The sequence below is a fragment of the Eschrichtius robustus genome, chromosome 3, assembly GCF_028021215.1.
Source record: "Eschrichtius robustus isolate mEscRob2 chromosome 3, mEscRob2.pri, whole genome shotgun sequence".
Lineage (NCBI taxonomy): Eukaryota > Metazoa > Chordata > Mammalia > Artiodactyla > Eschrichtiidae > Eschrichtius > Eschrichtius robustus.
The window spans coordinates 115263463-115405621 of NC_090826.1; the positions used below are offsets into that span (position 1 = coordinate 115263463).

Genomic DNA, 142159 nt, shown 5'->3' on the forward strand with positions numbered 1-142159 from the left:
CAGGACAGTTCGAGTTTTCTTATGTTGCAACTAATCTTAAATACTTGTTATAAAGGACACCAGTCATTACTAACCAGTTTGTCCTCATTGTAGTGGTCTATTATGAGTTTTATGTTATCTTTATCAAATCACTAAGAAATTTAAAACTTTTCCCACTGTAATTGTATGTGTTACCCTCTTCATTAATTGGATTATTAAAGAATCCCAGAACCTGTTAGAAAACTATCTCTTCCGTTTTTTTTTTTTTTTTTGGCCGTGCTGCATGACATCCAAGATCATAGTGCCCAACCAGGGATGGAACCCATGCCCTCTGAAGTGGAAGCAAAGAGTTCTAACCACTGGACCAGCCAGGGAATTCCCACTATCTCTTCCTCTTAATGCAGTGTCTCTTTGGGGATAATCTGAGTTTTGTGTTACAATTCCCTTCCTAATGTCAGAATAATTTCTATCTAATCATTTAATATAAAAATACACAGGAAACATTTTTGTATGGTATATTTATAATTTATACGCTACATCATTAGGCATATTCCTGACAGGAAAGAACTTCCATTTTAACAAAGCATCAGTGAGAACCAAACCCAACACTTGCCATATTACACGTCAGGTGATTAGAAGAATTTTCCATGGACTAGCTTCCGCTTTCCATGCCTCCAGGTCCGGGTGCTAGAGGACACGTTCTTGCCACCACGACCCTCTGGCTGTGCATCTACATGTCCTGATGCTGCATGAGTCAGCTTGGTGACCGTAGGAGCATTCCCGGAAGCCATCCCAACACCAGAGAGTTAGCATAACCATTCATGCAAGTGATTGTGAGCTATACCACATAACCCTTTAATCCAACCTAAATGTACTCCCTACTCAATTTCCCCTTAGCCAGACTCCCAGAATGCCCGTGGCTTCTCCACCACCTGACAAGAGGGGAGATGGAGGTGGAGGGGAAGTTATAATGAAAAGAAACTACAGACATAATCAGTTGTGATTACAATGTCTTACTCTTGCATTTTTTATGCAGAACCACATGAACACACTGGCAGGGTACCACCCAGGGCCTTAGAAGGAGCAAGTGAGCTTCATTAACTTCATGGTAAGTTTGCCTCTGCTTGTAGACTCTTGGGCCAGCTATAATTTTATGGGCTCTAGAAGGTTTCTCTATAGTACCCCCAAAATGCCTCCTTATCAAGTATAAAGATGTCTATAACTACACTGTCAGACATATATTTCTCTGGTTAAAACATTGCCCCAGTGCTACTCTCTTTTAAAATATATCTGGGAATTCCCTTGTGGTCCAGTGGTTAAGACTTTCACTGCCAAGGGCCCAGGATCAGTCTCTGGTCAGGGAACTAAGATCCCACAAGCCGTGCGGCGGCCAAATATATATATATATATATATATATATATATATATATATATATATATATATATATATATTATATATATATATTTTATATATATATATATTTTATATATATCTGTGGGGGTGGGAGGATATGGAGTCTTTCACATTTTAGTATAAACTCATTGGACAGTGAAAGTTTAGAGCAGCAAGAGAGCTCTCAAAATTGTGGAATAACACTTCAAGAAAGAGACTGTATCACCAAAGGCAAACTTCTTTCAATTCACACTTTGCGCGGTGAATGAACATGCTGGATTCTGCAGCCAAATCTGGGGGTGCAAGCGGCCTATGTGAGAAGGTGGAGTTGTGGGGAACACCTATAGGAACTCAGCATCATTTTTAGTCACTTTTCAATTCTGAGCAATAATAGAAGAGATATGAATCACTTATAATATTAATAGCAATTTTTTTTAACGAAATCACTTGGCTTGTTAAATAGTTTGGATTTTATTCAGTGCCTTAAGCCACGTGCTGGTGGCCTAGCTGAGGGTGAGTGGGGAAGACACAATTTTTCTGATTTGCTCTGGATTTCTTCCTGCACGGTCACTCTGCCCCCACTTCCCAATCTCTGCTTCCCAAACTCTGCTTGCCCGAGACCATGACTCAGGTCCCAGCCTAACTGAATTGCACCACCAAAACCCTACTCCCCACCCACCTTGGGTAATTTCTAGTTCCCACTTTCCCAGAGGTAAGCACCTGATGGTTTGTTGGTGAGAAAGAGAATCTCAGTTCACCGTTTCTTCTCTTTCCATTTAAGACTCTAAATAGAGGTGGCGGTAAAATCACCCAAGAAGATCCAGAAGCAGAGGAGGAGAGATGGAGAGGAAAGCCAGTGTCCTGAGCAGTGGGTGACTGCCAGGTGACTGACTGTTTATCTCAGTCTCTCTCGCTGGCTCTGAGCTTTCTTTCCCCCATGTAAATGAGGTAGGAGAGGGTAGGTCCCCAGAACACAGAAAGGGCCTGGGGCTTCTTCTTTCAAAGCAGTGATTCTCTCACAAGCCTCCTCAGAAAACTCCACTTTGATAACCCCAGCACCTGAGCAAGCCACCCTGGAATCAGTTGTGAAGAGGCAGGCTGTCAGCTGGCTGTGTGCAGTGTCTTTGAGAAGAGAATGCAAATCCCGGGATATTAGATAGAAACCAGGCTATAGAGCACTTAGCGCAAGGTCTCCAGGAATAGAAGAAACATGGTACATTTTGACATACTTGTTGAGAATCCTATGGTCACATTTATTGATACTTGCTCTGTACCTTTGGGCAAGCTACTTAACCTCTCTCTGCCTCAATCCTCCTACACAGAAGTGGAGATGTTGACACCTTTCTAGTTATTGTGAGGATTGAAAATCATGCCAGTACAGCTTCTAACACCATGCTGGACATGTTGTAGATGCTCAAGGGAGACTAGGTTTACAGAAGGAACAGATATTTGATTGAACAAACATTCTCTGAGCTTCTGCCATGTGGCAGGTCCTGAGAAGACCCTGAGGGAAGAACTAAGATGTACGGGGAAGGGACTCACAGTTTGAGGTGGAAACAAGACATGTCTGTGTGCAAGTTTATCATAGTAAACAAGTGACCTCAAGTTGCAGAGAGTGCAGAGTCAGTGGCGTTGTGAGGAGAGAACCAAAAGGTACACCATCCCACCAGGCGGCTCAGTGAAAATGTTGCATCTGAGTTGGGCCTTGAAGGAACAGTTTTGACTGGAGACTTATGGTAGAAAAATACACCACATGGAGGGGAAAGCATGAGCAAAGGATGAAGGGGTGAACCCCTAGGGACGATTTGGGGAAACTCACTGGAGGCTAGCGACTACGTGGCGTATGTGAATAAAGCTGGAAGCTGATAAAGCTGTCCATGGAGGCCAAAGGTAAGTGAAGGCCATGGGGGCTTGGCATGTCTTAAATGTCCACAACTCACTGGGAAACGGGGAACAGGGGCAGGTTTTTGAATGCACAGTTTTTGGGGGAGAGACAGCCCCACTCCTCAAAGCATCCTGGTACTCCCAAAGCAGGGGCCCGGCCCAGCCATCCTGTTTCATGAGAAGAGCAGGTCTGTGGCCACCATCAAACAGGAGAAGGAGGGAGGACAAACAGGCAGGGAGAAGTACTAGTGAGTTACACCGTTATAAATACACTTTAGGGCCGTGTGACTTGGCCATAAATCGCTGCACTGTGCTCAGGTGATGTCACCCCATGCTTGGCGGTATTTATAGCTTTGTTCACTGTTCCTTGGGACTTTTTTTTTTTTTTTTTTTGCACTTACATGCCATTTCTGCTCTTATTCTGGTGTCTTCAAGGATGATTATCTGGAACTTCCCCACTACTCAGTGGAGAAGTTCCTCCTGAGTCTAACTGCTAGCCCTCTGGATCTGTACTTTGTTACAGGGAACCTAGCCCCCTCTCTACTGCAAGAAATTCTTTGTAGAATTCAGAATAGGGAACATCTCTCTCTTTTTCTCAGTCCTAAGAGCCTACTGTGTGCCAGGCAGTATGGTGACAGCAGTGAACAGTACTGGCAGTCTCTACCTATACAGGGCTTACAATCCAGCAGGGAAAACAGACACTGAATATCTAATTACAAGTGTGATTAATGCTGCCAGTGAAAATAGAGGGTGCTTGAGGGCAATAACGAGGTGATCTAACCTGTTTGGAGGAATTAGAGAGGCTTCCATGGAGAAGTGACATTCAGTGTGAGGTCTAAGGGGTGAGTAGGGGATGAGGGGGGTGGTTAGGGGCCAGGGTGGAAAGGAACATTGCAGGCAAGGGAACAGGGCATGTGGAGGCCCCAGTGAAGACAGATATGTGGCCAGTTCCAAAAACTCGGAGAAGCCTGTCAGAGCTGGAGTATAAGGGGCAAGAGAGAGTGTGGGAAGCAGAAGGCTGGAAGGCAAGACAGAGCCATCGCAGGCAGGCTCCTGTAGCTAATGGGAAGATTCTGAGTGTGATCCAAAGGGCAACGGAGTCACCAGTGAGTTTTAAGCAGGGGAAATAGGTGGTTACATTTGAGCTTGAGAAAGACCACTGGGGCTGCAGACACACAGAACTGCAGAGAACAGAACTGAGCAGACACCGAGAGGCTGTTGCTGGTGGTCCAGGCCGGAGAGGCCATAGCATATGGACCAAGGTGGTAGCAGTGGAGACGGAAGGAAATGGACATAACTAATAACCACCAACAGGACCTGGAGACTGATTAGCGATGAATGGGGAGGAAGAAAGAGCAGTCAAGTACAGCAGGTCTTTGGTTTAAACAACAGGATGGAGGCTGGTGCCAATCTTTTTTTTTTTTTTTTAAATCGCATTATTGAGGGATGATTGATGTACAAAATGCTGCACCTATTTAACATATAGAACCTGGTGAGTTTGGAGGTAAGTATTCATCCATGAAACCATTGCCAGTATCTGTGCCATAAACATATCCATCACCTTCAAAAGTTTCCTTCTGCTTCTTTTTATATATTATTATTATTATTATTTTATAGAATTATGGAGGAGATAAGCTGGTGGTTGTTTTTTTAAGCTGCCAAGTTTGTTTGGTTTTTTTTTTTTTTAATTTATTTATTTTTGGCTGTGTTGGGTCTTCGTTTCTGTGCGAGGGCTTTCTCCAGTTGCGGCAAGCGGGGGCCACTCTTCATCGCGGTGCGCGGGCCTCTCACTATCGCAGCCTCTCTTGTTGCGGAGCACAGGCTTCAGACGCGCAGGCTCAGTAGTTGTGGCTCACGGGCCTAGTTGCTCTGCGGCATGTGGGATCCTCCCAGACCAGGGCTCAAACCCGTGTCCCCTGCACTGGCAGGCAGACTCTCAACCACTGCGCCACCAGGGAAGCCCTATATTATTATTATTATTTTATTTCGACATAAGATTTACTCTCATAGCAAATATTTGAGTATAGTCCAGCATTGTTGATTACAGGCACTAAGCTGCACAGTAGCCCTCTTGGATTGACTCCTCTTGCATAACTGAAACTTTGCACCGTTTGGCTAATACCTACCCTTTCCCCCTCCCCGTCCCCTGGCAAACACCATCCTGCTCTCAGGTAGAGCCTCTTGAAGGACCACCGGAGGAGGAGCCAGGTTTCTGCTGTTTTGTTCTTTTTCATCGGGGGCAAATCTTTCCCTGGGATTTACTTTCCCCTAGACCTAGTCCCAGAGCCTAGACTCGGGCTTTACATGGGGAGGACTTGGGGATGGGGCTGAAGGAAGCTGGAGGCTCAGGAATGAAGGCTGGTGGAGGAGGGGAACTGCCATGCCTGCCAGAAGAGGACTAGGTGCCAGTGCCTTATTGCTGCCTGTGTCTCAGAGGCTGGAATGGAGGCACTAAAGGGACATTAAATCAACATTCTCCATCTGTCCAGTTAGGAAATGCCACCGAAACCAGCAGCCAGACCCTGCCTGACAGCCACTGCTAGGCCTGTTCCCTGGCCCAGAAGCTGGGAAGCCAGTGGGAGCAGGGAGGACTACTCTGGCCTGGAGCGTGGCTGTCTCACGTAGGAAGACCCACCATGTCATGTGCAGGGAGGAAGGAAATTGGTCCCTGACCCTGGCTCTCAGGAGGAATAGAAGCAGTTCTTAAACAGGGAGGGGTTTCCCTGGCGGTGCAGTGGTTAAGAATCCGCCTGCCAATGCAGGGGACACAGGTTCGAGCCCTGGTCCGGGAAGATCCCACGTGTCGCGGAGCAACTAAGCCCGCGCGCCACAACTACTGAGCCTGCGCTTTAGAGCCCGAGAGCCACAACTACTGAAGCCCGCGTGCCTAGAGCCCGTGCTTCACAACAAGAGAAGCCACCGCAATGAGAAGCCCGTGCACCACAACCAAGAGTAGCTCCCGCTCTCCGCAACTAGAGAAAAACCCACGTGCAGCAACGAAGACCCAATGCAGCCAAAAATAAATAAAAATAAAATAAATTTTAAAAAAACAAAAACAAAAACAGGGAGCATTTATAGAACACCCCTATATATGTCCTGATGGAACCCCTCAGCAGGCATCTCTAGGGAACGGCCCCTGCCTCCTTAGCAGAAACATATGATGACAATACCATGGGGCTGTTAGAGCTAGAGGAAACTGAGGCCCAGAGAGGGGAGCTGTCTTATTTAAGGCCATATTTCAGACTTTGAAGATCCTAATTCTCAATATTCAAGTCTAGGAAACTTTCCTTGATGTCTCCAAGCTAGGTGCAGTAACTGGTGTTCTGCACTCTTAAAGAAATGGGCATGTTTCTACCTCTGTACTTCCCAACTCAGTTGTAGCTATCTGTCAATCTTTCCCACTAGACTGTGGCTCCAGGAGAACAAGGGGTGTGTTTTATTCATCTTTGTTTCCTAAGTGCTTAGCCTAGTGCCTGGGCATAGAGTAAGCTTTCAATACATGTTTGTGAGATGAAGAGATGGATGAATGGGTGAACAAACTAATTAATTAATCTTAACCCAAATCCTTAGCAAGCCTCCATTGGGGTTATTAGGATGGAAGTGACATTTTTTTTTTGAGTGTTTTAAAATTTTTATTAGTTTTTAAGTTTAAATCATTTAAGACTATTAATTTTCCCTTTAAGCACAGCTTTGGCTATATCCTGTAAGTTTGTTTTTGTTTTTAATTGAAATATAGTTGATTTACAATGTTGTGTTAGTTTCTTAGATTCTGGTGTACAGCAAAGTGATAAAGTTATACATATATATATATATATATATATATATATATATATATATATATACTCTTTTTCATATTCTTTTCCATTATGGTTTATTACAGGATATTGAATATAGTTTCCTGTGCTGTACAGTAGGACCTTGTTGCTTATCCGTTCTATATATAATAGTTTGTTTCTGCTAATCTCAAACTCCCAATCCTTCCCTTCTGGAGTGACATGGCTAAGGGTTGTGCTTTAAGGTAATGGCTCCCCTTATAATAAGGGTTAAGTAAGCCTAACTCTGTATTTCCATTCATGTGAACCTTATTCAACTTCACCCTTAAACCTACTATGATGTTCAATAACCTTAATACAACTTCAGCCCATAATCTTAGCTGCCAGCTTGAATGCAAACATAAACCACAATTCTCACAGCCAGACCTGATACTAAATAGATCTAATGATGGGTGGTTTTAGGTCTTCAAAGAAGCACTAGGGAATGCTAAAGATCAGGAGACTGTGGACTTGGGAGTAGGATCCAAGGGAACTAAAACCAAGGGCCAAAGGAAGATGAGAGACTCTCTCTTTCTCCTTCGCATCCCCACCATCTGTTCACTATGGTCTCTGATTTTCAGATGCCTATGGGAGACCAGAGCTGTATAATGATCAGAGCTGTTTGGACATAAGGGGTGCCTTTGCTGACAAAAGCACTTGGAATGGGCCTGGGGTGCAGGGGTGGGAAAGTAGGAGTTAGCAAGAATCCTGGCCTAAGAGGCAAGAGGCCTGCCTGGGTTCTGGTGCCAGTCTTACTCTGACTATGACTTACTTTGTGACAGATCATTTCACCATCTCAAGGGGGAATGGACCTCATGTTGTCTGAGGCTTCATCCAGTTCTGGAGCTTGATGTTTGAGTCATTAGTTGACATTACTTTCCATTTTTTCCTAATTAAGTCTATTCTGCACTCTCCCCTCCTCCATACCCACTCCCCACCTCCCTGCCCCTGTCCAGGACCCCTGAGTGCTGACTCTCTCCTCTCTTTCCCTGAGCTGATCACCTCAACTGGGCTGCTCATTTGAAGCAGGAATCTTCCAATCCCTGTGAGCAGAGGCAATGAAATCCTCATTAAACCTAATAAGAGGTAACTGGTCCATTTAGCACAAATTGTCTCCCCATGTTGGGATGTGAAGCACTGAGAAAGAGGGGGATGAAATGCATGGGAAGGAATGGACCACAGTGGCTCACAGGCAAGGCTGGTGCGTGGTAAACACACCCTGGGAGCCTGCCTTTGCCAAGGTCACTCTTTCTACTCCCCTGACTCAGAGCAGCTTCAGCCTATCCAAACCTCTCCCCAGATATTTTGGACACTCATCCTCAGTAGACAGACCCTTCTGGGGTCTGACCTTTAGTACTTTGCTTCAATAGCGGCACTGCTCCCTCAGATATCCTCCGACACCCAAGCCCCATCCGAGGAGCCTGATTCCTTTGTCCACCATCCCCCAAGGGACCTGCTGCCCTTCTTCCTGCCCCCACTCCCACCCCTCACAGTACAGATTTGAATCTCTCCCTATCGCCAATAAGAGAATCTGTCTCTACTCTGATCCTCATACATCTCAAAAGCTGGGCATCTTAAGGAAGAGGAGAACAAGAGAAAACAGACTGGTATAGCAGCAGGAAAGCCCAAGGCCTGACATGTGGAAGGACTTATGCAGCCACCTGGGCTATACGACACAAAAGTGGAGGAGTAATGAGGACAAGCCCCTTTGCTGGGAGGACTTTAGAAGAAAGGGTGCCTCTCTCACTGCTCTGGGCTGCAGTCTCTGCAGCAGGGGGAGGGACACGGTGACCTCTGGCAGCTCCTTGCTCTCGGGGACTCAGGGTTTCCTTTATGGTCAGGATTATTTTCCAGGCTGAAAATCAGGATCTTGGCCTTTCCCTTTTGTGCCTCTGGTAAGCAGCAGGAACACAATCCTCCGCCCCCTCTAGGGGGAAAAAGGACAATTTATCGAATTGTTCTGCTGTTCTTAGCCCTCATTGAGACAAAGAATTCATTTCCATCTCTCAGGGTGGCTACTCCTGCTGGTGGTCATAAATTGCCTTGCTGCTCATTCCCTGACCTCTTGATCTCTTTGCTTTTGTGCTCAGAAAATTATTAATATTTCTCTTAACTCCATATACAACCTTTGGCTGCTTCTCTCCTTCCTTCAGGGTGAAGTAGCCTCCTTAGGGATTACTCCCTCTACCTCCACGCCCTGCACACTTCTCTCTGGGCAGGGCCCTGTGCATGGGGATGAGGACTAATCCAGCAGCCGGACCCGGCTAGCTTACTGGGTGCTTAGCGCTGTTCTAAGAGCTGTATGGATATTGACCCATTTAATCCTCACAACCACCCCATAAAGTAAGTACTATTATTATCTGTTTTCAGATGAAGAAATCAAGGACTAGAGAGGGGAGGTAAATAGGCTGCCCAAGGTCACACAGAAAGTAAGGGTCAGAACCTGGATTAGGATCCCCTCGGGCTGGTTTCCATGCTCACGTACCTTGCTTTCCACTAGTCTGCTGCTTCTCTGAGGGGGAGAGGGTACCCAGCTTCTTCCTTGCCCTCGGGGAGCTCCAGACTGAGAGGACATGCATAGCTCTTGCCCCAAAGGAGCCCCAAGTTTGATGGGGAGGCAGATATCCTGTCCTGGGGAGGTATGTCTAGTCTGATGGAAAAGACACAGACTTTGCTTCTGGGAGCATCCATCGGATACTGGGGACTCAGCCCCAGGATGTCCCCAGTTTGATGAGAGTTATGTGATTAAACTCGAGTAGACTCAGTTAATCCAATTAGAATTGTGAACATTCATTTGAGAGAGATGAGAATGGAGGAAAATTAAAAGAGCTTAATTGGGGTTCTCCTCAGAAGGAGGGGAGGGCAAAGCAGGATTGGCAATAAGCGGAACTGCTGGTAGAGGGAAGAGGGCACGGCAGGCACCTCATGGCGTGCGCCCTTGCTGAGGGTAATGCCTGGAAAGCAGGGGTTTGCTTAGCTCAGTGATTCTCAACCCTGGCTGCCCATCAGAATTACCTGGGGAGGTGTTTTAAAATCCTGATGCTTGGGGCTTCACCCAAGAACAATTAATCTTTGGGAGTGAGGCCAAGGCACTGGTGATTTTTAAAAGCCCCTCAGGAGATCCTAATACACAGCTGGTGTTGGGGACCCCTAGCTGGAGTTAGGGTCTTAAGCTCTGGCATCTGGGATATTGACTGGCTTTTGTGGAGGGGATTCTGGAGAATTGTGTTTGCTATGAACAGGGCTGGTAGGAACTGGGGATTAAAGGCAGGGAGGGGGAAAGGGAAGTTAAGGGACCACGAGAGGGAAGTGAGATTACTGCTTTGGCTGTTAAGGATCTGGAGAAATTTGGCTTCTCTGCTGCTAGGGTTTCTAGGTGAGATAAGAGGCCAAGGGGAAGGGAAAGCTTTGATAACCCAGTCCCTCGTCACACTGAGAATCACCATCAAACCTGAATAGCAGAAGCTGGAAGGTGGGCAAGAAGCACTCACTAAGCTAAGAATATTCTCTTCCCTTTCTCTGGACTTTTTCTTCTGAACGTTTTCCTACGTCGTATCACCATGGGCCTCCTGTCCACGCAGAATGAAAAGGGGAAAAGGCTGTCTCACTGATACTGTACGAACATCCCTACCTCAGGGCCCTTGTACTTGCTGTTTCCACCTACCTGATATATTCTCCCCTCAGATGCCCGAACATCTGAATCTCTCAGGTCCTTCAGGTTTCTGCTTAAATGTTACTTTAGCAGAGCAGCTTTCCCAGTAAGAGTAGCAATTTCTCCTTCCCTTCCACTCCCTATTCATTGTATCCTGCTTTATTTGTCCCTCATAGCATTTACTACAGCCTGGTGTATTCTATGATTTTTCTACTGCCTCTTCCTGCTCTGCAGAATGGAACACTCTGAAGGAGGGACTTTGTTAAATAAAAAATTTTTTTCATTGTTATATCTCCAAGGCCTCGAATTTTGACTGGAACATAAGCAGACACTGAAGAAATATCTGTGGAATGCAAGATTAATGGATGAGTAAATGAAAAGCCCTTGTGTGTCTGCACGTTGGTGTGTGGCTCTTTGTATGTATTTGTGATTATATTCCTATTTCTCTGGGTTAGGTATGCTCTTTATTTTTAAACTGTGTGTTTGCCTGTGCACATGTGTTTTTGAACATATGGAGGACTCTTTGGGTCTATGCATAGTGTGCTTCTGAATGTGAGTTTGTGTGTGTTTCTGCCTGTGTTTCTGTGTCTTCTGTATGTGGATGTGTCTGGACCCTTCAGCCTGGTGTCAGGATCTGTGGAAGAAAGAGGCGTTGTAACTGCCTCGCACCAGCAGAGGGCACCAAAGAGCCATGTGCCTGAAATCCAGAAATCTTGCCGGGTCATAAGGGACTCCGAAGACTTAGGATCCGGGAGGAAAGAAGTGGAGACCTCTCTGGACCAATACAGTGCTGTAAAGTTGTGCAATTCCTGTGCAGTTTCTGATATTTCTCCTCAACTCATTCCCTAGAACCCAGAGGTCGAGGCACCCCCAATCCCGTGAGCGGAAGCATCCGGTTAGGGGTTGGGAGAGAGGCTGGTTGTCAAGCTGGGCTCTTTAAGAACGAGGAGAGCCTCATCAATCTCCAGGAATTCCTTCCCCTCCCAGTACCCAGATCCCTCAGCCTCAAAGGATCTGAAACTCTGTGCTTGGAGATCCTCCTGTGGCTGCCCTCTCCTCGGCCTTTGGAAGCCCTCTAGTTGACTACTTTCTGGATGGGTAGATAGATGCCCAAGATGAACAAAGGAAGGAGTCAACTGCGCCTCTCCCCCACCGGCTGAGGACTCCAACACAGCCTGGTGTCACTATGTGCTGGGTGAGGCCCCCCCTGGCAGGGGCCTCAGTCCGGTCCAGTAAGCAGCTGGAATTCTTCAGCTTTGGGTTTTGTAGGTGGGAAGAGAAGTGTATCCCTCCTCACCTCCAGGATTCATCAGTCAACTGAGAATTCCCAATTTGGGGGATGTAGGGGTTAGATTCTGGGTGTGGAATTAACAAGAAAAAAAAAAAGGATTTTATCCTTTTTGATTCCATGAACAGCCACCTGCCCACCCCTTCCTCTCCCACACACGCTTACACACACCCAAACACACCCAAACACTCACACACCCTTCCCCACCAGTCATCCCCTGGGCTAAAGGCTTGTCCTCAGCCCATGCCCCGCCTCCCCAGTCTACTGCCTAGTTCCGTAGCCCGGGACCAGGGCTGTATATATAAATGAGAGGGAGGTGCGGGGGGCAGGGGTCCAGCCGTCCCAGCTCCAGCGCCCGCTTCTGTCACGTTAGTTACCCCCTTTGCCCTCCACCGCTTTCTCTCTTGGCGCTCCGTCCATCTCAGTTCCAGCGAGGGGTGTGCGTGCGTGTGCGTGTGCGCGCGCACTGGGGGGGGGGGGCAGGGGGAGGGCTGTGGAGGGAGGCGCCGTCGGAGGGAGAGTAGACGTCAGGAGGAGGGACTGAGGAGGGAGAGAGAGGGAAGGAAGAGAAGGGGGGAGAAAGGGAGAGCAGAGATCGAAAGAGACCCAGAGAGATAAAGCTTGAGGCGAGAAATAGTAAAAGGCGGGGTGGGGGGGGGCGGGAGGGGGGAGGAAGGAGGGGTGGAGAAGAGGGAAAGGGAGAGAGAGTGAGAGAGAGAGAGAGAGCGAGCGAGCGACGGGACCGGGAGGAAAGAGAAATAAAGAGAAGCGGAGGGAAGGGAAGTGAGTTTGTGCGCGTGAGTGTGTGCGTGTGCGTGTGAGTGTGCAGGGGCGGGCGCGGGCGGGCGGGGGGCGGGCTCCCGGGCTCCCCTCCTCCCCAGCCCGCTCCTCTCGCTCCCTCGCCGACTCCGGGCCCCAGCCGCGGGCGGGCGGACGGCGGGCGGACAGCATGCTGAGCCTCCTCGTTTGGATCCTCACTCTCTCCGATACTTTCTCCCAAGGTAAGAGGGGCCCCCCCGGGGCCCCCCCCGCCCACCCCCACCCCCGGCAGCCCGGGGAACACTGGGGGGCTCGGCGGCCCGCGGCCGGTCCCCCGGGGTCCGGACGCCACGAGGCGGGGGCTGGGTCCCGGCGCGGAGCCCTGGGGGAGGGGGCGCGGAGTAACGGGGGCTGGTGGCGAGGAGGAGTTTTCCGTTGATTTGCCCAAGTTGTTTCCTCCGGCTGCGCGGGAGACCGGTGAACCGGGGCCGCGAGGGCCGGGGGTCGGAGTGAAAAAGGGATCCGAACACTCAAAGTCTTTTCCGGAGCATCTGGCAGCCCTACCTACCTCCACCCTCCGAGGCCGGGAGTCAGGACGCGCGGGTCTTGGCCGGGGGAAGGCTGGGAAGAGAGTGGGATTTCGGATTAGGGGGTGGGAGGGGCGCGGAAAGCCGGGGGCCCGGGCTCCGGAAGATGCAGCTAAGGGAATCCCCGTCCTCCTTCCAGCCCAGCCCCTCGGAGGGCTGAGTCTGAGCGGCGGCTCCAGACTGCCTGGGGCTGCCCCCTTCAAAGGAAGGGAGCGGTGCCTCGGGGCCTCTGGTGGGGATTTGAACCCCTGCACGCGGAGGCTCCGGGTCGGGAGTGGAGTTCCACAGGCAGCTTCGGGCCCGCTGGATATGGAAGGGGCCACTTGCGGGCGGGGCTCACACCCACGGGGGGTCAGGAAAGTGTTGATGTCCGGGCTTATTTGGGACTGGCGGGGGAGAGGCTGGGAGATGAGGGAGAGGTTAAGAGAGAGATGAGGATATTAGTGTATCCGGAGGCTGGGCTGGGGGGCGGCGGGGGAACTGAAGAAACCAAGGGCCCAGACTTCAGCCCCGACTGGGGTCTGTGGGAGTGGATTCTTGTCTCCTGGGTCGGACTCTAAGGAAGATTTAATCCTGCTGAGCAAGCTCCCCCCACCCCCCACCCCCAAAAATGGAGCTGACACACAGATGTTGACATACAAACACCAAAAACCAACCATAGACACTGAGACAGACTGTTCACCTACTGAGACAGACATACCCGCGAGCATCCCCGCACACGGAGACAGACACATACATATACACAAAGACACCGACACATCTGAGGAAGACAGATTCCTCCCCCGTATCGGCACACGCGTGCACGTTCATGCACCCAAACATAACAAAACTCACAGACACAGTACATGTATGAGGCGGGCATTTACAAGGACACAACACGCGCACACACACACACACACACTGAAACCCTTCCAGGGATACCAACCCTCCAGCTTGAACAAAGAAACTTGAACAGATATTCATATAGGCAGACACTTATGGAGATGTACAGACAACAAAATGGAGGAGGTGGTCTCCTTTTTTTGGGGGGGGGTGGGAATCTGGGAAGGGGGAAGTTAGCTTGGACAGAGCACCCTCAGGCATTGCCCCGCTCTCAGTTCCCTTCCGGCCCGGTGGGTGTGTGTTTAGGGGTGGGGTGTTATTCTGGACCCCTCCCCTCCAATCCTGGCCAGGCGCCTCCCTGGCTCCGAAGCCAAAGCCTGGCTGAGTTGCTGGGGGCCGGTCTGTCGATCCATCATTCCCCATAGGGCATCCATGCCCCCCTCCCCCCCCACACACACACTTAGGATTTGGGAAGGGCGCACGTCCATGGTGTGAGAAGTGGTGCTGGGGGAAAGGAGGCCTGGCCCTGGGGTTGGCAGGCCAAGCCAGCCACTTGGCAGAAAGTTGGGAAGATGATTTAAGTTCTGACTTTGTTCAGCCGGGCTGCTAGAGAAGGGGGAGATGGGGGAGGGCCCACGGTGATGGAGGAGGGGTCAGCTGGGTCTGTACTGATATGCGTTGGGCGCAAGCTTCTGTCTGCCCCTTTCCCCGCAGCCCTCATGTGTCAGCAACGTGGATACAAACGAGCTTCAAGGAACAAAAGCTGCAGTTAGCAAACAGGAGAGGCATGTGGATTGAATCGGGACAGAAACGGTTCGAGGGAAGTGTGTTGTGTGCCTTTCTCCCTTCGGAAAGGGGGGGAGGGGTGAGGGGTTAGCTGAGCTCATCCTCCAGCGGGGGTGAAAGCAAGACCTGATGAAAGTGTGCAAAAGTATTTGGGATGGGGGGAGGGGTTACCAAAGGGAAATAAAAGGGAGAGGATAGAACGGAGGGGAGAGGAAGTCACTCCTGAGTGTTCCTGGGAAGCTGAGCAAGGACTGGGGAGGAGGCAGGGCAGGAAGGAGTGGGGATCTGGGGCTCTTCAGGGCTGGGGGAGGTGGCAGGACCTCTCTCCTCAGCCTCCATCCTTAGAAAGAAAGAGTTGTAGGCAGGGACTGGGGCAGTGGTAGGGGAAACCAAGGCGGGGATCGCCAGGGGCTTGAGGGGGGGTGGCAGGGAGGTGGGGAGAAGGTGGGAGGAGAAGGCAGTTGAAATGAGGGGAGTGGAGAGGAGAGGGGAAAGGGACGTTCAGCCTAGCAGAGAAATAAAAATCACGTTTTAAAGAATTTCAATGGGCTTCATCAATCTTCATTTTTCACTAAATAATTTTCTGTATCTTATCTAAATGAAAACCATTATCCTTCCCCCTGTTTCCATCATGCGCTGGCTCCTCAGACTGATTGCGCCGAAAATTGAAATATTTATTCATTTTCTGGGAGATTTTCTCGCTCCCCAGTCTCAGGGAGGAGAAATTGAAAAAGAAAGATTATAGCTAATCAGAGCAATGTGGGATGACAGGCTGGCCCAGGGTGGGAGCTGCCCAGGGGAGGGTGGAGGTGAAGGTAGGGGGAAAATCTGTCCCTTCAGCCCCCAGAGTCCCCCAGGCATCCCTGCCATTGCTTTGCAGGGCGGTGAAGAGTGAAGGGAAGAGGGCCTCCTAAATTCCCAGTATTCAGCTACCGAGTACAGCTACATCCTGGCAGAGAACAACAGTCTGGAAAAAAGAGTAGCTGGGAATGGACTCTCTCCTCCCTGTGCCACAACCCCCCCCCCCCTCCCCGACAAGATGTCCCACCCTTCTAGCCCAAAGCAGGATCTTGAGGTTGGGGAAGAGGCAGGGGGCGACATGGCAGAAATCAGGATACCAGGTCCCTCTCCTTGACCTTCTTCTTTTTTTTTTTTTTTAATAAATTTATTTATTTTATTTATTTATTTTTGGCTGCGTTGGGTCTTCATTGCTGCGCGCGGGCTTTCTCTAATTGCGGCGAGCAGAGGCTACTCTTGGTTGCAGTGCGCGGGCTTCTCATTGTGGTGGCTTCTCTTGTTGCGGAGCATGGGCTCTAGGTGCGCGGCTTCAGCAGTTGTGGCAAGCGGGCTCAGCAGTTGTGGCTCGCGGGCTCCAGAGCGCAGGCTCAGTAGTTGTTGCGCACGGGCTTAGTTGCTCCGCGGCATGTGGGATCTTCCCGACCAGGGCTCAAACCCATGTCCCCTGCGTTGGCAGGTAGATTCTTAACCACTGCGCCACCAGGGAAGCCCTTCTTGACCTTCTTGATTGGACTTCGGCTCAGACCCAAAGGGAGGGTGTGAACCCAGTATTTGGTGCCTGGAATTACCTCTGGCTAAGTTCTGGACCGCAGAAGACCCTGGATCAGGAGGAGGAGGCATCTAGGCCCTCCCACCTTCTGCTGGCTGACATGGCTGCATGGTTGGTTGTCTTGCTCTGCCTTTGGTTCTCCGGTGGGGTGAGGATGAGGAAGCCCAGCCTTGTCCCCAGCTCTCACCCCCTTGACTTGAGAACCGAGTGCTCTGATGGAAGCTCTTGTAGACCCTCTTTATATCCTCGGGGACCAAATCTTAATTTCTCTTTTAGCCTTTCAGTTTCTGACACAGTGCTACACACTCGCTTGGTAAGTGCCCTTAAATATCTGATCAATTGATTGATTTGATGAGAGTTCTACGATGTTGGAAGAAGGCAGTATTAAAGGGTGCTTAAATCACAGACTCCCGTCCAGCTCCCTGGCTAAATCCCCTCCCCCTTGGCCACTGGGTAGTTGTGTTGGCTTGAACAAGGTATGTGCCTTCTCTGTGCCTTAGTTTGCTCATCTGTAAAGTAAGGTTAGGAATAACATTTCATAGGGTGCCCATGGCAGTTAAATATGTTAATCCATGTAAGGTGCATGGAACAGTGTCTGGCACAGAGAGGTGTGCTCAGTAAGTGCTTCTGTTATGACTTTGCGGCTGGACATAGGAAGCCGAGTTGTTTTTTTCCTTTCCAGCTCCTCCTCATGATTCTCTTTTTGTTTTCCTGCTCCAGCTGCCCAGATTTTTGGTCCTGGGCTTCAGTACCTCTGCTTTGTATCTCTCATGGAGAGAACTGGGTTGTAGAGGATCCAGAAGGGGAAGCTGACCAGCCTTCCCCTGGTTGGAGACCTCAGGAAAGCTCTGGAGAAGGAGAGGACCAAGTGGAAGAGGTTGGCATTCTAGTGAGAAGGAGCTAGAGCTCTCGTGAGAGATGAGGAACACTAGCCCTGAGATGGCAGCATTTCGGAGTCTGGAAATAATACGGATCATTTATTGAGCCCTTGTGCTAACTACTTTATATGCATTATCTAATTTAATCTGTACAACAGTCCCCTGAGATTGGCTCTGTAATTATCCCCATTTCATGGAGGAGAAATCGAGGTTTAGACAGGTTAGGTATCTCGATGGTAGTTGGGGGAACCAACCCACCTCAAATCCTGCACCCCTCCCCTTTGCCTGGGATCCCACATGCCAGCAGGGACAGATGCTGGGCTAGGACAGGGTCTTTCCTGATCCAGAGCCAAAGGAGAACTAAGAGGAAAAGGGAATGAGTGCTCATAAATGGAAACTCACTCAAATTTTAAAAATCATCCTTTATTCTGAGATTCTGTCCTTCTACATTTTTGGGTGTTGAATGGTTTTTCTTTGATGGTATGACGGTGCCCATAAATGACTTTTTAAAAAAGCCCTTTACTTGGCAAATCTAAAGGTTTGCAACCTGTGTTTGTTTCTAAGATTATACACAGTGTTATAGGTCCATGAGCTACAAACTTGGGCACTACCCCTGTACCATGCAAGGCTGACTCCTGGAGAATCGTGGCGAGGCAAGGGGTGGAGTGCTGAGTGGGGGCCTGGGGAGAAAACCAGGACAGTCAGCTTCCAATTCAGTGCAGTCCCTGGCAGACACAGAGGCTGGGATCTGGTGTTCCCATCTGCTTTGGGAAGCCCTGCCTGCCCTAGAGCGGGGCAAAGTGACTGTAGGAGGTGGGCTCCCTACCAAAGCATCAAAATTACTTCTTTTTGAATCCCTACTGTGTGCTGTTCACATTCATCATTCCTTATTCCTTTGAACAACGACCTTGTGAAGATACCATTACCCCTATTTTATAGATGAGGAAACAAAAGCTGGGTTTAATTAACTTGCTTAAGGCCATCCCTGGGGTATTAGATCCCAGATTTAAACTCTTTGTCTTACTACAAGGCCAGGCTGCCTCCACGTCAGAGCCACCTGTGCAAGTGCCTCCTTTCAGTTGAGGGGGCTCTGGAGGGGAGAAGAGGCCTTCTTCCTTCTCCTCTTCCCCACGGTGATGGACAGGCTCCTTCTGGTGCCTTGCTCAGCCTTCTCCCCCAGGGCTCAGCCCATCACACCTAGCCCATATCCATCCTGCTGCCTTGCTCTGATGATCATCCGTTTTATTCAGCGGGGATGGGAACTCCTTGTCTGTCAGGAGAAGGAGGTTAGTAAAGCCCCCTTTCTTCCCACCTGTAGAGTCTTTTTAACTTTGTACTTGTATAGTACTTTCCAATTTTAGCAACTTTTTCACATGTACAATCTCGTTTAATAGAGATATTGCGATCGTCCTGTGATACAGACAGTGTCATTATTACTTCTCCATTTAACAGATGAGAAAACAGAGTCCTGGAGAGTTGAAATGACTTGCTAAGGGGGAGGTTGGGCTGGAGGGAAGGGATAGGGGGCAAACTCCTCCATCCCCCCAATTTTAGGGGACTGTTTCCAGCTAAGGGGAGGGAAATTCCCCTCCATGCGTCCAGGGCTGAGAAAGCTGTGCCCCTTCCCGACCTACCACCTCCTGCCTGGTTTCTTTTCAAGGCCTCCAGACCACTTTACTTGGCCATGTCCTGGAGGATGCTTTGACCTGGAAAGGGCTGGTGTAGGGGGTGGAGGAGGCGGTGGTCAGCAGTGGAGGAGAAAGAGGCTGCCACGTCCTTGGTCCTTGATGCTGAAATGCAGCATCAAGGAGGGGCTGTCTCAGGAGTCAGGAAACAGAATGAGTTCATTCCAAGTGAGAGAGAAGGCCGTTCACTTCTGTGGAGGACCTGCTTTGTGTTTTATGTGCATTAGTAACTCATTTAATACCAACAATAATCTGTTAAGTGCAGGAGTCATTATCCCCATTTTGTGGGTGGACAAAGAGAGACTCAAAGATGTTAAGCAGATCGGCCAACGTGATACATCTAAGAAGTGACAGAGCCAGGACTAGATCCCAAGCAGGGAAGTTGGAGTGGGGGGGCCAGAATGATTCCCAGAAGGAAGCCCCTGAAGATGGGCAGATTCCACCTCTTCCACATTGCTGCTGCATGCAAGTCTCACTGCACAGTGTGTGTGCCCACGTGCATGCGCATAGATTCCCACGTGGCCTCCTGTGCACTCGCACACGCAGCCATTTCTCATCCCCATATATCTATAGACAGATATCTCTGGCTTTCCCCTGGTCCTTCCGTTCACCAGAGCAACACTGCCATGTTTCTGTGTACCATTCCCCTTCCAGTCATGGCAGCCATCCTTTGAAGAGTCTTCGAAGGCACTACTTTTTTGTCTTGTCTCGCATGCTCTGAAGATATACACGCTACAAGGTTAAGAAAGTTAGAACGCTCGGGTTCCTCATTCTGTGACTCTGGTCTCTCTGCATCCTGCAACCCCAGCTCTTACACTTTCCCACTACTGATTCACAGACAATGCAACCTGATAGAGTACTTTGAGCTCCCAGGATGAAAGCTGTTCTAGCTCCCAGACATTGCCAAAGATCACATTTTTCTTTCTTTTTCCATCCCGCTCTCCCGCACCCCCCATCAGCTCTCTCCAAACTCCCAGTTTCTCCCCCTCCACATTTAATTTCTCCAACAACTTTTATTAACCTCTGTAGCCTCTGGGAGCTGAAGCCTCATTCCTCTCTGCCCTCCTTGAGTCCATTTAACAAAATTGGGATCATATTGAAATAAATGGGCCTTGTAGCCAGCCAGCCTCCTCAGGATCAAGGGTCTTAAATCCAGGGTGGAACTCTCTAGTACTCCCTAGCAAATTCCATCAGTCTCCCAGGAGATGCTGCTGCTGCTTCATTCGTCTGGAGGTCTGGCTCTGGGACGGTGATGGGAGAAGCTCCTAGAAGGCCACGGGGACTGGGTTTTGAGGCAGGGAAGGGACAGCAGGGACCTGAGTGCTCTGTGCCCGGAGGGTAGTCCCTGGAGGCTGCCCCACTCCAGGCCAGATTAGGAACCATACATTCCTCTTCCAGACTGGCCCTTTGATGCTTTTCTTCTGTGCCCCTTCTGAAGCAATATGAGGAGTCCATCCTCACTGGAAGATGTGTGGGAAGAGAGTAAGGACTCAGTCCCTTCATCCCACAGAAATGTGTTGTGTGCCTCTACTATGTGCCAGGCACCAGTGTTGCAAAAAGAATAAAATACTGTCCTTGCCTTTCAGGGTCTCACTTTGTGATTTAGGTGCAAAAATTACTTAGCTTCAGTAGGTCTCAGTTTACTCTTCCATAAAATGGGGAGAATTAAATTTTTTTTTTTTTCAAATCAGCAAATGTATATTTCTATATATAAAACATACTGGTAGGCATTATGGGGAATTAAAAAAAAAAAACCACAAAATTGTACGGTCCCTTCCCTCCAAGAAGCTAAGATGCACATACACACGCAAAGATTCCAGGTAATGCTAGGCTGGGTGTAGTTGCTGTCAGGATAGCAGTGTGCACAGTCAGAGCTGGGGAGTTTGCTGTGGGCCGAAGAGGCCAGGAAAGGCTCCATGGAGGAAGTGGGTCTAAGGATGGACAGGATGTGGCTGTGGCAGGAAGAGGGAGAGCATTACCAGACTGACTGAACTTCCCGAGTCAAGGTGTGGCTACCGGAATGCGCGGGGTCCACTGAGGCTGGTGGCAGATGAGGATTTGGGTCAGGGCAAAATAATGGAGGTGATCCAGAACAGTAGACTGGGGCCTGATCCAAGAAGGCCTTGAAAAGCCAGGCCAGAGACTGTCCTGTAAGAAGTGGGGAGCCAGGGGTTTCTGTTTTTGAAGCAGAAGAAGTGTTAAAAACCCATGTGATCCCTACCTCATTCCTCACCAAACCCTCCTCTCCTCGTAAACTCCCCTTCCACTGCTGTAGATATCTGCAGCTCATTCAATTGGGGAAAAAAAAAAAAAAAAAAAGGTGAAACGGGCAGATGATCAGAGTTTGACCAGGCAGAAGTGAGCAGAAAACCTTAGAGAAAATCAGTTCTGCCTTGGGAAGTCTCAGATCTGTGACCTGAGTTGGGGAGGCTTTGGAATGATGAGAAGATCTTTTTTCTCAGTGAATCCTCAGGTATATGATAAAGATGCCCGGAGACAGAGTTCAATGGAGAGCCCTGCAGCTTGGTGGATACCTAGGCTGTTTGTCACATGTTCCCTGGGACCTTAGGCTGGGTCTGCACTGCCCAGAGTCTAGGGGAACCACCTGGTCCCATCAGAGGGCCAATCCGGATATAGTCCCTGCAGGATCAATCCTGGGCCGTTTCCTCTGGTCAGTGGCCAGAGATGTGTGTGCACTTGGGGGTTGAGCCTAGAGATTCTTAAAACCTCTGCAAGGAAGCCAGCTCTGGTTTTTCAAATGGAAACCTTTGAAGAAGGTTCCTGCTAGGGTGGTGAGTGCCTGTGTCCAACAAAGCCGGTGTGTTTTTAATGGCTGGGCTGGGTCGGGCACTCAACTAGGCACCGGAGGTACAAAGGTAAGTGAGATTTGGTCTCTGTCCTTGAGGCACTCTGGGGCGGGTGTAGGAGAAGGATGTATAAACACATATTGACAATACTATAAGATAAACGTTGGGAGAGAGGTATGTGAAAAATGCTGAAGTCTAGCTGTCGGAGAGGGGGGAGTGGAGGAGGCAGCCTGGCAGGGGGAGGGCACAGCCACAGATGTGAGGCTCTGGGGCTGCGCTGGAGCCTCTGGAATGCAGCGCCACTCAAGATATCCGGGCTCTGGACAATCCCTGATTGTGCCCCCTGCTCCGGATGGAAGGAGCTGAGGAATCCGAAGGAGTGAGCAAGGTCCCTCCCAAGGATTATGATTTCCAGGAACAAAGGCAGTTTATATAAAGCGCCCTTTCCCCAAATCTCCAACCTCTTGTGTCCAGTTCCCTCTTCCCCACCCCCGCTCCCACCCAACTGAGCTGATTTCTAAATTAACTTTGTCCTTGTAATCAGCTTAGCTGAGTTTTTTTTCTTTTCTTTCTTTTTTTTTTTTCCCCTCCTTCCTGAATTCTCCCAGGAACAGCCTGGGGCCCTGCTCGCTCCATTACCCAGCATTGTCAAGCCGTGAGGTGCTTTTAACTGCTCTTCCCATTCGACTCTCTTAACTGGGAGGTTATTGAAAGGAAGGAAGCTGAGATGGGCAGATGGGGACAGAGAGAGAGAGAGAGACAAGGGAGAGGGAGAAGGCAGGCTGGCAGGGTGAAGCCCCAGAGAGAAGTTGGGGTTTTCTTCATCTTGATTCCCTAGTCATCCAGTGGACTCCTGGGTTTTAATCCCAAACCCTGAGCAATTGACATGCTGCTCTATGCCTCAGTCCCTACCTCCCTGGAAATCTACTAGCTTGACCTCACTGTGAGATGGGATGGGGGGACTCGCAGAGGCCCCTGCAGTCCGCTCCCTCATTGCCCACCTCTCCCACACACATACTCCTGCTACCAGCGCTATCAACTCTCCAGCCTCCACCCCCAAGTCAGCTACTGCCTAGATGATGTTTGATCCTAGACTGATGTGCCTATCACCCTGCACACATCTGGGAATTCTTCCCTCACCAGGCCGTGGGTGAAGTGAGAATACAAATTCATTTTAATGTCCGTTTGAGCCAAATATAATTAGAAAGGAAAATCTGACTTGGCAAAAAAAAAAAAAAAAAAAAAAAAGTCTAATGCATGGCAAAGCTAAGTTAAAATGACTTCTGGATTATCTGCACTGCTGCTGTCTCCATTTGTGCAGAAAATTGAGAGGGGAGCCTGGAAAGCCTGTATCTAAGGGGTTTGGCTTGTGCACGTTGCCTTTGGTTTCATACCAGGGTCATGTCATAAGACTAGTCTCTTTCAACACACCTTTGGAGTTGGATAACCCCTCAAGTGCCCTGGGACCTCCTTACCAGAGGGCCTATGGGAAAGCCAGACTTGCCCAGAGGGGCTGCCGCCTGTGTGATCAAGACCAAGTCATTTCACTAGAGCCTCAGTTTTCTCATCTATAAAATGGAGACAGTGATACCTACCTCAGAGGGTTGCTGTGAGGACCGAATGAAGGAATCTATGTTAAGTAATGGGATTTGGAACACAGCTGGTATTCAGTAAATCATATTGCACAGTGCCGGCTTTTTATAGCTCATAGTACAAGGCAGATCTGAGGAAAGCAGACAGTAGGATGAGTGAAGAACAAATAATGGTGCAAAGACAGATAAGTCTCCGTGAACTGTGCCAGTGAGGTTGGTAATCCCTGAATTTATGGTTTCTGGAATGCAGTGCGGTGAGACTTTTGAGATGGCAGCAAAGCCTAACGGAAAGCACCCTGCTTTAGAGTTAGGTCTGAGTCCTGGCTCTGAAGATTCAGTGGTCTCTTCATCTTCGTGAGCCTTAGTCTCCTCGGCGTTAAATGGAGTGATAGCAACCACAGCCACTTACCTCTTACTTGAAGCCCTGGGAAAGCATCTGGCAACGCACAGTAAGCGTGACCGGAAGGTTTGTCGCTCCACAAGATTTCAGCTCAGTGTGTTAGAACAATGATTCTCAAACTTTAACAAGCTTCTGAAGCACCTGGGGATCTAGTTAAAAAGTGCAGATCCTGATGCGGAAGATCTGGGGTCAGGTGGCGTCTATGCATTGGCACCAAGCTCCCAGGGGACACCGATCCTGCTGCTTCTTGGACCACACTCTGAAGTGTGAGAGGATGTGTTCTTCTAGGGCAATAGATCTTCAACGTTCTAATGGGAAGCAAGAGAAAATAGAATTCGTTTACCTGAATTCGCTTTTCAGCCAGCTTAGTTGTGTAACAGAGCCCAGATGGATTGTTGATTCAGGAGTGTCTATATGTTTGTTTTAGGGAAGCAGGTTGTGGGACAGAAGAGGGGGCAGTGGGTGCCAGCGTGCCCATCTTCGGCCCCAAGCCTGACCTGCCCAGCCTCCTTCTTGCCACCTCCCAAGCTCCCAGCCGCCCCTACTCCACCCCACCAAGTCTTCACTCAGGCCAACAGCTGCCAGCTGCAAAGTTGAAAAGCAACTAGCCAGTATGTTGGTGGAAACTCCTCCATGCCTGACCCAGTCAGTCATTTCCACTCAATTTTTTTTTTTTTTTTTTTTTTTTTATGAAAAGAGTCCTCACAATCCAGCTCTCATTTGGTGGAGTTTTGGGGGAAAACATTTTGGCAGAGCTGCTAGCCAGGGCCTAGACCTTGTTGGCTTTGGCTTGAAAATTTGGGCAGGAGCAAATTGAGGTTTGGGAAGGAAGGTGGGTCATAGGCCTAACCGAGGGCATGATTTGTGGGGAGCAATGGAGGACCATCCCTGGGCAGGTCATTTTCTCACACTCCCATAGACCTACTGGTTGTTCAGGCAACATGATGAACTAACTCATTCTCTCCCTACCTTCTCTGTCTGTGTGCAGAGCCTCAGGCTGTAGAGGAAGATCCACAGGCCTGGGAAGAGAGAGCTTCTGCCTTCAGAGTTCTGATTCAATGGGGGAAGCTTGGTTCTTATATCTAGGGAATCCTGTCCACTAGGGGAAACAGGAACTCCCATTACTTCCCCTTATCCCCCCCCCCCCCCCCCCCCCAGAAAACTGACTGCACATTCAGCCATCTCCAAGTGCAAATGGAGACATATGCAGATGGCACACATCCATCCTGAGGGGTTTCAGAGTAAATAAAGAAGGAGGTGGGATCAATCAGATTGGGCTTCCTAGAACATAGAGCCTGGGGTCAAGAATGAAGATGGAGAGATGATTCTGGAAGAATCCTAACATCTTTGGACTCTCAAGATCTCTCTCTTTAGTCAGGTGGGACTAACTTGAATCAACCTGGACACGTCAGTGTTTGCCCTTTTTCTGAAGAGAAAGGAATTTCATTCGCTCTCTCTGCCTGCTCACTTTCATATCTAATAATCCCTGGCAAGCAGGAAGTTCTTCTTTGTGTCTAACCTGAACCCTTCTTGCTCCTGCATGGAAAAAAAAAAAAAAAACTGTCTTGAGACTGTAACTGAATAAGTGTCCGGTATTCTTTTTGTCTGGAAAAATAACATTTTCCCCAATAGGTTCATTTTTCTCTCACTGCAAGGCAAAGTTCCCTGTGATAGAGAAGCAAGCCCAGAGAGGTCATAAGTGAGACTGTCTCTGAGGCCCCAGTTGAGGCAGAGCAGGTTGTCTCTTTAGGGGTCAGATCTGCTTTCCAACAAACTGCCAAGGCTCTCTTCCCAGTGTCCCCAGTCAGGGCTAGAAGGATAGTGTTCCCAGGAACCTGGCGGAGTCACCATGCCCTTACTTGTCCAGTTTCCCCTTCTCAGCGGCTCGGAGCAGCTGGAGGCTGGAGAGCTCTGGTGTTCTTCACTGGGCCGCTGTCTCTGGCTGATGGCCTGAGGGCCTCTCCTCCTCCCTCCATGGGGGCCAGGCTGAGAGAGGCCCTGGCATCTGCTGCTACACCTGGTACCTGTAGGAAAGTGGGGCCTGCAGGGGAGATGGCAGAGGTAGGCCTATGCCACAGACAGGCCCTGTTCTAGCTTCGGAGCAGGAATATTTTCCTTTTGGAATCACACAGGGATGTCCTCAACCGTGCCTGGGTGGACAGGGTAGATCCCAAGTGCCATCGGTGTGGGCAGAGAGAGGAGAGGGTAGGGTGTCTGCCTTTGGAGATCTACTAATCTGTTGGAGTATGGACTAGGACCCTGGACTGTATTAGATCAGTGCAAACTTTTAGCTCTAAGCTTGAACTTGAGCGTGGAGACTTGGTTTCTGCTATCGGATAGCTAATTATAATAGAGGAGATAGATAGGTTCCCCATCTTCCTCAGGGTCTACGCACACAGAAAGATCATCTAAATAAGGGGAGGATTTTGAACGCTGTTGTACATCAGCACAGGAGAAGATGGAAAAAGAGGTACGGGAGCTGCGGCATCAGTTATGGAAGGTTTCCAGGAAGGGGCAAGAGGGGAAAATGGAACCCAGGGTAAAAGAAGGTAGAAGAGACAGCTCTTACTGGAGGGCTGGATGGGAGAATAGTGGGAGCCGGGGGTGGGGAGGGCTACCCAGCTAGAGCAGTGTGGGCTGCAGGCTCCGGGAGCTGAGAGCTGTGGTGTCGCCTTGTCAAGTCGTGGCCCCTGCAATGTTCACACTGGCCGTGTGACACACTCCCACACGCACAGGCCGGGAGAGGAATGGTGTTAAAGCAGCTCCTGCTGCCTGGAGGACGGGGCGGAATGTAAGTCCTCGAAGAGGACGAGCTGACGTGTCTGGGGGGGGGGAGACAGGAGCTCCGCCCTCTGGTCCCCCTAGAGGAGACAGCGGGGGTGCTCCGAGTTGGCTCCAGCGTGGAGCCTGCCTGTGGGGCAGCGGGTCTTTGTCGGGGGGGCGGTTGCTACCCTTTTTCAAGGGTAGCCATGGCCCGGGGTCCTGGAAGTGCTGCCCGGTGGCCTGGCACGGGACAATCTGTCCACCAGCACAGACACACGCTCCGCTGCGCCGGGCTTCTCCCTGCCCCCCAGCCGGATGATCCCCAGGCCTCTTCCTCCTGCTGTCCTTCCCTGTCTGTCGGTCTGTCACTCGGCGGGAGTGAAATGTGCCCTGCTCTTGGAGCATTTGGTGCTTGATAATTTGTGGATTATAGCTAACTCTCGATAAAGATTCCCCTAATTGCTTGGCTCACCTCAGGTTCTATCATCAAAGCAAAGCCGTGAGGCCCCCCTCTCGCCCTCCTTTTCTTTTTATTATCTCTTAATTAATCACTCTGGCTTTCACACTTAGCAGATAATTACAGTCTCCTGGGCAAGAAGCTCATTTTCATAACCTCCTGCTCCAAGCCAGCAGCAGAGGGGGGAAGGGAGGAAGCCGGAGAGAAGGGGAGAGTGGGAAGAGAGATGCTGGAGGGAGGTGCGGGCAGCAGGTAGCGGGTACATGAGAACAAGGGAGGAGAAGAAATGGACGTCGGGCAGCAGCACCGGGTGGCGGGAACAAGGAGTGCTGAGCGGGGGCATGGGGACCAGAACCCCTGGTCCACCCAGCAGGCCCAAGGAGGCTCTGCCAGTGGGCAGGGAGTATGGCCGCACTCCCTGGGGAAGGCCCCACCCGGTCCAGCAGTGCTGGCGCAGCCTGAGCTGCACTTGCCAGCTCCCTTGGCCTCCCCGGGGGTTGTGGGGGGGTGGGGTACATCAGGAGATGTGCACAGGTTGGTGGCCAGAAAGCAAGAGCTGGTCCCAAGTGAAGTTCATTGGACCATGTGCTGGGAAGTGAGGCAAGCTGGGGTGAGAATGGTGACAGGGAAAGGAAGGACAGGACCACCATCCAGTTAGGACCCAGGTCTTGGTCTGGGAACTCTTCTTCTTTGAGGAGAGCGGGACGCACACCCTGGGGCTGAATCCCATGGCCATGACGAGGGAATGGCCACTCAGTAATGTGACTGGATGAAGAGGGGAAAGCCTAGCACTTCCTCACACCTGCGCCTTGTAGGTGCTGTGCCAGGGGTCTGACGATATGCTCAGCATCCCCATTTCAGAGATGAGGAAAACTGTGGCTCAGAAAGAAGAGGTGAGGCAGAGAGAAAACACTGTTCCCACTGGGCCGTCAGCCCTGGCATCACCACAGACCTCGGGGCTTTCCTTTGGCTTCCAACTCCGAAATAAACAGAGAGGAAGATGTCCAGATGATGGATTTGAGAGGCTCGAGAGACAGGAGAGTTTACCCAGAGGGTTAGACACAGAGCTGGACTGGAGCCCAAAGCTCTAGAATGAACTCACGTCCCCACCACTGTTCTTCATTGTGTCTCTGTGGCCTGGGTTGCTGGTCCACAGGAAGTGGTGGAGAATGAGGGAACATCCATTTTTTTCCCTCTCTATATTGAATTTTCTTCCATGACCCTAGAACAATGTGCTTGATCTTGACAAAGAAATAAATTGGATCCTACTAACTTTTGCTGTTAACTAGCTGTGAGACCTTGGAATCTTTATATAACCTGAGTCTGTTTCTTCATTGGTAAGTGGGAATCTTGAAAAGACCGCAGATGGTATACGTAAACCTGGCGTATGACAGGTGCTTAACAAATGGTAGCTGTTACTACTACCGCTACTCCTATTGTTATTACCACCACGCATGAAAGCACCTAGCCCATGCCCTTAGAAACCACATAAAACAAGTTAATTTTTTTAAAAGCTGGTGACGGAAAGAGGGTCCTTTTGTTCGACTTCCTCGGTAAGGGAGGGCACAAAATTTCTACCCTGTGTTCCTTCTGGGATGTGCTATTGAGCCTTGACAACCCAGGTCACTCTGTCCCAGTGCAATTTTTCTTTCCACAAATAAGTTGTCTGTTCTGGCTGGGGCTGCTTCCAGCTCAGAACTTAATTGGCTTCCAGCTCCAGGCAGGGTTGATCCTCCCTTTGCTGACCTCCAGGCCTCAGACTGCACACTGCTCCTGCCGCCTGCAGCGGAGCCCCTGTGCCAAAGGGTTAAATGTGTCCAGTCTCACGTGGCTTGCAACTTGCAACTTCTGGTTTCCCAAGCACTACAATAGGAAAGTCTATATTCAGGAGGCAATATGGAAGGAGCACTGGATTTCGAGTCTAGCTGTGGATTTTAGCCCCGTTTGTGCCTGTCAGGGAGTGGCCTTATGCACTGGCCTGGGCTTGTTTTCTTATCATAAAACGAGAAGGTTAATCTCCAAAATTCTTTCTGGCTGTGCCGTTTTCCGACTCTTTGCCATCCGGTGGGAGTTCAAAAAAAGGACTGGTTCTTCCTGAATGAGGCCCTGGATCTCTCTGATTTGGTTTTTCAGCCAAGGCCGGAGGTACTGATTTCAGAGGGCCAGAGAGCTGGGGTGCCCCAGGAGAAGCATTATTTGCTCAGGAACCAGGGTGGAAGCAAACGTTTTATACATTTTTCAGATCTGGTCTGGACTCTAGGTGAGGACAACTGGAGTGCCCTTCTCCCCACAAACACACACACACACACACACACACACACACACACACACACACACACAGTCTGCTGTCCTGGGAATGATCCAGCCCTCTCTGGGAAGGTGGGAGACCCTGGATCAAGGATGTGGGTTCTTGTGTCTCCATGTTGATAAGAGTTTGTTCCTTAAGAAACGTGCTCTGGCTTCACCCTGAACTTTAGCTTTGGTCTGTGAAAAGGTTTCGCAGAGTCTTGTGGGAACATAAACATTTGGTAGATTTCTTTCCCTGAAAGCTATTTCTTCTCCTTTCTTTTTCTGGGAACTTTCACCAGCAAGACCAAGGCGCCCCCTCCACCCTCCCATCCTCCCTCCCCTTTGCCTGAGACACCCAACCCCCTCTCTCCTCCTCCCCACGATGAAAACAAAGTGAATTGGTGGGTACTGGGAATCATCGAGAGCAAACCGGGCCAGAAGAAAGGAGTGAGGCAAACAGATAGTTCTCCCAAGAGGAGAAATTATAAGAAGGGAAGGGAGAGAGAGAGAGGGAAAATAAGCAAATGGCATCAGTGGTGAAAAGTGAATTCCAGGCATTTAAAATTCTTTTGGTTTTAATCATCTCAGAGGCCGACCAGAGCTGAGCCGTGGGGGAAGGGAAAAAATGAAAACCAGGGCCCTCTCCTAGGAGCCAGAGCCCAGGAATTTCGGTCTGCGCCCTCCACCTCCTGCATCTGGGGCTCAGAAGGGTTACCTCCTCCAAGGGCCTTTCCTGACTAACCCTCCCTTTATCTCATTTCACAGGCTCAGTTTATACTCAGTTTTAAAGCACTGACCTTTCAGTTTTCTACCAGATTGCAAGTTCCCCAAGGCCCTGGATTATGTTTTGTTAAAAACAAAACAAAAATAACAAACAACAAACCTCAGCCTCTTTCATAAGTCATGCCTGGGCCTCCTCGGTGAGGGTCAGGGCCCCCAGAGAAAGTTCTGGGCCTGTTTTCCTCATTTGTAAAATGGATTTGAAGAGATGAGCTGAGCCTGGAAGAAACTCCAGAAGGAACTGGGAAGCTGGGAGGGAGCCTGGCAGGTCCCGGGTACCTCCTCTGTGCAGTGTTCTGTGTTGGCTGCTTTCTCTCAAGGGCTGTCCTGTCTTCTTGCCCCCTCCCTCAGGGTCGGGGCTCGTTGTCCGGAAAAGCAGCAGGCGAAGCCCCTGGACACTGGTGGGTGGGGGGATTCCAGGCTCTTTCCCTGGCCGGGGGGCAAGAGTGGGTTTTAGGTGAGGGAGTGAATCAGGCAATCTCGTCAGCCTGGCCAGGTGATGGGTGGTGAGGCACAGAGTGAAGCAGAGCCTGAGGTTAGCCTGGAAAGGAGCAGGAAGAGGGCAGGGAAGACCTTGTCACCTGCCATGCTCAGAAGCAGCCTCCTTTCCTAGTCTGGCCCCTCCCTGTGTGCTCAGCATCTTGCTTCTTTCTGAACTTCCTCCTCCCTCAGCCTCCCCCTCCCCGACTCTCTTTCTCCTTCTCCATCTGGAGGCAGCTCTTTCCATTCTACTGACCACTAGCTGTTTCTCCCAGTTTCCCAAACCCTCTTTCCCTCAAACTTCGATGCTGGGATGTTCAGACTTTGTTCCCTATAATGCGCTTCCCACTTCCTTCCCCCACTAAGATTACAAGCATTGAGAGCTTGAGGGTATATTAGATCTGATATTAGACTGGGAGTCCGGTGACCTGGATTTTCGCCTTGACTCTTCTCGGGCTGTTTCTTCTTGGGCAAGTCACGTGCTCTTTCGGGGCCTCGGTTTATTCAACCATAAAGCAAGGAGCTCACTAGGTGATGCCTGAGGTCCCGGAAGTACTCTTTACCTTCTGGGTAAAAGCAGGATCTGGAGTTCAGACTGCTTGGGTTCATGACCCTGTGCAAATCCCTTCACCTTGGTATAGAAGAACAGTGGCATCTGCTTCATAGGGTGGTGATAAAGATTGCGTTAAATAATCTGTGTAGAATGCTTGGCAAATGTATCTGAGATGCTTTAAGTATGCGGTACGTGTTAGCTCTTATTGCTAAACTGAACCCTAACATTTTATGGTGTGGAGTAATGAGAAGAGCCCTGGATTGTGGTCAGAAGACCTGGGTTCAGGTTCCAGCTTCCTTCCTGACTTTCTGTGTGACCTTGTACAATTACGTTTCAAGTTGTGAATGTGTTAATGAAAAGTCTTTGGGGACAAGGGGATCTTCTCTCTTGGTCTTGCATCTACCCCATCGTCCGTGCCTAGAACGGTGCCTGGCCTAGGTGCTCAGGAAGTGTGTGTTACATGAATGATTGAATATAAGGTACTAATCTATGAACAAGGAAATTGAGGCTCTGAGTGGGACAATGAATTGCTCAAGATGGATACAGCTAACCTTTGTTGCGTGCGGGGGTGGGGCGCGAGGGGGGGGCTGCTGTGGATTGTAGGATGTTTAGCAGCGTCCCTGGCCTCTACTCACTAGAAACCAGTAGCACACCCCGCCCACTGGTGTGACAATAAAAAATGTCTCCGGACATTTCCAAGTGTCCCCTGGGATAAAATCACACTGATTGAGAACCACAGAACCAACGAGAGGAAGAGCTAGACCTAGAAATCGAGTCTTCTGATTCCCAATCCATAGCTTTCTCTAAAATGTCAGACTGTTGTTTATTTCTCCCTTTACCCAAGTATTTAACCTTGACCCATATCATAAAATTAAGAGAGAGAGGTTTATGTCATGGAGGAGTGAGTAGAGTATTTCAATCTCTAGCCCATTTTAGAAATGATTAGGCTTCCACCTAAACCATAACTTACTGACAGGGGTGCCAGGGAAGGAGCAGACAGGTGGCAAAGACAGCCACCCGGACAATCCACTAGTGGGGAGTGAATGGAGGCCCTGACTTCCTTTAGAAACGAAATTTGGGATGAGGATTGCTGGGAGATCTACCCACTCTCTGCCTTAAGCAGATAAAAGCAGTCCCTTGTGGTGCCAGACAGCGGGACTGACTGTTTTGGGTCTCAGGCACCTGCTACACCTCCCTCCCCTCCCCTCACCCCCCTTCCCCCCAGCTATAGCTGCTGAGACGGCCTAGGGCACCTCAGAGTACAGAAAAAAACACAGATTTAATCCAACCCCTGAAATGTTACCAGTGAAAACCAAGACTCAGGAGTGTAGGTGACTCACTGCCCCAGAGCGGACACTAGAACTAGAAGTTCCACCTTCACCCTGCCCTGCCCCCCATCCAATACACACACACACACACACACACACACACACCCCTCCCAGCAGTTTGGAAAACCACTGCTTCACCTCCACAGACCTCCCTGCCTCACCTCCACAGACCTCCCTGCCTCTCCTCTCCATTCCTGACTGCACAGATCGAAAAGTCCTTTCTTGGTTGGGGGTGGAGGGGAAATGGTGAGATAAGGAGCCTATTTTCCATTAATTGCTAGAGGAATTGAGGCCCAGAGAGGAAGGTGGTGGTCCCCAGAGAATCTTGAGTAACACTGCTCCTGGGACTGCTGGCAGATCCCCCCACCTTCCCCAGACGTGCCCTTATCCTTCAACCTCTGCCCCCATCCCTCCTAAAGGGCCTACTCTTGCTGTCATGGCAACCAGGGGATTAGGCAGCTAGGAAGCCCAACGGTAGGGGAGAGGGCTTAGAGCGGAGGCAGGTGGAAGGAGGAAATGAGAGAATGAGGTGATGATAAGGAAACAGAGCTGGGTGGGGGGAGAGCAGGGCAGAGAGGAAGGTGAAAGGAAGGGAGGGGATGAGAGAAACCTCATCCATCCTAGGAGAGAAAAGGAGGGAGGAGCTGGGAGGGAAGAGAGAGAGAGAGAGAGAGAGAGAAACCTCAACTTTTATTTAAAATCAGAGAGCAGTTGTGTGCCTGGAGTCGTTGCCATGGCAACGGCAAAGAAAAGGAGATAGCTTGTGAAGCCGTGAAAACCCAATAGGGGTAAATGTTTAAAGCCAGGAACAAAAACCATTCAGAGATAATTAAGTAACAGGCTGCAGGTTCCAGACTCCTGCCCATTGTCAGGGGACTTGGCCTGAGATGCCACCCTGCTCTACCTCTCCTTCTCCCCCACCTTTATCCTTGTCCTCACTCACCAAGAGGATTTCAAAGAAGCAGCCAGGGAGCCCCAACCCTCCCTCCAATCTTCTTCCCTTTAACTGGGGACTGCCCCTCTCACTCCAGTGCCAGCTCCGCAGACCAACGCTGGACAAGCTTTCTCTCCTGCACTATTAGGAAAAATACAGTCTTGGTAGGGAAAAACAACAAAAAAGGCTTTGGTCAGATAGACAGAAGAACTTGTGGATGCTAAATTACTAGATGGATAATTAAGTTGTGGACTTTCTTCCTTTGGACAATCTCGAGGGTAAGAGCTGCAGATGTCACAGGCAGGCTGACCTCTGTGTTGACTGTCGCCCTCTGGGTCTCTGAAGTGCTGGGGCACCTGGGCTCTTCCTTCACTGGGGAGGTACAGTCTAGTCTGGGAGCTTTGCTGGGGCTGCTTCACTGTATTTAATTCTACCTCTAATTCCTCTTTGAATTCTCCTTAGGATTTTTTTCCAGCAGGCTTAATCTTCCCAAGCTTCAAGATGGCCAAAAGCTAAGCTGATATTTTGGGGGTTAGGTATACTCTGCAGAAATAAAAAAGAAAGAAAATGCCAAAGTACTTTTTCATATTTTATATGAGTCACCTCACTCCCACCCCAGACATCACAACAGCTGGCTGGCCCCTTGCCCGGTGTCCTCAGGGAAATAATCTTTTGAGTTCTGCCTTCCCCTGCCTTCAGATGCCTCCCAAGAAATCCTGGATATCAAAGAAGGCTGTGATGTTCTTTCTTCCTCTCATCTCAGGATGCAGTTCTGAACTGAAGGCCAGAATAGCTAAGTCGCAAGAGTCCTGTTTTACATCTGCAGCTTCCCAACCCCTGTCTCCCCACTGTTATCACCCACCTCCAGTCCATTCCTCCAGATACTCTAAATTTTATCCTTAGGCTAAGCCAGACCGTCAGAGAGTGGCAAACTGAGACTGAACGGTTTTGGCCCCTCGAAGAATTGCTTTTACTGAGCTGAGCCTTTGGCGCTGTGCCATCAGCCTGCACTGAGGAATGTTCTAAGGGGCAGCACTCTGAATCTCCTTATTGTATTTATGGTAGGGATGTTACCCAGGACATGGTTCAACACATCACAGTGACTTTGTATGAGGATCCACAGAAGAAAGTTCTGTAGTGGTACTTTTCCTAAGGCACCGGTTAGTTTTTATTTTATGGGTACTGTAAATTGCATCACTAATTACGAATTTTTCCTCTTTGCACGTGCTGCTTGGAAGCTCAAGGCTAGCCTTGCAATTCATCTCTGATGAGGCACCCAGGATCGTGTGGCATATATTTGGTATTATGACTTTACCCCACCCTCAGTTTATTTCTCCTGTGCTTATTCTCTTTCCCTTCTTGCCTAATCACCACCATCCCGACACAATGTCTCAGATCATCTCTTAATTTATTGTTTATATCATTGACTCTATGTATGCTGCCTCAAGTCTTTTTTGTAATGAATAAATTAAATGAGTTAAAATATATAAAACATATAGCATAGTGCCTGGCACATAGTGAGCCAGCAGCTACTAAAATGTCGGCTATTAATTTAAGTAACAAATAATATAAATTGTCTGTAATCTTCCTTTTAGAGGTACAGTAAAGATGGACCAGAGGCTGTGGAGAGCTGAGTCCCCCCCAGATTAAAGGCCGTCTGTAAATACAGTTAACTCCCAATTGACCCAGTAGAGGGGGAGCCTTGACAGGGACAACACCCAGCCACTGATTTTTTTTTAATCTTTTTTTTTTTTAACTTTGGAATGCATCATGGTGGCAATAATGATGATAATAATCAGGTTTGCCTTGCTTATTAGAGTTGACTTGGACTGCTATTTAAATGAGTTTCTAATTCCCTGCTCACACCAAGACTGACAACCGAGACGTTCTGGGTGGCAAAGGGAATCAACCTGCCTGGGATTAAGATTTTTCCATGGATAATCTCCAAAGTGAGAAACCTACGTGTGAGTAATTGAGCGCTGATAGCGTTTTGTTGGATGAGTGATGCCCAGTCAGACGAAGGTGAGAACCAAGCCCAGGGAAGATGGTAGGGTGAGACAAGAAGAGGTTGACAAAATGTGACCTCTGTTTGTGAGCCTGGCACAACCTGATCTCCATCAGGTGAGGTGGGCCTGAGTTCTTTGTTTCTGCCTTGTCTATTTTCCAACCAACCTTTTGTTGGGTCCTGGAGGAAAAAGAAAAAACAGGAACAAAAAGAAACGCAATCACCCATAACCGCCTTGTTTTGTTCCACCCTGCATTTATTGAGCATTTACTATATACTAGGCACTGTTAAATGCCGTGGGTGTGCAAGGAGAAGAGAGCCCTCCTTACCACCTCAGGGAGGACTTCTAGTTCTTTCTGTTACCTCTAAGTTGGAGAAACTGTCCAGTGGATACACAGCCTGGGGAACGGACATCTCCATCATATCCCTTCTTTCCCCTTCTGCTCATGCATTTCTCAAGGTCCATCTCCCTCAAGCTCTCATTTCCTCAAGGTCTTTCTCTCCAGCCCTCCCTCATTTTCTCTGTTACCTCTCGAAGGTCCTCTCCTCTTCAAAGTCCTTCTTTTCTTTTCATATTTTCAAGACCTTTCTCTTTTTTTCTATTAAAATAATTTTTTAAGAAAGAAAACAGGTTTATATTGGGTTTTCTTCTATCTTCTCTCCTTCAGGTTTTTTTTTTTTTAAAAAACCTCTTTCCCAATTACTTACAAGGGAAAGAAAAAAAAAAAGAAAACCCCAGCAGCCCTCCCAATCTCTCAGTTCTTTTGCTCAGAAGACAAAAGATCCTTCAGAATTAGAGAGGAAGGGGGAAAAGGAAAAAAAAAAAAGGATTCCAGTTAAAAAATCTTCATCAGGGTCAAAAACCTGACAGAAAAGCTTTGTTTGAAGGGAATGTGAAGGGGGGAGGAGGGGGGAATTGGCAACTAGCAACTCTCAACCTCAAAAGGCAAATATCTTGAGGTTTGAAGGGAATCTAGAGATAGTGAGCGTTCCCACTGAAGTATTGGAAGAGCTTTGATTTCCTTTTTAACCAGAGTCTTCTCCTTTTGAGGCTCGTAGGATATGCTGAGAAGAATTGGGGCGTGGGAAGGAAAGGGAAGCAGGAAACTACTGTTTTAATTTCACCCTGGGTCAGAATTGTCAAGAGTCAGAGTCGGGATGATTGAAAAGAAAGCCTAGGCCTCGAAAACCTCAGGCCCCAGTGGGCTGCCCGGCCTTAAGACTTTCTGAAAGTGGGAGCAAGGAGAGAGTAAGCAGAGTGGAGGCATGGTGAGAGGCCCGGGGGGACTGATACACTGCGAGACCTTAGGAGAGACCTGTGGGCAGGTGGGCAGCTGCATGTCAGTGTTGTCATGGAAGCAGGATGGAGAGAGATAGCTGCCCACCTAGGAATGGAATCTGAGAGGGTGTGTGTAATGTGGACAGAGAAGGAAGACGGGGAAACGAAGTTCCAGCCGGTCATAACTTCTCTAGGACTTTGGGCAGAAAAGACTCAGAAATGTCCTTTGAATTGAGGAGCAGAGCAAACAGGGTAACATGGGGCATTACTGAAGGAGGGTCAAGAATGAGAAGACTAGAACGAGAAAGAAAACACAAAGCTGGACACCTGGACCAGAGGGAAGTGCAAAGAGAAGACAGGAACCAGTCATTCATTAAGCCCATCTAAATGCCGACCTTCCCAGGAGGCCACGCTGGGGGCGGTGTATGGGCCAGCTTGAGCACTGTTGGTGGCAAGTGTTTAAATCCCAGGCTGCTTTTGCCCTAGCACCTGGTATCCAGCCATCGATTGATGTGTGACAAGGGAATAGGAACCGATTTTTAATATTAGCCTGAACAAAACATAATTAGGAAGAGAAATTTGCTTCTGCAGTTCTGGCTGCTGCAGCAAAGAAGTTACATAAGGTTCATTCAAATGACTTGGGACCATCTTCCCCATTCCCGTCCCCAGGTCTCTGACTTGAACAAAGTAGTAGAGGCCCAGAGCCTCCAGCCCTGCCTTCTGGAAGTCCCAGAGACAGACACACTGCCTGGGAGCAGATCTAAGACCTTCAGCCTGTAGAAGGACACTGAACAAGGGCACAAATCAAATAAATCAGTGCATAATGAAATACAAGCAAAGGGGAAAAGAGGCAGAAGAGATCAAGAGAGGGAGGGGCAGACTGGAGGGGGAGGAAATAAAGAACTGAGGCAAAGTGTGGCTCCTGGGATGGGGGAAAGCAAAAAAAAAAAGAAAAGAAAAAAAAGTACGGCATTATCCTGGGACAGTTGCGGACGAACGTGTGATGGATTCAGGAAGGAATTAACTCTGTGAATGTCCTGTATTATCACGGCTACAATCTAAGGTGGGCAAAGGAGAGGATGTGGAGCATTTGGCAGAGGCTTTTTGGGTGGTGGGGGAGGAGTGAGGGAGTGGGTGGCAGCGGGGGTGACATTCGTGTAGAATGTTAAGGCCACAGACGTCCCAGGCTGAGCTCCACGTGGCCCCCTTAGAGCAAGCTGTTCACTCTGGGCACTTCATCTGGGTGGAGGGAGGCAGGAGTGGAAACTCCAGGCCTAATTGCTAGGTCTCTCTCAGCTCTTCCAGGGAGCACAGGGCAGGAAATTCCTCAAATTCCAGGCTTGTAGGATCACTGCTGAGCGTAACCGCAGAGCAAGGGAAAGAGGCCGAGAGGCGGAGAGGGTTGCCTCCTCTCCCATCTTTTTTCCTTCGCAGTTTTAAAGCAGCAGCAAATTAGAAGGGTTTAGCGGGGCTGATGGCTAAGAGAGAGGCCCCAAACATAACAGTCTCATGTAAGAAAAGTTCCAGGTCTGGGAATCCCAGAGAAATTGGCCCTGGATTAAGTAAGTTTGAGGTTGAAAATAGACCGCTGTGGACTGGGACAGGAATTTTTCCCAGGGTGATTTTTTTTTTTTTTTTTTTAAAGCTCTGAGGAATAACTGGTGGAAGGGAACTTGCTTCAGTAAGACCTGAGCAAGAACTATCTTGTTGAAATAAATGATGGTGGAGCAGGGAGCACATTAAAAGGCGTCTTGGGGCTTTACAGAATTTCCTTTTGCTCAGAGGGGGAGGCCAGTTAGGTCTCCTCCTGCAGCATTGGGTGCGGAAGGGAGAGCCAATGCTGTTCCTCACACTGTTCCCTGAACGGCCCAAACATCTTCTCAACCTCCATGCTCATTCAGACTGCTGACCCCTTTTCCCATCCCACGCCCTCTGAAATCAGGATTTGCCTCCAAGTTGCACTTTTAGTGCCTCTCAAGGTAGTCTTCTCTACTCCCTCCAAACAACTATTCTTTCCTTCGAGCTGCCAAAGCAAATTGCTTGAATTTCGATATGGCACTTATATTCTGTCTTAATCATAGTGAGTTGTTTACCTCTGCCTCTCTCACCAGACTGTAACACTCCTGGAGGATAAGAGTGTGTCTTGTTCCTATTTGTAATTTCCCTCTCTTTCCTCTTCTCCCCAGCACATAGCAGAGTGCCTGACACACAATAAGTCCACACACACACACACACACACACACACACACACACACACACACACACACATATGCTTGTTGACTGAATATTCTGGTCATTGGCAGGTCCCCATAATGAAATTTTAATTCAAAGTCTGGTTCCTCTTCCAGCTAACCACTTTTGTTCCTCCGTATCACTTAATATGTGCTCAGAGAATACAAACACTTTTTAAATATTATCTTCAGTAGAACATAGCTAGGTGCCACTACAAATCCATTATCATGCTTTCCAAAGCCAAGAAGAAATGACTTTTGCATTATCTACACCACCAGTCTTCCTCAGTGGTACCAAGAACTGAGATGTGAATGATTGCATCATCGTTGATGATGGGACCACTGTAGAGGGCAGTTGGTTTCACTGGGTTGGAGGAGGAAGGGGCAGTGGGCCTCGGCCTCTGTAATTCTTGCTTCTCAGTGGCTGTGCATCCTGGGATTTGTCCAGAGCACTTAGCGCTGGTGGTCCCACCCTCAGCAGCAACCTAAAAATGGCCACTGTGGGCTGGCATCAAGGAAGTAGCTCCACCAAAACCTCAAAAATTCACAGTCAAAAATGCCATATCCTGGATTTCATTCTAGGGCTGTTAAATTCTTTCTTGGGATAGGATTATAAAACCTTTTTGGTTCTCCTTCAGACCTTTGTGTCCCCTTTTGTTGTCAGATATTGTTACTGGGTGGCAAGTGCAGGTTTTTCACTGCACTTGAATGTGGATTCCCCGCCAAAAAAACAATTCAGCTGGCTGTATGATGTCAAAATGACTCCTTGGTTTGGCTAATTCAGTCAGCTGGTGAAAGGATCATGGTGCATGAGGCATTACCCCATCTTGGTTTCCGTCCTGACTACTAAATGAGCTGTGTGACTTTGAACAAGTTGCTTAACCTCTCTGGGTCTCAGTCTCCCCTAACATGAGGAAGCTGGGATAGGTAAAAGCAGAGGCTCTTTTTAGCTGTAGCTTTTGTGTTTATATAGGAAGTTATTATGTTTTTAACCTTCTTCCCTTACCTGGAGGAAGACTGAGAGAGAGGGCCGCAGATGTTGAGCATGCAGGCTGTGGTGGGTTTTATGAAAGGGGTTTTGCTTAGTCCCTTCTGTTCACTTGTCAGGTTTCAGGGGTAAATTATGCCTTTACTTACCAGGATATATATAAAAGAAACTACGGATAAATATAACGCAACCTGAGGCGTTAAATACTGAAGGGACAGGAAATAATACCGGGTGTGGTTATAGATGGTGCTAGTTTTGCCAGACTTCCTTAAAGAGGTAAGTCTGGAACAGGGCTCAGAAGGAGGCGACATGGCATGGATTGCAAGGGAAGAAAGAAATCCAGTCCAGGTGTGTGGGCCAGTGCGGTTGGGGGTGGGGCTTTGGTGGGCAGCTATTAAGGCCTTGTGCACCTGGACTCTCAGTAGGTAGCTATTGTGACTTCTCGAGAAGTGGGTCAACATAATGCAGTTTGAGAGGCTGCATTCAGATTTCTGGGCAACTGGAAGTGGGGAAAGCCAGAAGCAGGGAGGATGCTGAAGGGGCCATTATCATCCAAATGAGATCAAGTGGGATGTGAGTGGTGTGGAAAACATTGTAAATATCTGGAGGAAGGGAGTCTCAGAATTGTATCTATTCGGTCATTTAACTTATACTAAACACCTCCTGTGTTCTGGGCTGTCAGTTCTGGAGGTGATCTATTCCATGAATTAGGAAACTAAAGATCAGATAAGGGGTGGGACCAGTCCAGTTCCACACAGCTGATTCTGGTGGAACCAGGGCTGTAAACCTCGACTCCTGATTCTCATTCCAGTGGTCTTTCTACGACAGCTAAGTGCCACCCATATTCCTTGACCTCAGTTTCCCTATTAAATTTGCATAGTGCCTGAGGAGCTCCACTGGATATAGAGTGACCTTAACACACCCCAGGAGCTCTGCAAGCGATGGGCTGTCCCCAACAGTCAAAAGTCAGGACTTGCCCCAGATCCTTTGCCAGCTGCCAGAATCCCAGGCCCTGAGATGTAAACTCCCCACACAGCTTCCAGCACAGATTGCCCAATAACTTAATCGGAAGGGAGGGAGGGAGGGGATCCAACTGTTCAGGCAAGTACTGCTCTGCTGGGCTCCTCTCTCGCCTGTCCACATCTGTGTTCCTTTGAACAGCGTGAGAACATCTGCAGGCCTTCTGCTAAAGCTCCACGGGCCCTATTTCCAGCCTGCTTCTTCCTCCCGTGGACTCTTACCTGCGTATACCCAGTGCAGGTGCAAGTGAGGAGAGACCTAGGATTTGGTCCAGAAGGAGTGAGGAGGAGCCAGGAGTGACCACCCTAGAAGATGTTAGGGTCCACAGGTGTTTTCTGGAGTTCTTTTTGGAGCCCTGTGTAGCCCCTACAATCTCCTCTCTACACGTTTGGCCTGCAGCCATGAAGTGGGCCAATGAATTGCAAAGTTCCTGGCCTGGAAGCCTATGCCTTTCCCTTTTGGCTTTGGAAAGGGCAAAAGGTGCAAGTTGTGCCCCTAAGTGATGGTTTTACATCCCCATTGTCCTCTGTAAGTGGTAGGGAGTGAGAGGAGGGAGCTGGCCCCAAATGGGCAGGGCTATGCTTTATCATCCTTGTCAACAAAAACCTCCATCATCTTATTGAGGGTGAGGGCTCTGCAGTTTCAGAGGGTCCATAGTATGTTTTCATTTCAGTTAGTTTCAATATGTCAAGCAATTATTGAGTGCCAGGCACTGTTCGGTGCTGAGGAAACAGAGATGAATACAATATGGTTGCTTGCCTTCCAGGAGCGCACAGTTGAGTAAACTTTTATTTAAGACCAACAACACCTATCTCAGACATAGCAAAGGGACTGACTACAGGGAAAGGTATTTTGGGATAGAGAACAAGGAACAGTTATGGAAATCCCCAACCAGCAGACCAGGCCAACTATTCTCCCTTCTCTGAGGAGATGGCAGCTCAGGACAATGGAAAGAGCACAAGAGGAGGAGTTAGGAAACTTGGGTGTCTTCTCCCAGCATTGCCATTAATACTATATATGCACCAGGCAAATCACTTAACTGCTCAGGCACTCAGTATCCTACTTCTAAATTGAGGGGCAATTAAATAACTTCTTAGATCTCTTCCATCTTTAAGATGGAATCAATCCAGGAAGGCTTCCTGGAAGAAGTACAATTTCAGTGTTTGAAAAATGGGGCGGGGTGGGGGGAGGGAATTAAGTTACTGTGCTGGGAAAGGCATCCCTGCTGTGTAGTATCGTCTGGGAAGAATAGAGGTGGGAAAGGGTGGAGAGAGGCAGAGAGTGGAGACGAAGGGTTTTGAAGATATTGTGAACAAGTAGTATAGGAATTGGCAGATCTGGAGGATGAGTGTGGAAAGGCCTTTGGATCCAGTGCTTAGAAGATCATAACGGTTTATAGAGAGGAACTTGAAACAGACCTGGCAGAGGGAATCCGATATTTTCCCTAAGGCGAGCGTCCCCTCATGGCTCTGCAGGATCCGCCCTGACCCCAGAATTAAAGGCAGCTCACCACCAGCTGCATTTTTAGAAGGAAAGAGGCAAAACCAAGTCAGTAATTCCTCAAAGGTTGGAACTGCTTACCCTCAGCTGAGGAAATCAGACCCAAAAGAGGTACTCCCAGCAGCTGTGGCAGCCCTTGGCTGGCAGGTACCCTGTCACCAAGGTGGCCCATGGTAACTCCTCCAGAAAGTGTATCCCTTTTGTAAGTGCCTCCTCTGTGTAGAGAAGGCATTGTCTAATTTCTTCTCCTTGGCCCTGCTCCTCCACAAGCTATTCTCTGTCATTGGGTTTCATGTTGGGAATTAACTAGTGGATTGTGAACGCAGCGAGGCACTTAGGATGAGACAAGTCACAAGTGTCCTCCCCCAAGTTTCCCCCCATTCTCTCCTCCCACCAGGAAAGGGACAGAACATATACAAATTCCTCAAAGTACACATTTCTTTCAGTGTGGTGGAGGTACCGAGTGGGAGAGGGGGAGAGAGTAAGAGCCAGAAAGAAGGGAACACAGTAAGAAAAGGGGAAAGAGAGAAACAGGAGAAATGGACCAAGGAAGGGGAGCGATAAAATAAAGAAAGCAGAAGAGAGAAATGGAGCGAAAGAACAAGAGAGGCAAGGAAATAAGGATTCTGAGGCTGAGGATGCAGCAGGGAGGGCAGGTGACCCAGAGAAAGCGGCTAAGACCGGAAACTGGAGGGCCGGAAAATCTGGATGGGGGGGCGGCAGGAATCAAGGAAAGATGATCTTGGGAAATGGGAGGAAGGAAAGGCCAGGGGGCAAAATAGCCAGAGAAAGAAGGGGAGAAACAGTGAGATGAGGAGGGAGAGATACAGCCAAGAGTGGTACAGGAGAGGAAAAGGAGTGAACAAGGTAATAAGGAGGGGAGGCCAGAAGGATGAGGGGATGGGAGCAAAGGAGATAGAGAGGAGAGGGCAGGCGAGAACAGGCGGAAAGGGAGGGAACCGCAGAAGAGGCATGCATGGCTGGTTTAATGAGCCACTCTGCCTCTCCCACTCCCAGAAGCGTGCTAATTATGCCTCCATCCTCCCGGGCAGGAGGAGGTCAGGAGGACTGAAGAAATGCCCTCGCCCAGCCGAATGGCAGGGGGAGTGAGGGGTGGGAGCAGGCAGGGCTGGGGCTAGGGGCAGGAAGGAGTGCTGAGCTGGCAGGATGGCAGATGGGGCCCCTGCCCCTGATTAATCAGGCCTCCCGTGGACACACTGCCAGCCCAGGATGGGTGGTGGGAGGAGGCACACCTATCTCCATTGGCCCTGTGGCACCGTTGTCCTCTTGGGGACATCCTAAGAAAGCCAAAGACCTCATGAGAAGGGGGAAGGAAAGGAAGGAACTGCAGCTAGGGCTTTCTTCTCCCCAGCACCTCCATGGGGCATTTTCCCCTGCCCAGTATTACTGCCTGGTACTGATGCTTCGCCTCTAATCTCAGAGGCACCGAAAGTAAACCAGGGGCAGGTGAAATTCTAGCCTCAGGCCACTCCAGCTTCCCCCCTACTCCTGTCCTGCTGGGTATCATAGGAGCTGAGTTTCATATACTAACACCTGGACTCACTTATCTGCACTCACAGGGATCATACACCCTCTAGGTGCCGTGGAGGACAGAGGGGCAACTGGGAGACCACCAGTGTCCCATGAGTGGTTTACAATGTAACGGGGCCTTGTGAGAGATGGGGGACAGTATACTTAGGGAAATCCAAGGGAGGGAGACTGTAGGGGAAAGCGGAAAGAGCATGGATTTTGAAGTCAAACACACTTGGTTATAATCCCAGCTGTACAGCTTATAAGGTCTTGGGCAAATTTCCGAGCATCAGTTTCCTTGTGTATTAACCATGTGCCAGGCACCTTTCTGAGTGATATTAGTGGATTTATGCATTATTCATTAATGGTCTTCTGTGGTCCTATGAGATAGGTATTTTGTCATCCCCATTGGATGGAAGAGGAATCTGAGGCACAGAGAAGTTAAGTGACTTGTGCAAAGTCTCACAGCTAAGACATGACAGAGTAGCTGAGATTTCAGTCAGTCTGGCCTGGAGATCCTGCTGCTAACTACGACGCTCTAAGGCCTTCCTCTGGAATGGGGATAATGTAACTGAGTGCAGGGCTGTGGGGAGGAGTAGATCAGTTGAAAGCATCAAGCACCCACTAGGTCCTCAATACCTTTGTGTCCTCTCGGACCAAGGCAGTAGATGCTAAATTGCCCTGTGAGTAGCGTAGCCAGGAAGCTCAGAGCAAGGACAACTTATGTCTTTTTTTTTTTTTTTTTTAATTTTTATTGGAGTCTAGTTGATTTACAATGTTGTGTTAGTTTCAGGTGTACAGCAAAGTCAGTCAGTTATACATACACATATATCCACTCTTTTTTTAGATTCTTTTCCCATATAGGCCATTACATAGTATTGTGTAGAGTTCCCTGTGCTATAGAGTAGGTCCTAATTGGTTATCTATTTTATATATAATAGTGTGTCTATGTCAATCCCATTCTCCCAATTTATCCCTCCCCACCTCACCCACTGGTAACCATAAGTTTGTTTTCTGCATCTGTGACTCTACTTCTGTTTTGTAAATAATTTCACTTGTACCCTTTTTTTAGATTCCACATATAAGCAATATCATATGATAGACAACTCACTTCTTTATTAGGGTGTCCTGGGAAGGCATGACCGTCAAGGAGAATTAACAGGAGTTCAGTCTTAGGGATAGGGCAAGGGTGCCCCCAGGGAAGGAATGATAATCCAGAGACCACTTAAGAAAGGACCAACACTCCTGCCTCCCCACTCCACCCACACGCCGGTTTTTCTAATTCCGTTTCTCCTTCTCCCCTACACAGCCCCTCCCGCACCAGCCCACCCCCCAACTACTGCCAAGTCCCTAACAGAAGGCCAGCTCGCTCTTGCCTCCAGGCTTGGAACAAGCCACTGTTGTTACTACCTGGAACGCCCTCTCTCACTCCACTGCCTTCCCTTGACCTTCACCTCCTGCAAAACCAGCCTCAGCCCTCCAGCGGAGACTGTGACTTGATTTGCCTTGTCTGCTGCTCAGGGTCTCCTCCCCGACCCCGGGCCATCAGAGTGAACTGCGTGCTCATCTGCACTAGTTGGTTTGTTGCTTGAACAATCCCTCCCTAACTTTGGGGAATGTGTAGCTGTGTGTGTATCCCATCCAGAACAGCTAGAGATGGGTTAATACAACTTAAATGAGATTCAGGGAGAATTGGCTACTGCTTCCCTCGTTAGCTGTTTCCAAAGGTGGGTGAAAATCCAACTTTTCATTGTAGCAACCAGCAATTGCAAAGATCTCTGGAATATTCATTCCATTCGCCAGTGATGTGCCAGGCCTTAAGCCAGGCACAGGGGAGCCGTGAACAAGACAGTTTCCGTCGCTGGCGGGTGGAAAGCACAGGAGGCATTTTCCCCTGATAAACCTTGGAATTTGCTCAGAGGTCCTTTTTTTTTTTTAATTTATTTAATTTATTTTTGGCTACGTTGGGTCTTCGTTGCTGCGCGCGGGCTTTCTCTAGTTGCAGCGAGCGGGGGCTACTCTTCGTTGCGGTGCACGGGCTTCTCATTGTGGTGGCTTCTCTTTGCTGCAGAGCGCGGGCTCTAGGCACGTGGGCTTCAGTAGTTGTGTCATGCAGGCTCTAGAGTGCAGGCTCTGTAGTTGTGGCACACGGACTTAGTTGCTCTGCGGCATAGGGGATCTTCCTGGACCAGGGATCGAACCCTTGTCCTCTGCATTGGCAGGTGGATTCTTAACCACTGCGCCACCAGGGAAGTCCCACAGATGTCATTGTTTTTTGTTAATTTTTTCTCTCTTTCTTCCTAAGTAGCAGATATATGGCACTTTTCAGTTTACTAAGCATTTCACAATCCCTTCTTTTAATTTTCATTACAGACCCATGAAGTAGCTATTGTCTCCATTTTATAGGTGGACAAACTATTACGGAGAGAGGATAATTCCCTTGCTCTGGAGCGGGGTAGAACCAGGTAGAGCCAGGAGGCAGATTGTGTTCTTTCTCCAGGTACTAGTGCGTGTTCCACTGCACAGCACTGTCTCATGCAAATTACCCTACCTGGAGGCTTCATTTCTCTTTAAGTTGGAATAAACGACCTTTATCTCTGTGGTCATCTGCTCAAACCTTTGTTAACCGCATCATTGTGTCTGGCTCAGAGTAGATGCAGTATAAAGACAGACGTATGGCCCAGGCCCTGCCCTCTGGGGGCTATAGTCTAAGCCAAGGCACTGACATGGATAAGCCTGTACAGGGCATGTAGGTAGCAGAACGAAAACAATAACCTAACGTGAATCGGCAGCAAAGTATTTAAAGACTGTCTGTGCAAGGCAAGGATGAGTACATTTTAGGGGTGGGACAGGATGAACGACTCTTGCCAAGCTGCCTGGGCAGTTCTCCACAGTGCCAGACCACAGGGGTGCCTTTTCAATATCCATCCTAATTCTTTCTTCTCTTGCTATAACAAACGCATGTGTGTGTGAGTGTGTGTGTGTGTGTGTGTGTGTGTGTGAGTGCGTGCATGCACATGTATAATTCTTCAGACTGCCAGTGAACAATTGGGTTGATTGTAAGGCAAGTAGTTATGGGAGTCCTATATTTAGATGATGATGGGGAAACTTTTAGCCCTCTTGTAGCTATATAGTAAAATTTTACTCTCCTCCCACATACATCAAGTTTATCTCTTTAACACTGAGCTTTTATGAGATGGAATGAGCACCTGTAATATGGGGGCGGAGGAAAGAGAGAGGGAGAGCAACTCTGAAATCAGAAAAATAGGAATTTTAATCCTAGATCTGCTAATATTTAGTCACATTCATGGCATTGGGCAATTTATCTGAGCTGGCTGAGCCTCAGTTGCCTCATGTGCAACTGGGAAAATTATCTCTGCCTTGCAGGGCTATGGAGAGAATTAAGTGAGATTGTGTGTATAAAGCACTCTATAACCTGATGACCAAATGTATTTTTGTTAATATATTTTCTGTAGGTAATGCACATGGTACAAAATATTTTTAATGCAAAAGGGTAAACTGAAAATCTCTTTCCCATTGTTGTCTTCTAGCCACCATTTCTCTTCTCCTTGTGTATTTTGATCCTCAAAATCTCTGTGTAGCAGGCAGGACAGGGTTTATTATCCCTGTTTTTTAGGAATGAAAACTGAAGCCCAGAGAGGTTAATCAGCTTGAAAATGGTGGGATTAAAACCCAGGTCCTCCTATTAGTAACCCAGCTTACTAATGTTGTACTCCACATTTCACGCTAGAAGGCATGGTCAGAGATGGGCCCCAAGTTGCTGAATCTTGTGATTTTGAGGTCATAGACTCTTTCAAGAATCTTATGAAAGCTGTTGATCCCTCCCCCCACCCCAGTGCCATTCACATTCTGACATATAATTTTATATGGTTTGTGTAGAAGCCCTACCCATCCCAGCACCTTCTTTATATCCTCAACAGGGTTTTAGCTTTATGGGACTTCTCTGGAGACCAATGGCACATTGCCCAGTGACCTGCAAACAGAGACTGCTCCCCAAGAAGCCCAGGGTTCTGGAGTCAGAAGATCTAGGTTCTACTCCTGCCATTCACGTCTTACCTTTGTGACCTTAGACAAGTCCCTTAATTTCTCTGAGCTTCACTTTCCTCATCTGTTAAATGGGATTGATATTCTCTGCTCCCAAAGAGTTGGCTACTAACATTTATAAAGTCATCTTGCGAACTGTGAAATTATAAACAAATCTAAGGTATTATTTCTCCCTGCAGAGCCTGGAGGGAGTGCAGCAAACAGAAAGTAGACTCATACTTGGAAGTTTATCCACTGGCAGGGAGAGTACCCGTCCTGCTTGGTGGAGGCTGTCCAGACATGCTGCCCTCTCTAGAGTTGACACTAGAATCAAGGTCCTCAGTACGAGGTATGAGTCCTGACTCATGTAGCATTGAGCGTCCCGTCGTCAAACCTCAGCCCCATCTGATTGTCCTGGTCCACAGTGAGTGATAACCCCGTTATTAAGACATGTCTCATTAAGACATCCTGTAAGATGGAGCCAGCAAACAGCTGGTAGACTCAAGCATCCTGCCTGGGAAAGCTTCCCCTCCACCCTCACCACCCCCCCCACCCCCGTTCATTAATGATTATGGGAGGTTTTATTCCCCCCAACAAAAGTGTTAATTAGACATTGTTCTGAACAGGGATATTACACAAATGAATTAAACTCAAACCAATCAACAAGCCAGCTCTGTGCTTCAGGCCCCCTGAACGAGAAGGGAATTGAAGGCAGTAATGGGAAACAAACAGTAGGATGTCTTCCCTAATATACAATAATAAGTAGGAAGGTTCCCTTCGGTTCTAGCACCACTTTTTTGAAGGAAGATATCTTTGTCTTCCTGCCTCCTTTGTCTTCATCTTCCTTTCTCTTTATTCCTTTCTTTCTCCTCTGCTGCATGTGCATACACACACACACACACACACACACACACAGAGTCCTGGACTGCCTAGTGGACCTTGGTACTTCCCAGGTAGCCTGGTCCCTAAGTCTGGGGCCAGGGTGGGAATAGAAAGAGACTCTACCTGACCCCAATTCCAATCCTTTCTTTCACTCATCATGTTTCAACGTGGATGAGTCAGTGAATCTTTTAGAGACATTAGTTTTCTCATCAGAAGATATAGTATATAATACTTGAGTCCCATTGGTATGCAGTAGATACTCAATAGATAATCTATTGAGTCTAAAGGACTCAACATCTGGAAACACTTTGTGGCCTGGCAGTGAACTCCTGGTTACTGGTCGCCCCCTGTGGGCAGAGAGGAAAGAATCAGAGGGAAAAGAGTCCCATTTTGAGGGCTCCCATTTGATTGGAGGAGAGATTAGAGGAGCCTGAAAAGTCTTAAAAACATGCAAATGCGAACAAGATGGGGTAAAACTAGGTATTAAGTACTTGGCTTGTGACGGGAGCTGGGGGACGGGGGTCCTCTGTGGAGACTAGAGCAGGAAGGAGAAGTCGGGGGGAGGGGGGATGTTTTTCTTGCCATGGGAAGGAAGCCCCTTAACAGAGGCCTGAAGAGGATGGGATGGACGCTGGGTCCATGTGGCTAAAGCAGGAAGTGTGGACCAGGAGCAGGGAGATTAGGCTGGTGTAGCTGGGGGGCAGGCTGTGTGTTGGGGGGGGGGGCTCTGAGGGCACCACTGACTTTCTCCCAGCACCTCAGTGCCTGAAGCATCCTAGGTGTTGGAATGAATGTATAAAGTTGGATGTGATGTGTTGAGCTGTCAGGGAATTGGGACCTCACCCACTGTCTCGGGGTCAGTAGGAGTCAAAAGGGTATTGAAGACAGATTTTTAAAATTATTTTCCTTAGGAATGGGATGCAGAGCGTGGAGTGTGGAAAAGGAAGTCCATTCAGAGCCTTCCTAGCATGTCTGGGGAGAGGTGAGCTCTGGATATCCCTTTCTTTAACTCCAGATCCGTCTGACCTACCAAGGGCAAGGGCCCCTCACCCCGCACCAAGCACCCTTTCACTAGTCGTCCCCAATCTCTTTATAAATCATCCCAGCCAAGGATGGGTGGTGGGGGTCCCTGCTCCCTTCTGAGAGGACCCCGTGACTATCCCTATCACTGCCCTTAATAGGAAACTTCATGGCTTTCCCTGAGTGGCCACCTTCCCTCTCACAGACCACCTCCCGGTTCCAGGCCAGATGGTGAGCGTTTTGGTCTCATTACTCCATGGTACCTTCTCTTCCTTGCTTTGCAGCTCGTTTTATTGCTGGTCCCCACCATCACCCCAATCAGGAAGTTGTTTGATCGTTGTCTCAAAGCCTACTGTCACAGAATGAGTCCGTTTTCTCTTGTTTGGCCCTGGACAAATGGTCACTAGGGCTGTAGAGCTAACACTCCAGAGACAGAACATGAAGTTTTTCTTCATCCTTCTCTCTGCTTCTAGGAGCCTCAGATTCCCATAGATTGTCCTCTCCCAATTTCCATTCTATTTCGTAGCCAAGTGTTTGGCATTCTTCATGTCCGTGAACCCCAAGCTCTAATAGGATCCTGAGCAATGCCTAAAATAGAAGGGAGTCGTTGTCAAATCTTTGTTTTCTAGTTACCTGGATGTTTTACTTTGTGGTGTGCATGCACACGCGTGTAAGCCACAGGTACGTGATGTTATGTTTCTCCCTAGTGATGTAGTGACCTGAGTGCATGTGTCAGGAGTCAGGAGATGCGGGTTCAAGTTCATAGTCTCCTTTTACTAGCTGTAAGAACTTGGGGCTGTAAGTGGGCTATAAGGTCACTTCTCTGAGCTTCAGCTTCCCAGGGCTGAGTTTTTGTGATTCAAAAGTAAAATGAAAATGATTTGTGAATTATAAAGCTGTTCATCAAAAGGAAGGCATTTTTATTTCTTGCTAATTTTATGTTGGTCCTGTTGTCCCTTATCCAGTCCATAGGGGTCAAGGGACTGGAGGCTTTTATAGATAATCCACAAGTTGGATAGTTAGAGTAGACATATTTTAGATAATGTGGGGCTGCATAGTTATTACTGCAAATCACCCATTTGTTTTTCTTCCCACCAGATATAGATGAGTATAGTTTTTCATTGAGGAAATTTATGAAATTTCTAGGGAAAGCCAACATTAGATTCTCCTGTATTTTCTACCTAACAAGCATTGAAGTTGAGCCGTGTGTATTTATTTTTGCCCTTGTTTTGTTTTTCTTACATCCTTTTCTTCCACCTCTTTTGGTATGCATCGCACCTTGGAATCTGCAACTTGAAGCAGGAACTGGTAGAAGCCATGCCCCCTGCCTCCTGGCTAGTTAGCTATTCAGGCACCCTCCCTACCTCTTGTAAGGGATCAATTACTTACCATCCATCAGTTTCTTTTTTCTTTTGGAAGGAAACCTGTTTAGAACAGCCCCCTTGGGACTGGGGCCCCGGGCAGTGAGTGTCACAGAGAAGGGAAGTCTGTGTTGCTAATGTACCATTGTGACTGCACGCACACATGCCGACAGCAAGGACTGCAGAGAGTTCTGCCCCCGTCTCTGGCATCCCCCATCCACCAGTGGAGGGGCAAGGGTATCAGGAGGGAGACGAGAAGACCCTGACCTTCACACTAGGAGGGTAGATACAGAGGAAGGAGGGAAATCAGGAGGAGAGAATTAATGCATAATGAGTACCTACTCTGCACTAGACACTCTGCTAAATATTCTACTTACGGTTGACCCATTACATTTAATTCTCACGGAACCCTATTAAGTAACCTTATTTTCTGGGTGAGGTGTTAAGGCCCAGTTAGGTGACAGTGGAGCTGGGATTTAAGCCAAGACCTGTCTGACCCCAGATTCCTAGCTCTTTTGACCAGTCCACCATCTCACAGGGCCTCAGAGAACCACTCTGGTAAAGGAGACAGGCCCTGTCCCTGCTAGATGGAGACTAAGTGGCGGATAACCGTAACTGGACGTTTGGGTGCCAGAGCCGCAATCTATATCCTGTAGCAGTAGTGCCAATAACTTGGGAAGAACATTCCTTTACCCCTGAAAAAGACATTTTACTACCCCAGAGTCCCAGAAATCTACAGAGTCCTACAGAACCATACAGAGCCAAGGGAATCTGGTGTTTCCGGGGGTAGGTTTATGCTTTGACAGTGTGTACTGTCAGCCTGCAATCCTCAAAAATTTCGGAGACCCAAGGTGTTGGGAGATACTTCCATGAAAACCAAGGGATGCTGGGATAATCCAAAAGTGTTGTGGATTGTTTGTTTTTATTAAAGTATAGTCGATTTACAATGTATTAGTTTCGGGTATACATCAAAGTGATTCAGATACATATATATATATATATATATATATAAAAGGTATATATGTATATATTCTTTTTCAGATCGTTTTCCAAGTTTTTTTTTTTTTTTTTTAAGAAATTCACGTTCTTTTATTTATTTATTTATTTATTTATGACTGTGTTGGGTCTTCGTTTCTGTGCGAGGGCTTTCTCTAGTTGCGGCAAGTGGGGACCACTCTTCATCGCGGTGCGCGGGCCTCTCACCATCGCGGCCTCTCTTGTTGCGGAGCACAGGCTCCAGACGCGCAGGCTCAGTAGTTGCGGCTCACGGGCCCAGCTGCTCCGCAGCATGTGGGATCTTCCCAGACCAGGGCTCAAACCCGTGTCCCCTGCATTGGCAGGTAGATTCTCAACCACTGCGCCACCAGGGAAGCCCCCAAGTTGTTTTTTTGATAAAGAAGGAACCTTGGGGGCCTTGACACTGCAAGACAAGGGGCATCAATAACACAGACTGCAATGCACATGGCGCCCCCTGGAGCACAGAATCAGAGTGTGGAATTTCAAAATGTGTATTTATTCATTCATTTATGAATCATTGTTCCAGACTTGTTTTCTGGTTTGACTCATTGAGATGGATACTGCATTGAACTTGTAGTGCTGAGTGTATATATCAGCTGGAGGTGTTTGGGGGCCATGGCAGATAGTTTAGGTGGTTTAGGGAGCTGTGTTAGGGTGAAAAATGCACAGCTCCCTCGCAGACCTGGGCACGATGAAACATGCTTCATGCTCAGGTAACAAGGCCATCTGTTGGGTTACCTGTACTTACAAATGGTGAAGGGGTATAATAGTGTGCTAGGGTTGCTGTAACAAAATACCACAGACTGGGTGGCTTAAACATCAGAAATTCATTTTCTCACAGTTGTGGAGACTGGGAGTCCAAGATCAAGGTGTCAGCAGGGTGGGTTTTCTCTGCCTCGCTTGCCGAAGGCTGCCTCCTCTCTGTGTCCTCACATGGTCCTTCCTCTGTGGGTGCATCCCTGGCATATCTTTTGCGTGTCCAAATTTCCTCTTCTCATAGGGACACCGGTCAGATTGGATTAGGACCCACCTTCATGTCCTCATTTTAACTTAATTACCTCTTTAAAGGCCCTATCTTCAACAGCAGTCATATTCTGAGGTCCTGGGGGTTAGGGCTTCAACAGAAGAAATTTGGGGGGGACACAGTTCAGCCCGTAACAGGGACACAGAGAATGGGAACCTATAAGAAGGAGAGTAAGAGGGTGCCTGGAGCAGAAGATGGTAAGTTCTCCCACATGAAGCACAGCCCGTGTGAAGGAGGCAGCCTGATGGAGGGGACAGACATCCCACTGACCGTGGAGCCTGGAGCGACCTTAGTCAGCCCCTGGGGCGGATGTCCTCCACTGTAGAGTGAGGGCTTTGGGCTGTATGTTGCCGAGGCCTCCTGATGGCTTTCATATGCCTTGGTCTAAGGCTGAAAGGGGAGGAGAGAAGGCGATTTGAGGTGAAGAGCAGGCTGGCTGGACAAGAAAGACCAGGACAGCAGACCCACAAGGGCAGTCAAACATGAGCAAGGATACTGGGGATGAGGGTGGTGAAGGTTAGCGGGCTAGACAGTGTGGCTTTGATCCGCCACAGGTCTGAGGAGCCTTGGCAGGTCTGCAGTGAACCTCTTGTGAGCTTTGGACTTCAATGGGGTCTAGGTTAGGTACAGTCTCAGTTTTCCCCTTGAGTGTTGGCTTTCCTATGATAGAGAAATCCCAGAGGATGCCATGGGACCCACTTATGCCATGATGTGCACTGATGACATGAGGCCCTCTGATGACATGCAGCAGTGAGTCACATTTGAAGTCCTTGATACATGGGTTCAAATTCCAGTTGGCCCTTAGCCAAGTTACCTCATTTTTCTAAGCTCTGATTCTCCACTTGTGAAAGGAGTAAATATCTTCTTCTCTGGAGGTTGTGAGCATTAAATGAATCGGTGTCTATAAAGTGGTTAGCAGAGTGCCCGGCATACTTAAGTGTTAAAATGAACACTGTTTTATTTTTTGGGGCCGCACCGCACAGCATGCGGGACCTTAGTTCCCTGACCAGGGATCGAACTCGTACTCCCTGCAGTGGAAGTGCAGTCCTTTTTTTTTTTTTTTTTTTTTTTCATTTCACCTATTTATTTTTACATTTTAAAAACATCTTTATTGGAGTATAATTGCTTTACAATCTTTATTGGAGTTAGTTTCTGCTGTATAACAAAGTGAATCAGCTTGAGTTTATTTTTGTGTGCCACTCTCTCACTTTGTCACATCTTACCCCTCCCCCTCCCCATACCCTCAAGTCCATTCTCTAGTAGGTCTGTGTCTTTATTCCATCTTGCCACTAGGTTCTTCATGACCTTTTTTTTTTTTTTCCCTTAGATTCCATATATATATGTGTTAGCATACTGTATTTGTTTTTCTTTTTCTGACTTACTTCACTCTGTATGACAGACCCTAACTCCATCCACCTCACTACAAATAACTCCATTTCGTTTCTTTTTATGGCTGAGTAATATTCCATTGTATATATGTGGAAGCGCAGAGTCTTAACCGCTGGACCGCCAGGGAATTCCCAGAAATGTACATTATTTTAAATCGTTAGCCGTCAAGCCCCTTCTTTCCTTCCAAACCTTATTTTCAATTCCCCTCCTCTAGGAAGCACTCTCTGACTAAGCTTATAGGACTCCGCTCTTGCATGCTGAACCTGGGCTCCTGTGGCCTCACTTTGGGTTCCCGGGTAGCTGTTGGCTTGTTGTCCTGAGTGTCCTAGAAACATGGTCTCCAGAGCAACGGCCCAGCTCCTCTTCTCCCCACGTCTCTCCTCGGGGCCCAGAGCAGATCCCTGCCCGTGGCACATGGGGCTGAGCCCGGGGGTGCCTGACTGATTGACCCCCTGTGACTCACTCCCATTTCCTTATCAGGAAACAGTCTCCCAGGCTCTGTGTCAGCCAGACACCAGGCCGGACCAGCAAGCCAGCTGCTCAGCAGCTCTGCTTGAGTTGGGGGCTGGCTCTGTGCCTGCAGACCTTCCTGGGAGGCTCTCCTGGGGCGGCCACCCCTCTGCCTGGCTGGCGGGGTGGGAGGCCAGCTGTTTCTTCCTCAGGAAGGTGACGCTGCCTGAGGGATAGAGGTCTACGCATGAGTCTCTGCTGTGTGCCAGGCACTGTCCTAGGCCCTGGTGATCAGCAGTGATGAGGCAAACGAGACTCTGCCCTGGTGTAGCGGGAACGAGCTGGTTCATGGCGGTCCAATAAGTAAATCAACAAGACTATATCAATGAAGAATAAATGTTATTATGGTGAAAATAAACAGGGTGACATGAAAAAGGCTGACATCTTCCAATCCTTTTCAAACTTTTCCTCTTTCAAGTAGTGCTTCTTGGTGTATAATAGGAGAAAATGTCTCTTTTTTGTTTGGGTTTTTTTTTGGCTGCGCCACACGGCTTGCGGGATCTTGATTCCCTGACCAGGGTTCGAACCCGCGCCCCTTGCAGTGGAAGCGTGGAGTCCTAACCACTGGACCACCAGAGAATTCCAAGGAGAAACTGCACTTAGCCCTCAGAGACCTCACAAACTGAAAACTGAACACAAATAGGACTCCAAAGAGTCTGGGGAGAAGGGAAAAATCCTGTGTCATGTGGAGGAAACAGTGGACTGGCCCAGTAGATTTAAACACTCCAAGGGACTTTGTTTCGTTCATCGCCTTAACTTCGGAATCTAGAATAGTGGGGCATAGTAGGTCCTCAGTAAATATTGGCTGGCTCCAGAGGGCTGAGCTGAGATGAATGGAAGTGGACATTACACAGAGAAAGAGCTTCATAGACTATTCAAAAAAAAAAAAATGCTTCTTAATAACCAGAGCTGTCCAGCAAACAAAAGGGCTGCTTCAGGAGTCAGTGAACCCCGCAGCCCAGGAGGGTTCAAAAGGAGCCAGGATGATCACATGCTGGGCACACGGGACTGCAGACTTCTGATTGGGAGGCGAGGTTGGGCAAGGTGACCTCCACTGTCCCTTCCTACACTAAGGCTCTGCCATTCTGTCACCACCTCTTCCCAGGCCCGGCCTGCCTGGTGTCGCATCATAAATGTTCGGACTTTGCTGACAATGCCTGTGTCTTGCTTGCAACACAATTGCCCATGAAGAGGAGCCCTGCCTGCTCCGCATTACAGGGAAAATCACTTGGAAATAGACTTCCCTTCCCTGACCCTGCAGCTCTGTCCCTGTTTTATTCTTCTGCATCAAATTGCCAAGAGTAAAATTGCTGGACACACGGCATGTGCTGTTTGCTTCCTTTATGGCCCCTCATTCCCGCCAGTTGGCCAGTGGAGAAAACAATTAGCGGCATTGGCCTGAGACGTGGGCTGGAGGACAGGAGAGCAGTGCGGAGCGGGCTGCGGAAGCCGGGCAGGCTGGGGTGGTGAGGGCCAGGACAAGCGGGCGCTCACATCGCCATATGCCTACAACCTCCCATCCCGTGTCCACACCAAGACATCAAGCTGCTTCTCCTCCAACCACTCCGATTGTTCCTGAGTCCCCTGCCTTGCAGGGTTGTTCCTGATCTCAGGGTTCCCCTGGCCTCCCCACTCCTTCACGTCTCTGAATGGGCCGGTGATGTAAATACAGTCTGGCCACGTATTGATTTTCTACTTCTAGGCCTTCTTTCCAAATGGCCTAGATGCTGCTACCTGTGTCGGTGTGTCGGTCTCAGAGGGAGGTCCCAAAAGGCCAGGGTTGCGTCTGTCTTGTTCCTTATAGGGAGTTGCGCTTGTCACCTTTGGGTGTTGTTGTTATGTTTTCTGGTTTGTTTTGATGTGTTTGGTGTTTTGTTTTTCGGGAACCATGCTATCTCCTTGAGCGCTGATGATTTGCTCGTAGAGCAGAGCTCCGAAGAGAGGAGACAGTTGATGCTCAAGGGGTTCTTCTGCTCAGAGCATGAGACTGGGTGTCCCTTGTGTTTATTTTCCTCTGGACCATTCCTCCATTGCTGCTTACGCCTGGGGGAGTGATGCAACCCTCAGTTCATTCATTCATGTATTTATTTGTTCAATTAACCACATTTATTGAGGGTCTTCTATGAAACTACTCCTGGGCTTGGCTTCTGGGAATGTAAATATAAGAACCAACCTCTAGCCATACGTCTAAAAGGGGAAACGGAAATGTAGACCGATATATGCCGTAAAGCATAGGAAGGAGGCCCCATAACAGAAGTAAGAGGTGGTGAGGTGGAGAAGACCAGAGACTGGGGCTCAAATCTTGACTCCAGCTTTTACTGGTTTTGTGACCTTCTTGAGCCCACCTTCAGTGCAGTGATAATGTCTATCTTCTAAGGTTGTTGTAAAGGAGAATTAAGCTGGATATGACATTGTCAGAGCCCTGTAAATATGGATCCCTCTTTTCCACGCCTGGGAGAATATAAAAGGAGTAACTCACTTTGCCTGGGGAAGTTAGGAGTGCTTCCCAGTGGAGGTGGTTGTTGAGCTTGATCTTATAGCACAGAGAGCAGTTGTCCAGGTGGAGATGGAGGGGAAGAACATACCAGAAAGTGGGAACAGCCATTTCCTTAACTCAACCCTAGTAAGGAAAAGGCCTGGCCTCTTCAGAGAAGGAGGGCTAGAGTGTGTGCTGTGGGGTCGTGGCAGGAGATAAGATGGGTAGGAGGACAGGGATCTGGTGATGGAGGGCCCTGGGTGTCCAGCTAGAGATTTTGAATTTTATTGCAAACAACAGGGGTGTAATGGAGGTATTTAAGCAGTAAGTAGTATGAATCGATTTTGTGTTCTAAGGTAATAATTTTGGGGTGCAGCGTGGAAGTAAGAGTAGAGTAGGGGAGAGATAGCAGGGTGAGTGTGGGCCTGGGAGAGAATATAGACAGTCATTCAACAAACGTTTATTGAGCAGCTATTATGTGCCAGGCACTCTACTGAGCGTTGGGATACAAAGATAAAGAGGTTCCTGAGGGTGACAGATAAATGAGGAACACACTAAGTTGTGGTAAGTGTTTTGCTAGAGAGCAGCGCAGGTCCTGTGGAGGCCTGAGGGGAGAGACAGCTAATCAGAAAGGCTGCGGACAAGGCCCCTCATTCATCCGCATGGATGTGCACACGTGACACAGTGCCCAGAGGTGTCATGCACGCAGACAACTACATTCGGTTGTCCTGGTATTGAACGTATCCACGAGAACGAGAATACGAGTTAGAACCAAGGGAGCAACAACTCAGGAGAGGAGGCATTTAACTCCAAAAAGCAATCTGGAGTTGGAATCGACAACTGCTTTGAGGTAAGGATTGAGGAAGTGGAGGAGGTTGAGCCCCTCTACGGACCAGTCCCCTCAGGAAGGTACTGAGGCTCTGATATAAGGGACAGGAATGGCGGTAGAGCCCCTGGTGGGAGTGGCTAGAAGTCTCAGCATCTCTGCTGGGGGACACTCGCCTTGGGCAGGGACTGTGGTTTGGGCTCTTCCGTCTGCCGGCTGACGTGTCTCTTCTCTTCGTTTTAGAACCTAACCCCAAGGAGGGGATGATTTCTCCCCACCTCCCTCTCCTGCCTCTTCAGATTCCTTGAGTTAATCCTCTCCCAGAAGAACCAGATTCCAGCTTCAGCCCCATTACCTAATGTGTGCAGGACAGTGAACAAATCCACCTCCCATTTGTCCTGTGGGATAATGGGGGAAAGTGCTTTTGTACGTTGTGAAACCCTCGGCTGGTATTAGGATTTTAGCCGTCATCATTGTGGGCGGCAGATTGGTTGGATGGGCCGAGGAAATGAGTTTGGAGAGCTGGAGATGGGACTGTTAAGACAGTTGGTCAGTTTCAGAGCTTCTTTCTGGGGGAAGGAGGTGAGAACAAAGTTCAAGGGCCTTCACAGAAGCTCAGAGGATTTGCTGCACTGCCCAGCATTCCCAGAGCTCTCAGCCGGGAGGCATGGGGTGAGGACCAGGAAGAGGAAGAAAGCTCTTCAAAAGCCTGAAACCAGAGGCAGGCCCAGCAGATGTGTGATGGTATGGCCCTTCCCCAAGGGACAAGTGTGTGTGTGTGTGTGTGAACTTGAGAGAATTGGTAACTGAGCAAAGTTTCCAGTGAGCATGCAGGTAAGAGGGGGCCCAGGCAGGGTTGGGTGACCCTTGTGTCCTTCAGCCACTTCCTGGTTCATTGAGAGGCAGCTAGGCTATTCCAAAGGATTCTTTAACATGGGCCCAGAAGCATTTGCATCCTTGGTTATGCCATTGCCTGTTACCTGAGCCTCAGTTTCCACATGTGTAATAGGGGATGCTCATCCCTCCCTCACAGGGCTGTTGAGATGAGGTGAGATTCTGGAAATGAAAGCACTTGATAATCTGCAAGGCTCTATATTGCTTTAACCATAGCTAGTGTTTGTGGAGTGCTTACTTAAGTGCCAGGTGCTGTTCTGTGCCCGCTGCCTCATGAACCTGAGGTGGGAGCAGGTATCCTCCCCAATTGTGTAGGTGAGAACACAGATGCAGACAGGTTGTGCAGCAGGCCGGGCAGTCTGGCTCTGGCCTGTGCTCTTAACCACCAGCTGCCCTGTCTCTGTGTGGAATATTATTGTATGTCATGTAAAGAATTGTTACTTATGGTGGGGCCCTCCAACACCTACTGAAAGGAGGTTGACGGCGGAGAGACCGGGAGAAGCTGTATACAGAGTGAACCTTGAGATCCACATTGGGAAAAGAGAGTGGATGGAAAAATCCTCAAAAATAAAAATGGCAACACAAGTGCAAGGTATCCCAGTGACCAGCTGGCATCTCATCTCCCCTCTTATGGTGGGAGGAATAAGAATCCTGTCTCCAGGACTTCTCTGGTGGCGCAGTGGTTAGGAATCCGCCTGCCAATGCAGGGGATACGGGTTCGAGCCCTGGTCCAGGAAGATCCCACATGCCGCGGAGCAACTAAGCCCGTGAGCCACAACTACTGAAGCCTGCGCGCCTAGAGCCCGTGCTCCGCAGCAAGAGAAGCCACCCAAATGAGAAGCCCACGCACCGCGAGGAAGAGTAGCCCCCGCTCTCCACAACTAGAGAAAAGCCCGTGTGCAGCAACGAAGACCCAACACAGCCAAAAATTAATTAATTAATTAATTTAACAACAACAAAAAAAAGAATCCTGTCTCCAGGCCACCCCTCCCCCTCCCTTCTCCTGTTTACCTCCACCTTTTGCTTGGCCCCTTCTGCACTCCTCCCTTCCCCCAACCTGTGGCCTCCACCCCAGCCGGGATCAGATATGGCCTTTGTCTTTCTGCCTGGCTGCCCCCTTTCAGGGCCTCTGTGTCTGGGAACACTGAGAGTTCAGGGGAGCCCAAGGGGCAGCTTTGGGAAGGCAGACGGGGCTCCCCAAATAAACGCTGTCTCTCTCCACCCACTGCCACTTCTCCTCATCCCCTTCCCCTGGCCTGGGTACCCCATGACAGTTACGTTCCAGGGGCTGTGGAGGAGGCTTCTGCTTCCCTGGGTCCCTGCTTAGGGGGAGAGGAGGAAACAGAGCAGAAAATGTGCCTTCTGTAGAGCACTGAGGAGGCCGGGGCTGGGAGCTGGGAGGTATGGAGACGAGGCCTCTTCCCCCACACCCCTCCCCTTCCCCCTCCCACACCAGCACTGCAGGTGCCTAGAGGCTGGGGCTTCAGGCAGCCCGTGCTTGTTGGCCAGGGACTTCCTGTGAGGGCACCTTGTACTCCCTCCCAGGGAAGGGAAGGCGCCCATGACTAGCCTAAGGTGAATGGAGAGCCACGGTGTGGATGACAATAGGGCTAAGGCAACTTCTTGTCACTTTACAGTCTTAATTGTTACTAATAGCTACCATTTACATAGCATTTGTATGGCTAAGCGCTTTACATACTTTAGTTCCTCTAATCTTTGCAGTCGTATTTTGCAGATGAAAGAAACTGAGGCTCAGAGGGGTAACTTCACTTGTCCGCCGGTACATTACCAATTAAGCCGTGCAGCCCCGAGGTTAGGCTCTCGCTCTGTGATGCCAAAAAAAGCCAGTGTTGAATCCTATTTTTTTACCCTAGAACTGCAAATTCCTAGCTTTGTGACATTAGGCAAATTACTTAATTTCTCTTAGACTCCACATTTCTGTCTGTAAAATGGGGTTAATAATATGTATCACAGTGGTAGCTGTTGAGGATTCAGTGAGATAATCCATGCAAAATGACAAGCTTGATGTTGTGAATGTTCATTCATTCATTTAGCAGATGTGAACTGGGTGCCAGTCTGATGCCAAGGACTGTGCTACATGCTCGATTTACAAAAGTGAGCAAAGTGGCCACGGACCCTGCCCTTTTGAAAATGAGCACTGTCTGCAAGGCCTGATAAGTGCCGTGTATAGGCTAGATCTCTAGATCTCTGGAAACCAAGAGTGGCTTAAAATGGGATTCTTTTGACTGCCTACACCAGCAGTCCTTGGGTTCCTCTGACGTTGATGAGACCTACTGAGTCCAAACAAAGAGGCTGAGATATCAAAAAACTGTAAATGAGAAGGATGGAAGGAAAGATAGGGCAATAATAATAACAACAACTTACCTCGGGCTTACTACCTGTGAGGAAATACTCATATCATCTCCGTTTTACAAATGGGGAACCTGAGGCACAGAGAAGTAAAGCCCACTGCCCCAGGTTGAGTAGCAGAGCTGGTTACTGGGTCGACATGTTAAGCTGCTGTGCTCTACTGCCTCGCTTAAGAGGAAAAAGGAGGAGAGAAACAAAGACTCGGGAAGGCTTTCATTCAGCATGATTTTTTTGAGGCTTCATGGTATTGAAGCTACGGGGGAAGAAATAAATCTAGTTCCTGCCTTCAGTGAACTCACAGCTCCAGCACCACAGAACATCAAAGCGGGAAGGATCTCAGAGATGTCCAAATTGGGACATGGGGGCGGGGGGTGAAGCAAAATACGTACGATGGAAAAGGGAACACACACCTTTGCCCACACACAAAAATAACATTAAGCATACAAGTCGGCAGTTCAACGCAGGCCCTTAACAATCGCAGCCAAGCACCTGTGGTAGGAAATCTGTGTGCTGGGTGCTGCCACAGGCGGCAGGCAAAGTCCTTGCCACCCTCAGCTGGAGGGGAATTGCAAGGGTAGGAAATAGTATGACATTGACCGAGAGAGTGTAAAGCGCTCATGAAAGCTTTGAGAAAGAACGAGCAGTCCAGTTTGGTAGGAGTAGAGCTTACTTTTAAAAGAGAAGTGAAAGGTAAGGTAGAGGTGCTAAGTGATGCAGCCCAAACTGAGCTCGGTGATACAAGAGAAGCAGACAGGTGGGACTCCTCAGGAAAGGCTTCCTGGAGGAGGGGACCTTTGGGTTGCACTTGAGAAGAAGAAACACTTGGATTAGCAAGTGAGGAGGTAGAATGAATAAAATATATTTTTTTATTATTTTTTATAATTATTTTTGGCTGCGTTGGGTCTTCGTTGCTGCGCGCGGGCTTTCTCCAGTTGCGGCGAGCGGGGGCTACTCTTCGTTGCGGTGCGCGGGCTTCTCATTGCGGTGGCTTCTCTTATTGCGGAGCACAGGCTCTAGGCACACAGGCTCAGTAGTTGCGGCGCACGGGCTTAGTTGCTCCCCGGCATGTGGGGTCATCCTGGACCAGGGCTCGAACCTGTGTTCCCTGCATTGGCAGGCGGACTCTTAACCACTGCGCCACCAGGGAAGTCCCAATAAAATATTTGTAGGATAAGGTGGTGTGGGAGGTGGAAAGGGAGGAGAAAGTTACCTTTTGAGTTCAGTTCAATTCAACAGCTGTTAGTTGAGCAAGCCAGGCATCCTTGATAAGAATAAGGATGAATTAAAAACATAGCATCTATCCTCAAGGAGCTTATATAGTTCAGTGCTTCAGAGTCGTAGGGTGCACAAGCACCATGGGAGCTCGGAGTGGGGTCTTGGCCCAGGCTGTGGGTTTAGGGGAGGCTTCCTGGGGCACCAAGCCTGAACTGTGTCTTGAAGGCTGGAGAAGAGTGAGGCAAATGGCGGGGGAGGGGAGCGTGCAAAGGTGGAGGGCTGAGGTGGTATGCAGCTCGGCGTGTGCAGAAACCTCTGACATCTGGGATTTCTAGAAAGTAAAGAGCACATTGGAGAGAACAGAAGAGGAGGCTAAAGAGGTAAATAGCAGCTAGGTCGGACAGGACCTATAACCTAATTTTAGAACTTCGTCTGAAGTCACTGGGGAGCCACTGAAGGGTTTTACACAGGGCGATGATATCAGATTTGCCTTTTGGAAAGCTCATTCTAGCAACTGTGTGTAGAATGGATTTAAGGGGAGCAAGCTGGGGGAGGGGAACCAATTCGGAGGTTATCGCAATAGTCCAGGGGAGCAAAGGCGAAGACTTCAACCAAGGGAGTCGGCGTGGGAGAGGGAGGGAGAGGATTGAGACCTGTGTAGGAGGGGTGTTGAGTGGTACCTGGTACGAGGTACGAGAGAAGAAGACATCTGGGATGCGTGCCTGGTTTAGAGGAGGGTGGGAAGATCGCAGGGGCGGGGAGCAGAAGCCCTAAGGAACTGAGGCTGAAGGTGCCCAGATCACAGCAGCCACTGCCCGCTTGTCAACCAGAGTCGGAGTCCACAGCTTTTGTGGACTGAGCTGGTCTCAAGTGCTGGTGAGCAATTCCTAGAAATCCTTGGATGAAGACCAAGGGCTTGGCAGTGTTTCAGGTTTAAAGCCAAAAATCAGCGTCTGGAGGTGGGTGTTGGTGGGCGGGGAGAAGATTGTGTGTGTGTGCTTGGTTGGAGAGAGTATCTAGAACATTGGGCCAGGAATTCCTGAGTTTCAAGGACCCCTGCACCTCTGATGTTTTTTTACACCTCAGGCAGTAGCACTGCCTCTCCCGGCACCGGCAGCCTCCTGGTGAGAACAGAGGATCGATCCCAATTCCCTCCATCCCAGGGTTCTGCGAGAGGTCAGGGATATCAGACAGAGCACTTGGAGGCTCACAGTAGTATAGGAGAATATTGCTTATTAAAGCAAGGGGTCACTTAAACTTGAGAGGCTACTCCGCACTGCAGTACAGAGTGCTCAGTTCTCAAGAAATCTTTATGGTGACAGGGAGCTGGGGTGGGGAGGGGGATGGAGATGGCACCTGATTAGGAGTCCAGAGAGACCAGGGTTATGCTCCTGGCTTTGCTGTTGACTTTGGAGAATTCACTTCACCTCTTTGGGTCTCAGGTTTTTCATCTGTGAAATAAGAGGATTGGATTAGGTCATCTCATATGGGTTTCTTCCAGCTCTAAAATTCCGTGATTCTAAAGAATGCAGTCAGATGACTGCCGCCCATTTGATCCTTTCCTGATCTCACTGTCTACACTTTTTCAAAATCTTATGTTTTCTTGATTCTTGAAAACTTGAGAGCAGGAAGTCCTTCTTCATGTCTACCCTCTGTTTCTCCTGCTGCAGCATAACACTTGCTGGGGAGAATGAACATCCGTCGCTCAGAACAAAGGCCCCCTCCTCTCAGCCTTCATTGTTGGCAAAAGAGTGCCCTCATCTATTCTGATGGTGGACATGGGGAGGGCCCTGGCGAGCGGAGAGCAAGGAGCACACGGGCAGCCCACGGCAGCTGTAAAGTTCGCTCACACTCACACTCAGTACCTTCACGGCCCTTCCGCCTCTGTGCCTGTGTTCATGCTATTCCCGCTCCTTCCCATGGCCTTTCCTGAAGCAAGGGGAGACATGAGAACCCTGACTCCCAGCTCCTCTTTCCAGCTCTGGTCATCTACAATCACAGGTGACAAGCTTCTCTTATTATTGGTTCATGGCCACACAACAAATACCTAGAGATGACAGGGTTGATGTTAATGAAATAATAACAATGGCTAATATTTTTAAAGTATTTGCTCTGTGTATAGGTCATTTAATCCTCAACTGTTGACACTACCGATAACCAAATCATAGCCACAGTAAATGTCAACACTAGGGTAACTGTCACTACACTTGACTTCCGGTTATCTCTTCTTTGCAGGGACACACTCAGTGGAGGCCCACTGTCCTCTCCCTCCCTTCTCCTAACTCATTCTCCTCTCTTGCTTACTCTTTCCCTGGGATGGGTGCAAGAGTCGTTTTTTTCTAAACACCGAACATGGTTTCCCTTCCCCTCAGCTTCCGCATTCTCCCAACCATTAAATCCTGTTGTTTCTACCTCCTTCATGTATTTCATATCTATTCCTTTTCAGTTTATCCACTGTCTTAGTTTTACATCCTTGTACTTTCTCTCCAGGATCAGTGATGCAGCTCCCTGCTGGGTCCACCCTCCCCAACTCCTGGCAGAGAATTTTATCTAATTCTTCATTTGCTCCTCTCAGCCACTGTGTTAGAATCCAAACTCTTGATCCCGCATGTAAAACGCTGTATGATCTGGCCCCAGCCTACCTCCCTTGCCCCATTTCTGTTTCTCTCTCTTTCTCTCCCTCCCTCATCAGAACCAGTTGCAGAGGGAATTCCCTGGCGGTCCAGTGGTTAGGACTCCACGCTTCCATTGCAGGGGGGGGGGGCACGGGTTCGATCCCCGGTCATGGCCAAAAAAAGCCCACGAACCACTTGCAGATACCATTGTCCACCAAAAATCCTTGCCTCTGAGCCCTTGCTCACATTTGCATTCTGCCTGGAGGGATTCCTCGACCCCCACCCTAGGGCCCATTTTTCAAATCTTAGTCTAAGTGATATCACCTCTATAAAGCCTTCCTGATCGCCACCGCCCCCCCCCACCCCGCTTGCCCAGGCCAAATTGACTCTTTCTCTGTGCATCCGTTATATCCCTTCCATTCTTTCATCATTGCACCTATAACCCCATGCTGCATTCGTATGTTGAAGTCTGACTCCCCTGCAAATTCCTTGAGAGCTGGAGGCACGTGGGGTTCTACTTGCTGTCTCCAGCCCCCTGCACCATGCCTGATACCTAATAGGATAAATGAGCGTTAAAAGGGGGGTGGATCAGTGAACAAATGACATTCAAGACCTGCCACAATCTGATCCCGGTCTACCTATTGTTTCTTATGTTCCATAAACAGTAAAAATATGGCCCCTTATAACTGCCATGCACATGTAGCTTGCGAGTGCCTTTAAGGGGATTATCACTTTTAATCCTCACAACCCTGCCCTTCCACAAATACCCAGAGCTCCAGACATGCCAGACTATTCCCCAGACACACCATACTCTTCCCTGCCTTTGTCCTCAGTGTGCTTTGTGCCCAGAATCTCTTTCCTTCCATACCCGCTGGTTCAGGACTTCATTTTACCCTTTGCACAGTCCCTATTCACTCCCTCCTCTTTTCCTGCCATTGGAATTAATCACTTCTCTCCTAAACACCAAAGCTGCTGATTGGCCTGAGCCTTAGATTTAACTAAAAGCGGTGTATTATAAATGCCTCAAGAGCAAGGCGATGGCTTGTTAGTCCTCTTATCTCTATGGTAAAACTCTGGCACATAGTAGGTCCCCAATACTTGTTGCTGATTAGAATAGAATAGAATCGAACTGGATCAACTGCTTATGTTTCAGGATTCTTCCAGTTTTTTGCTGGAACCACAGACAGAAGAGGATCAAAGTGGCAGGAATGGGTTGGAGCTGAGGGTGAGTGAGGGTGGGACCAGGGGCAGACTACTTCCACTCGACAGAAGCTCTTCCCCAGAAGTTATCAATGGGATTTCTCGCCAACGAGTCGCCTGTGGATGCTTATGGAAGCATGATTATTGATATTATGTAATTTTTGATGATCCCAAACAACATGCTGAGTGCTGAGCAACGTGCCAATGGCCAACCTAAGCCCGTGCCAGGAACTCCTCGTGACATTTTCTCACGGTGGTTCTTGGAGCCCATTCCCCATCCTCCTACCATCTTGGGGGTTGGAAGGCTTCTTACAGATCTTCTGTCCAGCCCGTGCTCTTTATATGAGGAATCAGGGGCCTGGAGAGGAGTGCTGGCTCCACCACCATCTCCCTGGTTGTAAATGGCAGAGCTGGAGTTCAAGCCAATTCTTCTGATTTCCAGCCGATGCACTTTTTGCTACTCCCTCTACTAAAACCTTCCCCCAACAAATTGCTGTGAGAGTCCCTCGTCGTCTCTCTTCCTCTATTCTGTTCAATTCAATAAATATTTATTTTATTGAGTATCTTCTTCTGCAGAGCAGCCTGTGCTGGGGAATATTGAAACAAGAGAGAGAGTTGGGGAAGATGAAGTTCCTCATCCTGACAGGTTTACTGCCTAAATTGTGGGTGGGGGTGGGGTGCGATGGGGGGCACACAAGGGTACCTTCCTTTCCTAGAGGACTTCGTGTTGCATCGCCAGACTCATTTCTTTGGGCTATCTTGCTGCCCCCTTTCCCGGCCCATCCACTATCCCTGTTTGACCACTGATGAAACTGGGGCTCCGAGAGGCAGAGCTGGCACTCGATGCAACTGAAGCCCCAAGAACTTGCCATGGCGCCATCTGCCTTCCCCTCTAGATGAAAAAGAAGGAGGGAGCTTGGGGCTGCCTAGCCTATTGCTGGCCCACCTGAAAAAGGTGGGAGCTAGGGAAGGGACCACACTCAGGGAGGGGAGGGAGCCTTTCCTGAGGTCCAAGAACGTGACATTTGCTGTCATCCCCAGCAGCTGTTCACAGCTCTGCAGCTCCGTTATGCCTTGCTCCCCTTAGGCCCCCCTCCACTTCCTTCGGGAAGAAACACAACTTAAATCCTTTACGTCTGCGACCCTAACAGAGTTGGGGGGTTCCAAGAGAGAGAAACTGGCTGGTCTGGGGGACCTGAAGAGTAGACAGCTTTGAGGAAGAACCGAGGAGGGGTCTGCATCAGTAATCTCGGCTCATCCAACCTCGTAGGCCAGAGCGGCAGCCCCTCCCGGTGCCCTGGCCATCCAAGCACCACCTAGGGAATGCCAGCACGCCATTAATCTGTGTGCCTTGCAAATACGTTATGGGCATCTCGTGGTGTTGAGAGTCATGTAATTATGAGCAGAATTTATATGTCGCCAGGGCTGCCTGGGCGCCTTCCTTTCGTCTCCTTCCAGGCACTGCAAATATTGAAGGCTGGCTTAGAAACGAATCCAACCCACCCGCCTTTATATCTTTGCACCCTGTAGATAAGGTTTTAATTGAAAATCGGTTCGTCTGTTCCCCGTGCCTAAGTACAAGCCACTGCTAACGGAGCACACGGACACAAGCCCGGCACCCTCCAGGAAGACCGGGCTGGGTCCTGGGATGGGGATGGCAGTGACTTTGGCAGCTTCTCCTCTTCCACATCTGCCACGTGAGGCCCTCTGATTTCTTACCGATGAGTAGACACTGGTCTTTGCAGGCAGGACTCTCCCTCACCTCCCTCTTCCCTCCCTGTTTCGTGGCTGGTGAATCCCAGTGAGGACAGGATGCAGCTCACCGCCTGCTTCCTCCCTTCTGCCGGGGACATGCCCCTCCCACTCCCCCCATCCTGCCCACTCCTTTCCTTCCAGCCCAGTTGGGCAAAACACCTCCCTGTTTGTCAACATGGTTCTCTTTTCCATATCTGGACCTGCCTGGAGGCCTCTCACCCCACCCAGAACACTCGTCCCAGTTCCTCATGGCTCTCCTTCCCCAACGCGCTCCGTGCCATCCTCTTCCGTGTAGCCCCTGCAGTAGTGACTTAGGGCCTGTCGTCCTTCTAGATCTGCCCCTGTGTGTGCATCTTGAGACCTTGCCTCTCCCATCAGACTGGAGCGTCCTCCACCCTCTGTAACTCCTCCTCCTGCACCTGAGGAGTGCTCAGCAGTGTCCCAGGGTGAGGGGCTGGGTCACAGGCTCTGCCCGCCTTCTGCCAGGGACTCCTGAAGGTTGATCAGGTGGTAAAGGCAGGGGTCAGCTTGGCTGCCTTGCCTGGGCGGAGCCAGAGTGTTTGATTCAAGGCCCCAGGCAGAGGAGGAGCACCCGGGACCTGCCGGGCGTGGGTGCCCATGGCCTCCACCCTCAATGCCCTCTTTTGGCCCCCGGTCACATGTCACTGCTGTCACATTTAGTTCCAACCATCATTCCCCTGCTGGAGAGCAGGAGGAAGAATTCATTTCCCAGCTTCAGCCAGGCGACTGTGAAATATGATTTCTGAAGTGTTAATAGTGCATCACGTTTAGATAGCACTTTACATCTTGCAGAATGGCTGGCTGGGCAGGGGTGCTGGCAGCCCAGGCTTGGGGCTGGCTGCCGAGTTTCATTACAGTACTTCTCCTCTGGAACACGTGCCTACTCCTTGGTGCCTTAGCTTCTCTTTCTGAGACAGTCTTGGCCTTCTGCCAGGTATGGTGGTGCCTCCCCTTGCCACACCCCAACCCCTGCTTCCAGACCTCCATTTCTCCTTCATTTATCGCCTCCTAGAAAGCCCCCAACATTTCTTTTTTCATTCATCAAACGCTGGTTAAGGGACTGTTCTATGCCAGGGCTGGGGATGCAGAGATGTTACCGCCTATGAGGGCTCTTGGGATTGGATGGGATAGAGGTGTAAGTCCCCACCCCCCCCCCCCCCCCCCCCAGCACTGCAGCCTAAAGTGAAGGCAACTGAGGGATTGACACCCACCCTCCCCTCTGCTCTATTTTGGGGATGTGGGGGTGTGTGGGATGCTCTCTGCAGGCTGCCAGGCCTCCAGTAGCTAACTCACTGCTATGGACTTGGAGGGGAAACCCTGCTTTGTCTTTGGTGGTCCGCTCAGAGCCACTAAGCTTTTAGGGCCCTTGACCTCCCAAGAACTGGAACGTTTCTGAGCCCACACATATCAGCCCCCGTGCCTTTCACATATGTGTTTGATAAATAGCCTTATCTTTTCATCCCTTTCCAAGGCATTTCATAGACCTAGAATATTCCCCTCTATCCATGTCACTGAACCCTTTTGCACTTATCACTCCAAGGGCTTGGGAAATCTCTCCATTTCCCAGGCCACATCCATACCCACTGCCTCCAGGAAGCTTTCCTAGAGCGATCTGAGGAAAAGAGAAGGCATATAATGGTGATGATGGTTACCCCAAGTTCCCTCATGGCTCTCACCTAAAAGATAGCTGCCCTTGACACACTGGAGTCCCAGGGTACTGCCCTCTTTGTAGCGGTTGGCCCTTGAAAAGTATATGGAACTTGTTTTTATAAAATCATATTTATTTTTTGGAGACCTGGATTTCTCATTTCTAGGAGTCCTGCCCTGCCATCAACTGTCTTTGTAACATCTTTGGACCTCCGTATCCTCATCAGGAAATCGAGGCCATTGGAAAGGGCTTTCTCTAACAGTGTCTTTGATGACACCCCTACTTCAAACAATTCCTTGGTGAATTATTAGGTCAAGAGAAGGAGCCCTTCGGTAAGTGTGTAATTGCCTTGCAGACTTCAGAGAGCAAGTTGAGGGGGCTGTGTTTTCCTGGAGGGCGGCTTGCCTGTGCTCTGTCTGCAGTGACTTCATAGATTGCTCCTGTTCTCAGTCCTGTCCGTGACCCGTGGGTCTGATCCGGAGTGGAAGCTCCCAGAGGGCCAGGCCTGGGGCTTTGTGACCTTGTTTGCACTTCATCCTGCACCACTGGCTGGATACTCACTCAAAGCTTTGAGCGGCCGGGGATGAGGAGGACGCTTCCCCTTGCCCTCAGCCCTTCTGACTCCTCTCACTTCCCAGGAAGACAATTCCTCGCAAAGTTTTCCCAACGGGTTGCGCTGCCGCTGCTGTTGAGCTGACACCGTGGCTGATGAGTTATTAAAAATCCTTCATTATTATTCTGTACCGTCGCTCTCCCTCCTCCCTCCCTGCCCTGCCCCAGGCTTCCAAGGCCCACGGCTGTCACTGAGAAATGCCTGGAGGCCCCAGCCAAGCAGAGGCAGGCTTTTCCACTCCCTCCCTCCAAGTGACCCCCACAGATGCAGCAGCTGGCCAGAGGCACTAGGTCTCACCCAGGGCTGGGGATTCTGACACCGGGGTTCCGATCCTGCTTTCGGCAGAGCCTGGGGAGCTTGTGCAGGCGCTTCAGTGCTCAGAAGTCTTTATATCAAGAAATGGTTGGAGAGGGATCTCCCGAGGATCTTGGTTAGAGAGACATTTCAGAGGTGCACACATTCCAGATGACATCGGGGACCCGATGCTTCATCCCCTGGGGAAAGAGGGACAGGCTAACTCCATCATCCCACTCCCTGAGCTGGGGGTCCAAACCCAGCTCACCCATCACACGTCCCGATAATCAGATTTGGCTGCAGCAAGAACAGGACAGAATACTCAGCCCCTCTCCCAGGCACCGCAGTGACAGGTCCTGAGAGATGGGGACAGCCTTGCTCCTTGGAGGGGGGAGAGTCTCGAAGCAGCTCTGCACCTTCACAGCGCCCTCCCTGCTGCAGGGCTTCCCACAGGCACCCTACGAAGCGTTCCTGCACCCTGTGTCTGGGCAAGTGATTCCCAAGGTCGGAGCTGTGAGCGGGAAGATAGATGTTGGGTCTCTGGCTCCTGAGCTGGAGTCCATTCACTTATTCTCTGTCGCATTTCTCTCTGCTCACTCTGGCCTCTTCAGATCTGAATCGCTCTTCTTGGGGTCTCAGGCATTAGGTTCCTTTTGCCCCGAACCTTATAGCCATGCTCCGTCCCACTTTCTCAGACCCTGGGGCAGAAAGCTCTGGGCAGCTGGGCCAGAGACGAAAGCATCCAGAATTAGCCTGAGAATTCAGGGGCTATGTTCCCACCTTGTTTTGGCCTCCAGGTTGAGTTGGTGTCTTTTGTTTGTCTCTACCTTTGTTTGCCCAGGTGAATTTGAACCATCTATTCAGAGGTGTGGAGGCAGAAAAAATGGAGATTAGAGTTAACGAAGTGAAATTGTAGTTAAGAATGGTGGCCTTTAAGATTGGGATAGGGGTATAGTGAGAACTGGGGCTTCGGATTGACCGGTGCTCAGTAGGGGGTCAGGCTGGAAACAGGGGTGACTGTTAAGGGCAAGGGTTAAGGTTTGGTTTCTGTGTTCACGTATTCAATAAACATCTGTTGATCACTTCTGCTGACCAGGCCCTGAGGGAATTTGAGATGTGTTGCCTTCAAAAAGCTCATACTCTAGTTCAGATTTGGGGTTAGAGTGACTGTTAGGACAGGTCTGGATTGGGATTAGTGCTGGGTTGTGGCTGGGTTCGGGGTTCCTTCTTGGCGTTAGTGTTGAAGGAGAACTAAGGGTTACATGCTGTGTAATCATACAGATCGGTGTGTGGCTTCTGTGTAAGTTCCTTCCTCCAAGGCTCCGCTCCTTAATTCCCCCTTCCCACTGCTTACCCAAGCCTGTCTCTGCTGTCTAAGGCATCCTGGACTTACTGGAATCCGTTTAATGATAGCAACCATCTGCTACCCCTCCTGGTGATCAGCCCCTTCCCCTTTCGTCTTCTGCTCATCCTTCTGCCTTTCTTGGTGGGGGTCCTGCATCCTGCCTTCCTGGGGGGTGGGGGGGCCCTGATATTCCTGTCCTCTCTCATGGCTCATGTCCCAGGAGTCTCTGTCCCTTGCCCTTCCTCCATCTCCCTGACATAGGCACCCTCCCCACCCTCCTTCCCCCGTACACTGCCCACCTGGCCCAGGCTCTCCCACTTCTGTGCTCACACATGTGGGACCCTCTGTCTCCAGTGGAGTTCTCATGATTCTCTGGCCTCCTCTCGTTTCCTCTCTTGCCCTAAAGCAACATTTCCTCATGACTCCCTCCCTCCTTCTCCTTTGATCCGTTTTCCAGGGTCCTGTCAGCAGTCCCCTGTGGCTCTGATTTCACTCTGCCCTTCCTTCTCCATTGATTCCCTTCAGAGAAGCTCCCGCCCCATCCCTCCAACTCTCTGCCTCTTGGGCTGGAGAAATTTCTTTTCATCTCCCCTCATCAGTCATGTGGGGCAGTTCCCTCACAGGACACCTGCCCCTTCTGGCAGCCCAGCCAGGAGCAAGTGATTTTTGTTAGGAAAAGTCATTTCCGTGGGATGCAAGGGGCTGAGGAATGCTGGAGTGGGGGCATGGGGTAGGCAAGTGGCTCTTCCTCCCTTGTTTCATTCCAGGGTGAAATAGCTGGACTCCAGGGCCATCACTCTCCTCCCTCCGTTAGCCCCACGCCAAGATTTAGGGGGTGGCTGGATGAAATGCCAGGATCTCAGGAGTGGCTTGAGAAGGAAGTTCCAGAATTATCTGAGCAAAGGTCACACCGCTCCCATCACCAGCTTCCATTTCAGAGAATCTGCACATAAACCTGATGAGGGCCAGGTTTCCAGAGGCTTCTGTCTGTTCCCCACTGTCCTCCCCGTCTTTTTCTTGCTCTTGGAGCCCTCCTGTGCTCCCATGAGAACCGTCTCCCACCCCACCCTTCCATCCTTCCTTCCCAGGGCTGTGAGCTTGATTGACTCTGATACCCGGGGAAGGCATAAGCCCCTTGTTGGAATGCACGGCGCCCTGTCCCCCTCACGGGGAGATAATCGAGGAGGAATATTGGCTCGTCCAGGAAACGAGGTGATAAATTTGTTGTGAGATTGGTGTCACAAGCAATCAGACGGAGCTTCTCCCCATCCACGGCTGGGCAGCTAAATGAGAAATCATTAGGTTATTGCAGAGACCAGGGACAACAGAAGTAGAGGAAGGAGAGGACTCCCCTTTCCACCTCCCCATTTCCCTGGGGGGCAACACAGGGAGATCAGAAAGGGAAGGAAAGAATCAGAGATACAGAGAGAGGCAGGCTGCTTTCTCCAAGGTTTCTCCTATACCTGAATGTCTGTACCTCCATCAGTGATGTGCTCCTGGCATCTCCTCTGGTGTCTGGGCCGTCATGAGGCTGACACAGAACACAGGACAAAGAGACAAGTGAGCAGGGTTGGGTGTCCCCAGGTCAGTGAAATTTTTGTAGAAATTTTGTAGTAGAAAAGTTGAAAAGGGCACGTGGGAGAAGCTGATGAGGTCACAGGCCAGAGTGGCTGGTTTGGAAGGGATGGGAGAAGAAAACCAATACCTTCTTTACAACCCCTCTGGGAAGACTGCCTGGAGGAGAGAGATTTGAAGTCTGCATAGCAGACACTGGATGGGTGTAGGTGTGTAGCAGACGCTGGATGGGTGTAGGTGTAGACCTGCTAGGAGATAATGGGGTGGTTGGCATGTATACACGTAGGGTGCTCTCCCCTTTCTGCTAAATTCCTGCCTCATTCATGGAAATAAGACCATAGACCTGCCCTGGCTTTCACATGCTTTGGGGTCCTAGGAACAGACATCAGTTTGCATGGCCTTGAAGAGAAGGTCTCTCCACGGACCCTTGCCCTGGACTCCCAATTGGTCATCAGCACCATGTCTGTCGTCAATATCCTATAAACTTCCAACAGTGGTTCGATGAATGGTTTTTGGTCTCCCTGCGCTTCCCCTGTTCTTGGGACATTTGTGTTTCATCTGACAAGCAAACTGAGTCAGGCGGAACCAGAAAGATCAGGAGCAAACAGTGAAACCAGCGCTCATCAACCCTGAAGACCTACCTCTGGGTGCTCCCTCCCCTCTGCTGGCCGCTGCCTATTGAATGCTGCCATACTGAGACCTTGCTCCTCCAGCTGTTAATTACTGAGCCTCCACTGCCAGGCTCCCTCAGCCCCGTGCAGCAAATTAACATTCCGTGCCCCTTGCACGTGTAGAATGTACCGAGTTAGATGGATCGATTGAGCTACCGGTTGGAGCTGCTTTTACTTTATGCAGGATTGATCCAGATGACCCCAACTTGGGGCCTCTAGAAGCGCCTTTGCGGGAAATCTTTTTAATGGAGATTAATTGGGAAAGCCTTGGATGTCCTAGTTACAGGCAGAAAGCGCCCCATTCTCGCTTTTGGTGGCTACATACCAACACTTGTATGTAGATGTGCAGTAACACGCACAAGTTCACTAGACGCAGGAATGCACACAAGGCCACACACACCCTCACACCACCAAACAGCCACCTTAGTTCTTCTGGTTCTTCTAAGCCCATCCCCGAACCTTACCAGGTGGACACACGGTGGCTCTGTGGAGCTTGGGTCAGCCCCAACTTCCACTTTTGTCTCTCTGAATCTGGACCTCTTTCTATGTCTATGTCCAGTCTTTCTCAGCAGCCTAGAAGTTTCTGGAGGGCAGAGACTGAGGAATGCCCAGAAGGAGAAAGTGTTTAATTTTTAAAGAGGTATGACCTTGCTTCTAACTTCTTTATGTGCCTGAATTCCAGCCACTTCCAACTGCTTGCTGGTCTTTTATGTCTCCATGTCTTGGCTCATGCTGTTCCCTTTGTCTCCAATGCCCTGCCCCCAGCTCTCTGGCTGTTGAAATCCTTCTTGCCTTCAAGGCTCAAGGCAGTTCTAATCAGTAAATGTGTATTTATCGGATACCTACTGTGTGCCAAGCAAGGTGTCCAATGTTTAACTTGTATGATGTAGAAAGGACCGAGAGCTAACAAAGGCCAACAAGATAGGGGTCTTGGCCCAAGGGAAGACCAGGGTGGAAGTCAGACATGTGAAAAAAATGCAGTCTATCCATTGATGTAATGCCCTTTCCTCCACATCACTCCATCAGGACTCTCATCATGCCATACTGCCCGGATACGCGAGTGTGTCCACTAGACTGTAAGCTGGCTGGTGGCAGGACCAGGTCTGTCTTGTTCACTTTACATCCCAGAGCCCAGGACAGTGCCTGGTTTGTAGTAGACACTCAAAAAATGTTTGTTACATGAATGAATGAATGTTGAATTGAGTTGACTTTCTCTGGGTGCAGGTGCCTTATCCATTAATTCAGAGAATCAAATGACAAACATTTATTGAGCACCTGTTGTGTGCAAAGCACTTCTGTACTAGTCACTTAGGGAGACGCACAACTAAGATCACATCTGTTGCCTCAAGGAGTTTACAAGCCAGAATAAAATACAGTATAGCTACAGATGAAACTGCAGGTCTCAAACTACATGAAACGTTGAAGTTTCCTGATTAATTGCCGTGGGACCAAAGTCTTATTTATATCCTTGACCGCCAGCCTAGACAGTTTTTTGAACTGTTCTTTTCCCTGTAGATGGCTCTGTTCAGAATTCCTTCCTTTAAACTTTAGTTCTGCAAACCATTTCAGTCCACCTTGATCAAACTGTTATAAATTGATTATTTGTTAGGTGTGTGTCCAAAGTAAGAAGAAAATATATGAGGTGTGTGAATAGAATCATAAAGCACCAGAATTGAAAGGGATCTTAAGTATTACCCAGGGCCCTCTGGAACATTGCTGTCTGGTGGTCATCCACACTTATCTTGAACACTTTTAGTGACAGGGAGCTCACTGCGAGGTGCTATTAGATAGTTCTTATATGAATTAAAAAATCTGCTCCCCTAGGGGTCACCGTCATTAATGTCTGTTCTGGGGGTTTGTAAGGAAGGCTCAGTGATGGGGCCTGGGGTCGTGGAGCATGTCTGCCAAGGCAGACTTTCTCAGAGGCACTAGTACAGAGCCAGGGCCAAGGTTGAGGGCACTCATCAGAGCCCCATGCCTTCCCAAATTAGCTGCTCACCTGGCTCGTAGAGTAAGATAGTCCATCTGGAAGTCCTAGAGAAATCTGCAAAGTCATCTGTGATGAAGGGTTCCTGACTCTGGAAGGAGATTAAGATCTAACCCCTGGATCTGACCTGCTGCTATTTCTTTTTCTTTTTTTCTTTCCTTCTTTCTTTCTTTCTTTCTTTCTCTTTCTTTCTTTCTTTCTTTCTCTTTCTTTCTTTCTTTCTTTCTTTCTTTCTTTCTTTCTTTCTTTCCTTCCTTCCTTCCTTCCTTCCTTCTTTCTTTCTTTCTTTCTTTCTTTCTTTCTTTCTTTCTTTCTTTCTTTCTTTCTTTCTTTCTTTCTCTCTCTCTCTCTCTTCCTTTCTCCCTTTCTCTCTCTTTCTTTCTTTCTTCCTTTCTTTCTTTTTTTATTTTTCTTTCTTTCTTCCTTTCTTTCTTTTTCTTTCTTTCTTTCTTTCCTTCTCTTTCTTTCTTCCTTCCTTCCTTCCTTCCTTCCTTCCTTCCTTCCTTCCTTCCTTCCTTCCTTCCTTCCTTCCTTTCTTTCCTCTTTAATTTTGAGGTGAACAGGGGTACGAGGTGATGCAGAAATATAATAAAGCTCATTAAACTTTGAAATGGAGAAGTGCTCCTAAGAGCTCCTGTCAGGCCTCAGAAGACCCGGATTTCCTGCGGGCTCTGTTGGTTTCAGCGTAAAGGAGAGAATGCCCTCCTTTCTGCTGCCCCAGCCCGCACCTTTCTGGATTTCTCAGAGTTAAGGCTCTTTATTCTGGAGACTGTTCCTAAAAGTGCCAGGAGACTTCTATGGACAGGGTCTGGAGACCACCTGCATTTCCTCCTGGGCTTTGAGCCTGCTGGGGGCTCTCAGGGGTACAGTTCTCGCTACTCTCAGATTGTACTCTGAAGCCATATTCATAGCATGGTAACTGAGAATGTTAAAGCCAGCTGAGGGAGCTTTCAGAGCAGAACGTGTAGGGTGCCTGCGCCCATCTGCCAGAGGAGGAGCCAGAGGGGAGGGGTTCACTGTAGGAGCGGGGAATGGAGTCAGACCCCAGGATGAACTTTTTGTTTGCCTGGGGAAAGGTAGGGTGGCGGGGGCTGAGGAGTGGCACATTGGTCACCTTCCTGGTGGGCACACTGCTGCCTGGGGCGAGGATGCACTAGCCCCCTGGGGGCGCCTGTGGGAAGGAGACGAGGGGCAGCAGTTACCTGGGCTCCGCTTCATTTGTAGGGAGACACCAGGGCCTTGCCTTCGGCTGCCTTAGGAATTACCTCAGATACAGCCCACCTCATCCTCTCCTCCTCCCCAGCCTTGGCTAATCCTTTCAAAAATCCCTTCCATTTCTCAAGGATTTCACTCCTTTCCTTTGACCTAAATGCTCAGGACCTTCCAATGAGGCCCCAGGGTGCTGATCCACCCCAGATGTCCCTGCCCACCCGCCTGCACAGCCCCCCAAAGCTGTGCTGCCCCCTGCCCTTCTCCGATTTCTTTCCTCCTCCTCCTCCTGTGTCCTTATCTTCATCCTCGCTTTCCGCTCCCAGATGGTCCCACTCCTTCTTTTCCTGACTCTCAGTCCCCATCTGTATCCATCTTCCCAGCCTTCTCCATAGCTTCTCTCTTGCAGCTCCTTCCGGTTTCCAGGTAAAGATTCCTCAACCCCCATCTTGCCCCCATCATCAGTGCAGGTTGAGGAGGCTTTGGAGGTGTGCCCTGGGGGAAAGGGGAGCCCTCTGTAATTGCAAGGTTGGCTCAGAAGCCACCAGAAGTTTGGAGACCTGCCCACCCCAAATACCTCTTTCCTTTACTGACCCCCAGTTTCTTCTAAATAAAGGTGTTAAATTGGTGATCAAGGCCCTTTCCAGCTCCAACCTTCAGATTCTCTTTCTAATTTAATGTTCTTCTCTTTCCCTGTCCTGTCTCTCTGTCTTGTCCTCTGTCCCTTTTATACCAGTGTCACTTCAGCCCTTCCTTCCTTCCTTCCTTCCTTCCTTCCTTCCTTCCTTCCTTCCTTCATTCCTTCCTGCCCTTAAAACACTCTTTTACAGCCTCTTTGTCACTCTTCCTGCCACCAGCTTTCTCCTCGTCTGCTTTGCTCTCTTTTTTTCTGTCTGACTCCCTCTCCCCACCCTTTTCTCTGTTCTCATTTTGTCTTTGCACGTTGGGCCATCTCTTTCAGCGTCCTGTGTTTTAGGACTTGGGGACTGCTGGAGAGACAGGCATTTGGGCCCCTCCTCCATTTGGTCTTGTAGGTTGGGGGGAGGCGGCAGAGGGTCTCCTTCCTTTCCTGCCTCCCGACCCTAGCCCTCGGGGGCCTTGCTCTGTCTCTTTCAGCCTTCTCTGGCTTTGTGACTGTCCTGCTCTCTTTTCTCCTTCCCCCTCTCTCCTCATCTTTTGCTGTCTTTCCTCTTATCCTCTGTCTCCTATCTGAGCTAAGTCCTTGCCGGCCACCTGCCTCCTCTCCCCGCATTGCCCTTCCCGTGCCCACTGAAGACAGATTGAAATTCAGTTTTTCAGCAGAACTATCCAGCATCCCTGCCACCCCCCCCCCCTTTCTCCTCCTGCCTGTCATACCTGCTCCAGCCAACCCCACTTGGGCTCACAATGCCATTGTCCTTCCCATAAAACATTCTCAGGGTCCCCTGCCAGGGCACATTTGCATAAAGTTGTCAGATCAGGTCTGGCCCTGGTGCCTCCAGCTGGCAGGGCAGAGGGGGCTGGAGGCCCAAATGGGGCAGGGTGGAGGGAGTGTTTCCAGCTGCACCTGCCTGTCTTTTTTAGTTCAGGAGCTCAGCGTCCTTGTGAGTGGGTCTGGGCTGGCAGGTCACTTTGGAGACTCAGGATTGCCTGCCCTCTATCCTCTTTTTTTCCACCATGAACCTAGTGGAAGGGGATGCAGGAAACTTTGATGGGGAATTCCTTACAGGGGAAATCAAAGAATGGCCTTTCTTTCCGATGCTGGATGCATCCTGTGGGTTCTCTCAGCTGCTGTCTTAGTGTCATAAACCTGCAGCCCTACCTCTACACCCCTGCTGGAAGGAAATGCCAGGATGGCCCCAGGTACACCAGTTCTCTCACTGTCTAGGGTACGGGGCTGAGTTCTTGGGAGTGTCGGCAAGGTCTGGCTGAGGCCCCAGGAAAGCAGGAGATGCAGTAGAATCTTAGAGCATCAGAGCCAGAAAGGTCCTTCCGTGCCTAGTACTTCAGCCCCCTCTCATTACAGTTTAAGGAAGCTGAGACCCAGAGAAGTGAAGTGATCCCCCCCACAAAGTCACGCAGCTGGATGGGGCAGAGCCGGGACCAGATAAGCCCACGCCTCCTGACTTCTGGCCCAGAGTGCTCTTGCCCCTGCTAGCAGGTGGTGCTGGGCCAGTTCCCCTGGCCTCTTTCAGGGTTCTGTTCTTGCCTCTTTCGGTGAGTAACACACTGGCCCAGACCAATAAACTCCTGTGCCCTGTCACTATGAATACCAGCCCCAAGCCGGCCTCTGCAGCCAGCTTCTCTGGTCTGTTCAATGCAAGGAAACCAGGCCAGATTGTGGCCACTTGTAAAAGCCCATCTGGTCCCTGGAAAGATTCCCCTTCAGCTGTCCCTACCATACCCCAGCCTTGGAGATAGACATCGGGGTGGCTTGGCCAAGCAGTTTTTGGGGAGGGAGGAGAGACTGCTTCTTCTACCTACGGCTTTGGCCTCCTGGGATGAGAAAGGACCAAAAGTGGGAAGGGGGTGAAGGTAGGTGGGCCAGCGGAGCTGAGGTGTCCGCTTCTGAGGCCCCTGCTGCCCACTGTCTTTTTCACTTCACACTGTGAGATACTTTCTATGGTAAATGCTGGTGGGCAGCAGAGTGGGGGGCTGTAATAGTCCTTGAACGTTGAGTAACTTGTCTTCAGGGTGTTCATCGGATGTCCATATAACCAGATCTCTACTCACAGCCAAGCCTGAGATTACCTGCTGGGAACAAGTCAGTGCAGCTTTCTGACCTCTGACCTCTCAAAAGAGGGGCTTATAGTCTCTAGGTCACATCACATTTGGACACTTTTTGGATTCTGGGCTGGGCTCTGTATAAGGCAGAATCAGCAGACCCACACCCTTCACGACCAGTCAGCTGGGCAGGCGTGGTACTTCCCTCCTGGCAGCTTCTGGTCTAAGGGTTCTGAACCTGCTTCTGTCTCTGCCTCTGTGTCTCTGCTGTGGGCAGCGGGGGTCTCTGTCTTTCTCTCCTATCCTCGTCCTCATTCTACCCGCCCCAGCCAGTTCGTTCCTCCCACCCCCCCGCAACCTCCCTTCCTCCCTCCTCCCCTGCCTCCTCTATCAAAAGTGCAAATCTCCCTTTCTCCTCTCCTTTCCCCTTTGCTGGCCCAGCCCAGAGAATTGCAATCCTCTTTTCTCCGTGAGAGAATCCAATGGACAGGAGGTGCCCTCTCTGGCTGTTGTATGTTTCATAGAGCAGCAAGGGGATGGCTGGGGTCGGGGTGAAGCTCTTGGGGGAGGATGGGAGAGCCAAGATGTGAGGGCAGAGAGAGGGAGGGAGAGTGGCAGAAGGAATAGTAGAGTGTGGAGAGATTTAGTTCCATCTGAAAGCTGTCGGTGCGAATCAAAGTCTTCCCTTTGAACCAGCAGCGATCTGGAGTGGAGAGCATGGGGACTGCTCCGGCCCAGGGGGTTCATTACTTCTCATTTGATAAATCCGGGGAGACAGGGCTCGGCCTCCACCACCCCTCTCTCCTGCAGCCGGGCTTCCTTGGCGTCTCCTGTGTTTGGCTCCACTCCCTCTCTTGTTCCCGGCTGGCATAGCAGGCAAGGCTCCGGGAACTTGACCACCAAGGTCCATGTGCCAAGACACGGGTGCAAAAAGGCGCCCATGGGGTGCAGAAACTTGTACTTGAATGCAAAGGTGCAAAAGACTGTGTGTGTGTGTGTGCATGCGCACCAGTGAACGTGTGCTTATGTGCTGTGGTACATATGTGTCCACAAGAACTACACAGCTGTGTCTGAGAATCTGTAAGCATTTCCAGCCTCTCTACGATAGATGTAGTTCCTAGTTCTCAGTCAAAAATGGGATTCAACCTCTCTGTCCTCACCAGGCCTTTGTGGGAGCCTAGTTCCCAACCCCGGGGATAGGCCCAGCGGGAACAGGAGATGTGTTCACACACAGAGATGGGGATAGGTGGCCTCTCCTGTGCTGTGCTGAGGATGGAGGAGGGAGTTGGAGAGCGAGCAGAGCTGGAAGGCAGTGTCACCCCAGGAAGATCAGCGTTGGGAAGGAGAGGGGGGTGATGCTGAGAGACGAGGAGAGGGTGTCCTAGTGAGGGGACAGTATCAAGGGGAGACGGAGAGGCCCCAGTTTGCACAATGGCCAGAGTCTGAGCTAAGAGACCCAGGGGATGGTGAGAGGTGGAAGGCAGCAGTAGCCAGGCTGGTGAGGTGGCATTCCTGGGGAGCCAGGTGTTCTGGACCCTCGCCTTGTTTACAGGCCCCGACACTTACCAGCTGTGTGCCTGGGAGGAAGTTGCTTATCTCTCTGAACCTTAGGTCCTTATTAGGGATACTAATGGTACCTACCTCATCATGTTGTTGTGTACATTAAGTGAACTAGTCTTCGTGAGGTACTTGGCACAGCGACTGGCGCTTCATAAGCAGGGGGTATATTATTGTTACCACTTCTACTGGTGGGCATTGGTGGCTTATAAAGGGTGACATTTGTGATTGACTGAAAACCTCTTTAGGTGCCACTGATGGTCCTGCCAGCCTTTGGAACCACTCTCCCTTCATGCAGGCATATTTACATCAAGCCTTCTCCGATGGTTGGTTGCAGCGTGTGGGGCAAGTCCTACGTGGCTATAGGGTACAGGCCAGCCCCAGATCTCAGGAGGGAGCAGCGCCCTCCCAGGAGGTAAACACAGTTAAGATGCAGGTCTGAGTATAGAGTGGAGATCAGAAGTAGCAGATGGGCGCAGAGCTTGGGGGCACCAGAAGTTCTCTGGGGTGGAGGCCATGAGTCCAGTGTACTCAGGAAATACTTCCTGGATATTGCTACAGCACAGCACAGTGCCAAGAGCACTAGCTCTGCCACTTCCTGTCTGAGTCTTATTTCCCTTCACTGTAACGTGGAGACCATAACCGCCACTGAGCCCTGTATTATAATGACGGGAACGGTGTCTCTAAGACATCTGCACTGGTGCCCAGTACTTAGCATCTTCTAACTGGGAGTTAGCATTATTAAGGAACATTGCTGGGACTGAAGGGACAAGAAAGGTAAATCCAAGCAACTCTGTTCTCCAGAGGCTCCCAGGAGACCGGGAAAGACAGAAACGCACACACACGAGTAACTTTTAATCCAAGGCAGGCTGTGATAAGTGCTATAACCAGAAGCCCAAACAATGCGGAAGAAGAAGAGGGGAGGGAACCATTCCAAGGTGGAGGCCAGAGGAGCTTTGTGTTACGGGGTGGGATGGTGAGGGCCAGGGTTAACCTAGAAGGAAGGAGGGCTGGGGGGAAGCTGGTGGGAAATAGGGGAGGAGCCCAGAGGCCCCACCCCATGGCACCCATCTGGAGTCTGAGACCCACCCCCCCAGCCTTCTGGCAACACGCCTGAAGGACGGAACCGAGCTGGAGATGAGGTCCTGGCCCCCTGTGACCACACTCACCATCACCTTCCTGCCCTGCTTTTCTGCCTTGGCCTGGGTCTCTGTGGCGCCGGGGCGTCTTTGTATCACCAGACCTTTCCCAGTGCTTTTCTCTCTGTTTCTCTGCCCTGGGCCTGTGTCTTTTTCTTTCCTGGACTCTTTCTAACTAAGATCTCCTCTTCCCTTCCTGCTTCTCCTCCAGTCTCCTTTCTCTTTTTCACTCTCCCTCTGCCTGGTCTGTCTTTGTCTCCGCTTCCCGGTGTCGTTGGCGCCTCTGCCGGCCTCCCCATCAGTCTGTAAGTGTGTGAGTTTCCGTGCGGCTGTGTACAGCACACTTCTTCTCTGTCTGCCTTCCCAATGGCTGCTTGAGAGCTCACCAACATCTGTGACAGTGTCTGAAGACAGGGAGACAGCGGGATGAAAGCAGGCGGGAATTCACTTAAAAACACACACACGGATTTGCACTCGCCCCAGACTGGAGCTGCCAGGCAGGCAAGGCTGCTGATTCAGTGCTGCCGCTGCTGCTTCGGAGGCTGGTCTTTTGTCACCATTCTGTTTGTGTTCAGGCTCTTCCTGAGTCCCAACCCACATCCAGCCAGTCCTCTGCATTTTGGTTTGCCCTGGTTTTATTTCCTGGAAGTGGGGTGTGGGCACAGGGATGAGGCTGACATTTCACCACCACCCCTACCCCCCAGTTCCAATGCAGACTCTGCTCCGTGTCACAGGTGTCACAGGTGTCACAGATGTCACAGACGTCATGGCCGGTGGAAGGCCAAGGCCACCGGGACCTCTGAGGCATGTGTGTGTTCTCTGATTTGTGTGTATTCTTGTGAGACCACTGATGCTGGTTTTTGGTGCCTTCTTGACATGTACCCAGTACCTCCTTTTCGTTTGTAACACCACCTCTGCCCTTCCTGTTGTGCCTGTGTGATGCCTGCACTCATGGCTCACTTTCTAGGCTTTTTTTTCTCAGCAATCTCCATATCCCCTCTTCACCCATCCCCATCATTGCACCAGAAACTTCCAGAGTTCTGTTCCCCCTACCTGTCTCAGCTCTGCTCCACACTCCCTCCTTCAGGGAGCCTCCCAGGACTGCCCCCAGCACCGTTCCTCCTCCCGCAGCAGGGAGAGCCCTGTCCCGCCCCTCCACTCTCCTGCCCTGTCTGCCTTTACCGCAGTCTGTGAGCCTGACCTGGGGAACAGGGTGTTTGGCCTCCTTCCCTCGATGGGGTTGCACAGGCAGGACTGTTCACTCAGGCATTTGCTCACTCTCACTCCATCAATCAACAGACGTATTCGCAACACCTGCTGTGTGCCTGGCAGCCAGGCCCTGTGCTGGGTGATGGGACTGGTGCTCTGAGTGACACAGTCCAGACGCAAGGAGTTTCCCCTGGGCTGGGCAGGGGTGGGCAATGCAGCGTGGACCTACTATAGCAGAGGTGGGAAGTGAGTACAGAGAGCTCTGAGGGCATGCAGGCAAGCAAGGAGGACTTCACAGAGGAGGTGACTATCTGAATCCCAAGGGAAAGGGAGGGAGCAGTGTTCTGTCCAGGAAAGGCCTGTGTAAGGACCTGGAGACAAGGAGAAAAGCCTGGAGTGTGCAAAATAGGGAGAGTGGGACTTGGCCATGGCATGGCAGGCTTGGGGCTTTCTCTTAATCTTGCTCCAGGTCAGGACAACCCGTGGGCATCTGGCCTCTCTCTCAGATACTGTCTTGGCTGCAGGGGCTGTTTTGGGGCCAACCAACATTGCTTGCCACTTTTGCAGGCTCAGGATCTACACAGCCTTTCCATCAAGTTAAATTCCTGAGACCCCTCGTTTCCCCTCCTCTCTGGACTCTCTTCTGGGTTATTGCTTCCATTCCCCCGTCTCCAAATTGCTTCACCCAGGCCTATGCCAAGAGGGAGCTATTTCAAAATCCGCAGGACGACAGATACCTTCTTTGTCACGTCACTGCTCATGTCTCCACCGGTCCCTCTGATTATCTAACTGCCCAGGAGAAATAGGGTCATAGCTACCATTCAGCGGGCACAGTCAAGGGAATGTACCAGGCCTGTCATCCACCTCATCCCATTTAACTCTTCAGCAGTCCGGCTAAACGTCATCATCCCCCAGTTTACCAGTAAGGAGAATGAGGCTTAGAGAGGAACTCGGCCACCGTCACACTGGTAGGAAGTGGCAGAGGCACTATGCAAACCTAAGTCTGTTTCCTAAACCTCTGCTCTTAAAAGGGACTTTGCAATACTTAGTCTAGACTTGTCACAGGTACAGGTGAGCACACGGAGGAGGCTGGGATGGGGCAGTGACAGCCCAAGGTCACACCACTCCTCCCTCCGGCAAGATGCCCATCGCTGACTCTGACTGCATCCTGCTGCGGGGTGAGCTGCCTCCTCGCTCCCAGTGGATGGAACCAGCTTCTCACTGTCCTCGGGAGACTTCAACAGGACACCAGGGTGTCCAGGCCCCATGCAGGAAAGCTGTGAATATAAATTCCATCTCTGAGCCAGGGCTCACAGGCCACTCTACTCGCAAGCCCTTGACTTGGGCTCCAGGGGCTGCGGGAAGGAGAAACGTGAGTGTGGAGAGTTTGCAGCCTGTAGCTGCACTAGAGAAATGCGCAATGATATGAATAAATTTGAATAATAATGAGGGCAATGCCTGAATTAATAATGCCAGCTTACTCACCTGACCCACCCCTCCCCCAGGATCTCAGCTCCTGCCACCCTAATCCCAGGAAATATGGGTGAGCCTTTTCCTTTCCTTTAGAAGACATGGATGGGCTGTCAGGTCAGCAGAGTTGGGGAGCTGCTGTTTCTAACTTCTTGACCCCCTGCAAACCCAAAGAGCTGGATTTGCACACTTAACCAAAAGAGGCTGCCTCTTTGTATTAAATCATACGCTGGCCATCAATCCACTCCTATCTCTGCCCCCTCTCTCGGTCCTCTTTATGTGCAACTACCAATCCGGATGTCGAATGTCCAGGGAGGTTCAGAGAGAAAAGACACCATGGCCCTTGGCCTTGAGGAGAGGTTCCCATTCTAGTGAAACAGGGCAAACACTGTCACCCACCAGCTGCCCTCTACCCCATGGCAAACAAAAGTGTGGGCATAGACTGATGGCGTGAAACAGGAAATGCCATGGATAGAGCTGTGACAGCAGGGCTGAAAGATGGGACAAGCTGGAGGTAAAGATCAACCTAGGAGGACTTCCTGGGAGAAGGGAATGTGAGGCAGGTTTGGAAAGAAGGGGAGAGGTGGAGCTGGAGGAGGAAAAAGAAGAAGGGAGGCGATGAGAAGATGAGGGTCCTGTTTTTTTGGTGTCTTAGAGGGGGGTCTTGGAATGGGTGGGGGACAGTTCTGTTTGCTTACACACGGGAGTGATGGAGGATCAGAGAGATTTTGGAAAGCTGGGTTTGGGAAGAGTTGGATCTGGAGATTGTGGTCTCTACAAAGACTTGGGAGCTGGGGAGGGAAAGAAGGGGGAGGAGTCCCCAGAGTTCCGGGGAAAACTGATTTGGGTTACGGTGTGTGACAGATTGGGGACGGGCATGGGAAGCCCCAGACCTCTCCCTGTGCTGTCCCGCGGCCCCTCCATTTCCTGGGGCCCAGTGCGGGAAGCTGATGGTCACAGCACGGTGCCAGGACTGCCCCACCACCGGGCCGACCAGCGCTGGCTGGAGTGGGTAGGTGGGAGCAGTGGGGGGAGAAGAAACCCGCAATCCAATTCCCTGCTCCATTTAGGCTCCACAATTAAAGGCAATTACTCTGCAGTTCTCTAAGCAAATGCTCCCGGCCGAGCTGCCAGCCGGGCAGCCATGTGTAGCTCCCGCAGCCAGAGGGAGAGCGGAACAAAGTCACATGGCCTGTCAGCTCCCACGGGGCGGGAGGCTGGGCGTGTGCAGGTGTGTCCGTGTGTATGCACTCATGCCCTCGGAGCTTGGGAGCAAGGGGTGAACACACGGAATGGGGAAAGTGTGCAAGAAGTGGGTTCAGAGCTACTTTGTTTGGGATTCACCGCCATCCAGGAAACTTATATGCGTACATGTGGACGTGCCTGTCCCGTAGAACCTGCCTTTATGTACCTGATGCATTCAAGGGGGAATTGTACCTGGCATAGTTGTACACATGCGTGACCTCACGTTGGCTATGTACACAAGTCCAAGTAGGGGTACGGTGGTATATTCATGTCTCAGGGATTGAGGGGGACCGTGGCATCACCACAGCATGTGTTATGGATGTGCCACCCATTGACGGGGGGCTGGGGGCAGGGGAGCACTGGTAGAGGTGGTGGAGGAAGAGCCTGGGACCTGAAGTGCCGAGGCTCAGGATTTATCCCTGCTCTGTCCTTAACTCACTGGGTGTCCTTGGGAAAGCGACTGTCCTCTCTGGGCCTCAGTGTCCTCGTCTGTAAAATGAGAGGGTTGGACTAGCCTGGTCTCTAAGGCCTTTACATAACACTGCGCCACTTTCTCTGCTTGCTGAGCACTTCAGTTCCTGAAACCCATTCCCATGGGCCACGGAGGGAGGAAGGAATCAAGGGTGAGCACGTGGCATCTTGGAGGGAAGGGGCTGAGGCTGAAGTGGGACAGGGGCTGGAGGGTCCGCCTTCCCAGCCTTCAGCTCTCTCTCTCCGGCCCGTTGCAGGGTGGGAGTGGGAGCCTGGGATGCTCGGCCTCTTAGTGGAGCCCTCTCCTCACTCATCTCCTTACCCAGTGCCGCTTTGGCTTTGCCAGGGACCCAGACCCGCTTCAGCCAGGAGCCAGCCGACCAGACCGTGGTGGCTGGACAGCGGGCCGTGCTCCCCTGCGTGCTGCTCAACTACTCGGGGATCGTGCAATGGACCAAGGATGGGCTGGCACTGGGCATGGGCCAGGGCCTCAAAGGTGAGTGGGCCATGCGGCCAGCCCAGCATCCAGACTACCCCATCTTCTCATCCCTCCCCCACCAACAGAGACTCCTGGACCCAACATCCCTTCGTTCCTCACCACGTTTCTTCTCTGTGCTCTAGCCTCCCCTCTCCCACTCCTGTGTGAGTCAGTCTCCCGCCCTCTCCTCCCGAGCTCTGTCTCCACTGCTTTCCAAAACCCACAGCTCTGCCTTTCCTCCTGGCTGTGGACTGGCTCATGAAAGGCCAATGGGAAGCCTGAGAGATCGAGAGAAACCAAGAGACCTTTACATAAGAGAGCTTCAGACAGACAGACACCACAAGGGGAGCTGCAGGCAGCCAGGTGAAGCAGGAGGTGCTGGGAGACTCCAGAGCCCCCCTGCTCTTGCAGGGGGAAGACACAGTAACTTCTATGTCCTGCAAGTGTTTCATGCCAGGCTGGCTTTGCTCCAGCCTCTCTCCTGCCCCATGCCCAGGCAATGTCCTCTCAGTGGCCACAAATTCATTTTAATATCAGCCTGAGCACTTTATTTATTCATTCATCAAGCCTTTATTAAGCACTATGGAGCCACTGCGGAAACAAACATAATGTGCTGGGGTGGGGAAACCCTCCTATATTCCAAAGCAAGTAAAGATACTTTTTGGAAAGGCCGCCTGGCAGAGTGGATGGGGAGTCAAGACCTGCCTCTGCCACCTCCCAGCTGGGTGACCTTAGGAAAGCCACTTCACCTCTCTGGGCCTTAGTTTACTATTGTGTAAAACAGGCATAATAGTCGTGGGTCTGCCTGCCTTATAAATGCGTTTGCGAGTTTTGAACCAAGTGAGAGAATACGCTTTGTGAAATCACATTGCTCACTGTAAAGCAGTGTAATGATGAAAGTAGGGAGGGATGGTGTATTTTTATTCTTATTGTTGTCCAGGGCTTGAGACTATTTGCTGTGGCTTCCGTGTATTAGAACAGGTAGGGGAAATTTGTCTGTATAGAGCAATCTGTATGAAGGAAGGAGATGGGGCTGGCAGATCTATTGATGATAGAAAGAGAGAGAAATAGGGAGAGAGAGAGAGATCAATAGATATGGAGTGAGAAGAATCGATAGCCTCTGGACAGAGGGAGATAGTGGGAGGGAGCTAATGGTGGGGACCACCAGAGAGGAGGACAGAGTGTGAGGGGGTGGGCAAGAGCCTGGAGGACGGAGGGCGAGGGAGACTGGATTGCAGAGGCCAGAGGTTCACCTGCCACAGCCGTGGCTTCTGCAGGGGACGGGACTCTTGGTTTAGGGGCTCCTTCAGGGAGCTGGCGGGACCCTGCCTCATGCATCCCTCCCTAGGCGAGTGATGGTGAGACCTTAGCCTGCCTTGGGCTTCCCTCTGGCCCTGGTGAGCTCATGTCTGAGCTGCGATGGCCTATATTTCTTAGCGCCCACACATCCTCCCCTCTTTCTCTCCTTTTCTCCCTGCTGTCTGCCTTTTTTTTTTTTTTTTTTTTTTACCTCTTTCTTTCCTATTATTATGAGAGACATTTGTCTGCAAACAGCCTCGGAGATTTCATCTGCCTCTGCTCAGCTCCCCCTTCTTCTCTCCCCCATCACTCCTCCTGCTTTGTGGCTCCCATCCTCACTGTAGGAGGCTGTGACATCACAGTGTCTGCATGGGGACCTCATCCTCGTCAAGGGCCCCTGGGGGGGGGGGGTCCCCGGAGAGGGTGGAGGGAGGAGTGCTGGCCCTGGAATGGGCTGCGGACCCTGACGTGGGGAGAGGATGCACCCTTGGGGGGAGGGTGGTCCAGGTCGATCCCCAGGTTGGGGCTGGGCTCACCTGGGCTCGCCCTTTCTGTTCCTGCAGCCTGGCCACGGTACCGGGTCGTGGGCTCTGCAGACGCCGGGCAGTACAACCTGGAGATCACAGATGCCGAACTCTCTGACGACGCCTCTTACGAGTGCCAGGCCACGGAGGCCGCCCTGCGCTCCCGGCGAGCGAAACTCACCGTGCTCAGTAATAACCCCCGACGTCCTGCAGGGCCCCCAGCCTCCTGTCTCTTTCTCTTGGCATCCTGGCTGTCCCCCCTTCTCCAGTTTCCTCTTTTATTTCCCAGCTTCTCCCTCTCTATTCCTGGCCTCATGTCTGCCCCCACTGTCTCCCTAACTTTCCCTCCCCAAATCCTTTAAACTTCTTCCAAAGCCAAGTTCAGATAGAAGAGGAAAAAATGGGCATGTGGGCACCCACTGCTGGACATGCGGACTGTGTGAGCTCTGGCGTCCTCTCTGCCCCTGCCTGTGCCCAGGCCACGCAGGGACGGGGCTCTGCCTTCTGGACACAAAGCTCTCCCCACCAGAGTGGGGGCATGTTGGGGTGATGGGGACCAGGCCTCTCCTGGCAGATGGGCTTGTTGGAAGCTTCTCCCTTCCTCTCCCTCTCAGCTGCCTCGGAGCCCCAGAAACTACCCCCTTGGCTCCTTTTCCTTGAACTCAGCCCCTCCCCCCTTCGCTCCCTCCTTTCCCCCCTCAGCACACACCCCTTCTTCTCTGCTTCACCTCGAGCCCTCCTCAGGGAACAGGGGAGCAGGACCGGGCTTTGAGGGCTGAGAACGGGGGGTGGGGGTGGGGTGGGGCAGACAGTGGTCCTGGCTGAGTCTACAGGAGCTGCTGGAGGAGGGCTTGTCTGGGAAGCCGAGCCCCCCGGCTGCTGCCCATGGGATACAGAACAGATGTCCCTCTATGGCAACACCCAGGGCCATTTGCATAATGAGGGGATTCTCTCCTGCCCGCAGTACGGAATGAGGCCAGCTCTGACACGCCCTCGCCTCCCCTGTTCCGTGCCTTCCCCTCCCTGGCGGTACCTCCAGCTCCATCAGTCTTTCTGTCTCCCTCAAGCTGGGCCTCTGCCTCTGCTCTGCTTGTCTCCGGCCTGGCTCTGTCTGCCTGTGACCCTCTTTCTTCCTCTTTGTCATCCACTCTGTCCCTTTCGTTTTTCCTGCCTCCACTTGATCTGTCCTGCTCCCTCTATTTTCTCTCCCCAATCCTGAAATCACTGAAGTGGGGGACGCCCCCAGGAGGGATGGGAGAAAGGAGGGGGGAGCTGAGATGAGTGAGTGTGGACACAAGGAATGTTCTTACTTGGGGGAGAAAGGTGAGAACATGGCAAGTCATCTGAGTGTGGTGGGAAGAGGTCTGGACTGGGAGTCAGGAGACCTGGTCCATTTTGGCACCACGACCCTGAAGAGGTCATAACCTCTGGACAACAGTTTTCTCATTGGTAGCATGGCATAATGCTGCCAGCCTTTTCTTAGCAACTGCCGCTTTGCTGCTGTCTGAGCAGGGAGTTGTAAACTCCCAAGGTCTGGGCAGATGTGAGGTGTCAGAATAAGTGAGGACTGGAGGGACCCGACAGCCAGTTTCTCTGGATGTAAAGACCCTGAAGGACTAGGACTCAGGGCTGGTGGATGACTGGCTTTTCCTCTCCGGTGAGGACAAATGGGAAGAATTAACAAGGAGCAGGGTGGAGGTTAGGGAGCAAGAGTTAGCTAACCACCAGGGGTAGGCATGGGATGCCAAGACATCAACTTCCACTCCTTGTTGGAGAGTGTATGAGCCCCGACGCTCGACCAGGCATTCCAAGGGAACGTGAGATTCTTAGGAGACCTTCTGTCTTTTTCCCTCCCTAACTGCTTTGGCTTGGATCCAGGAAGGTGCTACTTCTAGACTAGAGAACTCCCATTCTGATGAGGGGCCCCTGATACTCTCTCTTCCCTCTCCTACCCCAGCACAGAGACGGAGAAATAGAGAGAGATGAGTAAAGGCCAACCAAGCCCGTAGATATACCAGGAACTTCATAATGGCATCCAGTGTCTTGGTTCAATCGGGGAAGGCTTCCTGGAAGAGGAGAATATCGATGGGAACCCTAGAAGGAGGAGTACCTTGTTTACAAAAGCTTGTGAGTCAGCGAGGGAGGAGCAGACTGGCTTGTTTGCAGGGCACAGTCAGTGTTGAGGGTGTGGGCCTTCCTAGCCTGTCTGAGTGATTTAGGTGGATGAGGGGGGCAGGAGGAGGCCCCAAGAGTAAAAGGGATGAAAGATGAACCGGCTACTCCTTTCCCCTCCCTCCCCCTCCTTGTCTCTCTGGAATTCTCACACTCCCTGCCTCCTGCAGCCACGTGGAGGCACTGAGAAGGCAAGACATTTATGCATCCTCCCTGCTCACCTGCTTGTGCACAGCCTTCGTTCATGGCAGCCTGGGGCTCAGAGGCGGGGCAGGGCCGAGAGCGGGCTGTGTTCACTGCTTAGAATCAGCCTCCCTATACACGGCCAGCCTCGTCACCTCGCCTCCCCTGTAGCCATGCCCCTCAGTGGCCCACCCCAGACCAGCCCAGGTCACAGAATGGCCTTTCATTCTTCCTGCCTCGGGACTCTGAGAAGCTGCCTCCCACTCCCTCGCAGATGCGGACGCAGGCATAATATATATCTACAGACCCACGGCTCCCTCTTTACTCACAGCAATAACCGCTCGAATGCAGTGGTGATGGGCATGGCTTCGGCGGGCCTGGTCCGTGTCCCAGCCCTGACGTTCAGCTCACTCTCCTGTCTCTGAGCACAATGGCCTAAGCTCCCTGAGCCTCAGTACCTTGTCTGTAAATGGGGGTTAATGGTATTTACCATGAAAGGATTAATGAAATGTACTTTGTGGTGAGGATGAAATGAAATCGTATACGTGAGGCGCTTGAGCTGACATGCGGTGGGCGTTCAGTGGATGGTGGAGATGCCGTCGATCACGTTACAGTTTACAGTCGGCTTCATATCCTTGGTGTCCTTTCACCTTCACAGTAACGACTCTGGGGAACAGATGTCAATGTACTTTTTGAATTTTACAAACAAGGAAGCTGAGGCCTCAGACACATGTACATATTGATATACAGACTTAAGTCACAAATCCTAAGAATGTGTTCATAAACTTACACAGGGACACACGCCTAACTGAGCATGGTCGTGATGGATAAGCAGACACCTCAACAGCCTTATTTTCCTTTTTGCCCCAGATACGAAGAGAAAGGTGGGCTAGTGGCAGAGGTGACAGGTGGGCGGCCTTCCCTGAACAAAGGGCGAGGGTCAACGTTACAAGGGAAGGGAGAGCCAATGGAAGGAGAAGCCTTCCCCTCCTCTGCCCATCCAGGACTGTCCTCCTGGGGTGTGGCAGCAAGGTGTGACCTTGGAGGGGCCCACGCAGACCAGGAGACCCCGAGTGGCGGCTCTTTATCCATTTCTCTCCTTCCCACCCTGTTTGCAAATCTGTGCCCATCTGGCATTGGAGCCAGGTACACCGGTGAGCAAAGAGGAAGAGCCCGGCATTCAGCGATCATTCACCAGTCAGGAGTTGGAGGCACTAATGCCTCTTGTCCGAGCAGTAAAGTGAACACACTGCACACGTCACACGTGCCCTGCACACGATAGTCCATATACAGCCCTCATCTGGCCTTCATGAGGGCCCCGGGAATGAGCACCGTGTATCTCTGTTGAAGAAACTGTGACTTGAGGGCCTCACCCAAGATCACATGACAGATGAATAAAGGTGCCAGGATTTGAAACTGGGGCAGCCTGATTCTACAACCCATGCTTTTCAAACCCTCCCACTCTGCACGCGTGAGTTGAGCAGAGTACTGGGATGGGCTACAAGTGGTTCCTCTCTCCTAGAAACCCCAGCATGGAGACTGTCATTTCATAAGCTACAGGACAGCCCTGCCCACAGCTGGACTCATGGGCCTCCCAGGGTCTCCTCTCAAGGGTTCGCTCGGAAAGGCCCCTCTGAGTCTTTCTGGTCTTTCCCAGCAAAAAGCAAACAAAACCCTTTCACATTGCTGGCCAATGAACGAGGTGGACCAGAAATCAAAATTATAATCCAAACCCTTCTGCCTTTATTTCGTCAATCACTTAGCCACTAATTCTGCTAATATCCCCCAGGATGTGCTATCAACCAACCTCTGCACTAGATCTTGAGGCTTTAAGAGAAAATAAGAGGCAGCCCCTGCTCCCAGGGAACTTGCAGTCTGGTTCACCTGAGCATTTAGAAGCCTATGGGAATAGGACAGGGAGAGGCCCCCCTATTTCTTAGTGTCAGACATCTGATTGATTCAATTCCTTAAGCATTTAGCCAGAGCCTGCTTTGGTCATGTTCTAGGCACTGGAGACTGTGTAAATATTAGTGAGATGGAGTTCCTGCTTTTTCAGGGATGACAGTTTGGGTTGGGGAGGGGGCATGGATAATCATCTTAAGTAACGCAAACACAAGGTAGATAGTGCTCGGAGCTCCAAGTGACTGGCTGGGAACCACCAAGGTGGTGATGGAGGGGGATGCGGCACGGAGGGCCCTGTACAGCGGCTGGGATGTGAACAGGATGGACGGCAGTTCAAGAGAAGCTCTGAGGGAAAGAACAGCAAAAACGCGACGAGGAGATGCGGAAGTGCAGGACTTGGCCTGAGGAACCCTGCACGGCAGGCAGAGATGCTTGCAACTCATGTCCATGGCAGCCGGTAGACATGGAAGGTGTTTGAGCAGGGAAGTGGCACAGTCTGACCTGCTGTCTAGAGAAAATAACCTGCCAGCGTGATGGATGGGTTAAGGCCAGCAGGGACTGGAGGCAGGGAGTCCATTTCGGGGGTTGCTGTGATAGACCCCCTCAACTGGCTGCCCCAGGGCAGAGGCGCACACAGGAGGGAACGGACATAAGAAGCTCCGTGGAGGTAGCCACCTTTCTGTGCCAGGCCCCCCAGGCCACAGGAGCAACAGATACAGTGACTATAAATTAGGGGGTAAGGATGGTCCTGCCCTGCCAAGGGGTGGACATGCAGAGGGAGAGATGCCTCCAGGGGCAGGGGTTTTGGTCATATGGGTGGTGTTGGCCGCATCCTGGACTGACTCTGCTCTGCTCTTCTCCACAGTCCCCCCGGAGGACACCAGGATCGATGGTGGGCCTGTGATTCTGCTGCAGGCAGGCGCCCCCCACAACCTCACGTGCCGAGCCTTCAATGCCAAGCCTGCTGCCACCATCATCTGGTTCCGGGACGGGACGCAGCAGGAGGGCGCCGTAGCCAGCACAGTGAGACCCTGCCTGTCCCCCCAGATGCTCCTGGGCCACATCCCAGTGCACCTTTCCTTTCCCACATGGATCTGACCACAGACTCAGGGAGACAGATGTGAACAGGGCCCTCAGAGACCATCTGGTCCAATCCTCCCATTAAATAGTTGGGAAAGTTGAGGTCCGGAGAAGAGAAGTGAATTCCCAGGTTCACAGGTCCAGTCAACAGTTAGCAGAGACTAAGAATAATACTGAAAATAGCTACATTGATTAAGCCCCTACTGTGTACCAGGCACCGTGCATGCCAAGATCTTTATGGACAGTCTCTCTTAAACCTCACAGGAGTTTCATAAATTAGGTGATATTTCCAACTCACAAAGAGTGAACTGATGGTCAGAGAGGTTGACTGACTTGCCAGGGTCACAAAGCTGACATGCAGCAGAGCTGGGGTTTGTGCCTGCATCAGAACGTGGTCTCTCGCTACTGAGTCCCTCGACTTTCTTCCCCCAGCCTCTAGTTGGTACATGTTCCCAGTCGGCGCAACTAAGAGCTTGGAGAGGCAGGGATTACATGTACATGTTATAGATGAGGAACCTATGGCAGAGAAAGACATCAAGTGACTTGCCCAGGATCACACGGCAAAGTTGACGGTGGAGCTGGAATTAGAATCCAGATCTCCTCTTTGGAGCTCCTCCTGCCAGCTGGGGACAAGCACATATGTACCCAGCCCTTTGCTAGATGGTTCAGGAGACAATTCTCATTGAGGGGAGAGAGACTGCTCACCTGTGTGCCTCGGAGTGTGTGGCCCCAGGGAGTGAGTACCCGGATTAGCTCTGCCCTTGACGCTCTGTATGACCTTGGACAATTCACTTGTCTCTGGCCTTCGTTTCACCCTTTGACAAGCAGCAATTTGGCTTCAGTGGTGCTTAACTTTTTCACTACTGAGAACTCCGTTATTTTTTTCCTCTAGGGCTTCATGTTTTGAATATTTTGGCAACCAAACAAACTGATTGGTTAATGGCCATTTGTCATCCACCCCCCTTTTTTATACTCTTTAAAGACACGATGGAGCTTTGAAGCAGCAGGAGGGAGCTGGCGTTACTGCACTGGGCTGGTGCTGTTCTGGTACCACATCGGGCCCAGCAAGGATGCCTATATTGCTGTCAAACTGTGGGCCCCTACTTTGCTTAACAATATGGTTTCCCTTAGGCAGTGTACAATATGGAAAACAGCCCAAGTGTTCCTATGGTCATGTCCAGGGACCTCAGGTTGGATATCACTGGGCTGGTATGAGATTTTGAGCCTGTGAGTCCCTTCCCTGCCCTCAAGGAGTTTATGCTCTAGCAGGAGAGAGCCAGCACTGAAACACACATGCACGGTGCCTAAGAGGCAAGGCCGGATGTGACCAGAGCGGTGTGGAGGAGAGACTGCCTGCAAGGGGCACAAGTTCAGGCTGGGGAGAGAGTCCTGAGGGCTGAGATAGCAAAGGAAGACTTTCCAGAAGAGGAGGGACTTGGGCTGGACTCAGGGGATTCCAGGAATGGGACTCAAAACCATGGGGAAAACTGTACAACACACAGAGTGAACTCTAATGTAAACTATGGGCTTTCGTTAGTATTGGTACCAATGTTGGTTCATCAGTTGTCACACATGTATCAAACTAGTGCATCATGTTAATTAATAATAGGGGAAAGTGGGGGGCCAGAGAGGAGGGTATACAGGAACTCTCTGTATTTTCTATTCAACTTTTCTGGAAACTTTAAACTTCTCTTAAAAAAATAATAAAGTCTATTAATTAAAAACTAAACCAACCCAAACCTGGGGAGGAGGTAGGGGCTGAGGGAGGGTTGAGCTTCAGGTTAAATACCCCTCCAGCAAGCCAGCTCTGAGCGGGTCACCCTGAGAGCAGAGGAGGGGGCTCTTAGCTTAACCGTGTCTCCCACCCTTGTTTCCCGCCCCCCCCCCCCCAGGAACTGCTGAAGGATGGGAAGAGGGAGACCACCATAAGCCAGCTGCTCATCAACCCCACAGACCTGGATATTGGGCGTGTCTTCACCTGCCGCAGCGTGAACGAGGCCATCCCGAGTGGCAAGGAGACGTCCATCGAGCTCGACGTGCACCGTGAGCAGGGTCCTGGGGAGGAGGCAGGGAACGTGGGGTGGGGGGAATGTGCACCTTGAGTGGCATCCTGGGAAGGAGCCCGGGAAGGGCGGGGGACAGCACCCTTTGAGAAGCACAGAAGAATCCCCCAGGCGCCCTGGGACAGATGCTCCACTTCTTTGTCGTCTTGGATTCCCTGGTTTGAACTCTGAGGGCTGGTAGAAGAGGCATCAGCTGTGAGCCAGGCAGTTCCCGGGTTTCAACCGTGTGACTTTGGGCAATGACATAATCTCTCTGAGCCTCAGTTTCTAATTCGGTATACGTGCAGAAAATAAAATGCAGGCCTACAATCCCTTATCAGAAATTCTAAACCAAAAGTGCTTGGGTGGCAAAACCTGAACCGAGGCTCTTCGTAGTCTTTTATTTAACCCACTTAATTGGAATGGCTATACATTTCACTGCAGATGTAGTAATGCGTGTGTCTGTGGGATATTGCCCAGACTGTGCTGGGGGTCTTACACAGTAAATGGTCTGTGCCCACCGTTACCTTTCTAACCCTTGAAATATCCCAAATTCTGAAACACATCTAGTTCCAGGGGTTTCAGATAAGGGATTGTGGACCTGTACCTGCTTCTCAGGGTTGTGAGCGTTAAGTGAGATATAGTGTAAGAGCATCTAGCATGGAGTATGCTACTTGGTAAGTGCTCAATAAATTCCCACTCCCCAGGGAAGGGTGGGAGAGTGGCAGCGATTGGAGAGATGCCCCACCCCCATCCTGGTCAGTGAGCCTAACGAGCCCACACTGACGCCTAGTGGTCACAGTCAGTCAATACACCTTCTGACTAATTTGTCCCTCTGGTATCATCCTTGGTTGTCACCCTAGCCGGCCCCTAGAGGCTCCTGGAATAAAGGTGAAGAAGGCTTATTTATTGGAGCTGGTACACTGCAAACTCAAATTCCCAGGTCACCACACGGGTGAGGTCTGAGTGTGTGAGCTAGAGAGAGAAAAAGAAATTTGAGGGACAGAAAAGACCCTGACTTCCAGTCCTCTGCTTTGCAGACCCTCCTACGGTGACCCTGTCCATTGAGCCACAGACGGTGCAGGAGGGCGAGCGCGTCGTCTTTACGTGCCAGGCCACAGCCAACCCTGAGATCCTGGGCTACAGGTGGGAGGGGCAGGGGCGGGGCACACTCCGGGGAAGGATACTGGGAGGCCCTTGAGGCCAGGAGTGGGGGGGGGCTGAGGAGGACAGGCCACTGGACGTGAGTGAGAGAGCTCCAAGGCCTGACCCCGCTCTGTGTTGCCTGTTCCCCCCAGGTGGGCCAAGGGGGGCTTTCTGATCGAAGATGCCCACGAGAGTCGCTATGAGACGAATGTTGATTATTCCTTCTTCACGGAGCCTGTGTCCTGTGAGGTTCACAACAAAGTGGGGAGCACCAATGTCAGCACTTTAGTCAATGTCCACTGTGAGTAGCTGCAGGGCCAGGGGTGGGGACAGAGGGCCGGGGCTTTAAAGGGCCTGGGGTGGAGTTGGGGAGGCTTCATGAGGCTGAGGAGGCGTGGGGAGGAGGCAGGACAGGAGAAGGAAGAGGAGAGCGATTGGAGCTGACCCCCAGTGAGACTAAGACCCTAACGGGCTGTTCCTTTCTACCTCAGTTGCCCCCCGGATTGTAGTGGACCCCAAACCCACGACCACGGACATTGGCTCTGATGTGACCCTCACCTGTGTCTGGGTTGGGAATCCCCCCCTCACCCTCACCTGGACCAAAAAGGACTCAAACATGGTAAGAAGCTTGCTGCCTCTCCGGGACGCTGGGAGGAAGGAGCCTGGCCACAGGCTGGGGAGAGAGGGGGCAAAGGAGGTGCAGCATTATTTTTCAACTTGAACCTGGGCTATTTCCAAGTTCTCAGGATTTGGAAGAGAAGGACGGTGCTTGCAATCAACCCCACCCTCCTCGGCAGACAGCTGGCCGCTGCAGTGGCAGTGGGAGGGACGTGATGACCTGTGGGGTGGGACGGGGGCAGGGGGCCTGAGTGGAACTGCTGCGGTGGCAAGAGACCTGGTAAAAGAATGCTGCATAGGAGGGTGGAGCAGCTGGGATGACTCACTAGAGAAAAGAAGGCTGAATTGTGCCGCTCTACAGCGACCTGCCTTGGACAGTTTGGGCCACAATTGCAAAAAAGAGGGATTTCAGAGTGAAACTTCCTACCTCATTTGGCGAGAGAAGCACTAGAACAGATGACCAGAAGCGGCTGTATCCTCTATACAGAATGATGGCAGCCTCACCCGCCCTCTTGAGCCTCCACCCACTTTCTCCCCGCTCTTATAGAGATGATGTGTCTAAGTGCCAACCTATTTAGAGTCAGGGGATGGACCAGATAGACTCGGGACCCTGTTTCCCTTCTGGGAATTCACTTGTGGCCCTTCCTGCTTTCTTTCCAATGCCTCCAATGCGGGGGCCCGCACGGATCTAGGGGCCCAGGCCTCCTGGCTCCCCACCCGAGGCTGCTCTCTCTGCCCAGGTCCTGAGTAACAGCAATCAGCTGCTGCTGAAGTCGGTGACCCAGGCCGATGCCGGCACCTACACCTGCCGGGCCATCGTGCCTCGGATCGGAGTGGCCGAGCGGGAGGTGCCACTTTATGTGAATGGTGAGTGGCCTGAGGGGGGCGGGGGGCCTGTGAGGGGGGAGGCGGGCACCGGAGGTTCCAGCTGGCCCTGACCACGTCGTCTTGCTTCTTGCAGGGCCCCCCATTATCTCCAGCGAGGCCGTGCAGTACGCTGTCAGGGGTGATGGTGGCAAGGTGGAGTGTTTCATCGGGAGCACGCCTCCCCCAGACCGCATTGTGAGTGCTGGGCCTGGCCTCCGGCCGGCAGCCGCTTGCTTCTCTGCTTCGCTCAGCCTCCTCCCGCTTTCCCCAGGCCTCTTCTGTGCCCCGTGCTTCTCATCCTCAGACTCTGTCCCTCTGTCCCTCTTCCTGTTCAAATGCCATCTCCTCTCTTACTTGTTGTGTGACCCTGAGCCAGTTACCTGTTATTTGGGACCTCAGTTTCCTCATCCATAAAACAGGGGCACTAATCCCTACCAAACAGGGTTGCCGTGAGAAGTGATGTGACCACACGTGTGAAAGGCCGGGTGGGGCCTCCCTGGATATGCTGTTAGTTCCCCTGGGCTTTCACTCCTGCTGTTTCCTCTCCCTGGTCTCCTCCCCTTTCCTCAGCCTCCCGGTCTCTTCCTTGCTCTCTCCTCTGCCTTCTGCCCCTCGACCCTGCCCCCTCAGTTCTGTCCCACCCTGTCAGCCCCTCCTCTCGCTTCTCCTGCCTTCCTCCTCCTACCAGCCCCCATGCTGCTCTCCACCCCCCTCCCTCTCCCCCACACCATGAACCATTAATTCCTTCCGTGACCATTAACCGTCAAACCCCTCAGCACATTTAATGACCATTTGGCTAACTCCAGGGCTGCCCAGGGACACTTCATTACCACGGCCGCCTGGGCAGCGTGCGGCTTGGCTCCCGGGGGGCTTTCCTTGCAGAGCTAGGAGGACTGATCCCTGGAAAGGAGCCAGTGCTCAGTGGCTCTCCCTCCCTCAGGTTCCACTCTGAGGGAGGGGACACAAAGCGGGGGGGATGCCCCAGCTAGGGGGTCGGGGATGGAGGAGCCTAGGAGAGACAGCTCTCCGGTGCCAATTCCCACTCATTATAAGGGTCTGTGGATGAGTCTCTGGAGCCAGTGGGCTATGTAGGGCCGGCTGTGCGGTGGTTAAAGGTGGGGTTGAAGGTTAAGTTATGTTTACTTAGCATCTCAGACTATCAATCAGAGCTGGAGGAAAGCTGGAGCATGTCTACCTCTAGCCTGGTCCTCTCCTTTTATAGGAAACTGAGACCCAGAGAGGGAAGGGGAGGCTACACGGGGCTCGAGGGGAGAGTCAGGCCCAGAGCCCAGGGTTCTTGGCTCTCCACCCAGGATTTGTTTGACCACATCAGGGGTCCCACATGTTGCTTCATTGGATCAGCTGGGGTTGTTACAAAAATAGAGATCCCCAATAAAAGAAGCCTGAATTCTAACTTGGAGAAGGTGGGTCTTTGGGACGGTAGTCTACCATCTTCTTGGCCTGCTGGCTTTCCGAATAAAATTGCTCTCCCCTGCCCCAGCAGAAACAGCAACAACAAAATAGAGATTCCTGGGCCTCTCCCCTGGAGAGTCGAATTTAGGAGATAAGCCCCGGGAATCTGCATGTTAAAGAGTGTCTCTGAGCGTATTTGAATGGTCCTAACACATGTCGCAGGCATGTTTGGGGGCCGCTGCTTCTCCTCGACCGGAGGTTTGATGCCAGGGTTTGAGGCAGCAGGTGTGACTTGGGCTTGTTGCAGGGCAAGTGTGGGGCTGGGCTTAAGAGCACATGAGGTGAGGATGTGAGGATGCCTGGAGGGTGGGCCACCTGCCTCTTCCTCATTCCGTCCTGCCCTCCCCACCCCAGGCATGGGCATGGAAGGAGAACTTCCTGGAGGTGGGGACCCTGGAACGCTACACGGTGGAGAGGACCAACTCAGGCAGCGGGGTCCTGTCCACGCTCACCATCAACAACGTCATGGAGGCCGACTTTCAGACCCACTACAACTGCACAGCCTGGAACAGCTTCGGCCCAGGCACAGCCATCATCCAGCTGGAAGAGCGAGGTGACAGCAGTACTGGCTGTGTAGCCAGGGCGCAGGGCAGCCTGGAGACTCTGCTCCCTCTTCTCTCTGGGGGCATGGCTCAGAGAGACAGCTCCCTCCTGGGCCTGCCCACCAGAGCCTGGCCTTGGTGCTCAGCTGGAAAACCCACTCGCATTTTTAAACATTTATCGAGCATCTGCTATGTGCCAGGCACCCCCTCTAGAAACTGCAGGGACAGATGTGAACGAACACAGTTCTTGCCCTCCGGGAACTTTCAGTTCAGTGGAGAACTTACAGAGTGGTAGCAAATGACTTCAGATGGAGAAAAATGAAATGATCTGTGAAAGGGAGTAACACTCCCTACCTCACTGGGTTGGTGTGAGGGTTAAATGAGAAGATAGTCATGAAGTACCTGGCATAGAATAGGTGCCCAGGAAGCTTCGGTTCCCCTACCTCTTCACGAATCCTTAGTCTTGTAGGAGACACATAGTCCCTCCCTTAAGGCACTAATAGCGTGATGAAAGGGGCATCATGCCTTTGACTTTTTTGGAAGCTCCCAACTCTGATGAGGAAAAGAGCCCCCACTCCTCTTTCTTTTTAATGAGAACTAGCCATTTGACATGGGAGATGGGGGAAAATAACTGGGGGTCCCCTCGAGTCTTTCTTAGCTGAGGACACCAGCAAGAGCAAGGGGTTGGTGGGGAAGAACAGAGTAATAGAGTGAGGCGGGACTCCGCAGGGAAGGCTTTCTGGAACAGAAGAGACTTACATGGATCTGATCCATCCAGGACAGCCAGGAAGGGAGAAAACGCTGGAGGCAGGATTCCTGGGTCCTTCTTATCTCTGGGGAGCAGGGGGAACCAACCAGAACCGTTTGAGCCCTGGGAGGGTAGGTGCAGATGGAGCAGTCACAGTGGTGTGTGTGGGGAAGGCAGTGAAAGAGGTCAGAACACATGGCAGATGGGAGAATGTGGGGACAGCTGATCTCAGACAAGAGCCCAACCCAGGAAGGAGAGACAAGCCTCACAGACAGGTGGGCTGCAAGAGAGGGACAGACGGACCACCAAGGCCAGGGTCAAGTTGATCCCAATTCTGATGACGCTGAAGCACAGGTCTAAACCCAAACAGTGCAGACTTCCTCTCAAATCCCACCTTGACTTTAATTGAACACAGCTCAGCTGAAACATAAACCTGTGCACAATCCAGGGGGGCACGGAGCTCGGCTGTCCTCACCTTCAGCCAGCACTGAGCTCAGCTCCTCCGTGTGGCCCCCATCCTCACCCTCCCCCTTTCCTTCCCTCATCTGAAGAGGTGTTACCTGTGGGCATCATCGCCGGGGCCACCATCGGCGCAGGCATCCTGCTCATCTTCTTCTTCATCGCCTTGGTGTTCTTCCTCTACCGGCGCCGCAAAGGCAGTGAGTATGGGCCCTGCTCAGGCCTCAGCCCTCCTGGGGGTCCCCAACAGGCAGGGCCTGGGAGAGGTGAGGGGGTTGACAGCGGCGCTCCCCAGGCCAGGTGGGGCCAGAAGCAGCCTCTGCAGAGGCTGGCAGAAAGCGTCCAGGCTGCTCCTTCTGTCCCAGGTCGCAAAGATGTGACCCTGAGAAAGCTGGACATCAAGGTGGAGACAGTGAACCGGGAGCCACTCACGATGCATTCTGACCGGGAGGACGATACTGCCAGCGTCTCCACGGCCACCCGTGTCATGAAGGCCATCTACTCGGTGAGGGTCTGCTCCTCCCTGGCCCAGCTCTCCTCACACTCTTGGGACCGGCTCCACCCCAGCTCAGCAATACTGTCACTCCCTCCTCCCTCAGTCATCCTCCCTTGGTCCTGCCCCCTCCCCCGCATGCTCACACGCTCATACACACACACACGCTCATGCACATACATACATGTGCACATGTACATTCATAAACACATTCACGTGCCCACGCTCCCCAGGCTAATTTCCCTCCACTAGAGGACAGGCAGGTGGGGCCTGCACAGGCTTCCTTCACCCCAGCCTCCGCCCTACAGAGTGTCAGAATTGGAAACCCCTAGAAGTTTTCTGGCCCAACTGCCTCATTGCTCAGATGAGGAAAGAGCCCCAGAAAGGGGCAGGGACATACCCAAGCATTGCATGTTAGCGACAAAATTGGTGCTAGAACCCAGGTCTCTGGCCTCTTCCCACCACATCCCAGCGCCTCTGCTGGGAGAGGACACAGAGTTCAAGTCTGCCCATGACCCCAGACCCTTCCCCTTAATAGGTGACCTCTGGGTGTGGGGATAGGCTGGGCAAGGAAGGACGAGGGCAGGGTGTCCGTCTCCTGATGCCCCACTCCTGCTGCTCTGCAGTCCTTCAAGGATGACGTGGACCTGAAGCAGGACCTGCGCTGTGACACCATCGACACCCGGGAGGAGTATGAGATGAAGGTGGGAAAGCGGGAGGGGCCGGCGCACGGGGGCTGGTGGGAACGGGGGCTCTGAGGGCCTGCAGGGTGGAGGTGAGGGCAGGTTTGGGGAGGAGCGGTCAGCAGGTTATTGAGGAAACGGGAGGTGGGGAGCTATTGGCTGAGAACCCAGGGCAGAGCCAGAGAAAGAGGCCCAGCGGGCCATGACGCGACGACACCCTTCCCCCAAGAGAGACTCCCCTCCTCCATCCTCTTCTCTCGTTGCCCCCCAGGATCCCACCAATGGCTACTACAATGTGCGTGCCCACGAAGACCGCCCGTCTTCCAGGGCAGTGCTCTATGCTGACTACCGTGCCCCCGGCCCTGCCCGCTTCGACGGCCGCCCCTCTTCCCGCCTCTCCCACTCCAGCGGCTATGCCCAGCTCAACACCTACAGCCGGGCCCCGGCCTCTGACTACGGCCCTGAGCCCACACCCCCAGGTCCTGCTGCCCCAGCTGGCACCGACACCACCAGCCAGCTGTCCTACGAGAACTATGAGAAGTTCAATTCCCATCCCTTCCCCGGGGCAGCAGGGTACCCCACCTACCGACTGGGCTACCCCCAGGCCCCTCCGTCCGGCCTGGAGCGGACCCCGTATGAGGCATATGACCCCATTGGCAAGTACGCCACTGCCACGCGATTCTCCTACACCTCCCAGCACTCGGACTACGGCCAGAGATTCCAGCAGCGCATGCAGACGCACGTGTAGGGCTAGAGCCTGGCCGGGGCATCTCTGCGGGGCAGAGGAGAAGGCTCTCACAGCTGTTCCCTGATATTCAGGGGCATTGCTCGTTGTTGCTCCCGTCCTGGACCAGCCTTCCTCCTCCCACCGTGGCAGGCAGGGAGCAGGTCTCCCGGAAACACCCCGTCCCGAGGATGGTGCTCTGTGCATGCCCCAGCCTCCTGGGCCTGCCCGTCCCTCTTCTTCGGGAGGATGTGTCTCTTCTGACCTGCACTCTCGCCTGGCCCCAGCCTGGGGACGGGGAAAGTGAAGGTTGCGGAGAGCAGAGGGGGCACTTTTTAGCATTCCCTTTCTATCCCACCCCTCTGATCTCCCGTGAGTAGACAGGGGGTCATGTGGAGATGAACAGGCTTTGGCCCAGGGGGCATGAAGTGTGGGGGTGGGTGGCTCTGGTACAGATAGGTGGAAGTGGGGTAGCCTGGCCAGTCCATCTGTCGTCTGCGTTCATACCTTGGATGCATCTCTCCCTCCTTGGGACTGCAGAAAGGACCTTGGATTTATTTTAGTCCTGGCACCAAGTTCAGATCCAGCCCTCCTTCAGCTGGGAGTAAAGTGCCAGTCATCCTGGCTGCCCATGGGGACACCTGTCTGTCTGCCTGCAGAGGGATCCAGGTATGTCCCGTAGTGCTGCCCCCTTTGCTTCTCCTCTGTGCTGGGCCGACCAGATAAGCCAGGGGGTCGTGATGGAGAAGGAAAGGTCAGGAACCATGTCCTGAGTCACTAGCCAGACAGCAGTGTGCTATATAGCAGTTTCCAGAACCCACGCTAGAGGGAGCCCCCCCAAGCCCCCTCCCCTCCCCAGTCTGCCCCACTTCCTGGCTTTAACTCTCTAGCATGCCTGGGGAGTGGTGGGGTGAGGGTGGGAGTGCTATAGGCTATTTTTCAAAGACAACAAAAAACAATAAAAACCTCATTTGGAGAAAAAAAGCAAAAAAGCTGTAGGGAGTCCCCCACCCAAATACAAGTCCCAGTGGAAAGGAAAGGGGGCATCTGTTCTTCACCAGATTCCCAACACCTTCCATTACTCGTTCAGTCTCCAAGCACTTTGAATCCATTTTTAAACATTCAGGCGGTGAGACCTGTCATCTGATGGGCGCTGATAGGACAGGGAGGGGGCCTGGCTGTCGGGCTCTGCTGTCCTACCCTAGGGCCAACCAGCTGGTTAGAGAGGCCACCTTCCTGGGGGCATGGGAGATGTTCTCTTTAGACGGGTTTTGTTCTGTTAAGTGTCTGATTTTTTCTTGGACCAATCAGATTCCTTCTTCCAGTTTCAGTGCCTTGAGTGTCCAGCTTCGGTTGACCGGCCCTGGGTGGGTGGCTGCGCGGGGAGCCGGTATTGTGAGCGCAAACTCACTGCCAAGTGTTGCAGAGTTTAGGGGACCGACGGGTGAGGGGGCCTGGTAAGAGGAAGGGCGGGCCTGGTAAGGTCATGCGGAAGGGCACTGCAGGCAGCCACGGCCCAGGCGGCCCCCCACGCCCACCCTCACCTCCATCTACACACGCGCACGCACGCCTGCACATGCATTCCGCATTCTCAGCCGCCACCTCCTGACCAAAGAGAACCGGCGCTCCAAAGAGAACTCCCTCCCCCGCCCCGGCCTCCCCTTCCCTAGAAGCAGGGTCCGCTCTTCCCCTTGAGCGGGCGGGTCCTCCGCTGCAATCCCCGGAATGCGCTTTGCCCTTTCTCGTGGTCGCCGTTCATTAGTCATGTTCGCTTTAATGAGTTACATGCCCATCAGTCACGGGCCATCGCCACCTTTGCGGATGGCTCTGCGGGGTGACATTCCTCGCCATCCCTTGGCTGGTAAGGACCCGCTCATACCCAGGAAGAAAGTAGTTCCAGTTCCAGCCTCTCAAAATGCCTCTGCATCCTCCTTCACTTCACCGGGGGCAAGTCCCGAGGACCGGCCCTTCCAGAGGCATCATACGGGCTCCCAGCACTATTCCACCCTCACCCCTGGAAGCTGACTCCTTCCTGCGGAGTCCTTTTCTGTGAGCTCAGTGACAAGGTCTGTTAAGGATGCAGGTTCCTGTGCAAATTCATGCATATTTTGATGATTTTCACAGAAGCCATGGGTAATCTAAACAGTTAAAATCTAAAGATGGTGGCTTTTTAAACAGGAATATTCCAAAAGACATTTACTTTTGTTTGTTAGGGGTTTGGCCACATTCGCTTGTTTACTCCTTTTTGGTTTTAGTGCTGGGTCCATTCTGTTGATGGGGAGAAGGAGAACCTGAGGTCACTCGGTAACTCAGCTGACACTGCAGGAACCATGGGTTTTGGAAGCCAGATACAGAGCTACTTCCCTGTTCTCTGTTCCTTAACACGTTACAGTACCTGGGTATCAAGCAAGCACCATGCAAGGCACAGGGGGATGTCAGCAACCAACGCAATCTCTGCCCTCTGCAACTTGCACTCTGGTCTGACCAGAATCTGAATTGGGACCGACCTGTTAAGCCAGTGGAATTGCTTTTCTGGGGAGTGGCAGGTGCCCTTGAGCATGGAGGGTTGCTGTCTGAGGCTGGAGTCCCCCAGCATGGTGCCTCAGTCCTTGATGTGGTCACTTTGGTGATCCTGACTGCCTTTGCCATTTTAGTTTTGGTGGGAAGACCAAGGGGTCAGGAGACGTGGGACCCAGTTCTGAAGCTGCCATTTACTGAGTGACCTTGGCCTAACCTCTTTAGGTTCATTGCCCCCTATTTTCTGGTCTTTAAGATGAAGGGGGAGAGTTGCACAAACCTCGAATTATCCTGCTCTTGCTGTATTCATTTGGTGAGGTGCAAGGGCCTGCCATCCCTAGCAAGGATTTGGGAACAGTGACTGAGCAGGTGGAGAGATGGGAGAATTGAAAGGTTCTCCTATCTTAAAAGAAACTTTCACTGTGGGCTTCATCACCTTGTCAGAAGTGTTGTGAAAGAATTTCCACTAGAAACCCCTTAATCCCAAACAGTAGCAAAAAACATATCCTAAACCTCAGTGAAATTGATGTGGGGTTATCCTTTGGCCATTGAGCTGCTCCCCACTCAGAATCCTGACAGTTTTGCAAAGGTGTCTCTGGCTAGGTCAGGGCACGGTGAGTTTCCTTCACTGTGCACCCAGGTTTCAGGCAGCCTTCTCCGTAGGGAGAAATGGAAGCAGCCACCCTCCACCCCAGTCCTCAGGAGCACTCCCGTGGCCTGGGGACAGCCAGCCTCACTTACTGAGCAAGGGGAAGCCTGCAGGCTAAGGTGTCTCTCGAGCCAGAGGGCAAGGCGTGAGAACAGCTGGCATCTCTGCAGGAGCAGTTTGGAAGGGCAGCTGGTAGAGTGAAGAGGGAGTCCAGCAGTTTTTGACTTAAGTTCTGGATCTTGAAGACGTTCTTGTGATTCTGGATGACCCACAGTCTCCTTGTGGAGGGCCCGGCTTGCATCCTAAATCCCAGATCCCTCCAAGTCTAGCCACAAAGTACGCATGAAGCAAAACCCACCATAAGTCAGAAAGGAAAGCAGCCAGGGATGGGGGCAGCGCTATACTCTCACAGATGTCCTGCACGGGATGAAAGAGGTTAGTTTGATTCCCACCCCATCCCCACCCTGTCTCCAGGCACTGCACCTTCTTGTCCCAGCAGGTGCTGCTTTCCTTATAATTTTGAAGGCAGCCTTTTCTGCTTTACAGGATGGAGCCCTGGAGTCTCTTTCACCCTGGTGCCCTCTCGTTAAACGGGTGGTGTTCTGTCAGGAGCCACAAGTCCTGGGCTCCTTCAGATGGAATCAGATGGTCTCTCAGTGTACTTGACCCATGTACATAGCAGTGTTGGGCCATTCGGGTTTGGAGAAAACCACGTTAAAGCCAAGAGCCCAGTTGGACTGAACTGGCTCAGTCACTGCCTCACTCTGCTGTGAGGGTGGTTCTCTCCCCACTGCTGCACACCCAAGCACCCCGGCCTCGGAAACCCTGGCTTCTCTGCCAACTTAGTGCTGTGTGTCCTGAGCCAGCTCACCACTCTCTGCCCCTACGGGCCCTTCTGCATGTCGAGGGAATCACCTGGAAGGCATTAGTGAAGCTTCTGACCCTGGTGGGACCAGTAAGGAGGTGATAATAGAACATTGAAGTGCACAGACCAAGGGATGTAATTGGAAAGGCATTTATTTTTGTGAAGAGGCTATAAAATTAGCATTTAAATAACCCATCCCCTTCTCCCTGCCTCCCCCTTATCCCCCCATGAGACCTCTCCTTTCCTGGAGGCCAGCCTCTTTCTGTAAGGCACTGGCCTCACTTATCAGCTGGGTCCTGACCTTCCACTTCTGTGCTGCTGGAAGAGGATGGAAAGATGTGTGGCTCGGGAGATTCCTCAATTTGGGAGATGGGGCGGGGCAGAATCCCATTTTCTTGCATCACTGTGAGGGAGCTCCAGGCCCTGTCCCTGGAGGAATAATTGCTGCGCAGAAGTCACAGGCCATACTGGGCGGTTCTGGTACAAGCCTGCCCTTAAAAATAATAACAATAATGATAATAATAACTGTTTGCATAGAGCTGTCACTCATTCCTACCAATCTCCTGTCCCCTGATCCTGGCTTTTTGCTGTCCCCAACCACTGGCCTTTGCAAGTGTTGGTGGGCCATGGGTTCTTCTGTTCACTTCTGGGATCTTCAGATGCTTCCCCCTGGGAGTACCCCTAATTCTGGGGAGAGAGCAGCCAAGTTGCCAATACAATCAAATTCTCGCCGCAATCTTGCTAGCAATAGTGACCCAGAAGATTCGGCTGCTGCCTCCAATTACACCAGAATGAGGCCCAGGGCTCCCTGTGGTCCCTTTTTCTACCCCACTATTCTTGGGATTACAACCACCACTTCTGGCTCCAGTTAAATTTTCTCCACCCAAACCCTGATAATAAATGGATCCATGATGATAATTAAGAGAAGAGGAAAAAAAAATATTATTTTTGTTAGGACAAACCATCGTAGATTTTTAGCAATGTGTATCTGTGTGTCCCTCACACTTTTTCCTATTCTGCCTTTTTTCATTTTCCTTTTTTTTAAAATATTATGTACTATATTTTTAGTCTCAAGCACACTATATATTATATATATTTAATTTTTTTATATATATAAATATAAATGTTTTAAAAAGTACCATGTTTTGTGTTGTTTAATGCACGAGCAACTCTAGTTACTTAAAACCTTGCCTGATTTGGGGTGAAATGATCAAAGTTGGAGGAAAAGATAGATCTTTGGGTTGAGATGGCAGAGACTATATATTTGTGTCACCTCCAGGCTGTGGGGCAAACACATTTTTATTCACCAGTTTGTGTCTGTTGCAGAAGCCTGAGGCCAACTATGGCAGTTCAGGGACAAACAGCCAGAGACTCTGTGCTTTTGGAACACAGCATCCAAATGTTCTGTGCCAAATCTGATTATGGGGATAGGAAATGGGGGGGAGAATGAATCTGGGATCCAAATCGCGAAGGATTTGGGAGTGTGAGGATGAACAGGACTGCTTTCATTTATTTAAAATGCACTGGTTTGGGTAAAAAGCAAAGTTACCAGGTCGCCAACCCTTTGAACTTGAAGTGAAACAGAATGAAGAAAACAGATGGTGCAGCGGTACACACACACAGAGGCCATCCTGCTGAGAAATTCTAAATTCTCCGAGTTTAGTAGAATTTGCAAAGATTTTACTTTACTCTTTTCACAGGAGTGTTTGAGGATAACGGGGGGAAAAAATTGTTTTCAGATAATGTTTTTGAAAGCTATAAATCACTAAAGAAATACAAGGGTTTATTGTTTCCCTCATCCACTTAACAATCCAGCAAACTAAAGATGGTCCACAGTAGCCTTTTTGTACACAAGGGACACAGAACACAGTCAGAGCTAGGGATGTAAGAGAGCTGAAAACAAATACTTTAGAGGTAATGCAACCCATTTCCAAGAATGTTGTAGGGCACAACCCAGAGCTACTACAGAGGGTGGGGCAGGACGCAGTGGGGGCTGCAGTTTGGAGCGTGTCCTGGACCAGAGCCTGTAGGTAGCTCAAGGGGCGTCCAAGCTGGATGGGAATAAGAGACCTCCGTGCAAGGTGAATCTCGAGGCTACAGCCAGGTAAGTTGAACTGGCATAGGTAAAATATGGCATGATAGTTGGAATCCAGAAGCAAACAGAGAGAGTTAAGAAAAAGAGAGAGAGAGAGAAAGGAGAAGAAGCACGTTTGTGCAAACATGGAGGCCAAGTGAATTCTGTTAGGCCAAGTAGTGTTAGGTGGGGTGTTTCCTGTGCTTTGTATCTGCTTGGGATGCATTTTATTCCTCTCTGCATCCCCAGAGCCCAGCCCAAGGCCAGCAGGTACTTTGGGACAAGTCTGTGAGCTGTATAGGGCACCACACGATACTTGTTGTCAAACCCAAGTTCATGTGCCCTACATACAGTGAGCCCAAAGAAACTGAAACATTGGAGTTTGGGGCAGAGAAAGGTTTATTGATTAAGAGGACACTGACCAAGAAGATGGGAGACGTTTCTTGGATTCATCTTACTGACTGGCCAAGGTGTAAGGTTTTTAAAGGCAGCATTTTGGGATGAGGGTTGCAGGGAGCATGACTTTTTTTCTTTTTGGTTGGTGGTGAGATAACAGAGTGGTGTTTTGGGAATTTTAATCATCAGCCTTCTGGTTCCAGCCAGTCTGGGGTCTACGGACTTGTGGTCAGCATGTAGTCACCATCCTCCACCTGGGTGGGCATCTTCATTCCCACAGAACAACTCAAAGATGTGTGTCAAATTGTTAGGTGTGTGTCCCTCGAGGAGGAACTAGGACTCTGTCCATCACTGAACTATTGTTTCTTGACTGCTTTTCCTTTGTTTCTGCATCCCCTCACTTCCCTAATTAGTAACTGCTTGAGTCTGCTCTTTGGAACTCAGGGAAGACCTAGGAGACTAAAGCTTTTTCCTACAAATAAGAAATGAGGGACACAGAAATGCTTCTGTGCCCAGGAGCGTCCTGCAGGGTCTTGCTCAGTTTCAATTCCCACTTTTCTTTGATATTCCTCAATCCTGAGGGGAACTGGGGTGGGACAAGAAACGGAATAAAGTTTTAGATGGAGAGATTGGTCATAAGCTCGACGGGGACTTGGTTTTAGGGGGAACCCACTCTCATATCTAGGCACTAGATAGGCCGCAGGAGCCTGTCTCATGTATTAGGTCTCTTCCTGTGACAGGGGCCCAAGCCCTTCCCTTAAGTCACCCCCAGCCTGAAGACAAGTAGTAATGTTGTGGGAAGGGGGATCCCTTCCAGGGCCCTAGAGTGGGCTCTTGTCTAACACTCGGAAATGAATTATCTGAGGAGACACATGTGCTGACAAAGCAAGAGACTTTTTTGGGAAGGGGCACCCAGGTGGAGAGCAGGAGGGTAAGGGGACCCAGGAGAACTGCTCTGCCACGTGGCTCACAGTCTCGGGTTTTATGGTGATGGGATGAGCTTCTGGGTTGTCTCTGGCCAGTCATTGTTACTCAGGGTCCTTCCTGATGGTGTGCACATAACTCAGCCAAGATGGATTCCAGCGAGGAGGATTCTGGGAGGTTGGTAGGACATATGGACTGGTATCTCCTCTCTCCTTTTGACCTTTCCTGAATTCTTCTGGTTGGTGGTAGCTTGTTAGTTCTGAATTCCTTACCAGGACCTCCTGTTTAAGATAACTCATGCAAGTGGTTACTATGGTGCCTGGCCAGGGCGGGCAGTTTCGGTCAGGGTTCCCCTAACAGTAATGACACCAACAGGCCCTTTATCACCACTCTTTGCAGAGTTTAACAAGCTACTCCCTCCTTGGGAGGTCTCCTGCCTCACAGCAGGAGCTCTTGCCCTTGGCACAAATGTGCTCTTGTCTGTACCTTCACACCAAAGGGGTGAACTTCAAAGTCCTCCAAGATCTACCCCAAGATCACCTTTCCAAAGGATCAGACCATTCAGCCTTCCCTTTCACTTACCCAACATTTCAAGACAGTCTGACAGAATCATGCCTTATTTGGCATACTCCTGTACTTTGCTGCCTCTGTGCTTTTGTCTAAGCTCTTTTCTCTGCCTGGAATGCCCATGTCCCTTTACCTTCCTATTTCTAAATTTTGCATATCTTTAGGGCCCAGGTCAAAGGCCATCTCTTCCAGGAAGCCTTGCCTGATTCATTATGTACTCACCCTCTCTCCCTCCTAGCAAGTCTCAGGACAGGTGAGCTGCCTCTCACTGATCTCATTTGTAACTGTTAGCTTTGATCACAGGGTTTTGTGTATAACACATTAGTACTTTCCTCTTAAAATAAGGGTGCTGGAAGGCTCATCATCTAACAGAGTCCCTGGCATATAGTTGCTCAGTATGTGCTAAAGGAATGCAGGGATGGAGGGAAGGGAACCAAACCCACAAACATGACGCATAAAGGGAATTTACCCTGGAGGAGTCCATCCTTGATGAAGTGGGATGGCATGGTGAATAAAACATGGGCTCTCAAGTCAGTCTGCCAAGCTGATAGACATTACCAGTACTCACTAATATTGAGTCCTCTATCTGAGTCCCCTGGCTATTGGACAAGGCCAGCCTGACTAGTTTTGGCCAGTGTCCTATAAACAAAAGTGACATGTCGCTTCCAGACCGAAGCATTTAATTGCTAGTGTGAGACCCTCCAGCTCTTTCTTCACCTGCCACAGCGACAGGAGCTCATTTATTCCAGATGGTGCAGCCTCATAATAATGGAGTCCCTCTCGGCCTGGGCCCCTGAGTGATGATGTGAAGCAGAGCTCCTCTGACAACCCATGACAAACATGTCGTTTGAGGGAGAAGTGAATCTTTGTTTTGTTAAGCTATTGAAATTTTGGAGCTGTTTGTTACTGCAGCATAGTGTGTCCTATCCTGATTAATACACAGCCTCACCTCTTGCTCCAGCTTGACCTTGGATAACGTTGGGGATGAAGACATTTTCTTCTACCCTTCTAGGTTCTTCTGGCTGGTCTAAGAATTAAATTGACATGAAGCAGATTAACAGGAGAAAATCGAACAAAAATTTAGTAACACGTACACAGGAGAGAGACCCAGGAAAACTGAGTAACTCAGCAAAATGACCAAAGCCCTTCCCTTAAATACCATCCTCAGCTAAAGACAAAAACCGAGGTTGAGGGTGGGGAGAGTCAGTTATGGGAGGTTATAATCACCCAGCAGACAAGGGTGATTGCGATGCAGATTTAAGTCTTTGCCTTCTTTGGTAAGAACTTCTAGAGATTTGGTCATCCTCCTCTTCCTGGTACAGGGAGGGAGACATCCTGACAAATGGAGATTTCCCTCACAGATGTAAACGTTTCTTACAATAGGGCAATGCCTACTCGGTTTTCAGAGCCCTTCCCAAGTCTACTGTTCCACAGAAAATAACGAGATTAAAACAATATGCTAAAAACATATTTTAGGGTGGCAAATTCTGTTCCACTACAGTAAGTTCCTTTATCTCTCTGTGTCTCACCTTTCTCCCTGTGAAATGGACTAAGACTTCCTATCCCATATAACGCGCTTAGCAAAGTTCTCAGCACGTGAGTACTCAGTAAATGTTAGCTTGTGTTAGCCTGGAGAAAGGAGAACAGTGGGCATCTGCCCACTTCCCCTTTGCCCCTCTCCTTAGAGACATCACTAAAGATGTCAACAATTACCCAGGGGTTATGAAAAGAGCATGGAATCTGGAATGAGAAGATTTAGGTGAAAATCCCAGCAGTGCCTGGGGCTTCCCTGGTGGCGCAGTGGTTAGGAATCCACCTGCCAATGCAGGGGACACGGGTTTGAGCCCTGGTCCGGGAAGATCCCACATGCTGCAGAGCAACTGGGCCCGTGCGCCACAACTACTGGGCCTGCACTCTGGAGCCCGTGGGCCACAACTACTGAGCCCAGGCTCCTAGAGCCCCAGCTCCGCAACAAGAGAAGCCACCGCAATGAGAGGCCCGCGCACTGCAACGAGGAGTGGCCCCCGCTTGCCGCAACTAGAGAGGGCCCGCCCGCAGCGACGAAGACCCAACGCAGCCAAAAATAAATAAATAAATAAACTGTAAAAAAAAATCCCAGCAGTGCCTCCTGGAACTCGGATTCAGGGCAGGTCAGCACATCTTTCTGAGCTGCCTTTTCTTTATCTGTAAAATGTTGTGAACACACAATGAGATGAGGTACACAAAAGCCCTTTGTAAATTGCTAAATGCTATTCAAACGTGAGTTGATTACTTGGGTCTCTTAACACGCTAGCATCCCATCCCCACCCCATGCCATCGCCACTCTGCAGCATCCCATGCCACACACATTGCTCCTACAACCGTACCCCCCACCCCTACACGTGCACACAAGATACTGGCAGCTTTAACAGTGACCTGCTATTGGGAGAATGTGCCCATCCATCTGGGACAATAGAGAACATCTTTATGGTCCCCAGGGTTCTGAAACCAAAAGACCAGCTCTTTGCAAAGCAGGAACCTGGGGCAGGAGAAAGATCACTTCATCGGCACTCACTTTCCCACTTCCTTTATTCATTGTAATTAGCCACACAGAGGCAACCTCCCGGGGAGAGCAGAGCCGTCAGCTTCCAGAACTGAACCGGGGAGCTTTGTCTTTCTGTTCCTCTCCACATAATACTGCTCTCTTGGCGGTCGCTATGCAAACACGTCCCGCATTCATTTGCAAACTGGGGAATATTTCATATTTTGAGGTTCAGATAAATGTTCCAACTCCCCAAAAGAGACACAGGTTAGGATTTCTTTGCAAACAGTATCGTGTCAACCCTCCTAGTCTGGATCCTCAGTGATGCTATAGCCTGAGGGGTGACCACAATCTTGCTCTTCTCAGAGCCCTCACTAAAATAGATGCTTACCTGTGGAGAAGAGAATCTCAAAAATTGCAGGCATCTCTGGGGCCATCTGGTCCAACTATGGACCCAAAGGAGGAGCCACTATTCGGTCTCAGAGACAAGTGGGTTCTGCATCAAGGCCATCAGGGGACTGAAAAGCAGGGTGGCTTTTTATGGAGTATGGGCTTTGGAATCTGAATGTTTGGGCTTCCCCCTCCAGCTTTTCCAGGCACCAGCTCCATGCCTTTGGGAAAATCATTTGACCTCTTCGGGCCTCAGTTTCCTCGTTGATAAAAATCGTTCCCTCATTCATGCAAAAAATATTTATTGAACATTCACCATATGTCTGGCACTGTTCCAAACCCTGGGGTACAGCAGGGAACAATGCAAAGTCCCTGCTCTCGTAGCATTTATATTATAATGATGGGAGATGGACAATAAACAAATAGGTGTATGTCAGATAAGGGTAAGTACTCTGAAGAGACGCAGAGCGGAATATAGGGGACAGTGGGGGATGGACTTTATGTTGGGTGGTCAGAGAAAGCCTCTAAGATAAAAGGAAAGGTAGGGGCTTCCCTGGTGGCACAGTGGTTGAGAATCTGCCTGCTAATGCAGGGGACACGGGTTCGAGCCCTGGTCTGGGAAGATCCCACATGCCGCGGAACAACTAGGCCCGTGAGCCACAACTACTGAGCCTGCGCGTCTGGAGCCTGTGCTCCGCAACAAGAGAGGCCGCGATAGTGAGAGGCCCGCGCACCGCGATGAAGAGTGGCCCTCGCTTGCCGCAACTAGAGAAAGCCCTAACACAGAAACGAAGACCCAACACAGCAATCAATCCATCAATCAATCAATAAATCTTTAAAAAAAAAAAAAAAAGGAAAGGTAAACTTGGAAAAAGAATATTCTAGGCACAGGGAACAGCAGCTGCAAAGCCCTGAGGCAAGAAATGAGTTTAGAGGGTTCAAAGCCCCCAGCAAGGGGTCTGTCCAGGGGAAGTAGAGAAAGGTGGTAGGAAATCCTATTAGAAAGAAAGGTGGGGTCGAACAGATCCTGTGAGGACTTGTAGGCCATTAAAAGGACTTTGGAAATTATTCTGAGATGGGAAAATGTAGTAAGTCAAGCCATATGAAATTGCTGTTTTTGTAGATCAGAAATGGTCGAACATTAGCAATGTTATATGGTTCAACCTAATAGATGTAAACATGAAGTATTGTTAATTTATTATTACTACTTTAAAAAAAAAACAGGATTTTCTATTATTTTGGCAAGATTCATTGGAAGACATTTCTTCCTTCTACTGAGCATGAATCTGCCTCCTTGCAATTTTCTCCCAACGGCTATAATTCTGACTTCACGGCAATGCTGTCAGTAGTCGCCACCCCCTTTTCCCAAACGACCCTTTTGATATTGAAACGTAGTTATCATGATGTCCTGTCTCTTCTGAGATGCCTCTTTTCTGAGTTAAATACTTCTTGATTCTTCAGACCATTTCTCTTATGATATGGTTTCCTGTCTCTTCCACATCTTGCCTCCTGAGTGAGTTCTGAACAACGGGTAGGAAACAACCTTCCCCATTGCACCCCACTAGTCTGAGGGAGCGTTCTCCACCTCAACCCAGTAGGGTTCTCTGCGTTCCTTCACCTTCTAACCATCAATAAGTACAGACACTGTCTTCTGGCTCTTCCTCAAGAGGGAGTGGGGGCCCCTTGATCTTCCAATGGCCCTGAGAACCATCCCCCCCACTGCCGTGGGAGATAGTGCCAGATTCTCAGACAAAAATCCCTAGGAGATGGAATAAGAGGGGTTCCCAGGTCCAGCAGCTCGGCCATCCCCATATCTGGCACCTCAACCTAGGTTCTTTGGTGTCCCAAGACTTGGAGTGCTCTGTGTGGTGGGCCTACTTGGAATTGTTTAATGGCTGGCATCACAATGTCCCAGACCTGGCTTGCAGGATCTAGATCTGTCAACTGTACAGTTTGAGAATCAGGAGATATGGATTCTAGTCCACGCTCCATTTATTAACCATGTGACCTTGGACAAGTTACTGAAACTTTCTGAGTCTCAGTTTTCTAATCCATAAAATGGACATAATAATGCTACTTCATCAGCCGAGGGAAGAGCTGGCACAATTGGATATTAAATGAGCATGTTTCCCCAAACCCATCACAACACATGGCCTCCACTGCTATCCTCTAGCCCAGTGGTCCTTCGGCACTGCCCAGACTCTTGCAGTGGCTAAGTGGTCTCTCTGCTTCCATTCTCTGCGCCCCTAGAGTCTGTTCTCCACAGCAGGGCATTGATAGTGATTCCCTAAGGAATTGTTACCCTACTTGGGGAAAAAAAAGAACCTCTTCTTAGTTTCACCATCAATACTGGAAAATTAGACTTTAACTAAAATAACACAACCTGAGTAATCCTTTTAAAATGTAAATCACATCACGTCACTCCTTTGCTCCGTGCCTTAGGGCTTCCTATTCCACTTAGAATAAAATCCACACTCCTTTCATTTCCAACAGGCCCTACCTTAGCTGGTCCCTGCCCACCTCCCTCCTCACTTTGTCACTTACCACTCTAGTTCCACTGACCTTGCTCTCTTGCTCCCTGGACCCCTTTCTTCAATGAAACTACCTGAAGTTTGGGGGGTGCTTAGGATAGGGAAGAAGCTAGCATTTATTAAGTAAATGTGCCAAGCACTTTCATAAATGTGATTATGTACAACGTTCAGAAGAATGGGCCTCTGAAGCTAGGCCTTAAAGGGAATTCACCTATCTTCCATCTCAATACCCAGTGGGACAGCTCAGAAGAGCTCAGCAAATACACCCAAGAAACTTCTGGCCTCAGAGCCCCCAGGCCTCCAGCTCTCTCCTTCTAATTAACCCAAAGGGTTATTAACGGTATCTTCACTTATTAAAATAATTTTTTTGGATGCCTGTCCCTTTGGTCTCTCTGCATGTCAGAGAAAGGAGCTGGAATCTCAGACCCTCCTTTGAAAGGGCAGACCCTCACTAGGGTAGGAAAAGAAAGACAAACCTCATTGTTCAAGAATTGCCCCTTCCTTATGGGAGGACACAGCACCTCCAGCACTGGACACAGGTTTCTCTTGGATTTAAAAACTCCATTGGGGGAAGAAAAAAACCTCAGGGCAAATGTAGAAACATTGGGAATTCTGGTCGATTGAGGGCAAAAAGCTTAATATTTGAGTTCAGGCCTGTGGGCTAGCTGTGCAGCTCTGATTCAGGGAGCTGGAGTCTGTCAGTGACGATGAACTCCCTGAGGGCAGGGAAACACCTTCACACTTTTTATCTGTCACACTTTTTATCTGTCAAAAATCAGGGAACTTACACGACCAGAATGGCATTTTTACAAGGCAGGGAAATGGACCACTGATCTCTGAGTTTCCTTCTAAGCACTAACAACCAGGATTCCATGATTTTGGTGTCTTCTATGGATGGATACCAACCTGGTGGCAATGAAGCAACTCAGATTTTCAGAGCAGTACATTTACAAATGCTCCTCACCAATTTTCCATTCAGAACCCTTGGCTTCTGTATAATATTTATGGCAAACCAGTGGCAAGAGGAAGGATTGAAGTTTTTGACCCTAAGGCTTTCCCACCACAGCTTGTTTCCTTCATACTTGGCATGGACTCAGTGCAACATCTCTGACTCCTTCCGGGACTCCATAATCACAGCAAAGAAAAGAAAGAAAGAAAAAAAAAGACTCAACTCACTCCTATTTAAAGACTCAAACCAGGAGTTATCTTTTCAGGGAAGACCTACACCCCCATGTCAAATTAAGTGACCCTTTTTAGTCATCCCATAGCACCCTATTCTAGCCCCCCCTCATTTGTGCTTCTGTCATGTTTTTATACCCAGCACAGCTTACCAAGGTATTGACACTTTAAAAAGGAATTGTGGTGCCAGCCGTAAAAGAAATACTTCTTTCTTTCCACAATATGGTGCCCTCCAGCTAATACCCAATCTCTCTCCTTCCATTCCCAGCCAAGTTTCTGGAAATCCATTGTCTGTGCTTCCTCGTTTTTATCACTTCCCCACCTGAACACACTACAGTCTATCTTCTGATCCTGCCAAACCTTCCAAACAGATCTTGCTCTAGTCATCAAATCCAATGGTCGCTTTTCAGTTATTCTCTTCTGTTATAGGATCATTTTTAAACAAAGGTTAAATCATGATTTGCATACAAATATAAAATGAATGTGTCAAAAAGTGTATTTAATCCATTAATTAACGAGAGATCCAGTAAAATGTTTTAACTGATTCAAAGGATAATTCAAAGTACCACACTCAGATAGGTAAACCAGGAATTCTGAAATGAATTTTTTTAAAAATTTATTTATTTTTGGCTGTGTGGGGTCTTCGTTGCTGCGCGCGGGTTTTCTCTAGTTGTGGCGAGTGGGGGCTACTCTTCATTGCGGTGAGCAGGTTTCTCATTGTGGTGGCTTGTCTTCTTGCAGAGCATGGGCTCTAGGTGTGGGAGCTTCAGTAGTTGTGGCACGTGGGCTCAGTAGTTGTGGCTCGTGGGCTCTAGAGCGCAGGCTCAGTAGTTGTGGTGCATGGGCTTAGTTGCTCCGTGGCATGTGGGATCTTCCCAGACCAGGGATCGAACCTGTGTCCCCTGCATTGGCAGGCGGATTCTTAACCACTGCACCACCAGGGAAACCCACTGAAATGAGTTTTTGTCCACGAGGCACTAATCAGTTGCACTCTACCATACACAACTGATTTGCATTTCTATGGACAAGAAACATTTGCATTACCAGTTTTCTACAAATTAGAGGGTTGTAAAATAGCTGATAGACAATGAAAAGCAGAGATAACCTTGCTGGGGAAGTTAGACAGGACATCCAATAACCTTTTTTTGTCCCTTTTAAAGTCTTTCCTGATACTTCCTTGTCCTGTCTGTAGCATTTCACACTAATGGCCATGCCTAAGACTCTCCCTTTTGCTCTGTGGTGTCACCTCGAATTTTCCCCCACCTCTCTGACTACCCCTTCTCTGCTGAAGTGGGCTCCTCTTCCTCTATCGGTCCCTTAAATGCAGGTAGTATCCAGTGTTTTGTCCTGGATCTTCTTCTCCCTTCCCCCTCTACCCACACTTTTGAAGGTAATGTTATCTATTCTTTTGTCTTTAAGCCACCAAGGTTACGCTGATGACTCTCACACCTCTATCTCCAGCATAGCTTCCTTCAGAGTTGCAGACCCTACATTTTCTTAATATCCCCCCAGCACCTCAAATACAACATGATCTACCTATGAAACCCACCTTTTCTTCCTTGAATGGGGTCACCTTTTACCCAGCTGCTTAATCTAAAACCTTGGGAGCCAGGCTTGTCTTTTGCCCCTTCCTCATGCCTCATATCCAATCAGTCACCAAGACCTGCTGAGTCTGCTTCCTTGCTCATGCTCCAGCCTTGCCGCTCTTCCCCATTTCCATTATGCCTGCCTTAGTTCAGATTTTCTTCACTTCTGGTCCAGATGAATATAAGAGCCTCCTATCCAATCTTTCTGTCTCCAGCCTGACCCTATCTAATCCATACTTGACTCGGCTGCTGAAATAATCCTTCTAAAATGCAAATCTGATGTGATACTCTCATCCCTGCAATCATTCCATGGCTCCCTGTCAAGGTCAGGACAAAATTAAGCCCATTAACAAGTCAGTCGAGGGCTTCCATGAGCTGACCCCCTCTGTCCAGCCTTGTGTCTTGTTGAGTCCCTTCCTAGGGTTTAAGGAGACCACTTGTGAGTCTACTTACAGTTCCCCATCATGTGCGCCATGCCATTTCCTGCCTCCTTGGAATGGGTTCTCTCCTTGAAATACTTGTCCATCCCCTTTCACCTTTTCCTAGCTAACTCCTGAGCTTTGCCTCCTGCCTGGAGATTTTCTCACCTCCTGCCCATGTCTGGATTATGGGCTCCTCCTAGGTGCTCCTTTCCTGTGTCCCCATCCCTGGACCCAGGGTCACAGACAAGTTTGTGATTGTTGGCCTAACTCAGGAAAAACTCTGGCTCCCCTGCTTTTCTCTTTCTATGTACTTAGCACACAGGGTTGTCACTGTTTATTTGCATGGCTTCCTCATGAGTCAGGGACTGGGCTCCACATGCACCCTTTTCCCTCCTCAATGTCTTCTTCCTACACAGTTCCTGAGGATGGCTTATCTCCCCTGGGGAGGTTTTGAAACCATGTAACGCAGATTGGGACTTGAACCCCCAGTCTTTTAACTGAGATCACACACCTGGTCTCAGGACTTAATGAAGCTCCGGTTCTTGATGTCTCATCGAAGAAAGAGCTCAGTGAGACAAAGTGATAGGTAAGAAGTGGATTTATTTAGAGAGAAGCACACTCCACAGACAGAGTGTGGGCCATCTCAGAAGGCGAGAAGCCCTGAAATATGGCATGGTTAGTTTTTATGGGCTGGGTAATTTCCTAGGCTAATGAGTGGGAGGATTATTCCAACTATTTCGAGGAAGTGGTGGAGACTTCCAGGAATTGGGCCACTGCCCACTTTTTGATCTTTGATGGTCCTCCTCAGAACTGTCATGGTGCTGGTGGGTGTGTCACTTAGCATGCTAATGTATTACATTAATACATTAATGAGTATATAATGAGGCTCCAGGTCCACTGCAAGTCAAATTTTCCATCATCTTGGACCTAGTTGGTTCCAACCAGTTTTTGTCATGTCCTATGGCTATGCAGTTTTCCCAAAGGTTGTACCCTGCCCCCTTCCCTCCTGTTTCAGCTTCACCTAATATATAGCATCTATATATAGCCCCTCTGCCCTATATAGAATCTCAGATAGGGCAGAACAGGAATCGCAGGAAGCCAATAGTAAGGGGAGGAGAAGAACCTGTGATTAATTGATCTGGACCTCTAGTTTCATTTTTTACACTCATTCATTCTTTCATTCAATGACTCAGTACTGGACACTGTGCTAAGTCTCTGCGGTATGGAGATAAGTAAATAATGCTTTCTGTCCTTCAGAAATGTGCAGTCCTTGGGGCTTCCCTGGTGGCAGAGTGGTTAAGAATGCACCTGCCAATGCAGGGGACACAGGTTTGATCCCTGGTCTGGGAAGATCCCACATGCCGCGAAGCAACTAAGCCCGTGCGCCACAACTATTGAGCCTGTGCTCTAGAGCCCCCGAGCCACAACTACTGAAGCCAGAACGCCTAGAGCTAGTGCTCCGCAACAAGAGAAGCCACTGCAATCAGAAGCCCGTGCACTGCAAGGAAGAGCAGCCCCAGCTCGCAGCAACTAGAGAAAGCCCTCGCGCGGCAACGAACACCCAACGGAGCCAAAAATAATAAATAAATGAAATAAATAAATTTATAAAAAGAAAAAAAAAAGAAATGTGCAGTCCAATAACAGAGACCTACCTGTATGCAAATAAATGTAATATGTGATGTAACTGCTAAATACTAGGAATCTGAACACAGTGCCACCTTAGCAGAAAGAGAAAGCCATTGCTTGTAACTGTTGGGGGTTCCGAGTGAGAACTGCTGCCCTCTGAGCAGGGACTTGAAGGATGAGAAAGACAGGCTAGTTTTTCACAGGAAGAAAGGCATTCCAGGCAGAAGCAAGTGGCCCAACAAAGACGCGGAGCTCTAGGTATGGTTTTCCTGGGATCAGCCAACAGTCACAAACTTGTCTGTGGACTGGATGCAGGATGGGCATACGGGGGGCAACCCGGTATTTAAAGAGTTTTGAGATTCTCCCGGACCTATCCCCCCGCGCCCTTGACCCCTCGGGCACCCGGTGCAGCCACCCACGCCCGGGCAGGGTCTCCAGGTTCCGTGGGCGCCTGGCGCCGGCGGCACTGCGGACCCGGTGGCCGCAGCGGCGCTGCCTCTGCCCACCGGCAGCCGCGGCCTCCTCCGCGCGCCTCTCCACGCCTGGTTTATTATGCACGAGGCAGGCAATTTGCCTTCCGCCCCGGGGACCCATCTCGGAGACAAGAAGGTAGTTTGTTCTCTGTAATGGCTTCTGCTGGAGTGTGGCGGGGCCGAGGCGCGAGCGGGGAGCCGGAGCAGGGCGGGCGGGGAGCGGGGAGTGGGGAGCGCGATGCGCGGAGCGCCCCCCAGCGGCCGTCTGGAGCCCAAAGCCGGCGCAGAGGAGGCTGACTCCTTTTCTCTACCCTTCTTTCTGCTGCCCTCTTTGCTTCTTAAGCGGTTTCCTTTGTTTCTCCCATTTCCCCCTGTCTTTCGGCTTCATATTCCTTGAGCCTTACTTAGTGTTTCCTTTCCCCTCCCTCGTTTCCTCCCCATCACGCTCTTCTTTGTGCGGAGACCGGGGGTGAGAGGGGCAGGAGGGATACAGGGATGATTAAAACAGCCATCTCTCCCAGCACGGAACGCAGCCTCGCCAGGAAGTTTGTCTCACTCCCTTCCCATTCGAGGCCATCTCTGCCTCTCTTTTTCCCTTTAGCATACTCCTTATCAGTTTCTTAGCCAACCCTAACGTCTGTCCCTATGCCCACGGGAAGACACCCCCAGCACCCTGCCCATCATATCCAGGTGGTGAAAATCAAGACTGACCCCAAGAATGAGCACCCATTTCTCCTGAGGTGTTGCCCATTGTCTCCGCATTCACCAGAGGTGTTTCCTTCCTGAAGCCTAAAGTCTCCCAGGAGAGAGAGAGAGAGAGAGAGAGAGAGAGAGATTGAAATCCAGTGACTGGCAGGCTGGCACCTCCTGGGATGATCTCTTCCCGGTGAGGGGTGACTAAATCAGCCAGTTGACCATCTTCTCAGCTGTATGGTTCTTCCACAAGGCTCAGGAAGAAGCTGGAAGCTGTCTGTCCCAGGGGTCCCCATGCAGAATTATTCCCCGATTTCATCACCCCCAACCCCTTACCTGCGCCATCAACACCACCAGGTCAGACAGTGGAACTTGTGTCCATGCAGACATCTGCATAGCAGGATGTGAACACTGAGCGAACAGTGAGTGCATGCTATTTACATTCAGGTGGACGAGCTGTGTGCTCCTAATGGCTTACCTCCCCTCTGAATCTCAGTTCTCTCATCTGTAAAATAAGGAGGTTGCATTGGATGGAGTCAGAGATCTACAAACTGTGCTAATCCATGACTCTATGTTAGGGGTAGAGACTATCCCAGAATATCCCAGGCAGGGGAATGTCCTCTGTGCTCATGGATTCAGAAAGTTTCCCTGTGCAAGGGGAGTCCCTGAGTCATCTGAACGAGTGGAAGGGAGTGGCGGGGTAGGCTGGGGCACGGAAGGAGGAGCAGGAGTGATCTGGGGCAGACGTGTGTCTGAAAGAAGCAGGGGAAGAGGGGCTGAGCTGGGTTACAAGTGTAGCCACAGGGAGAGAGCGTGGGGACTAGAACGGTTAGAAAGTAAAGGGGTGGAGGGTTGAAGCCCAGAGCTTGAGGACACCTCAGGTGATGTTCTCAGTGTGGAGGAAGTCGAAAGGCTCCTGGGGAACAAGGAGGGAGTGGCAGGAGGGGACAGAAGGGCCCCAGCAGGCTGGGAAGAAGAAAACAAAGAGGTGCCCAGGCCAGGAATTGAGCAGGGACAGTGGTCCAGGAGCCTGAAGGACATGTGGCTTGGAGGGTGAGGGGGAGCTGTGTGGTGGAGGACCTGGACCTTCCTGCTGAATCTCCTCCAAGCCTGTTGTCATCAGAGGACCCTGTCCCCTGAGGTTTGCTGGACTTCCCAACAGTGCAGGGGCACCTCCTCCAAAGAACTTGAGGGTTTATGCTCAAGGCATCACATCCGCCTTCCCAGGAAAGGATAAGTGGCTTCTAATTGAAAGGCAGGAAGACCCTGGGCATGTGTGTTTGTGTGGGGGGCCAGTGTGTGCACAGGGGAGCCCGTGTAGGGGATGGGGATGTGCGTGTGGACTGGGGTGTGCCGGGACTGGGGGAGGGGACTGTGCAGGAATGGGGCTGCTGCTGGGGCTGCGTGGGACTTGGGAGCACCTGCCAGAGTCCAGCCACAGCTCTGGGGAAAGAGGGAGGAGTCAAGGGAGGGCTGAGAACCAGGGAGAGGAACCCGCCCAGGCTGCAGTGGCGTGGCGAGAGGAGAATGAATGGGCCTGACCAGGATGAGGAACCTTTCCTCAGTTACAGATCTTATGAAGGAGAACAAAGGAGCAGGGGGGAGGCACAGCACGGAGGGAGAGAGATGCCAAATGGAGGAGGAGGACGGAAGAGGGAGGGCAAGTAGGAGAATGACAGAGCCCAGTGGAGATTGATCCAGGAAGGAGAGGCCCGTTCAGCTCAGTAATACTTGTGTACTTGCTCTGGGCACTGTGGGGAAGAAAGAGGCAGTTCTGGCCTTCAGGGGAGGGAAGCAGATGCAACCACAGGTAATTCCTGAGATGGAGTGGGGGGAGGGGAAGCTGCTATTCTCACCTGGGGTTTCAGAGGAGGCTGCAGGAAAGAATGAGCAAGAGACTGAGATATACTATATAGATACAGTGAGAGGAGGAGTGTGGCAGGTAGCAATCTGTTTTGAGGGGCCGAGGCCGAGCTCAGTGCTAAAGAACGTGGCCCAGGCGAAGATTATTGGTCACGGAAGCCTCCTCACTAGGGCTCTCCCTGCCCCTCAGCGGAGGAAGTCATTCACTCTGCCTTGGTGGGCTGCCCGGAGGACGCTCACATATTCTGCTCTGCTCTTTGGTGATACAGACCAAACTATGTCACACCCAGTGCCACACCTTCCATTGGTGCTCAACAGATGTTCCATGAATAAATAACTGAACCAAGCAGCATGCCTTGCACCAAGCAAGACCCCTCCAAGGAAGACAATATTTTTTTCAATTTTATTGACGAGGCAGTCAAGGCTCTCTCTCAGCTTTGGGAAGAGAATTTAGAACGAAATTCGTAGTTTCCCTGGGCTTGAGCAGTCTTTTTTTCTTTCTTTAAAAAAAAAGAAAGAAAAGAAAAGCTTAACAAGATCATAGGTCTGATTTATTAGCTTCCATCCTGGTCAACATAAAATAATTATAAATTCAAGATTACAGCGAAAATCACTACCATGTTAATTTTTTGAAAAAAGTGTAGGAAGTTCGTAGGCTGTATACATTGTCTTCCACGTTTTCTCCTGTGAATGTTAAAAAAAAAAAAAAAAAAAAAAAAAATAATCCGGGACCTCCTTGGTGGCGCAGTGGTTAAGAATCCGCCTGCCAATGCAGGAGCCACAGGTTCGATCCCTGGTCTGGGAAGATCCCACATGCCGCGGAGCAGCTAAGCCCGTGCGCCACAACTACTGAGCCTGCGCTCTAGAGCCCGCGAGCCACAACTACTGAAGCCCGTGTGCCTAGAGCCCGTGCACCGCAAGAAGAGAAGCCACCGCAGTGAGAAGCCCGCGCACCTCAATGAAGAGTAGCCCCCGCTCGCGGCAACTAGAGGAAGCCCGTGTGCAGCAACGAAGACCCAACACATCCATAAATAAATAAATTTTTAAAAAAAATCCTGTCGTGCAATAGAAACGGTTTTAATTGGAAGGGGAAGGAAAAAGGGGAAGATAGTGGGAGTGGGAGTGGGAGTGGGGAGAATACGGGCAGGAATCTGGGAGATGCGGAGACACCCCCGTGAGAAACTGGAATTCTCATCAGCTCCCAGAACGGAACCAGGGGAGCCAGATGAGGCCCCTCCAGGCTGTGAGCGTCTTCTCCTCCAGGGGGCGCAGCAGAGCACCCTGTGCCTGGTCCGCACGGCCCCTGGGGGTCTGGCCTGTGGCTTCCCATAGAGCAACTAGCTTTGGACCAGGCACCGGGAGGGCACTGACTCTCCCTGCGTCTGCCATCGTCTAAGAGAGCCACAACACGGTCCAGAAAGGCCTTTGCGCTTCAGCCACAGCCCGCCGCAGTCCCTCCTGGCTCCACTGTCGTCCCAGCTGTGGATGAGTAACGGGGCAGCCCGGCTCAACATCACCCCCTCCCACTCCTCCATGCACCCCTGCACCCTCCTCCCCTCCACCATACGCAGAGTCTGGAGACCCTTACCGGGAGAAGGGTAAGGCAGGGCACAATTTGTCTTTCTGTAATTATCTGTCAGGTACAGCTTGTGAAGCCTCAGCCACCTTCCCCCAACCATGAAATAAAATAAATTACATACACACGGAGACACGGATGGCACGATCTTGCCCTCCGCCCCCAGTGGGCTCAGCTCTGGGAGAAAAGCTCTGCTCAGGTGAGTCCAGGACTGCTGATACCTGCACTGCGGCCCCGGCCGGCCGGACACCCATCCTCCCTCCTCCCGGCCCTGACACGTTTGCTTTCATCTTTCAGCCTGAGTTCCTTGCTGGCGAGAAGGGGGAGATCCATTTGGCCTCTAAGAAGTCGTGGTTGCCGAGAAAGAAAGAAAAACACATTTTTGGCCATTTCTGATGAGAGGAGTTGGAGGTGGGAGAGAGGCCTTAAGGTTGCCTGTAGTTTCTAAAATGGACTGTAAGGCAAGCACAGTGCAATGACTGAGTCTCTTCTCTGTAACAGTGATGGCAGCCACTGTACGTAGGGCCAGCGGACCCAGGCACCACGCTAAGCTCTTTACACACGTTGTTTCATGGAGCCCCACAAGGAAACCCCGTGGAACGGGTGTTTTTATCCGCACTGTGGAGATGAGGACTCGGAGACTCAGAGAAGTCGAGCGACCTGCCCTCAGTCACACAGCTGGTTGTGCCTGACTTGAGGCCCGGCTCTTCACTGTTATGGGGTGGGGCTCCGTGGAGCTCGAGCCCTTGAAGGCAGAGGAGCAGGGGGTGGGCTCTTGTTACTTCCTCTTTAAAATATGCATAATATGATCATCTTCTCTGAATCCCTGTGACAGTTAAAGATAGCAAGTCTTGGTATTTGTAGGGGCTGGAGAAACGAGGTACCTCACCCTCTGCCCTCTCTTCAGTGTCCCTCCATACGCAGGGAGCTCGGTGCTGTGAGCCTGGTTGGACACAGACATCCTTGAGGACTCAGAGGAACATTTTGGGTCAGGGGTCCTGATCCTTTCTGTGCGCAGGACCCCTCTGGCAGTTTGGTGAAGTCTTTGGGCTCCTCCTCACAATGTTCCCAAATGTGGGGCTTCCCTGGTGGCGCAGTGGCTGAGGGTCTGCCTGCCAGTGCAGGGGACACGGGTTCGAGCCCTGGTCTGGGAGGATCCCACATGCCGCGGAGCAGCTGGGCCTGTAAGCCACAACTACTGAGCCTGCGATCTGGAGCCTGTGCTCCGCAACAGGGCAGGCCACGACAGTGAGAGGCCCGCGCACCGTGATGAAGAGCGGCCCCCACTTGCCGCAAGTGGGGAAAGCCCTCGCACAGAGACGAGGACCCAACACAGCCAAAAATAAATAAATAAATAAAGGAGTTCCTTTAAAAAAAAAAAACAAAAAATTAGTGTTCCCAAATGCATACACTGAAATACGTAGGATTACAAAGGAAGCCAATTATACTGAAATACTGTTATTGAAAGAGTCAAAAAAACCAAATTTGTGACATAGTAATCTACCACCTACTTTAACAATGCATTCAATAACCAGATCTAGCAGCAGATCTAATAACTACCATAATTTCCAGGTGGTGATGAGTGTAAATGATATTTCAAGAGATCTGCGGGGGCTTCCCTGGTGGTGCAGTGGTTGAGAGTCTGCCTGCCAATGCAGGGGACCCGGGTTCGAACCCTGGTCTGGGAAGATCCCACATGCCGCGGAGCAGCTAGGCCCGTGAGCCACAGATACTGAGCCTGCGCGTCTGGAGCCTGTGCTCCGCAACAAGAGAGGCCGCGACAGTGAGAGGCCCGCGCACCGCGATGAAGAGTGGCCCCTGCTCGCCGCAAATAGAGGAAGCCCTCGCATAGAAAAAGAAGACCCAACACAGCCAAAAATAAATAAATAAATAAATAAATAAATAAACAACAAAAAAAACAGATCTGCGGCAACTGATAGAATATGAAAGCATCTTGATTTCTATTAGTGACAGAAGCACAGGTATTGCTAATCTTACTGGGCTTGTAGAGGAATACTAAATTCACTTAGCGGTTGGTGAAAATGTATCTTTTTCCCTAATTCAAGTTCCCAGACCCCCCCATAAGTCTAACCATGGATTCCAAGTTAAGAGTGGCGGCAATTGGCTGACGTACATGTTAGTATGGATTAAAAGTGCAATTTAGGGGTAGACAACTAGGGAGATCAAATAAAACCTTCCTTCAGACGGAGAGGTTTGACAGTACTTGGGCCTTCCTTTGGCTTGGGTCACCCAGGACTTTCTGGAATATTCAAGGTGTGTCTATGAATGAAGCAACCAAGGACCAGCGTGTTTCAGGGACCTGCCTGAGAGCCCTAAGGAGTGAGCCACGGAAGTTAGCGCAAACTCTTCAGTGCCCCTGACTCTGCTCCTAGGCGGTCTCCACCTCACCGTGGCCCCTTTTTCCTCTGCCCTCTGCCGTTGAGGTAAACACAGCCCCCCTCTGTTGGGCTCTGCTCCCCTCACCCCTCGGCCCTGCACTGTACCCTCGGCTACCACGTGGCTCGTGTGGCTCCATGTGGCTCCACGTGGCTCACTGCTGCACAGCTGTGAGGAAACTGGGAGGGTCTGGGCTGGGTGGCAGGAGGGAGCTGGGCTCAGAGCAGTGGTGCCAGCTCCTTCAAGCTGAGGGAAAAGGCCACTTTGCCATTCAGGTGGGACCAGAAAAAGCAGCTGGCATTTACTGGAGGGTGAGGAAGTGGGGGCTGGGAGCCCTCAGGCTGGATAAATGGGGCCATGCAAGGCCTTTGGCAATGAAGCTGCCCACATAACATCCTTGGGATTTGAAATGGAGGGGATTCCTTCACCGCCCCAGTCTCCTGGGGCTGCACCATGGAAAGAATGCAAACCTTGGATTCAGAGCGTCTGGCTGTACCCCTGACTTGCCATGAGACCTTGAGCAAATTACTTCACTTCTTTGTGCCTGTTTTCTCAGCTGTGAACGAAGACTAATGAGAGCGTCTTCCTCTCCGTTCTCAGGAGGAGGTGGGGCGGTGGGGGGAGAATGTAAGGCAAAACTGCTTTGTAATCTCTAAAGTGTTTTATCGGTGTTAATTATTATTAACGGGAAAGTACTCTTCTTCCCAGGTCATATTTGTATGGTTGATTTCTAGAGCCATCTTATTGGGACTGAGCTTTAATTAAATCAGCAGGCCCAGAAAACTCTAAGGAACTTGATCTTGCTCAGTCACTGGGCCTTTCTGACCCAAACCAGACATATATATTTTTGGGGCACACATTTAAAAAGATTTACATATCTCTATTTGTATATATCACAGGATTTACCTATTTGGCTTTTCCTGTCTAAGATACATTATTAAAGGGCTTACAGCACCTCAGACTTCACAACGATTCTTTACATCTTTCTCCTTAGAGCCTCATAATCTTATGAGATGGGTATATTTTTTTCAACTTTACTGATGAGGAAACTGAGGTTTACTTATACAAGGATTTAGTGGCTGAGTGCGTCCAGGAATCCATCTTATGACTCCTTCCAGCATTTGCTTTCATTGTCATTGAGACAGACTCATTGGAGGGTGGAGACAGCAGTGATAAAAAGGGCCTGGGGAGGTAATACGACGTTGAAATCCTTACTCAAAGGAAAACTGGTAACTGGCACTCTTCACGGTTGTTTCTCCTATTCTTGGTTTATCATCCTTGTTGCCAGGTCGGTCGGCTGCCCTTACTTACTCGTTGATGGGGAATGTCACGGAGGCTTCAGGGAGACACTCTCTGAAGTGACTTTTTCTGTTCTTGAAGCGCCAAGCTTATTTTTTGTCTTGAGCTGGCAGTGCTGTTCTACTTGTGGGGGCATGCTCCCCTCAGGTGGTGACAGTGGTGAACTACAAGTGCACAAACGTTTCTGGGCCCTCACAGTGGCACAAGGCAATGTAGTAGTATTGTCACTCTGGTTGGTGACCTTGATGCGGGGATCTGCCTCAGGCACAGATGGGGACTTTGTGCATGCAGACATTGGCTTCCAGCAGCAAAGCATCCTCATACTACACAATGCTTCATCCCCCAGACCCCAGACTTTTGGCTCTCTGAACCCCTAGAGAAAGCCAAGAACAGCCCTGAGGTGAGGCTGGAGAGGCCATTGTTCAAGAGACACAATACCGTGAAATCTTGAGCAGGCATTTTGCATTTTAAAAAAGTACCTTTTTTTTTTAAGTCTCAAACTATCCTGTGAGATGTTATATGCCCGTTTTGCAGATAAGGAAATGGAGACCTAGAGAGCTTAAATCACTGTTTCTCAAACTTTTTAGTTTCATTATCCTGTTACACTCTTAAGAAGTATGGAGGGGACTTCCCTGGTGGCGCATTGGCTAGGACTCTGCTCTCCCAATGCAGGGGGCCCGGGTTTGATCCCTGGTCAGGGAACTAGATCCCACGTGCATGCCGCAACTAAGAGCTCGCATGCCACAACTAAGGAGCCAGCTTGCTGCAACTAAGGAGCCCATGTGCTGCAACTAAGGAGCTGGTGAGCTACAACTAAGGAGCCCTGGAGCCACATCCAAGGAGTCCGCCTACTACAACTAAGACCTGGTGCAACCAAATATTAAAAAAAAAAAAAAAGTTTGGAGAACTTCAAGGAGCTTTTCTTTATGTGGGTTATATTATCCATGTTTACCATATTAGAAATTAACACTGAACTTTAAAAAGAACCTATTAATTCATAAAAATAACAATAATAAACTTATTTTTGAAAGAAGGAAGAATAGCATTGTTTCATATTTTTGCAAATCTCTTTAACACTTGACTTATTAGGAGACATGTCATGTAACCTCTCAAAAATTCATGAGGGAATGAGAGTGAAAAAGGAAAGTAATAATTTACTGTTTTTATGAAAACAGTTTCAATCTCGCGGATGCCCAGAAAGGGTCTTGGGGGACCCCCAGGGATCCCAGGACCATACTTGAAGAGCCACTGGCTTAAATAATTTGCCTGCGGGTGCATAGCTAGTGTGAAGTGGCGCAGCTAGGATTTCACACCGGGCTTGTCTGCTCTCACAGTACATCCTCTGGCCAATCTTTCACACTCACTGCCTCCCTCATTTACCTTTGGGCACCAGGGGCCTCCTCTGTAAAAGAGAGTGGGATTCTGGATGGCCTAAGGCCCTTCTGGGGCTGACGCTTCATGATTCTGTCTGGACCGTGGCAGCTCTGGGCAGCTCTGATTCGCAGGCTGCTGCCAGCTTAGGGAATCCACAGTGTTTGAGATTCAGTGGACTGGAACAGTTAGAGCATCTAAAGGAACCGAGAAAGACCAGTGGGGGTCTCCTCACATCCTCTTGAGAAGACAGCTCTGTGAGTCTAAACTTTTCCGAGGATACAGATGTCTCACCCCACCCCCAGCTTGTGGCATCATCCGTTTCAGCCGCTGACACGGTCACTCAGCCCTCAGGGCCAGGAGAATGGGTATGGGCAGAGGTCCCCATCCCTTTGGCCTGTTTTTAGACAAAAGTTTTGAGGATGCACTCCTCTGAATTCCACTCACCCTCCTTCTTCATACCCCGCCTTAAAAAACGATTGAGCAGAGAAAGGTTTACGAATGGACATTTCAAGTGGAAGGAATAGAATGGGCAAAGTCACGGAAACAGTAAATTATCAGGAACTTTGGTAAGTTTGTTATTCAACTGGCATTTTAACTGGCCTTCTGACTCAGTCTCTCCCTTCTCCCGTTTGTCTTACACATTGACTATACCCGATTAATCTTGTTTAATGTTTATTTCACTTGTCACTCCCCTCGTCAGAAACTTTCCCTGGGTCCCTCTTAGTTGAAATCCATCACCCTCATCTGGCATTCAAGGCCCTTTCCCATTGGCTAGTACTCTTTTCTTGACCTGATTTCCCATTGTTTCCCTACATGCATCGTGTGTCTGGCTCACCGCCACTTATGTCTGTCACATGCTCCCTCCCACTCCTAAATCCAAGCCATACATTTTCCTAATATTTCCCCTGTTTCAGGAAGCACCCCACCCCATCGAGCTAGCCCACAGGGGCTCCCCAGGTGTCAGAATGCATAGAGCATTCCATTAGTACCCGCCCTTGGCCTTTCTCAGAAACCGCCTGGCACTGAGATTGGGGAAGCCCTCAGCCACATCTGGCCCAGAAGCTCCTTGAAAAAGAGAGCAGCATCTTATCCTTTTCCACTGCCTTTTCCCTTTGGTCCCCATTACCCACTGGATGCGTTATGGTGGTTGGTACTTGTTGGTTTCATCCCTACAAGTGCAGGACATGGAGCTGCAGACAGACCTCTCTGAAGGTTCTGGGGAGAAAACAGAGGAGGAGGCAACACAGGAGAATGCAGGGCACAATACTAACTCGGGCTAACGGCATTTTAGAGCAAAGAGACTTCTGATAGGGAAAGAAGAGCTGCCTCAAAGCAGGAGATGTCTTACTCCCCCGTGAACACAGGAGGCAGCAAGGCAGAGGAAAAATAAGCTGGCTTTTCTGTGAGACTTGAACAGAGAGTCAGCCTCTCTGAATCTCTGAGCCTCACTCAACTTCCCACCTGCGTGCATAATGCCCTTTTTGTAGGGTAGTTAAGCAGAACAGAGATAATGTTAAGAACCAGCGTATAATTGATGATCAATAATGATGAAATTTGCAGCTCTGGAGATCTTCTGGATAAGAGCTTCCCATTATCGTGGATAACCTGATTATCGTTTGTTGGGGACAAACTCCCCAACTCTCAGAGTGTGAAGGAGAGAGGAGCCCCCTGTCTAGTGGTTGCTGCAGGGACCAGGTTTGCTGACCCTCTGCTGCCATCAGGTGGCCATAGCTTACAATGCAGTCTGGCTGATTTGTTAGTAAGTTCCCGATAAGGATAAAACTGAGGAGATTTGGGTGCGCGAGGAGTTGGAGGAGCGAGGAGATCCTGGAGGACAGAAGAAAAGGAGAGGAGGGTAACTTAGAGTCCCTGGGTAGCATGGAGTGACTGGCCCAGGAGTCTGGTAATCATGCACAAGGCTGTTAAATTAAGGAACCGTAGAGGACTGCCCCCACTCCACGATCCCCACCCACTCCACAATCATCCCAATTAGTATTGCCCACTGGGGTGTTGTGAGATCCAGTCCCACAGACGTCTCCAGCTCTATATGGTTCCATTCTCGCACTCCAGAACCACCGTCTTTCTAGCCCATTAGTACAACAGAATCCTCACCTTACAGGGCTTTGCACATGCTGCTCTCTAGAACAGGGGTCGCCAACCCCTGGGCCATGGACCGGTACCAGTCTGTGTCCTGTTAGGAACCAGGCTGCACAGCAGGAGGTGAGTGGCAGGTGAGCGAGTGAAGCTTCATCTGTATTTACAGCCGCTCCCCATGGCTCGCGTTACCGCCTGAGCTCCGCCTCCTGTCAGATCAGCGGTGGCATTAGATTCTCATAGGAGCGCGAACCCTACTGTGAACTGTGCATGCGGTGGATCTAGGGATCTAGGCTGTGCGCTCCTTATGAGAATCTAATGCCTGATGATCTGAGGTGGAGCTGAGGTGGTAATGCTAGCACTGGGGAACGGCTGCAAATACAGATTATCATTAGCAGAGAGGTTTGACTGCACAGAGACCATAATAAATCAATTGCTTGCTGACATATTAAAACACTATCAGTGAGTGACAAGTGAAAACAAGCTCAAGGCTCCCACTGATTCTGCATTATGGTGAGTTGTATAATTACTTCATTATATATTACAATGTAATAATAATAGAAATAAAGTGCACAATAAATGTAATGTGCTTGAATCATCCCGAAACCATCCCTCCCCTGCCACCCCCTCCCCTGGTCCGTGGAAAAATTGTCTTCTGCAAAACCGGTCCCTGGTGCCAAAAAGGTTGGGGACTGCTAGTCTAGAAGACCACACCCTTCCACCCCCACCATCCCCGTGTCTAACTTCCACTCACTTCTCAGCTCTCAGCCCAGGCGTGACTTCCTCAGGTTAAGCCTTCCCCAGTCAGCTTCCTTTGGTACACGCTCTCATGAAGCCTAATTCTTTTCAGAGTACTGTTCTCAGTTGATAATGAAGCATTCATCCATGTGATTAGTTCGTTAGCATACATCTCTCACTGTGCTGTGTGGGCTGTAGGAGACGCGGCCCCTTTCTGTCGTATCCCTAGCACCCGGGACAGAGCTTGATACAAAGCAAAGCCTCAATAACCATCTGATGGATGAACAGAGGCATTTGCAGGATAGGAAAGAAAGATCTGGAGAGTGTTAGGAGTGGTGAGGATCTTTCTGCCAAATCTGAGGCATGACAGATCTTTTCTGGGCTGCCCCCTCCTCAAAAGAAGATGCATGGGAACCCCACACACTCATTTCCCGCTCCACTCCACTCCACCACACCCCACCCCTGCCTACTTCCCAAGCAGGCATGCTGGACTGAGAAAAAGTGTGACAGTCAACTTGAAAGGGAGGCTAGTCTCTCTGATAAAGGAGTCCACTCTACCAGAGGGAAGAGGGATATGTCTTCCTTGGCCACGAGGCTTTGGGTCCCATTGCAGGCCACTTGTAGTCAGTCTCTGCTAAAGCTGGTCAACCACCAAAACAAACACCACCACCACCAGGCACTGGAGGGGCAGGTGGGCTCCCCTTGGGTCTGGTAGCAATACTAACCTTTCCTCAGCACCAAGTGATGAATCTCCTTAATTTCTATGGGTTAAAGTGGAAGGGAATGAATGACCCATGGCTTGAGATTCAGAGTACACAGCCCAGAAAGCGGGGGTGGGGGGGACTTATCTTTAGAGAGGCATGGACAGACACAGTCCCATGATTCTAAGCAATGAGTAAAGCTTCTGAAGGAGGGGCTCTTGGCTCAAGACTCCAGAGTCCAATGCATGTGAGGGAAGAGACAAGGGGCCACCTGATAGGATGCTTCCAAGAGGAAGGCTTAACAGTAGGGTTGGACAGAGAGGTTCTTCTCCTAGAAAAATACTAATTCCTTCTAGGCAAATGTCAAATGCTCCACAGGGTAACCCAAGGCTAATTGGATGAGGGCATGGATTTTCAAAACACTGTGGCTTTAGTTTGGATTTCATTTGAAAAAGAAGTTAATGTGTTCCAAACTCAGAAAAGATTTTAAAAATCAAACAAAATTATGGTTTTAGAATATGCTGTCTTTAAAATTTACCAACCCACAAAGTTGGAGGATGGAGAAGAAGAGAGAAAAGTACTTGGTGCTTCAAATCTTTTTTTAAGAGGAAATACTCTTTGTTTCCAGAATTAGGTGAGGAAGAGGGAGAATTTTACTCAGAATTCAGAGTAGGTGAGCTGTTTCCCTTTCAAGGATCTTCTGGAACTGAGCTTCCAGTATGGTTTTATTGTCGAGTTGGAGATGCTGTGAGCTCCCAATAATTTCAATATCCAGGAGTCAACACATACCTAATATAAAAAGGAAAATTTGGGCTTGGTAATCAATTTTCAATTCTCCGTGAGTTTGGTCCTTTCCTCTGTTCATGCAGAAATCAAGAGCCATTTATAATTTCAGTCTGGAAGATTCCACAGACGGAAGACATTTTAACTCAGGAGGCTGGAGAAGCCAAAGAGCAACAGGATGAGTGTGAATTATAACGGAGGTGGTGGTGGAGGAGGGAAATGAGGCCTGGGGGGAGCTTCTGGCATTGGGGGGTAGGGTTGCTAAAGCAGCTCTTCCTTCCCAGGCTCTACCTCTTGCCTTTGGGGCCTCCAGGTCTTCACCTCAATGGAGTCTCCACCAAGAACCACAGACCTTCATGCCAGCAGTGTTGCCTCCTTTCTTTGGTCTGGTTCTCTGTTCTTGTTGCCTTTGTCTCAGGTTACTTTCCAGACCAGGATGAGTAGAGTGGCCAGAGTCATCAGGAGTGAAATGAAGAAGAGAACTTTTACTAGGTAAGCAGGATCAGATATGGCAGTGGTGAGTGTACCCTTGTCCCATAAGAAGGCTGGAAGTTGCGGGGAAGAAATAGATTTCTCAAAGAGAGCTGAGATATATGGTAGAAGCAGACTGCCCACACAACCAAGAAAACACCAAGAGAATTGGTCTTGCTCTTTGTAATAGCCTAGGAATGAGAGTCAAACTATTGATCTTCTTGCTCACATGGGGTCATTTTCCTTCCGATGTAACTGAGCAGGCAGAGTAGTTTGCTCAACTGCTTCCAATGCAAATACAGTTCTGAGATGATAGTTCAATTGGCAAAACCTCTGAGTGGTAGGCGGGGCTTCTGAGGCTTTGTGATGTCACTTGAGGATAAGGCTAGGGTCTGACCTGAAGGTTCCAGTCCAGAAACTTCCATCTTCTGGGCACCACCTCCCTTCATGTCTGGCCTCCAGATTGAAAAGAGAGTTCCCTAATTGCCTGAAAGTTATCCCTTCAATCCTCTTTTATTTATTTATTAAAAAAAATTTCATTTTGAAGTTATTTTACATATATAGGAAGTTACAAAGATAATACAGAGAAGTTCCATGTATCCTTCACCCAGTGTCCCCCAGTGACCAATCTTGTATAACTACAGTACAAAATCAAAACCAGTAGATGGACACTGAAACAAACGTGTGCATATAGTTATACGGCATTTTCTCATACAAGTAAATTCTGGTAACCATGCTGAAATCAAGACACAGAATGATTCCATCATTATGAAGAACTATTGTTCACATTCTGTCAGTGGGAGACATGTAGAAACTCACCTCCCTTTAAGTCCCTTTACCTCCTCCATTTATAATATAATTTTATTAAATATTCTTTCTACATACATTGAAATTACCATTTAGACAATATTATGCTTTTTGCTTTAATTTTCAAACATAATTTAGAAAACAAGAGGAGAAGGAAAGTCTACTGTATTTACCCAAATTACTCTCTTTCAACTTGGGTCATTTATATTGTTTGATCTTCAAGCTCATTGATTCTTTTCCTCCGTCCCTTCCATTCTGCTGTTGAGCTTATCCATTGAGTTTTTAATTTTGGTAATTATATTTTTCAGTTTTAAAATTTCCATTTAGTTCTTCTTTATATCTTCCATTATTTCACTGAGATTTTCTATTTTTTAATTTGTTTCAAGTGTATTCATAATTGTTTGTTGAGACATTTTTATGATTCTTCAAAATCCTTGTCAGATAATTCCAATATCTGTATCATCTTGGTATGCGCATATGCCGATTGTCTTTTTAAATTTGAGATGAGGTTTTCCTGCTTCTTGGTATGATTTACGATCTTGATTGCCTGCTGGACAGTTTGGTTGTTATGAGACTCTGGATCTTATTTAAATCTTCTGTTTTAGCAGGATTCCTCTGACATCATGCCAGTTGTGGGTAAGGGGCATCACCTCATGAATGTCAGGCAGGAGTGAAGGTCCAGGTTCTCCACTCAGCCTCCTTTGTCCACCCAGAGTAGAGGGGAGAGGTAACTCCTCATTTCGGGGTGGATATAGGATTTCAGACTCCCTAGGTGGCCTCCTCTGACACTCTGGCAGGGAGGGGGAGGGGGAGGGGTGTCATTACCTCGGAATGGGGAACTCACTACCTCTGGGCAGGAATGAAAGGTTGGCTCCCCACTCTATCTTCTCTGATACTACCCTGGTGAGGGGAATGGGGAATGGTACCTCATTACAACTGGACAAAGGTGGAAGTCTAGGGTCTCCACCTCCCTGTAGGGTTGGAGGTAGGACCATGATTTTTTTCCATGGTGTTCGGCTGGAGTCAGGCAGTTATCGTCCAAAGGTTTTCGGTCTTGCTGGATTGCCTTTTTCCTAGTCCTTTGGCTAGAGAAAGCAAGCAGGCTTTTCTTGGGACTTCATTTTTTTTTTTTTAATTAATTAATTAATTAATTTATTTTTATTTTTGGCTGTGTTGGGTCTTCGTTTCTGTGCGAGGGCTTTCTCTAGTTGCGGCAAGCGGGGGCCACTCTTCATCGCGGTGTGCGGGCCTCTCACTATTGTGGCCTCTCGTTGCGGAGCACAGGCTCCAGACACGCAGGCTCAGTAGTTGTGGCTCATGGGCCTAGTTGCTCCGCGGCATGTGGGATCTTCCCAGACCAGGGCTCGAACCCGTGTCCCCTGCATTGGCAGGCAGATTCTCAACCACTGCGCCACCAGGGAAGCCCTTGGGACTTCATTTTGTCTGTGCCCATTGGCATTTCTGGGTTGCTTCTCCAGCACCCAGTCCATGATATATATGAGGCAAAAAGAAAACCCAGGGAACTCACTGTTATGTCGAGCTTTGGGTTCCAAGAACCCTAGTCAGTCTGCCTTTTTCTTCCCACCTTTCAGATCTTCTTATGTTGGTTTTATATAAACTGTCCAGGGTTTTCAGCTATGCTTAGCAGGAGGAATAGGGAGAACTGAATTTACTCCAGGTGCCTCTACCCCACCCTGGTCTGGAAACTCCTGATGCTATACCAAGATTCAGGCAGGTGATGGCAGAATGGGTACCAAAGGATTTGGAGGGCAAGGACTAATACTAGAGTCTAGCACTGGTACTTTCCAGCGTGTGTGACCTTGGTTAGGTCACTTAATCTCTCTCAGCCTCCATTTTCTCATTGGAAATGAAATTATAGTGATAATAACAAATTTACAGGTTTTTATGGGACTGCAATGAGCTGATAAATGCATAATAACTTTTCAAACCATAAAATTCCATACAAATGGAAGTTATTTTAAATGTGAACTAGGATGGAAGCGAAGTGAAGAAGGGGGGGGGTGTCTAGAGACTATAAGGCGGTTCAAATTTTCTCAAGTTGGTTCTCTCAACTCTTCCATAAACTTGCAAAGATCTGTATATGAATTACTGCCCTCCCCCCAAGATATCTATGTCAATTCCCTGAAACATGTGGATGCTACATTATATGGCAAAAGATGTGATTTAATTAAGGATCTTGAGAGGAGGGGTTTATCCTAGATTATCCATGTGGAAAGACAGAGCAGAGAGAGATGAAGCCACAAGCCTAAGAACAAACCTGGAAAAGACAAGGAATGGATTCTCCCCTAGAGTCTCTGGAGGGAGTGTGATATTGACAATACCTTGATTTCAGCCTTATGGCTTCCAGAACTGTGAGAGAATAACTTTCTGTTGTTTTATTTTTATTTATTTATTTTTAAAAAATTATTTATTTATTGGCTGCATTGGGTCTTCCTTGCTGCGGGCAGTCTTTCTCTAGTTGCGGCGAGCAGGGGCTATTCTTCGTTGGGGTACACGGGCTTCTCACTGCAGCGGCTTCTCTTGCTGTGGAGCACGGGCTCTAGGCACGCGGGCTTCAGTAGTTGTGGCGTGCGGGCTCAGTAGTTGTGGCTCATGGGCTCTAGAGCACGGGTTCAGTAGTTGTGGTGCACAGGCTTAGTTGCTCCGCAGCATGTGGGATCTTCCCAGACCAGGGCTCGAACCCGTGTCCCCTGCATTGGCAGGCAGATTCTCAACCACTGCGCCACCAGGGAAGTCCCCTTTCTGTTGTTTTCAGTTTGTGGTAATTTGATACAACAGCTCCAGGAAACTAATACAGGTCACCCAGGAACCTCACAGGTCACCCAGTCCAACTCCTTCATCTAACAGGTGAGGAAGCTGAGGCTTGAAGAAGGAAAGTGACCAAGGTCACATAGTTATTGGCACAATAAGTAAAGGACTGGGATTCTGGTTTCTCCTCTCCTAGTCCACTACAACTGTGTCTTTTTTTTAAAAAAAATTAAACATCTTTTATTGAGGTATAATTCACATGCTGTACAATTTACCCATTTAAAGTATATAGTTCAGGGGAGTTCCCTGGTGGCCTAGTGGTTAGGATTCTGGACTTTCACTGCCATGGCCCGGGTTCAATCGCTGGTCAGGGAACAGAGATCCCACGAGTTGTGTGGCGTGGCCAAAAAAAACCAAAACAAAATGTACAGTTCAGTGTTTTGTTTTGTTCTTTTTTTTGTAAATTCACAGGGTTCTTCAAACATCATCACAATATAATTTGAGAATATTTTCATCCCTCCCAAAAGAAATCCCACATCCATTAGCATTCTTTTCTGTGTCTTTTATAATTCCTTGTTTCAGGCATATTGGTCTTATCTCCTGAATCAGACTGGGCTTCTCAATCTCTTATCTTTTCTCCTTCTCTAGTCTGATGCTT

General features: G+C 50.1%; 2 protein-coding genes across 4 annotated transcripts; one reads left to right on the forward strand and one right to left on the reverse strand.

The window, feature by feature from the left end:
* Positions 1-12706: 12706 nt before the first annotated feature.
* KIRREL1 (kirre like nephrin family adhesion molecule 1) lies at positions 12707-110385 on the forward strand. 3 transcript variants are annotated; one of them, XM_068541070.1, is made up of 15 exons: positions 12707-13009; positions 88130-88279; positions 90124-90273; positions 95207-95364; positions 97314-97464; positions 98504-98609; positions 98762-98910; positions 99101-99228; positions 99920-100094; positions 100189-100289; positions 101922-102120; positions 103409-103516; positions 103682-103821; positions 104436-104513; positions 104764-110385. In XM_068541070.1, exons 1-15 carry the CDS (start codon positions 12958-12960, stop codon positions 105238-105240), a joined length of 2322 nt encoding a protein of 773 aa, XP_068397171.1. In that variant the 5' UTR covers positions 12707-12957; the 3' UTR covers positions 105241-110385. The 3 variants fall into 3 exon arrangements, with proteins under 3 accessions (XP_068397171.1, XP_068397172.1, XP_068397173.1); XM_068541071.1 differs by having other exon boundaries at positions 99968-100094; XM_068541072.1 differs by having other exon boundaries at positions 12725-12791.
* A 27423-nt stretch (positions 110386-137808) lies between these two features.
* On the reverse strand, positions 137809-138374 carry SMIM42 (small integral membrane protein 42). Its single transcript, XM_068537595.1, is given in 2 exon segments — positions 137809-138038; positions 138323-138374. Coding segments are annotated over 2 exon segments (282 nt in total).
* Positions 138375-142159: the final 3785 nt, after the last annotated feature.

Coding starts and splice junctions, on each gene's coding strand:
- KIRREL1 (XM_068541070.1), top strand. CDS start 12,958: ATGCTGAGCCTCCTCGTTTGGATCCTCACTCTCTCCGATACTTTCTCC. Junction 88,280..90,123: donor CATGGGCCAGGGCCTCAAAG/GTGAGTGGGCCA, acceptor CTGTTCCTGCAG/CCTGGCCACGGTACCGGGTC. Junction 98,911..99,100: donor CACTTTAGTCAATGTCCACT/GTGAGTAGCTGC, acceptor TTTCTACCTCAG/TTGCCCCCCGGATTGTAGTG.